Here is a 144,179-nt window from a genome sequence, read left to right on the forward strand (position 1 = left end):
TTCTGGCCACTGGAAATCGGGCTTGATCTCAAGCTCCCTGCGTTTTTCTTGGTAGAAGACCCAGGTAGCTAAGGTGAGTTCTCCGTGTCACCACCACGTGTGAGATTCAGAAGCCCATGCAGGTGAACAGTCGCTGGGGGTTGAGACTTTGAAGAGAGTGGGGAGGGAGGGAGGTTTTGTGTAGCTTCCTAAGGCTCTATCTTGATTTTTCTGAACGTTCCGATGTGCCAATAAATCACTACCAGATGTCTGCTCAAATATAGTTCAAGTGTGAGATTCCATGAGAAGATTCAATGCTATTAACTGCTTTGGGAAGATCGGGGAAAGGTGCTGGAGTGTGTTCCTGCCCACTAGCTAAGTTAGATGGAAGGGCAGAATTTCTTTCATCTTCTGTTCCCTACCTTCAATTAAGCATTACATCAGGAATCTTTTTGACTCATTATCCCCAAGATTCTCCAGCTGGCTACAGGTATCAAGCAACAAACCTCTGGCTAGATGATGCTTCCTGGTTCCTTTAGGAAAGAGCCAAGGCAGACTGGGATTCACAAGCTGAAGATTAAAAACTGTAGAGTCACGGGTGGCAGTGGGGTGCTTTCAAAACCCTCTCCAAACCACTCCTTTCCTCATCTGCCTAAACTTCCAACCCCCCCCCCCTCCAGTTGAAGTCAGCAGCTCAGTAGACAACCAACATTGGACTTGTGGTACTGAAGAGGGCCCTGGAAAAATATCCCCTGTATGGCAGGCTCGGCTGCAAAGTGACCAACCATTCTGGAAGACCTAACTCATGCTGATCAAAGCACCTGGGGTGTGTCCTTCCTTTCACAAGCAGCCTTGGCGCGCACCCATACTAGCTGTGCTTGAGAGCAACTGGCCCATCCAGAGTTGCAACTCCGGTCCCCAGGCACACAGAATGAGTTAGTTACCCATGGAAAGTCGGATACTCAGAAGTACAGAAAATGCCCTTTCCTCGTCTTCCTTCTGTGCAAAGCCTAGAGATGCGACTGTAACGTATGTCCTTCCTTCTGATGGGAAGATTCGGAGACAGAGTAAAATGTTTAGTGCAGCCAAGTCTGCCTGATTTCCAAGACCTCAGGTCGTCTTACATGCTGTGATGTTTGGTCTTTCAGTGATGTGTGATCCATCTGGGAGCATAGAGCAGGGTAGAGAAGGTCACACTGCACCACACACACACACACACACACACACACACACACACACCACACACCCCTAATGGTAAACTGCTATTGGTTCTATCATGACAGTTAGACATGCTTGGTGCCTATCTGCCACGCCCATAACAATTCTTTGTGTTCTTCACTGGGGATGGAATTAGCTCATAGATACCTGCAGAGCACAACAGAGAGGGAGAATGTGCTTGGATCAGAGTCTGTGCTCCTAGCCTCAGAATGAGTGAGATAGCAAGGGATATGGGAGAAGGGCCGGAGGCAGGATGAAGAGGCGCCATCATGACATGGTGTTTAAGACTGCTCTTGCTTTTAGGATTTCTTATGGAAGGTACACAGCAAACCTCAGGGATGCTGAGTTAGGTGCCCTGTGGATATGGTTTAGTTAGAATCATCTCCTGGATCCTGTGCCAGGTTTCAATAAGAAGCAAGTACAGATTTACACTCGAGGATATGCATCATTAAAATTAAGAGAGAAAATCTATCCTTCTGTTCACATGAAAGCGGCCTCCTGAAGCCCTGTTCTTGATACTGGGACCTTCATAGCACAGGCTGCAGGCAGTGTGGGGGAGAGAAACAGCGCACAGTTGTGCATGTGCTAGATGTTCACAATGTGGTCGGAAGAAACCAACTCACTCTATTGGTTACAGCCCACAAATGACTGAGAACAATGAGAAAGAACCTGTACTCGCTGACCAATTACACATATTAACTCTGTAAAAGATCATTTCTCTCAGGAGAAATGAAGCTGGTGGGTGCTTAAAAGTTGCTGTAGGTCTTTGAGACATCTGAGATATTACTTTATTGCTAGTTCATAAAATAATTCTTTGCGTCATCAGTGCAGCATCTGGGGTCCTATTTCTAGGAGCATGTGTTGACGTTGGAGTGTAAGCAGGGAGAAATGCACCCTCACTGTGTTTGGAGACCTGTCCTGTTGCCCTCAAAGCAACCTGGCTGTAGAAATCAGCAGAGCAGGCATTTCGAAAAGTGTGATTTCAACATAACAGCAGTATCTGCTCCACTAATTGTTCAAATTGTTATCTGGAGAGGGATAAGCAAATCTCTGTGAAAATAAACAAAGTATTTAAGATAATAATTTCTCAGAGATTCTTTCAGAGAAACCCACACTGGTGTTTTCTGAGAGTCATTCTGTATGTCTCTTCTTATGTTAAAAATCTACATCAAAACATGTTTATTAATCATATCTATATATAATATATATTAAAAATATTAACATTAGCTGCAGTGTTTGCCATTGGGGAAGGAAGATTTAATGCTGAGCTGAAGGGTTGGGAGAAGTGTTTCATTTTAATGTAAATACTTTTACATATTTTAAATCACTAAACAACATTTCTTGGGTCCATACCCAAGGGGAAAACTGATTCCTTACTCTTTAAGTCACCCTCTTCAGCACAGGCTGCCCTGCAACTTGTTATACAGTTGGTCTGGGTATGTTTCATATCTGGGAAGTAGGATCAGTTATGTAGGGTCTGTTGCTAAGCCTTAAAAGCTTTTTTTAAAAAAAATAAGTTAACCAAGCCCTGGTCCCCTTGAATGACTTACTTGTGGCAAGTAGCACATCGAAGCATCATATGGTATTTGTACTCTTGGCTTGGTACTTTAGTGAATGTGTCTTGGGATAAAGATTCACCCTTGACCTAAGTCTCATTATTAGCCATGAACCAAAATGTTCATCTAAAACATACTTGATATTTAAAGGTGAATTCAGAAATAATTCTTGGTAGGTATAACGTTTAAATGATAGTTTCTAAAGGGCTACTTAGTTTACTTAGGAGAGGTTCCTCTTTAAGAGAGAGAAGGAAAATTAAGTGTCACTTTTGAATTTCATGGTTGGAAACACAAGTTTATACCCTCCACCAATGACCTCATTCCCTCCTGTCAATTCTGGGGCAAAGTTCATACTGTGTTGTAAGGTTCAAATTGTTTTGTTTTAACCAGTGCCAGGGATCACTATATTAGTGACCTGCTAATCTTATTTCTCCCACTCTGCTGGAGTATACAAGGACAGTGTTCATGAGGTGAGGTCAAAATCTCCAGGCAAAGGCTAATTCTCCACCCTTTCTCAGACAAGTTAAAGCAGAACTTTCGGGTGTGGGATTCGGAATCCTATTTTAAGACAACACTCTCATGTACTTTTTATGCACCATGTGACGAAGTTTGCTAACCACGGTCAAAGAGGGAAGTTTGTTTGTTAAAACAAACAAAGACCTAGAGCCCCACCCCCACCCCACCCCCACCCGCAACACAGTGAGGTATGCTTGTAATCATAGCATGAAGGAGGCCAAAGCAAGGGAAGAAGATTGTTCATTTGAGGCCAATATGGAATTGAAAGCCAGCATGCTGCACAGAGAGATGCTGCCTTGAAAGGAAAACAACAAACTAAAGACCAATGACCTTGACGTAACTCTGTCAGTGATCATGACTCTGGTCTTCACAACTACCCACCAGTGACCAAAAATGCAGACTGATTTAGTGTGACCCACACAACACTGCAAGAGATAAATATCTAAGCAATAAAGGCTTTTAAATACAATGTTACCAATCTCTCCTCGGTGGCTCAAAGAGACCCAAGACATCATTACTGATTGGGACCACTGTGCTTCAGGTGACAACTATTGGATTCAGTTAGAAATTCTCTAAACTGTGACATATTTTTTGAGCACCCCGGCAGCATGGTCAGAAAGTTTCTGGTTCCAGGTTTTCATGTTAGAAGTTCCCCAGCAGGAAAGTCCAAGTCACATTCCCAAATTGGGAAGAATCCAAAATGCTTCTGGTCCCAAGCATTTCAGAACAGCAAACAAAGCAACGCATGGGAAACTTTCAAAGTAATTGGTTCTCCTTCACAATATAGAAAAGGGTGGCTTATTAAAATATGGATTGGTCATAGTTACCCATAACAGTGGGTTTTTGGCTACTCCACTTTAGGCCCCCAGTGAGTTGCATGCTTCCAGCTACCCGCCCAGCAGTTCTTTGGATCCGAGAATGAAACACACACACACACACACACACACACACACACATTAACTTATTTTTGAAATGCCTTGGCTAACTCAATGACTGAGCACTTCTAATCCTCTGCCTACTACCCTAGGCCCAATCGGGGAAGTGGCCAGTGGTCACTTACCCAAGATCTCACATGACTGGTTGGCTTTATCTCCTGCAGCTCCTGTGTCCATCCATCTGGCAATCCTTTCTCCTCCCCTCTTGCATCCTAGCCCGAGCAACTCTAAGGGGTCCACCCCATCTCCCTTTGCCCAGCCTTTGGACGCTGGCATCTTTATTGATCAATCAAAAACCAATTGGGGAAAAGGACCTTTAGTGTCTGGACTTGCAGATTCCCAATTGAATCGAAGCATTAGAACCAGTCTCCTACAGTGACCAATCAATATACAGTTACAAAGAGCAGTGATAGAATGTGAGATCAGAGTTCCTTTCTTCAGGACCCTGATAGTTGGACTCAATGAAAGCAATAAGACATAGTCGCAATATCATACCAGGGCACAGGCACATGGGACCCCTCTTAAACTTATTTGTTATTTAATTGGACAAGGTACTAAAAGGGGTCCATTTCTAGAGGGAGAATTCGAGCTGGCGTGGGGAGGTAGGTTAAGTGTTGCAATGCATAAGCCTACTGCAAGAAAATGAAATTCAATTAAAAAAAAAACTTGTAGGGGGTTAGGAATTGCCTAGGATCAGGAACACAAAGCTGTTATAATATTTTAATGAGGCAACCAATAGCCTTCTATCCTCCAATGAGCTGAAAAAAATGACATAATGACAAGCCTGAAGACAGATTTACTTTTAGCTCCTGGTTTCATGAGAGTTCAGTCTGTGGCTACTGGTCCCACATGTTCAAGCATCACGGTGATGGACTATGTGGTAGGGTGGGCTCTTGATTTCTAAACAGACAGGCACTAGACAGAAGAAAGGAAAAAGGACAGTGGCAGAGAATACAGGTCTGAAAGATGAGCCCCCAGGGCCTACTTTCTACAGCATCTAGCCCTCTGACACTTACTTTTGTTTTTTACTTACCAATAACACCATTGTGAGTTTATCAGGGTATTAGTCTTGTCACTCAGTCAGAGCCTTAAAATCTAATCTCTTCTGCAGAGATTGTTACAGAATGTATAGAGGTGTGATTTCCTGACATCCTGGATATTTCTTCATCTACCAAGTTGGCCAACAAGATTGGCTATCACAAACGCAGTTTACCCAACTGACTTAGTTGGCCTGAGGTGGCTTCCGAATTAGTGAGTCCTGGGTAAACTTGGATTGCTCAGTCACCCTACTATTGTACTAGCCAATAAGAAAGATCAGGCACATGGGATTATTTAAATAAAAATTAGTTTTACTTTAAGGTACTGGTCACATTTCAAGTGCCCCAGGACAACCTTGTAGCTAGTGGCAATGTTGATGATCAATGAAAAAATTAAAATCTTTACCATTACAGAAGATTCTGCAGGGTAGTGCTGAGCTTGGAGGCTATCTCTTGCAGTTTCCTTCAACTAGTATCCTTGAAAACAGCACACTGGTCAAGGGTTGAGCATGCTCATATGATGAGTATACTGCCCCCCGAGAGCACATGAAGCCTGCTGTATCAGGAAACCTGCAGAAAACTGTTTCTTAGAGTTTATATCAGTTTTTGTCTCTGTGCCCTCAATCTTCTTAGCTCCCAGGAATGTATGAATACCTACTGGTGCTTAGTGGAAATAGGGGCATGACATTACAAATATTTAATGTATAGGCAAAACAAAACCACTTGACCCTTTTTAAATTGTCCACTAAGCATGAGCGTCCCATTCATTTCCTTCCATTATAGTATCTCCCTTGATGTGCTGCACTGTGGGGCTAATGACTGACGTAGCTTGCAGCTGAGGGTGGCCATTCATGAGGGAAACTGCCCTTTGCAATGGGATGACTTGAAAGTCCATTGCAGTCGGATCCCAAACATCATTTGGATGATGGGGATGTAGTGGCGATAATCATAGATAATCATAGAGAGGATAGCCGTCTTTCCTAGAGCAGAGGCAAATTAGCATCCGAAACAGAGACAAACTGCCTGTCTGTTTGAAAATCCACTCCTGAAGGACCTGAAGTGTGAGCACAAGGATTTGTTCCTTTCAGAAAATTTTATTGACCACTGCTCCAGTTCTTGTTCTCGTGGCATTCAGACCAGGGAGAGAGAGAGAGAGAGACTAACACATTTACTGATTTTAAAGGTATAATGTAAATGAAGATTTGTGGAGGCTATGTGTGCAATGATAATGGTGGTTTTGATGATATCTATTGTTTGTTGGGAGCTTCCCATAAGGCAGGCTCTAATCTGCTTTACATGGGAAAGTATAGGGCAATTCTTTGGAAATCAAGTTGCTGAAAGGAGCCTTGGATGAAAATGTGACGTCTTATTTCTCAATATTTCTAATAAAACCATCATTTAAGCAAAGACAAACTCTTGTAAATTATTTGGAGAAAAAGAATATTAGACTAATAAAGATGATGGGTTTTATTTAACTTCTTAAAATGATCATTTCGGCTAGGCAGTGGCGGTACCTTTAGTCCCTCAGCACTCAGGAGACAGAAGCAGGGAGATCTCTTTGAGTTGAAGTCAGCCTGGTCTACAGAGCTAGTTCATTTTGGAAAAATCTACTTCAACAGTAGTATACAGAGTTCCAATGGGATAACAGGGTTCTGAGTTGAGATTTAAAAAATTATTTTTATAATAAATATAATAATTTTAAAAATTACAGCTGGCATTTCTGCCAATTGTTCACCCTGTGTGCTTTGATAACTTATTTAGCTCCAGTGTATAATCAGATGGGCTTCTTCAGTTGTCAAATGATCTAATAATGTGTACTTTAGTGTTGTAAAAAAGAAAGGCATGAGACACTTTTTTTAAGTGCTTAGCATGCTTGGGCCATTGGTATGCTTAATAAGCATTTCTCTTTATTTATACAAATGGCATATTTGCCTTAATAATTTTATAAAAATAATACATAATATTAAAAATTGTTTATTTAATATTATGTATTATGTCTACAAATGTTTACTATAACTCCCTTTCTTCAGTAGTTCATTTGTTTCTTAGTTAGAAATTCACATCAAGTCACATGGATCCACCATCTTTTTGTCTTGTATCATTAATGACCTTTTTCCTACTTAAAGAGACAAAAGGAAGCTAGACTTGGTAAACTCCCTGTCTTGTTCTTCCTGGTTGTTTTAACAAATATATTGTAGACCAAGTAGCTTAAACAACAAAAACTTATTTCATGGGTAGTCCAAGGTCATGGTGCCTGTCCACTCAGTAACTTGTGAGGGTGCCAATCCTGGCTACCTCCTCACATGAGGCAGAGAAGGACAAAGGTTCCTATGGTCTCTTCTGATAAGGGCATCAATCCGATGGTGAGAGCTTCCCAAAGACCCCCATCTCCAAGTACCATCTCACTGGTGAGTAGAGTTCCAACATAGGGATTTGGGAGCAAGGAGCACAGAGAGCCCTTAGCTCTCATGTCATGTTCTGTTCAGGGGCTCACAGGCAAGGGATGGGAATTGTGTAGCACTGTCTTAGGACTCTGAGCATGGGAACAGTGGCTTTCTTTTTTGTGGAGCTACTAAATGCCCACCATCCAGTTTCCTATTGTCTACTTCTGAGCTAGAGAAAGAAGTGGTGTGGAACTAGAGTACCAAGCAACCTCCACGGCACCTGTTTTTCTTATCATCATTAGTTTACTAAAGTCATTAGAACTAATTCCATCTATAAATGGGGAGAAAATAATCCCAAGCTTTCCAATCTTCCGTGGCGTCTATTTACTTAATGTGCATTTCCTTCATCGTTGATTTAACATCATGCCTACTACCCAGTTTCTTAAGAGGAACGGTTAAGAGCAAGAGGAGAATCTGGGAAGAAAGGAAAGCACACATGAGTACAAGTGTGGTCTCCTCAAAGAAGAGTCACTAAGAAGGAAAGACCTTCAACTGATCATATTTTGGGCTATATATTCCAAATTGGTTTATTGAGTTCTGAGAATATGATAGGTTGTTGAATAGATTTTAATTTCCCGTCTTTCTTTCTCTTCCACTGAAAATACTTCTGATAATAATTTGATCTCTGTTTTACCTAAAACAGACGACAAATCAACACTGTTTGCTGATTTTTGTACCCTACCCCTTATTTTTATAACCCTTGCTCACTAGCATGTTAGTTCCTTCTGTCTCTCAGACTTGATGATAATTCACCAACCTTAGACTTCAGGTCAATTTCAGATGCCCTTTCCAATTCCTGAGAAATGTAGTGGGGACTAGTGGGAAGTTCTGGGTCATGGAGGTCTTCATGGAAATCCCCAAATTAAGAATGAAGTTTTCCTTCAGTTTGAAAGTTAATGTTGGCCTTAAGACAACATTTACAATATTCTTGGAAATTGTTCCCCCTGAATATTTTCTGGAAAACAATCATAATGCTAATAGTGAGCAGCCTCATGGCAGAACTGTTACCTTCAGCAGAAAACACATCTCTAAGTTGTTCCCATAGATGCGCCTCCCAAAGCCAGGCACTTCTTGTAAATCACTAGAATGTTCTCCTCGGTTGATAGCCACAAGAGATAGCATTCTCGTTCTCAGCCTGTGGATCCCAGCTCCTCGGGGGAGGGGGGAGTCTAATGGCCCCTTTCACAGAGGTCACCTAAGACCATTGAAAAGCACAGATATTTACATTATATTTCATAACAATAGAAAATTACAGTTATGAAGTAACAACAAAAATAATTTTATGGCTGTTGGGGGGTCACCGCAACATGAGCAACTGTATTAAAGGGTCACAGCACTAGGAAGGTTGAGATCCACTGCTCTAGAAGCTGTTCTTATCATATTGGATATCTACAATATTATTATATTACCATGTTGAATATTTACAATCCTGTGGGTTGTGTACAACACCAGTATGGTCTATCTCATCTAATGAGCCCTGCAGAGCTGTGAAAGGGGAGTTATATTACTGCCTTCATTTCACAGTCAAGGAAACATGTGTAAAGTTTTTCTGCCTCACACATGACCACACAAGTGGCAAAAGCTGAACCCACGATTTGAAGTCAAGAACTTGACTTCGGAGCATACACTGTTGACTGCTTGTGAAAATGGTTTTTCTCTTTGGAGCCCACACACTTTCAGAAGCCAACACAAAACTGCAAGGCAGCAGTCTGGCCATGCTAACAGACTGCTGTGGTCCAGCTGGTGCAAGCATTCGCTTAGTCCTCGTCTCAGTCCTAGAATCTTAGCAGCACTCTCACTGGTTATAAACAGCTTTGACCAGCAGTAGGACAGTAGGCCGAGGGTTAGAGTTTCCTAATTGGTGCTTTGACTGCTTGGTCCAGTGTATTCTCCCTTAGCTTCTAGTAAATATCTACTTTGAAAAGATAGCCAGCCTGATAAAAACATGGATGTTCATGTGAATGCCACTAAAAACCCAAAAGACTATATAAAATCTACTTCCTGCTAACACAGTGTTGGCAAAAGTATCTTTGGCAAGAGCAGTAGGACATTGTCGCTGAACATAGTAGTTACATCTCAGAACAGAAAAGAAATGATCACGTCAGCTATTCAACTAAGTGTGCAAGAAAAGCCTCCTCTATGGAAGGCAACTTGGAAGAGCTTAATCTTTTCCCCATCTGCACCTTTTTCATATCCTTTTTTTTTTTTTTTTTTTTTAATATTTTTATTACATAATTTCCTCAATTACATTTCCAATACTATCCCAAAAGTCCCCCATAGCGCCCCCCACTTCCCTACCCACCCATTCCCATTCTTTTGGCCCTGGCATTCCCCTATATTGGGGCATATAAAGTTTGCAAGTCCAATGGGCCTCTCTTTCCATTGATGGCCGACTAGGCCATCTTTCGATACATATGCAGCTAGAGACAAGAGCTCCAGGGTTCCGGTTAGTACATCATGTTGTTCCAACAATAGGGTTGCAGATCCCTTTAGCTCCTTGGGTACTTTCTCTAGCTTCTCCATTGGGAGCCCTGTGATACATCCAATAGCTGACTGTGAACATCCACTCCTGTGTTTGCTAGGCCCCGGCATCGTCTCACAAGAGACAGCTATATTTGGGTCCTTTCAGCAAGATCTTGCTAGTGTATGCAATGGTGTCAGCGTTTAGAAGCTGATTATGGGACGGATCCCTGGATACAGCAGTCTCTAAATAGTCCATCCTTTCATCACAGCTACGAACTTTGTCTCTGTAGCTCCTTCCCTGGGTGTTTTGTTCCCAATTCTAAGAAGGTGCACAGTGTCCACACTTTGGTCTTCATTCTTCTTGAGTTTCATGCGTTTAGCAAATTGTATCTTATATCTTGGGTATCCTAAGTTTTGGGCTAATATCCACTTATCAATGAATACATATTGTGTGAGTTCTTTTGTGATTGTGTTACTTCACTCAGGATGATGCCCTCCAGGTCCATCCATTTGGCTAGGAATTTCATAAATTCATTCTTTTTAATAGCTGAGTAGTACTCCATTGTGTAAATGTACCATAATTTCTGTATCCATTCCTCTGTTGAGGGACATCTGGGTTCTTTCCAGCTTCTGGCTATTATAAATAGGGCTGCTATGAACATAGTGGAGCATGTGTCCTTTTTACCGGTTGGGACATCTTCTGGATATATGCCCAGGAGAGGTATTGCTGGATCCTCCGGTAGTACTATGTCCAATTTTCTGAGGAACCGCCAGACTGATTTCCAGAGTGGTTGTACAAGCTTGCAATCCCACCAACAATGGAGGAGTGTTCCTCTTTCTCCACATCCTCGCCAGCATCTGCTGTCACCTGAATTTTTGATCTTAGCCATTCTGACTGGTGTGAGGTGGAATCTCAGGGTTGTTTTGATTTGCATTTCCCTGATGATTAAGGATGTTGAACATTTTTTCAGGTGCTTCTCTGCCATTCGGTATTCCTCAGGTGAGAATTCTTTGTTCAGTTCTGAGCCCCATTTTTTAATGGGGTTATTTGACTTTCTGGAGTCCACCTTCTTGAGTTCTTTATATATATTGGATATTAGTCCCTTATCTGATTTAGGATAGGTGAAGATCCTTTCCCAATCTGTTGGTGGTTTTTTTGTCTTATTGATGGTGTCTTTAGCCTTGCAGAAGCTTTGTAGTTTCATGAGGTCCCACTTGTCAATTCTCGATCTTACAGCACAAGCCATTACTGTTCTATTCAGGAATTTTTCCCCTGTGCCCATATCTTCAAGGCTTTTCCCCACTTTCTCCTCTATAAGTTTCAGTGTCTCTGGTTTTATGTGAAGTTCCTTGATCCACTTAGACTTGACCTTAGTACAAGGAGATAGGAATGGATCTATTCGCATTCTTCTACATGTTAACAACCAGTTGTGCCAGCACCATTTGTTGAAAATGCTGTCTTTCTTCCACTGGATGTTTTTAGCTCCCTTGTCGAAGATCAAGTGACCATAGGTGTGTGGGTTCATTTCTGGGTCTTCAATTCTATTCCATTGGTCTATTTGTCTGTCACTATACCAGTACCATGCAGTTTTTATCACAATTGCTCTGTAGTAGAGCTTTAGGTCCGGCATGGTGATTCCACCAGAGGTTCTTTTATCCTTGAGAAGAGTTTTTGCTATCCTAGGTTTTTTGTTATTCCAGATGAATTTGCAGATTGCACTTTCTAATTCGTTGAAGAATTGATTTGGAATTTTGATGGGGATTGCATTGAATCTGTAGATTGCTTTTGGCAAGATAGCCATTTTTACAATGTTGATCCTGCCAATCCATGAGCATGGGAGATCTTTCCATCTTCTGAGATCTTCTATAATTTCTTTCTTCAGAGACTTGAAGTTTTTATTATACAGATCTTTCACTTCCTTAGTTAGAGTCACGCCAAGATATTTTATATTATTTGTGACTATTGAGAAGGGTGTTGTTTCCCTAATTTCTTTCTCAGCCTGTTTATTCTTTGTGTAGAGAAAGGCCATTGATTTGTTTGAGTTAATTTTATATCCAGCTACTTCACCGAAGCTGTTTATCAGGCTTAGGAGTTCTCTGGTGGAATTTTTAGGGTCACTTATATATACTATCATATCATCTGCAAAAAGTGATATTTTGACTTCCTCTTTTCCAATTTGTATCCCTTTGATCTCCTTTTGTTGTCGAATTGCTCTGGCTAGGACTTCAAGTACAATGTTGAATAGGTATGGAGAAAGTGGACAGCCTTGTCTAGTCCCTGATTTTAGAGGGATTGCTTCAAGCTTCTCACCATTTACTTTGATGTTGGCTACTGGTTTGCTGTAGATTGCTTTTATCATGTTTAGGTATGGGCCTTGAATTCCTGATCTTTCCAAGACTTTTATCATGAATGGGTGCTGGATCTTGTCAAATGCTTTTTCCGCATCTAAGGAGATGACCATGTGGTTTTTATCTTTGAGTTTGTTTATATACTGGATTACGTTGATGGATTTCCGTATATTGAACCATCCCTGCATCCCTGGGATGAAACCTACTTGGTCAGGATGGATGATTGTTTTGATGTGTTCTTGGATTCGGTTAGCAAGAACTTTATTGAGGATTTTTGCATCAATATTCATAAGGGATATTGGTCTGAAGTTTTCTATCTTTGTTGGGTCTTTTTGTGGTTTAGGTATCAGAGTAATTGTGGCTTCATAGAATGAGTTGGGTAGAGTACCTTCTGTTTCTATTTTGTGGAATAGTTTGTGAAGAACTGGGATTAGATCTTCTTTGAAGGTCTGATAGAACTCTGCACTAAACCCATCTGGTCCTGGGCTTTTTTTAGTTGGGAGACTATTAATGACTGCTTCTATTTCTTTGGGGGATATAGGGCTGTTTAGATCATTAACCTGATCTTGATTCAACTTTGGTACCTGGTATCTGTCTAGGAACTTGTCCATTTCATCCAGGTTCTCCAGTTTTGTTGAGTATAGCCTTTGGTAGAAGGATCTGATGGTGTTTTGGATGTCTTCAGGATCTGTTGTTATGTCTCCTTTTTCATTTCTGATTTTGTTAATTAGGATGCTTTCCCTGTGCCCTCTAGTGAGTCTGGCTAAGGGTTTATCTATCTTGTTGATTTTCTCAAAGAACCAGCTCCTTGATTGGTTGATTCTTTGAATAGTTTTTCTTGTTTCCACTTGGTTGATTTCACCCCTGAGTTTGATTATTTCCTGCCGTCTACTCCTCTTGGGTGAATTTGCTTCCTTTTGTTCTAGTGCTTTTAGGTGTGTTGTCAAGCTGCTAATGTGTGCTCTCTCTAGTTTCCTTTTGGAGGCACTCAGAGCTATGAGTTTTCCTCTTAAAAATGCTTTCATTGCGTCCCATAAGTTTGGGTATGTTGTGGCTTCATTTTCATTGAACTCTAAAAAGTCCTTAATTTCTTTCCTTATTCCTTCCTTGACCAAGGTATCATTGAGAAGAGTGTTGTTCAGTTTCCACGTGAAGGTGGGCTTTCTATTATTTATTTTGTTATTGAAGATCAGCCTTAGTCCATGGTGATCTGATAGGATGCATGGGACAATTTCAATATTTTTATATCTGTTGAGGCCTGTTTTGTGACCAATTATGTGGTCAATTTTGGAGAAGGTACCATGAGGTGCTGAGAAGAAGGTATATCCTTTTGTTTTAGGATAGAATGTTCTGTAGATATCTGCCAGATCCATTTGATTCATAATTTCTGTTAGTTTCACTGTGTCCCTGTTTAGTTTCTGTTTCCATGATCTGTCCATTGGTGAAAGTGGTGTGTTGAAGTCTCCCACTATTATTGTATGAGGTGCAATGTGTGCTTTGAGATTTACTAAAGTTTCTTTAATGAATGTGGCTGCCTTTGTATTTGGAGCATAGATATTCAGGATTGATAGTTCCTCTTGGAGGATTTTACCTTTGATGAGTATGAAGTGTCCCTCCCTGTCTTTTTTAATGACTTTGGGTTGGAAGTCAATCTTATCAGATATTAGAATGGCTACTCCAGCTTGTTTCTTCATGCCATTTGCTTGGAGAATTGTTTTCCAGCCTTTCATTCTGAGGTAGTGTCTATCCTTTTCTCTGAGATGAGTTTCCTGTAAGCAGCAAAATGTTGGGTCTTGTTTGTGTAGCCAGTTTGTTAGTCTATGTCTTTTTATCGGGGAGTTGAGTCCATTGATATTAAGAGATATTAAGGAAAAGAAATTGGTGTTTCCTGTTATTTTTGATGTTAAAGTTGGCATTTTGTTCTTGTGGCTGTCTTCTTTTAGGTTTGTTGAGGGATTACCTTCTTGTTGTTTCTAGGGCGTGGTTCCTGTCCTTGTATTGGTTTTTTTCTGTTATTATCCTTTGAAGGGCTGGATTCGTGGAGAGATAATGTGTGAATTTGGTTTTGTCGTGGAATACTTTGGTTTCTCCATCTATGTTAATTGAGAGTTTGGCTGGGTATAGTAGCCTGGGCTGGAATTTGTGTTCTTTTAGTGTCTGTATAACATCTGTCCAGGATCTTCTGGCTTTCATAGTCTCTGGTGAAAAATCTGGTGTAATTCTGATAGGCTTGCCTTTATATGTTACTTGGCCTTTTTCTCTTACTGCTTTTAGTATTCTATCTTTATTTAGAGCATTTGTTGCTCTGATTATTATGTGTCGGGAGGTATTTCTTTTCTGATCCAGTCTATTTGGAGTTCTGTAGGCTTCTTGTATGTTCATGGGCATCTCTTTCTTTAGATTTGGGAAGTTTTCTTCTATAATTTTGTTGAAGATGTTCGCTGGTCCTTTGAGTTGAAAATCTTCATTCTCATCCACTCCTATTATCCGTAGGTTTGGTCTTCTCATTGTGTCCTGGATTTCTTGGATGTTTTGAGTTAGGATCTTTTTGCATTTTACATTTTCCTTGATTGTTGTGCCGATGTTCTCTATGGAATCTTCTGCACCTGAGATTCTCTCTTCCATCTCTTGTATTCTGTTGCTGATGCTTGCATCTATGGTTCCAGATTTCTTTCCTAGGGTTTCTATCTCCAGTGTTGCCTCATTTTGAGTTTTCTTTATTGTGTCTACTTCCCTTTTTAGGTCTAGTATGGTTTTGTTCATTTCCATCATCTGTTTGGATGTGTTTTCCTGTTTTTCTGTAAGGACTTCTACCTGTTTGATTATGTTATCATGTTTTTCTTTAAGGATTTGTAACTCTTTAGCAGTGTTCTCCTGCAATTCTTTAAGGGATTTTTGTGCTTCCTCTTTATTGTCTTCTTCCTTTTTAGCAGTGTTCTCCTGCATTTCTTTAAGTGTGTTATTAACGTCCTTCTTGAAGTCCTCTATCATCATCAGGAGATATGCTTTTAAATCCGTGTCTAGCTTTTCCGGTGTGTTGGGGTGCCCTGGACTGGGTGAAGTGGGGGTGCTGGGTTCTGATGATGGTGAGTGGTCTTGGTTTCTGTTAGTAAGATTATTACGTTTACCTTTCGCCATCTGGTAATCTCTGGGGTTAGTTGTTATCGTTGTCACTATTTAAAGATTGGAGCAGAAGCTGTGTTCCACTCACCAGCAGTCCCAAAATCCTGCGGCGGGGGTCGTGGGTAGCTGGCGGGTGTCAGGCAACCCTGCGCTCCCGCTACCCTGGCGCTGATCCGGCCGGGTGAGGCCTGTGGCCCTACTCAGGCTGGTTTCTGCTTCCCTAACTAATGCAGTCTCAGGTCCCGCGCAATTGGATTGGAGCAGAAGCTGTGCTCCCCTCACCAGAAGTCTTAAGATCCTGTGGCGGGTGTTGTGGGCAGTTGGCGAGTGTCAGCAGACCCTGCGCCCCAGCTGCTCAGGTGCTTTTCTGACCGGAAGAGGCTTGTGGCCCTGTGTGGGCCGGATTTCTCTCTCCCCAACCAGAGCAGTCTCAGGTCCTGCGTGATTGGACTGGAGCAGAAGCTGTGTTCCACTCACCAGCAGTCCCAAAATCCTGCGGCGGGGGTCGTGGGTAGCTGGCGGGTGTCAGGCAACCCTGCGCTCCCGCTACCCTGGCGCTGATCCGGCCGGGTGAGGCCTGTGGCCCTACTCAGGCCGGTTTCTGCTTCCCTAACTAATGCAGTCTCAGGTCCCGCGCAATTGGATTGGAGCAGAAGCTGTGTTCCACTCACCAGCAGTCCCAAAATCCTGCGGCGGGGGTCGTGGGTAGCTGGCGGGTGTCAGGCAACCCTGCGCTCCCGCTACCCAGGCGCTGATCCAGCCGGATCTCATATCCTTTTTGACATGACTCCTTTTGCAACCTTAACAAATAGACAGAGAAGGAAAGGCAGAAAGAAGGTGACGGCAGGGATTTTGACGTCATTCAAGACAAGGAATGCAAGGGCTGTGTCAGAGTTATGGGACAAATGTTGCTCTGAACATCTAAGAACTCGCTAAAATTAAATTCTTCTGCTCAAGGAATCCACAGCTCATAAAACATCCCCATCCCCAGGAGGCCACGTTTTCAAAAAGCTTACTTTCGTTAGAAATAATAAAAGAGAGCTGGATTTGATTTAGACTAATTGGGGGGAGTACCTAGGAAACAAATTGGAATCACTCAGAGTGCCCTCAGATACCTTGAGCATTCTAGAGGACGTTGGTGGAACATGGTCAGTGACCATGGGTGCATCCAAGTCAATCAGAAAGCACCTCCATAGAAGTTGAGTGTGGCCTCCTATGTCCGTGACCCCAGCACTGGGGGACAGAGGCAGGCAGATTCTGGGAGGTTGCTGGTCAACCATTGGCATCAAAACAGCAAGCTTCGAGTTCAATGAAGATTCTGTCTTAAGGGAATAAGGCAGCAAATGATAGAAGAGAATACTCATTTTCCTTTTCTGGCCTCTGTGTGCATGCTCAATGGAATGCACAAGTGCACACACATGCACACATGCACATATAGTAGAGTCTTCTGATGCCCAAATTTTGCATAATATAAGTGCAGTGAAGCAGTCATGCCAAGAATCAGAAAAAAATTACATCTAGAATAAAAACAAACAACAGTTCAATCAGATATTACACTCATCTGACAATGACTTTAAGACAACTGCTATTAAAAAAAAAATCTTCCATGAGTAATTGAACACTCTCTTGAAACAAATGAAAATAGAAAATGTCATTGAAGAAGTACAAATTACAAAACAGAATCAGTTAGAAGCAGAGAACTGAGAAATATATTGACAGGAATAAATATAATGACAGCAATAAAATACTGCTCTCACCGCATGAGAGCAACCATGGAGACAAGAGAACCGGCTGCAGAACCAGAGAGGTGTGTGGCACAGCCAAAGAAGCCAGCCAGTCTGAAAAACAGAGAGACAAAGGAGACAGACAGAACAAATGGGAAATCAGCTGGACTGTCAGACAATGATAGAAGACTTTTAAAACATCTCATTGAAAAAAATAAAGGCTAAACATTTTCCAAATTAAATGAAAGATAGAAACCTACAGACTTAAAAAAATGAAAAATCCAACAGGATTAGACCAGACAAATTCATATCTCAGCACATCATCATTAAGTTTCAGAATGCTTTTGACATTGTCTCTAAAAGCAGCAAAAGAAAAGTGATATGCCAACCACACAGGAATGAAAATTAAGTAACTGCACATTTTTTTTTCCTGCAGCCACAGGGGGCGGAAAGAAAGGGCACACAGCCTTTACCATGTGTTGTAACAATGGCCAAGGATACCTTCAACCTCAGAAGTGAATTACTCAGACATGAAATACAGAGAACCCACTCCCATGAGCTGTCTTTTGGCCTCCAGATATGTACCATGGCACCAGAAAGACACACATGCACACACACACACATGTACACACGCACACACACACACACACACATAAATATAATAAAACCTGTACTAAAAATAAAGTAATGCAAACTGAAACACGATGATAAAAGAAGGAATTTAAAGCATCAGGAAAGACAACAAATGAGACGCATGAAAATCAGAGATAACTGAGAGGAGTTGGAGGGATACTGGATGCTGGGGTTCCCGCTCACTGCCCAGCTCCCTGAGTACCAGGAATGGCCTGCTTACAGCCATTAACTCAGCAGCATCCACAAGAAGATTGAAGTGGGGATGGGGACAGGGAGATAGGGGACAGCATGGGGGATGAGTAGGTTATCTAAAACTATGGGTAAATGAAGCCTTACAGAAATGACTAGTTTATAAGTTAGTTAAGCATTATAATATAAAGGATGTTGAACAGAAATGGACTCCAAGGGTAGACAGTGTTGCTCCCCAAGACTGAGTGAGCTACTGCATGGAAAAGCTCAGTGGCAGGCACAGGGTACCTCCCTATGAATTATTGGTCAGAGAGGCCCAGAGGAACCCAAAGCAACACAGGCTATGCCCTTGATCTTGGTTGCCCAAGTTAACCAGATCGTAAGACCCTATTGATGAAGATATCACTAACTTGGGATGCAGGATGTAGAGATTAACCTTAACTGACCAGGAAACTCTCCCTGGATGGCTAGCTTACGTGGTGCCAGAAAGTTGCTACGAAGGATTCTGGGTCAGAAAACATATAAATGACTTCACACAGCACTGGACCCTGCATGATACAATACCAACTTGCTTCACAAAGTATGTTCACTGTTGCAATAGTGGCATACAGGTTACAGAATTGACCAAGCATATCCTGATTGGATGTGAGGCCTGTTCACAAGATAGATTTCAGACCTAGTTAAAAGCTCATCACTGGAAGACTATAGATCTCAGAGGAGAATCTACTGTTCTCATGTTAAATGGGCTTACTGAATTCCAAATATTTAAGCTTATACTCATAGGTTTGTGCTGCTCTCAACTTTGGTTAGAGAAACTTCTTTTTGCATGCCAACATGGGGCCATGCATGACCCAGTGGTTTCTTAAGAAATTCAGGTTGCCTACAGCTTCAATACCAACCATTCCTCCACTGTTGGACTCAAAAGAGGGGGTTCATACAAAGACATCAGAGCCAGTGGTTGATGACAAGAGACAGTCTGTAGCCAACAGCTACTCCAGTTATGTATAGGATAAGAGTAATTCTTCTCTTGTCAGTCCTCTTTAGTAACTAGAGCATGTAGCACCAAGTGAACCAAGACTACTATATTTAAACATAGGAAAGATAAGGGGGTCAAAACAGGGATGGAAGGAGGCCATATTTGAATTGAGTAAAAACATATACATAAGTAGAATACAATGGTCTCTGTATATATTGTCATGTCCAGACATTCAAATGGATACAATCTAAACCCTATAAATAAATCAAGATGGAATCTTAAAATGTATTCAAGTCATGTAGAGATCAGTGGAAACATGATCAGAGGAATAAGACACAGCAGAAATGGATTGAAAACAAAGAATTAAATGGGAAATTTGAATCCTGACAGGTAGCAACTACCTTAAAACACAAATAGATAAACAAGCCAACTATAAGGCATATGTGTGCATGATGTTGAAAAAAAAAAATAAGCCAAGAGCCAGCCTTGGTAGCACACACTTGTAATTTTAGCATTTAAGAGGCTGAGTCAGGAGAATTGTGATTTGGGTTGGGAAATCCCCCTTTGGTTTTCGTGTACTTTGACTTCAACTGGACAATCCCACACCTGCAGTTGTTCTGGAACAGTCCTCCTTTTGGAGAGGTGCTATAAAAGAAGACAAGCTGATACAGGTTCAGGGGCACCAGGGTTTGGGAGAATATGTAAAACACCAGCAGCTAAGACCAATGCCGCCCTTAGTGATTATCAGTAACACATGATGTTTGAATGCACAGCAAATCCTTGTGGGCAACTAGAATTCGCCTGACACCTGCATAGGCTAGGTGCACAGAGATATATCAGACATCTGTAGAAGAGTTGGAAGTTTACTGGCTATCTCAGGATGTTCCATTTTCCTTGGGAAGGCTACTGTTACCCTGGGGAATGGGAGGCCAGAGTTAAACAGTTCTTGAGGCCCTGGGTCAACTTTCAAGGGAACGATGTATCTTAAAAGGGCTCTTCAAGCAGATCAGGTAGTAAGTTAACCTAGTAAGTATACAAGCTCCCATTCAAATCTGGATCCCCTTGCTCTTCGTTCTTCCTGCCTTTTCACAAGGCAACTGAAATATAGGTCATATATTTATCAGTGTGATGGCTATTCCTGGTTGTCAAGTTGAATATATCTGGAATGAACTACAATCCAGAATTGGACGGCTCACCTGTGATCCAGATCTTGAGGCTGGAAGACACAGATTTCTGACCTGGATCTTGGCATGGAGATCTTAAGGCATAGTGGCCATGAAAAGTTTAGGCCCAGGCAAGGTAGTCCATGCCTTTAATTCCAGGAGACTGAGGCAAGGAGATCTCTGAGTTCAAGGTCAGCCTGGGACAAAGCAAGTCCCTGACCCACACCTTTAATCTGGGCCACACCTTCTGCTGGAGGCCTCCTTAAGGACTTTGGTAGCAGGAAGATTCACTCTTCCTTGCCTGCTTGCACTTACTTGCCCGCACATCTGTCGCAACCTACTTCTTCTACAGAAGACCAGCTGAAACACCTAGCCTCATAGGACTGAGCAACTACTAGATCCTTAGACTTCCCATTCACAGCTGACCATTGTTGGGGTAGTTGGACTACAGACTGTAACACACACAACATCACAACAAATTCCCTTAATATAGAAAGACATTCCATACGTTCTATGACTATAGAGAACCCTGACTAATACAATCAGGAAGAACTGTTGGTCTTACTACTACTACGATCTGTAATTTCTCTGTTGCCATGAGTCGCTGAGAACACCATAAGGGTCAGGCCCCACGCTGGAGGCTCACCATCCCATTGGCTGTCTCTGTTGTGTTGCTGAGCAGCCCCCTCATGTGAAGGTTGAAAGATGAGGCTGAGGAAGCTGGGAGAGGACCTTCTTCGAGTGTGTGGCCCTGGGGTGACGTTCATCTTCTCCTGCATAGTGACTGAATTTCTGATGATTTCCTCAATGCATTCAACCCCAGTTCAATCTTCGGTGTATTTTAAATGACAGAATAATCTTCAGGATAATTTAAACTCCATTACTACTTTACGCACATCCCCATTATAGCACTTATCACATCTTGCTGTAATTGTTTGTTTACATATCTGTCTCCTCCACTTGACTTTGAGTTCTTCCAGGACTTCGGTTAGATTCTTCATCCTAAATCCTGCCTCCTCCTATGTACATAGCAGCTTAAGGCTCTGAACATAGTAGGTTTTTAATGAACAAGTTAGCTCTGAGAGGCTCAATAACCAAATGTAACTGCTATTCATATATACATTTATCCATAGATATTTCTACTGTAAGATTTGTTTTTGAGAAAAAACAAAAATATGTGTACACTTATTGTACACAGTATGAAGTTCCAAGTATGCATATGTATAGATGGTTAAGTCAAGCTAATTAATATATGTATTACTTTACGTACATTTTGTGGTGAGAATACTTCAGATCTTTTGGAAATTTTCTTTTTATTGATTATATTTGTTCTTTGACAATTCTGCACATATGTACATAATGCATCCTGTTTGCTCTTGACCCCCACCCTCTCCTACGTCTCTCTCACTGTTATCACATCCTTATCCCTTCCCTCTCCCCACTCCTGTCGGGTCCCTTTACCATATTTGTCTTGATTTCCAAATCTGGAGCTACTCATTAGCATATCATGTACCATGATCCATCGTGGTATATAACTGAAGATAATGACTGCCCCTCCCCCAGGTCCGTCAATAGCCAATAGTTCAGCAGGTAGGCGTGAGGTCATGTGAACTCCTCCTTGGTCCACAAATGGCTATTGACAGACCCTGTCTTGTGCAGGTAACTGCGGCTACTATGAGATCATGTTTGCAATAGCTGTCATTCTCTAGAGATAGCACTTTATATCTCTTCTCCCTCTCTTCGGCTCTTACAATCTTTCCAATCTCTCCTGCCACGTTCCCTCTTAGAACTTGTGCATACTACACTCTTGTTAACTGTAATCACCATGACATACAAGTGATTTCTTGAACCTATTTTCTTTGGAACTGTAATTTTGTCTATTAACAAACTCTAACTAGTTTCCACTCCTACCTTTGCTTTAATTCTCCACTAACCACCATTCCACACAATGCTCCTATAAACTTAGGTAGAGACTCTTCATATAAGTGAGACCTTGTAGTATTTGTCCTTATGGGCCTGTGCTACTTTGTTTAACATATTATGTTATGGTGAGCCATGTTGCTAATGGCAAGATTCTTCCCTATGGCAGGGCGTGGTGGCGCACACCTTTAATCCCAGTACTGGGGAGGCAGAGGCAAGCAGATTTCTGAGTTCGAGGCCAGCCTGGTCTACAAAGTGAGTTAGTTCCAGGACAGCCAGGGCTATACAGAGAAACCCTGTCTTGAAAAAAAAAAAATTCTTCCCTATGCAAGGGCTATGGCGCAAAGTGATTATTAAATGTAATGTGTCATGCATGCCTTTGTTTACTACTGGACATTTAGAATGACCTCATACCACAAGTACTGAGAATAGTTTTGCAATAACTCAGGAGGGCACATATATGTTTGACATTTGGACCTCATCTCCTGAGGAAGCATACCCAGTTTTGATGTTGTGGGATCATATGGTACATATGGTGGTGCCATTTTGATTTTTAATGGAATCTTCAAAGTCTATAGCAGTTGGATCAATTTGAATTTCCACTCAGGGTACACAAGGGTTCCCTTTTCTCCACAGTTTTATATATATATATATAATAACCATTGTGACAGAAGTAAATTACTATCTCAATTTTGCTTTTGAATTTGGATTTAATGATGATTAGTAATATTGCACATCTTGTTCATGTATTTGTTGGCCATGTGTATGCTTTTTTTTTGCAAAATATTTCTTTGAATCTTATTTTATATATTTTATCTTATTGAAATAAGTCATCCCTATGTAGTCTTGGCTGGCCTGGAAGTCACTATGTAGATCTAGCTGGCCTCAAACTCTCTAGGTTTCACCTGCCTCTATCCACCACACCCAGCTTTTTGAATTGTTCATTGTCTTATTTGACAGACATTTGTAAAGCCCTTACTATGTGCTCAGCACTCTCTAGTAAGCACTTACTATGTGCTCAGCCCTCTGATAAGCATTAAGAATTACAACGGCATATCTCTGAACCCCAAGAAACAACGGGGTGTTTAGCAAGTTTTGTTCTTGGTCATTATGTGATTTTCAGAGATGCTTGGGGTGTCAGAGAAGAAATAAATGTTAGGGAAGTGGTGAGGACCATTTTATGTGCCTAGTTCAGGCGGGCACAAACAAGCAAAGCTAAATGGGCCCAGTAAGTCTTGCTTGTAAGCGTGAAAAATTTTTAAAAGACGACAAACTTGGGAAGGGAGACACTGGAGGAACTGGTCTTAAGCTGAAGACTGGGAGAATTTTCTGATAAGAAGATGAAAATATAAAAGGCCCTTAGGGGAGAGGAAGTACTGAAAAGGGGGCCAGCGGTATGGAGAACAAGGGTTTCCCTGGGCCCTTGAGATCCACCTTGAGAGTGAGTACCTGTGTGGAACTCACTCTGCCTTCTCACAACTTGCAGAGCACATCCTTGTAGCCCTAACATCATTACGGTTTTTAGAATGTTCAGAGAACCAAACTGGTAAAGGGCTTGGAGCCATGCTTAACTAGAGGTACTAGAGAAGCAGGAGATGCTGTCGTTATTTGCAGTTTTAGCCTCAGCCATGGAATTCTGCAGAGCATTGCCCCCATGTCCTGGATTGCTCTCTCCATGGTGAATGATTTTCTGTTTTAAAAAATGTCCGTGCCTTTGCCAAATTCATAGGGTGAAATCCTAACTCTCCAAGTTGATGATGTTATTGGTCACAGGTGTGGTGATAGACAAGTCCTGAGGACATAAAGACAGAGCCTTCTCAGATAGGATTCTGGCCCCAAAGATAACCAAAGGATCTGTTGTGTCTCTTTGCCTTGAGAGGTCATGGTGAGAGGATTGTCTATGGTAAGCAGAAAATGAGCCCTTACCAAACACCGAACTTGCCAGCACCTTGTCCTTACTATGCTAGCCTAGAAATATAGGATAAATAAAATCTGTTTATAAGCCTACAACTTTGTAATATATTTTTATCGAGTTTCCAGCACACTAGGAAGCAGTTCCCCTGCAGAGCTGCTGGCTCAGGACCACTGACCTCCTCCTGTTTTTGAGTCTGAACGTTTGATCCCATTGGCTTTTCAGAGAGAGATAGACTTGTTCTGGATTTGTTTGGGTTCCCATAGCTCCTCATGGTTCTTTTTCTCAGTTCTTATAAGCCCTGGGGGAAGTCATGAATAACATCAACTGCAGACTTCCCTAATAGCTCCAGGGGTATTTTATTTTTCAAGGAATTTGCTCAGCCCTCCAAGAGAGTTGCCCAGGGAAACAAGCCTGTGATGTCACAAGGCAGCTCTCCTTAAGTCCCCTTCTGCATAGACGGAGGTAGGGACCTGTCCTTTTCTCTCCCAGTCCGATTAGTCTTGTTCTCCCCAGGGCAGTACAGATGCCCTGACATACACCCCCAACCAGCCTTGTCTACACTCTGACTGGCTTCCTGGCCATGACTCTCTCCCTGTGCTTATTCCCACAGCACACAAATGCTGTACAGATAGAATGTCTGCACATCTTTAGTTCTGTAGTGTAAGGGTGTGGGGGTGAGACTCCCTTGAGTTCCTAGAGGATCAAAGGCTTTTCTCAAGGTTGAAAATGCCTCAGATTTCAAAAGTGGAATGACTACACCCTATTTCCTTATCTTTCTTCAGGCTGTAAACACAACCAAGTCTGTACTTCCTGGTTTAAAAGGAACCTCCCCTTCTTTGCCGGGACACTGTTGATACTTCTGATCTTTCAGTCAAAGGAAAAGAGCAGAGGCGTGACCTTTTACCGAGATGGCATTTGTAACAGGTTATTTAGCAAGCTGTACCCTCTGTTCAAAGTGCAACTTCATGGCTTTCCTGGAGCCCTGTTTTGAAATGGGTGCAAACTGTCAGGTTACCTAAATACGTCTATCTCAGAGATTCCCTCCTACACTTATAAGGAAAGGTGCCTAAGAGAGAGATGCAAAGTCCAGCCTATGTTGAAATGCTCATGCCCAGAGGGCTTTGTTTCTACAGCTTTCCAGCCTGAACAGAGGGCAGCTGCGACACCCAGGACTCAGAGTGAACGCAGAGCAGGTGCCACTGTCGCTCCGATCCAGGGAAGCCATGACGAAAACAACCACTTGCGTGTACCACTTCCTTGTTCTGAACTGGTACATTTTCCTCAATTATCACATCCCACAGATTGGAAGGGATGAGGAGAAGCTAAAGGAATTCCATGACGGCGGGCGATCCAAGTACTTAACACTCCTTAATCTGGTAAGTCGGTTTATCCGTGTCTGGAACCAACTTCTTATCAGTAACGTGAGTGTTTTTCCACGAACCACTTTACGAAGCACAAGCCCCCTATAGGTCTTCCTTCTTCATGGTTGGTGAGTTTTGGGGCTTCCCCTGCTAATCAGTAGTTTGTTCTAAGGAACTAAGTTTGGAAAAGCTCTGTAGCTACTGGGGTGTCTAACTGTTAAATGCTCTTTTACAAAGACTTTCTGAGCCCAACTGGGGGACTACAGACTTGAGTACAAAACACAGGAGAGAATTTTTTTTTTGAACCTTGCTTGGGAAAGTCTGTGAAAAGAAGGCAGTGTCGCATGTTGAGTAGGAAGTGTGACTTCCAATGGAGGAGTAATGTCATTTGACAGCACGCACCAACTCACAGATTTAGCCAAGAAAAGCAAACACATTTTGCCACCTTCCTCTCCCACTACAATTTTTTTTAGGCTCAAGATCCATCTGAAAGGAGAGATCACCCGAGCCAACAGTCAATACACAGTTTCAACTATTATAGCCAAACCAAAGTTAAAACACGGTTCTGCTGGGTGGTGGCAGGGCAGGCCTTCAACTCCTGCAGAGGCAAGCAGGTCTTTTGAGTTTAAGGCCAGCCTGGTCTACAGAGTGAGTTCTAGGACAGTCAGAGGGATACATAGAAACCCTTTGTCAAAAAACCAAAATAAGCAAACACACAAATAAGCAAATAAATTATAAATATAAATAAATTAAAAACAAAACAAAATAAATACAGTTATAAAATTATCTGGTTTCAAGCTGCAAAAAAATTTTTTTTCTGTTTTCAAGATTTCATTTTAGTTTTACTTTAAGGGCATGAGAGTTTTTCTCGAATCACCTTTTGTGCATGCAATGTGTACTACATATCTATGACTGGCGCCTGTAGAGGCCAGAAGGGGGCATGAGATCTCCTGATACTAGAGTTATAGGTGAGCTGTCCTGTGGGTGCTGGGAACTGACCCTGAGTCCTACAAAGAAGAAGCAGCAGCAGCATCCTTTACTGCTGTAACTGCTGCGCTATGATCTCTCAGGCCCCGGGATCAGAATATGCGAATCCCTCAGAATCTTCAAAATAGAAATCCTCATCTTGCAACTGGAGCAGAAGCACGGTGGTGGGGTGATGCTACGTTGTCGGGGTAGGGGACGTTGAGTTCAGGTTGAAGAGCCCCTTGAGGCCCTGTCCCCTTCCCTCTGGCCTTGTGTTCCCCTCTGGATATTAGCCGGAATATCTTAAGCTCTGGACCCTGCTCCCTTGTACTAGAAAGTGTCAAAGTGGTTGGTTTCAGTCTTGAGATGTCGTGAAGGAAAAAGGTGAATCATTAGAAAAGAAAACAAAGACTGATTTTGTAGAATTCTAAGAGCACTATATGTATCTCCGTTGGGTAAACTGAAGGCAGCTTTTATGCACTAATCAAGGGCAGACTCCTGTATGGCGTTCTGTCACACATAACTATGGAGCAGGACAGACTTATCACACACACAGCTCTATAAGCCACCCCCCTGACCTCTTCTGGCTTCCAATGGCATTTTCTCTAATTTTTTGTCTGCTGGCATATTCTAGTTTGGTGTTTTCCAAAAAAAAAAAAAAAATTATAGCACCTTTATTTATTTTGTGTGCATGTATGTTTGTGTTTTGGGGCGTCACGTCCACCTCAATGCATGGGGTCGAGGTCAAGGGACAGCTCTCTGGAGTCAGCTCTCTCCTTCCACTATTGGGTCCTGAGGCTTGAAATCAGGAAGTCAGGCTGAGCAGTAATCTACCAACCTGAGCCTCTTACAGGGCTCAGATGGTATTCTAGTTTAATCCCATTTCCTGCCTTCCTGGTGCATTAGCCACCAAATCAAAAATCCCATTGGTTGTTCCTTCTGTTGGACCCACCTCTCCCTCACCAAACTTCCTGCAGGCTCCTTCCAAACTCTGATTACTTTGCACCCGAGGACTGCCACCTTAGCTCTGCCCTGTCCTTTCCTATAGGAAGTGTCCACCCCTCCAATACTCAGATTCCAGGTTAATTTTCCAGAGTCCTTTTTTTTTTCTTTTCTTGAATTCCTTTAAACATTGTGGCCTCTTCGGTGGGGGTATATATATGAAAAAAATACAACAAATCTGACCAACAAACAAAAAACAAAACAAAATACCCAAATTCACCCCTCAGGTCCCTTTTTCCCAGGAAAGCTACTACTGTCTCTGAGAAAGAAGTCTGTCTCTAGTTTTATCTGCAGTTTCCTTCCTCATTTCTCTGCCCATATCCCCTAAGGCCTATTTGCCTCTGTTCAACACTGCTTCCTCATTGCCTTCCATAGACCACCTGAAGTCCAGTGTATGGCGCAGTTTTCTGTCCTTTCCCTCCCCTTTCCGTAAATGTAAAAAGCACTTGAACTCTCACTAGCTCAAAACCAGTTCTGTCTCCTACGCTCTTATCAACGCAACCCACTTTAACAGTTCTACACTGTATTCACAGACTAGACTTCTGCTCTGTCTGCTGTGGGCGTGGCTAAGATGAATAACTCCTCCTCTGGCTGCTTCCGGCCCCAGCATGGCCCCAGCACGAGAGCAAAGGAGACCAACCCCGAGACCTTACCTGTAGTGATTTCCTTTCTATGCTCTTGAAAGTTTGACTTCATAGAATATCCCCCATCTGACAAAGATAGGTTTAGTATATTTTAGGGAACCCATCCAAGGATAGTTTTCAAATAGTTTGACTAATATAGTTGAGCCTCAAAATCTCTACCTCATGAGATCTTGCATGTTCACCTATAGCTATTCGTTCTTAACTGATTTATATTTTCATTAAAATTTAAAATTTCCATTAATAGAATGATCAGACTATAGATCTCCTAACTTTAACATTCATGTTTATTATTACTAGTGATGTCAGTATCCAACTCATGTTAGCAAGAATTGTAAAATTTTATTATATTGTATGTTATATGTAAGTTTTGGCCTAACTTTTACATTAGTTTTGCCTACATATTTGTCTGTGTGCCATGTGTGTGCAGGGCCTGTGGAGACTAGAAGAGGGTGTCAGATCTTTTAGTGCTGGAACTATAGGCAGTTTGATACCATCTTGCAGGTTCTGGGAACCAAACTGCAGTCCTCTGTAAGAGCAGAAAATTCTCTTTAAACACTGAACCATCTCCGGAATCCATCGACATAGCAGGGATTACATCTCTCCTCTTTTTATTTATATTTTCAATCAAACATATCAAACATAACTTTTAACGCTTTTGTAAAATGCCCTACTAGTCACATTAGCCTTCTATGCGTTCTTTCATGTTAGCATACAAACCAAACTGGACATCATGGAATTTTCTTACAGATTTTGATTTTCTTGATCCCCACCCACACATCCTTCCTCTGTCCCCAGTAATCCCCAACCTCCTTGCATGTCACATGCATCATTTGACTTTTTATTTCTTTCTTCCCATGACTTCTTTCCTCCCCTTTCTAGTTTCATGACCAGAGGCTGCAGCCCATGCATAGAAACAGTACCATCTAGAACCTACATAGGAAGGAAAATGTGTGGCTTTTATCTTTCTGAGTCTGATGTACCATTCCTCTCAGACATCCTTAATTTCTAATCGGCTGAGTGCACGTCTGTGTCCCGGTTGAATAGCAAAGCCTGTCTTATTACAAGTCAGCTTTCAGAGCTTCATGACTTTTTCCTCCTGACACCGCCCCCAGGAAGTCCCAAAAGAAGCCATGGAAGCTGCCAGAGGATTGATGGCTGATAGAGAGCTGCTAGCTAAGAAGAGTAAGGTGGGGCGGGGGGACAAGAAAGTCACTCCCGACAAGACAGAGAGGTGGCCCCAGGGAGAGGGAGTGTGCTCTGGTGGCTGTGTCTGCTATAAGGTTCCTCTGTCCTATTGGTTACACTGTGAGCCAGGGGTAAGGACTTTATGCTCTTCATTCTCACATTTGTTAAGTAGAAACACAAACAGAAGCTAACAGCATGGCCATAAGCTATCACAATGAATGGTGTAAGCAGAAAGGGAGAGAAGATGGAAGGAAGACAAGGAGCTTAGAGTCATCTTGTGTTTGACAGAGATGGATAGATAATAAGGGACATAGTGACTTAGTGGAACACAGGTCTCCTTGATACGTTCTTAGTGGGTGACCTGATGAGAATCAGCCACCTCATACTCGGTACACACATTCTACATACACAGCTCTGGTGTATGCCTCTCTGTCATTAGCTAGGACAGGATGTCTATTGAGACTCTCCTCTCTCTGCTGTAGCTGCTGGCATAGACATCCCTGACATTGGGCTTTTTGGAGAGGTAGAGCTTCAGGTGTAAGCTGAGAGCAATGAGTTCCACCAAGTGAGGAAACCCTAGCAGCCGAGTATGGCTTAGTCTGCTTGTGCTAGCTCAGTGCACATAGTACCCAGGTCCTCCACAGATGTGCTTCCTGGTTCCTTCACTCCCTTTCCATCTAAGAACTGGCCCTGGCCCTAAGGGACACACACTTACTAGTGAAGGTGGGGAGCCTTCGGCCACTTCTTGATGTGCAGGGTTGTTGGGTTTGCTCAGATGTCCCAATTTTAGGAGCCCCTAGATGAGATTCTTAGAGTTGATCCCTTTCTAGCCCGTATCTCTTTCTCTAGCAGACATGAACCTTTCCTTTGCTCTCCTCTTGTAATGCTCCCCAAACCTCCTGATCCTCAAGTTCTCGGGATGATAACAATGTGATGTCATTGCATATGTCCCCAGAGAGGATGATTCATGTCTAGAGAAAAAGAAGCCCCTCCTCCCCGTTGGCACAAACCCCAAGGCAGCCGACAAACAGTAGAAAGACAGGGTTCTATTTATATTACAGTGGCTGCTCTGGTACCTAGAGGGAAACCCTTGGTTCCCATCCCCGAGTTTAGATCTTAATCTGTGTAGCTCTTTAGTTTTACAGGGTCCAAAAGACACAAGGCTGATGATGTTCACAAAGATGCTTGCAACTTTGACTGACAGGTCTCAGGCAGTTTGAGGGATTACAGATGACAGCACAGAAGGAATGGCCATCAGCAGCATGCAAATAAAGCAACTAGGATGTATCAAGGAGGCAGAATGGGGTAGCATTTTGGTTCGTTCTTTAAACCCAGTGGAGAGATCTGTGCTGAGAAGCCAGGCTTCTGGAGCTAGAACACTGGCTCTCTACCTACTTCCTGTGTGGTTCTAAGAGAGTTACCTCACTTTTCCACCATCTCGGTTTGTTCCTGTGTGGCACTGAGGAAAACACATCCTCCCACCTCACAGAGCTGAGAGATTTCATTCCACAGCTCCCAGATGGTGTGTAGGCTTCCGGTGGGTGGGTCGCAGGTGGATCTCTCCTCTTGGAAGCACCCTCAGCAGGGAGGAAGCTGCCTCCACTAGGGTTAATCCCCTTTCCCTAGGGCTGAGAAAGGGCCACTTTGGGGGAATCTCTGCAAGGCAGCTCAGGGCTCCTCTAGGATCTGCTCTGTCCCCAATCCTTCTCCCTCCCTGCCACAGATACTTCAAGGGTATTATCCTCAATGAATCCCTCCTGGCATATCTCAGAACCACACAAGTTTTCACTCATCCTGGCTTTTATCCTACCAATAACAACTTACAGAAAGTGTTCCCACCTCCTCCTCCTCCTCCCTTCCTCCCCGCCTCCTCATTTTCCTTCTCCTCCTCTTCCTCTTTTTTCTTCCCCTTTTCCTCATTCCTGGTAAAGGCAAACTGACAAGAGCCACTCCCCTCCACCACCCCCCAAGCTCTCCCACCACACACTTCTCTACCCCAGGCCAGTGTTATCTCTAACACAATTCTGGGTTCCTCACTGGTACTCCAGGGATGTTGGCTGAATGAATTGGTAAGCAGTACATATTTCTAACTGGGGTGAGCCACTTGCCAGGAAACCCCATCCCCCTCTGTCCCAGGAAATCCTACCACTCACTGAAATCCTATCACTCACCTGAAAGCCACTGTTCATAGCTACACAGCCTTGGCCAAGGCTTCTTACACTTCTAACCAACACATCCCCACAACTCTTGCTTTCCCTGTTTCTCTCCTCATCATTCCAAATTGTGTTCTTTACATTATTTGTCCTCCTAGTTTTGTTTAACTTCCTTGTTCATCTCAAGGGAGTTGTATTGTTGTTGTTAAGTTGACCTTTTTAAATTTAACTTGTGAATGTCACATATGAGTCCGGTATTTACCAATTTGACCACTCCCCACTTTCCCTCCACATCCCCCACGTCCACCGCTTCTCCCACTCAAACTTAGGACTTCTTCAGTGATCACTGCTTTACACCCACATACTCTACTGATTCTAACTCAGGAGAGCATCTGTTTAGGGCTGACCGTCTAGATTGGATAACTAACTGATCAGGAAGCTCATCCCTAGAGAACGCTGATGCTCCCTCCCTCAGTAACCATGGATGAATTCCTTGTGGCCCCTCATTGAGGGGCATAACCTTGCGAAACATCCCACACCCACCTTGGTGCATCAACAAGTTGGTACCATTGTGCACATCTTATTCGGACAACCGTGTTGTTAAGATTACACGGATGAAACTTCAGCATCTTCTTGTTGTTGCTGTTGTTAACTTTTTATTAGTTCACTGTGAATTTCACATCATGTACTCCAATCCCACTCATCTCTCCCTCCCCTTCTACCCTTCCTCCATCCTTGCAACCTCCCCCCACCCCCCAACACACACACACACACACAAAACAGAGAAAAACAAATCTCCCTGTGGAAGCTATAGTGTGTCCCACTGTATACCCTTTTGTCCACGCATTTCAGCATCTTTCTTAAAGGCACATGAACGATGAGTGGGATTGTACACTTCACACAGGCCCAGATAGACTTGGATGAGAATCCTATCCACCTTCTCAGTCAACAGCACCCTCTCTGATACCACCAGATAAAACATTGGTCCCTGTTAGTCCTTGTGTTCTCTTTAATTTTAGAATGGTCTTTCACTGCAAGAGTTGCGTCAGGTTGACAGAGGGGTAAGGAAAGTCCCAGTATGACTGAGTCAGGCCCGGAGCCTTGAGCTTGGCACTGGCTTACTACACTCATCCACCAGGAGTCATAATGTCTTCTTCAGGGAACTTGCGGAATCTCCCTCTCTGGAATTATTATTATTTTTTTAATGGAAGAAATTTTCATTTCCTGGGGTTGTTTAAAAAGGTTTTGGCTTTAGGGCAAGGGAAATAAACTTGATGAGCTGGAGAGGATAAGTTTCCATGATTTTAAGATCCTAGTGGATTTGTGAAGACATGGAATATATAAACTAAATATCCTTCAGCTACAGTTTTAAAAATTACATTAGTTGTTTTGTTTTGGTTTTTTTTAATGTAAATTCAGCTCTGTCACTGGTCATAATTTTGTTAGCTAGCAACAGAAACAAAAAGACAGCTACCAAATTTAGAGCAGCGAGCCTTTCAGGAAAAGTCCCAGAACATTCCACTGGAGTAGAGTCAGGGAAGAGCCAGTAGAAAAGATGAATCGGAAACCATTAGCTGCAAATAGCCTGTGATCAACAGGACACTGTGAAGCCTACTTTCCTGGGAGCCAATGTCCTAGGATGACAGAAGAGCAGACCACTACCCATTTGGATGACCTGAGGTGATGACCCAAATGCACCCTCAATACCACCCAGGACTCCCTAGAATCTGTGTGTGTGTGTGATTCTAAACATTGTCTTATTTTTTCCTTGATGGATGAGCAGATCACTATCCATCTGGATAACCTGGTTGATTATCCTCTCGATACCCCTCTAGACTCCCTAGAAATCCAGCTTTTACTACTCCTTATTCTCCAACTCTGTTCTGTGGCCCCTTTAAACCCTAGCTCTAGCCTGTACCTTTACCTTGGCCTAACCCTCAACTTTTTCTCTCCTACACCCATGTGGGACCTGCCACTGCCCATGTATTCCTTTTTAGTACAGATGTAGCATATCAGTGCTCGGATCAGTGGCAGCGAGGCTGCCTCACCCTGAGTTGGCGTCTAGCATATGTCTGAGAGACGGTATGTGTGAACTGGGGGTGGAGGGGGGAGAGATGATTGGCACATTTACAGGGAAGCCAATTTGTATTGATGGGGAGAAACCTCGGAGGAGCTGAGTAATACGCTTTCTTCCCTAATCTGATTTCCATACTCTGTGGCTGACGGGCAAGGAAAGGGATGGGCTTGACTCCCTATAAGATGCTCCTTTGGCGAAAGGACATTGGGTAGTATAGACTTTACTCTCTAGGTGGTGGAGGCAGCCTTTCTCTCAGTCTCAAAGAGGGCAGGTCCAAAGGATGGTCAATGTGTATGCATGCAAGTGTGTGTGTGTATGTGTGTGTAGAATGGCTGTGTTGATCAACAAAGCCCAGGCCCCAGGGTTGCTTCTGCAAACTGAGGCAGCAAAGGGCTGCTACGGCCAAGAGTATCTGGAACTGAAACTAGGGCTGAGAGCTCTGTGGGAAGAGGAAGGAGCGAGAAGAGGCAACTTCTGACATCCGTGTACAAACGACTGCACCCTCAGAATTCTACAGCTCATGAGTTTTGTGGCAAAGGCACCAGCAGTAGGGCTAAACATTGTGGAGGGAACCTCTGCGTGACATTTAGAACTGTGGCTCTTTCCCTCCTTCCCACACCGACCCTCAGCCATTGGGAAGCCTCCTCTTCCTCCCCAGGAGCCCAGCCCGTGGTTCTGCCCTGGAATCTGCCTCTGTGGCCTTGGATAAGCCTTGCCTCATCCTGGGCCTCTCCTGAGGTAACTTCCTGGCATTTGTTCCCTGCTCATAGCTCCCTCAACAATTTCATTCCACCTGAAGACAGTTGACTATCTAGGTCTGCTCCTCCCAGCTGCTTCTCTCTAAGACCACTTGATAGTAGCTGTATTTCCAAGTGTAGGTTTTGCTGGAAAGGTGGCCGTCGGTCTCAGATACCTAGTGTCAGCATCCCCCAGGGATGTGGTTAGGGAGAAGGCTCGGCTGCTTCAATGCCTGAGCACAATCAGGACTGAACAAACTTCCATCCCCAGCATCTACACTTGAGGCTAGGCACAGTGGCAGGACCTTGAAATCCCAGCCCAGAGGACCTGAAGATAGGCAGGTTCCTGGGGATTGCCTGCTGACCAGCCTAGCTGAAGCAGAGAACCCCAGACCCCAGTGAAGGCCCTGCCTCAAAAACCAAGATAACTGTTGTCTCCTGGCCAAAGTTGATCCCTGGCTAACCCTACCACCACACATCCAAAAAAACCTACAACCTTGGGGAGATTCATAAACTGTAATATCTGAGCTGTTCCCTTAGGCCCATTAAAGGGGAGTCCCTGAGGTAGGAACAGGGCACTGGTAATTTTTTGTAATGTTGCATTTTATTCTCCTAGTCGTGTAAATTGTTTCTCCTCAATTCTGCTCAAGAAATCTGATGTTTCTTAAGGCTGGCTCAAGAACCAGACTCCAAAGCCTTGGGACTTAAAGCCAGTTTGTTAATCTCTCTTAGCCCATTTTCCTCATCTCTAAGATGGAGCTAATACTTACAGGACATTTGAGAATTAAACGAGTCTCCAGTCTGGCATGTTATAAGCCATGACTGAAAGTCAGCTGTTGGAGTTGTGAGTCCCTGGTAAAATCCATGAGCAATGGATGCCCAATCCAGAGGGTTCTGCCCTTAGACCTCCTTCCCAGGGACTGTGATCCCGAAGTCTGTGGGCAGAGAAGAGTCCTGGCTTTCTGAGAAGCTCAAGGTAGTGCACGCTCTGCTGATCTGAGGACTCGGTTTCCAATCTTGGATGAATCGTCTGTTTCTTCCCATCCCTCTTCCTGCTCAGTCCTCAACCTAGGGAGTGTCCTGAAGTCAACTTTAGATCCTTGCCCAAGTCTAAACTTCAGACACTGTTCCCCAACAGCCAGCTTGGATCACTTATTAACTCAGCTCCCCAACTCCATAAATTTCTTATCTCATACTCTAGGCTGGAATCCAACTGCCCCTCACATGCCAAGGCAGAGCCTCTAAGAACTGAGATGGCTTCTAAGGCAAACATACTTCAAATAAACCCAATCTCTGTACAGTCACCACCCACCAGTCCTTAACATTGTACAAAATATACAAGGCTTGATTTCCAGGCCACACTGCAGGCTTAGCATCCTGAATCCAAAGATCTGACAATTGACTCTAAAATCGAAGTGTCTCGGTCACAAGTATGATGTCACAAATAGAAAATTTCACACAGTCTAACTTGATTTTTCACGCACAAGATCATTATTACGAGTATGGTATAAGGTTACCTTCAAGTTATTTTTAAGAGGCGAACATAAAGTACAAATTGATTTTGTGTGCACACTTGAGTCTTCTCTCCATTATGAGTCAATATTCTAAAATCTGAACAAAGAAATCCACAATCCGAAATACTTCTAGTGCCAAGCCTTTAGGATAAAAAGGACTTCAGTCTTACTGAAGTGAAAGGGCTCTGCTTCGCTCTTGCCCTGCCTCAGGAACCTCACAGAACTCAGCAGCTGCCACAACTCCTGGCCTTGCTTTCTGGATCCCATGATTTAAATCCTTCCAATTATCAGATTGCTTCCCGGAGGCCTTCAGGCAGCCCCTTTAGGTAGTGGGGCTGCACTGGCCTCTCATCCTGAGAATGCTGTCCTGATCTGCACTTTCCTCAAACGGCACAGAGTTCCATCCTGGTGTTCATTATGGCTTTCTTAGTGAGGGTTCAGTGTGTGTGTGTGTGTCAGAGAGAGAGAGAGAGAGAGAGAGAGAGAGAGAGAGAGAGAGAGGAATATGTTCATGCATGTATGTGCACGGGTACCTGCCCGTTTCTATGTGTGGAGACCAGAAATTAACTTTATTTCATGAGTCAGCATTTTTTGGAGGGTCCACCTTTCTCTGCCTTCGCCCCACAGTGCTGAGGTTACAGACATCTGCTTCACCACACCCTGCTTTTGCATGAATGATTCGAATCTGGTCTTGAGGTTGTGAGGCAGCCATTCCACTGACTGTTGTATCTAGCGCTACCCAGTCTTTTACCTTAGCTATCTTTCCTAGGAAGGGACTTCTGACCATGCCCCGCTATGCCTGGCTGGCTCTTCACACTGAGCTGTATATTTGGTTCTTACCTCTATGCAGCTCATTACTTTCTCCCTTTAAAGTCTATTTTCTTTCCATTTTAGCCAAAGACCATTAGACTAAATACTGTACACACTATTATCTCCTAAATGAATTTCCTCAATCAATTTTAGTGTGCAAGGTCAAGGCCCAATGAGCTGGAATCCCAGCTCTTGAATTGGCTCTGCACCCAAACGACCCACCGCCCCTTCCTTCTCGAGCCAACATTGCTCCCAGAGGGCTGCAGCTTTACATCAGTCAAGGATGTATTAATTAAAGCCAATGAGAGTGCTCATTTATTGTAATGAATTTAGCTCTTGCAGGCCATTTTCTTTGGGGTCGCCTGCCTGGATGATGTGCTGAAAAGAGTCATCGGAAGGAAAGATATCAAGTTTGTCACATCCTTCAGAGATCTGCTCTTTACCACAATGGCTTTTCCTATATCTACAGTAAGTACCCAAATTGTATGTCCAGCATCATCATCCCGTACCATGGATGGATACTTCTCCTGGGAACAACAAGGTGGTCTGGAGACTAATTACTATAACCAGAGCATCTACATTTCCACAAATTTTCTGTCTGGGGACTGACTGCATTGTCTAGCATCATCCAGGAGTGGGGTACACCACATATGAGCTTATCATTAACTTTCTAATTTTTTTCAAAGATGTATCTATTTATTTTATGTATATGAGTACACTGTAGCCATCATGTGGTGGCTGGGAATTGAATTTAAGACCTCTGCTCCCTCTGGTCGGCTCTGCTCGATCCGGCCCAAAGATTTATTTATTATTATAAATAAGTACAGTATAGCTGTCTTCAGAGGCATCAGGAGAGGGTATCAGATCTCATTACGGTGGTTGTATGCCAGCTACCATGTGGTTGCTGGGATTTGAACTCAGGACCTTCGGAAGAGCAGTCAGTGCTCTTAACTGCTGAGCCATCTCTCCAGCCCAAAGTCCTATTTTTTTGTGTGTGAAAGTTTTGTGTGTGGTCCTTGTTGTTGCCTGGTGGGAAAGCATAATCAAAATAAAATCAGCTCTCCATGTTTGTGGATTTTTGCAACCACAAATTTAACTGAAGTAAGCTTGTTTTCCGGTGCCGCCACGTGGTTATTCCATTGTCCATGCGTTCATTATCTAGGACTGTAGCCGTCTGAGATCACACATGCTCACTGCATAGTAGAGCCTGGCATCAGAAACGATAACCTCAGCTGGGTGTGGTGGCGCACACCCTTAATTCCAGCACTCGGGAGGCAGAGGCAGGCGGATTTCTGAGTTCGAGGCCAGCCTGGTCTACAGAGTGAGTTCCAGGACAGCCAGGGCCACACAGAGAAACCCTGTCTTGAAAAACCAAAAAAAAAAAAAAAAAAAAAAAAAAGACAACCTCATTCCTCTGGCCAGTGCTTTCTATGGCTCCAAGACTTCAAAACTAAATGCAGCCTGAAACTCTCCACCTCTGGTGAGCTCAGATGCAGCAAGCACTTAGCACTCCCAGTTTCTTTGTGGAATGCTTCCTCCTCCACTCACAGGAAATCTTTTCAAGTTCAAGGTTTTAGAAAGAACAGCAGAGTCTGTTTATTTGTCTTGCAAATCGAGCCTATGCATGTTTAGAAGGTAATGTGATGGGAGAATCTGTAGCCTGCCCCATCATCTCGGCAGGCACAGAACCCAGAGGGCAGACACTGGGAAAGGACATACAAAGGATACAGCAAATGCAAGGAAACCCAAAGTTCTAAGCGACAGAGAGATAGATCCAATTCCCACATCAGTAGCTTATGCATGATCTCCAGAGGGCAGACACTGGGAAAGGACATACAAAGGATACAGCAAATGCAAGGAAACCCAAAGTTCTAAGCGACAGAGAGATAGATCCAATTCCCACATCAGTAGCTTATGCATGATCTCATGCTCAGCAGCACCCTAAACCTTCCTGTTGTTCTCTGCCGGGACTCCTTAAAGGGAGGAGAGCCCAAGTACATATATGCATATGCATAGACACATGTGCACATACATGTACACACACATACACACCCATGCAGAGATGACAAAGAGATCATTGATAACAATGTAGGGCTGGTGGTCCATGCATCTTTTATGTTAGGTCGTCTCTTCCTACTACGATGGTCATCATCGTTGCTTCCTAACACATTGTCCTCACTAAAGAATCCCCAGAAAGCCAGGATACAACTGTTCTATAGTAAGCATTTCCTCTTCCATTTTATGTTTATAAAATGTATGTACGCTATCCTTCAAACCGCCATCAATTTTGATATTGCTCTTTCTTTCATTGGTTGGCTTATAAACCTCTGCTGGAAAACCAAACCTAAGGCTGGTATTTTTGTGTTTCCTTTCCAGTTTGTGTTCTTGGCATTCTGGACTCTCTTTCACTACGACCGGAATCTCGTTTACCCCAAGGGCTTGGATGACTTCTTCCCAGCATGGGTTAACCACGCAATGGTGAGTGGGAGAAAATTAATGAACACCGAAGCCAGTGGCCTCTGTACTGAACGCTGAAGTATCTGGGTATGTTTCCAAACAGTTCTTCAGTGCTCTCCAGTTCACTCCTGCCTCTCCACCCTGTCACTATTTTAAAAAGCATCCTGAGAGGAGCTAGGAGATAGATGGCTCACTGGTTAAAAGCAACTGTTGATTTCCCAGAGGCCTGGGGTTCTATTCCTTTCCCAGAACCTACCTGGTGGCTCGAAACTGCCTGTTTCTGCAGTTCTAGGGGATCTGACCTCTGTGGGTGCCACGCACGCTTGTTTTGCACACACGTACATGCAGGCAAATACTCATATACATAAAATAAAAATAAATCTTTTTTTTTTTTTTTAAAAAGCATACTCAGGATGTAAATAAGTAAAATCTAGTACCGCAGCCCAGGGATCTACTGAAGCTGAGAGGAAGAGCTGAGCTGTTCTTATGTTGCTTAGGAAAGACATTAAAAAGTCATGCTACCAGGAAAAATGACCTTTGCCAGTTCTGAAAAAAAAAGTGACTTTTGCCCATGACTAATAATGAAGTTCATTTCCAGGAATGGAATAAAGGAAGGTTGAAACAAAATTCTATCCCCATGTCCAAATAACACACTAAAAAGGGCAACGGCGTGACCGCTCACCAAATTTTCCCAGACTAGTATTTAAATATTTCGATCGGTTTTATCCAGTCATGTATTTTTTTTTCCCGTTGACTCCAATGTTTTTGAAGAGTTAAGCAGAAGGCAGAACCTCTTCTGAGATGTTCAGGTCACCGGAGTCTGGAATCAGCTGTGACCCAGACAAGCAGGGCTAGCAAGGTGTCCAGGTCTCCACTGCAATGCTAAGCCTGAATCATTAGAGCTGTGTGTATAACGTCTCCCTGGGCAATCGTGGCTCAACTCTGCAACACTTATAGATGCGTTTCTGCATTACTGGGAAGTTTAAATAGGAAGACCTCAGATGCTAGGAAACAAGATAAGCAAAAATCGGGAGAACCCATCCAGAGACTCTCTTCCACCTTTCAAAGCTCCTGTTGTCTCCAAGTTCATGACAGTCAGTGTGGAAAAGCTTCCTGAACACACTACCTCATGCACCCCACACCCAGAAAAAAAACTCTTCAAATGTTTTTCTGAGAGAGATACCATTGGCTGAGTACTGTGCTCTTGATTCTGATCTAACTCAGTGCACAAGATCCAAATCTACTTGTTAAGGAATCCCCCTTTTTCCAGTGTCTTGTCTTTGCTAGGTTTTCGTTAGTATTCATCTGGGATGACTTCATAGCGAATATTCCCAATGTAAGTAGGAGGGTAGGGGTGTTTGTCTTTAATATATATGTAGCTGGGTATTCAGGAATGTGTGTGTGTGTATGTGTGTGTATCTGTGTGTCTGTGTGTATCTATGTGTGTGTGTCTGTGTATGTGTATATGTGTGTGTATGTGTATATGTGTCTGTGTGTATGTGTATATGGGTCTGTGTGTATGTGTTTGTGTGTCTGTGTATATCTCTGTGTGTATTTGTGTATGTGTGTCTGTGTGTATATGTCTGTGTTCCTCTCTGTATGTTGTTTGTGCATGTGTATGTGTATATGTATGTGTCTATGTGTGTGTCTATGTCTATGTGTCTATGTGTCTGTGTATGTCTGTATGTGTGTGTCTATGTACGTGTATGTATGTGTATTTCTGTGTGTGTATGTATTTCTGTGTGTGTATGTATTTCTGTGTATGTTTCTGTGTATGTGTGTATGTTTCTGTGTTCTGTGTATGTATGTCTGTGTATATGTGTCTGTGTGTGTCTATGTATGTATGTGTGTGTGTCTGTGTATATATGTATGTATGTATATATATGTATGTATGTGTGTATGTGTGTTTATGTGTGTGTATGTATGTGTATATGTATATCTGTATGTATATGTGTATGTGTGTATGTGTGTTTATGTGTGTGTATGTATGTGTATATGTATATCTGTATGTATATGTGTGTGTGTGTATGTGTGTTTATGTGTGTATATATGTATGTATGTGTATATGTGTATATCTGTGTGTATGTATGTGTGTATGTGTCTATGTGTGTGTGCCTGCCTGTGGTGGCAGAGATTGATATTGAATCTCTCTATCAGTCACCCTTCACCTTATTTTTGAGACAGGGTCTCTTACGGAACATGGAGTTCACTGATTTAATTGGGCTGACAGGCCAATGAGTTTCCAGGGATCCCCCTAGCCTCTCAGCCCCCAGCGCTGAGGTTACAGACTTGCCCAGCTGTGACATGGGTGCCTAGGAGCCAGGCTTAGATCCTCATGCTTGTAGAGCAAGCTCTCCACCATCTTGAGCCATCCCCACCCCACCTAACCCCCATTTTTAATGTCTACATTAAAATTTTTACATTATACTATGTAAATCATGTTTCTTGAATTTGATTTAATTCTCACACCCTTCTTTAGATAAGTACCACAACTTCGAGTTTTACAGACTGAAAGGCTATTACCTCATCTGCCCGGGAGTCAGGGAGCTTGCCCTCCACAGCCCCGCTCTGGAGGTAATCTCGTAAGGATACGAGACTAATTTGCTGATGCCTTTTATCAGTTAAATCTAGGGTTAAATCTAACCCTAACCCTAACCCTAACCCTAACCCTAACCCTAACCCTAACCCTAACCCTAACCCTAACCCTATTGGGCTTTGAGTCAGCCTTACATTTCACTGGAAAATCAAGGGGATTAATTAATATGACAAAGGGAGAGTTTTCACTTAGACTCCCCATCTGTATGCCAATAAGCCAAAACCTGGAGGAAATCGAGGGGTCAGAAAGCAATCACCCACTAGGGCTGGACATTACTCCCATAGTTTAAAGGACAGAATCTTGAAAGTTCGTTTCATCTGGAGCCAAGCATGCTTACCAAGCCCACTCCACAGGCTTCGTGAGCTCAGCCGGTTTTCCGACAATGACTACCAGCTCCCTCTTCCACTGAGCCCCACTGTCTGCGTAGATGCTTGGATTTCCTCCAGTTAGCTGTAATGGTGATGCCCAATCCTAGTGACCTTGATAAGTAAACAGCCATATGGATGGTTGATCATTTGGGAAGTGAAGATCTGGATAATACTGTACATCACATCCATGAGCCAATTATTAACAGCAAAACAAATACTGTACTGTGGAGATGCTGAAGTAGTTTGTTGCCTGCACCACCTGGGGGGGGGGGGATATTAGAAACTCTGCCTCCTTGCCCTCCATCCAGGTCACCTCATCCCTTGAGGAAACCAGGCCAGAGTCAAGGGAAATGGACTCCAGATTAGGGAAGAGGAGGAGGGGAAGGAAGCCTGCCATGGGTTAGACTCGGATGTTTCCATGTTTCTCTTTGCTTAATTGGAGAAAATTCCTGCATGTCATTTCTCAGGGGAAGAAAAACCAGCAAACCCACTTGGAGTTTCCTAATGGAACCATCTCCGAACACCCTGCTTCTCTTCAGTGTTGGCTCTAAATGGAGAGTGTCTTTGTGGCTACATCTCATCCCCATACTCCAGACTCTTGACTACTCTGGCTATTTTCCGTCATTACTATTAAAACCTTCTAGCCTGATGCTTCAAGGATGCTGTTCCTACAAGATAGTGGTTGCTTAAGGGCTAGAGAGATAGCTCAGTTGGTGATGTTCTTGCTGAACAAGAACAGAGATCTGAGTTCCATCCCTCGCTCCCACATAAAAGCCAGGCACAGTGGATGTTCCAGTAATGCTGGTGTTGAGGAGACAGAGACAGTGGGTTTCTTCCAGCTCATTGCTAACCAGCCTAGCTGAATAGATGACCTCCAGGTTCTGTGAGAGATTGTATCTTAAAAAATGAGGTGGTGCACTGGCTAGTTTTATGTCAACTTGATACATGCTGTAGACAGTGATATATGAGAGGAGGGAGCCTTGATTGGGAAAATGCCTCTATATGACTGGCCTGTGAATCCTTTTCTTGATCAGTGATTGATGCAGGAGAACCCAGACCATTATAGGTGGTGCCACCCTTGGGTTGGTGGTCTTAGGTTCTATAAGAAAATAAGCTGAGCAAGCCATGGAACAAGTCAGTACGCAGCACCCCTCCATGGCCTCAGCATCAACTTCTGCCGTTGGGTCCCTGCCTGCTTGAATCCCTGTCCTGACTTCCTCTGATGATAAACAATGACTTAGAAGTGTAAACCAAATAAGTTCTTTCCTTCTCAAGGTCCTTTTGGTCATGGTGTTTCATCATAACAATGATAACACAAAGACAATAAAATACAAATGAAAAAGATACCTACCATGGGCCTCAAGCTTCTACATGCATGTGCATACATGTGTATGCTCACATGTACATATATATGTGTGTATATATGTATGTATGTACATATGTATGTGTATATATTTACCTTCAAGATAAAAAAATTTTAAAATATTACATAAGGATGAAGAAATAGCTGAGCCAGTAAAGTGTTTGCCATGCAAGCATGAAGATCTAGTTGGTTCCCCAGACCTATATAGTAAAACCTGGGCACTGTAACACATGCCTGTAACCTTTACTTGGAGGGTTACAAAGATGGGAAGATTCCTGGGGCCCATCCAGCCAGTCAGTGAGCTCATCACAGAAGACTAAGGTAGAGAACAAGGGAAGAAGGCAATCTTATACTGACCTCTGCTTCTATACACATGCGCCAACAGGCGAACACACGCAACAGGAGGGTAGGGGAAGCTCGGTATTGGGTGCTATAGTTTGTATGTGGAATGGTTTCCAAGGCCCTGAGTGTTAAAGCCTGGGTCCCTAAGACCTTTCTGTTGGCAAAGTATGGAACAGTGAAGAGATGGATACTAGTGAGAGGCCTTGAGGTTACTTGTGACCGTGTTTTTAGAAAGGATTGTAGAATCCCAGCTTCTGTCCTCTTTCTTCTGTCCATGAGGTAAAGATATATATATATTTATTTATTTATTTAGTCTCTTCATGCTCCCTGGTTTGCTATGCCACTTTTCCATGGGTCTAGAAAGCAATGGAGCGAAATGACCATGGAAAGAAACCCGTGAAGCTGTGAACCCCAATAAACCTTTTTATCTTCCACAAGCTGCTGTCTTGGGGCATTTGTTATCGCAGTGGGAAGCTGAGTACCTTACAGGTCAATTTGTTAACACTTCCCATTTTGCCAGTGCCCATATAAGACAACCCAAAGAAAATGATTCAGAACCGGGAAATTGGGACCAGAAGGATGATGGGCAGTCTCCTGAACATCTGGCCTAAGTGCTTCTGTGTGAGGCAAACTATTCCCTGGAGTGAATCCTGCCCTGTACTGCCATGCTTTTCTCTCTGCCGTAGAATGACTGCAGCATCAGCAGCTCCTCATGGTCCTGGCAGGTCCTTTTTACTTTACAGTATCCCTCCTGCTGACCGGAGGCTAGCTTTCTTCTTGCAACTGTTTTCTTAGCATCGTTATCTGTGGTGTTGTTCCCAGGTTTATGGCACTCTATTCTGACGCTGTGTATTTCTAGATGCTTTGGAACTAATGGAGTATTTGGGATCTTCCTGCCCAGTGCTTCTGACTCCCTTGAGATGTGTGGTTCCCATAGGACCCTTCAGAGCTGACTGTCACTGAGTGTTCAACAGACATATTCCTGCCCCCCCCCCGCCCCCCATCAAATTTTTGGTCCAAATAGTCCTCTCCATCCACCACTGTGGACAGACTGCCTGAGCTGGTGAGAGCCTTGCTGCCTTGGGTGAAGTAGATCAACCCAACTGTGTTATTGCTGAGCAGCAGTTCTCTGGCCTTCGTAAAGGAAGCAACAGGACAGAGTATTCATACCTCAGGGTTTGCCAGGAAAGCATTAACTCCTCGGGTCCTATCTAAATGCTTACTAAAGATAGAACCAGAGCAGACAGATTTAAATAGCAGGAAGAGGATTCAGGAACGGAGAAATAATGACCCTCTCTTGCGTGAGTGTCAGAGGGAAGCAGGAGAAAGGATTTCTCTGGAAATCAACCTGAATTGTTCAAGTTGGAAAGAGGGCTGGAATAGATCAGAGTTCCTTCTAAGCTTTGCTGCGTTTGAAAAGCATGCATAATTATCGAGAATGGGCCCAAGTACTTTAAAAACAGCCAAAGGCAGCATAAATGGAAGTCATTATCATGTAAAATATACGAATCCCAGCCAGGACCCCCTCATGCTTCTCTGAATCCCACAACCACAGCCTGAGACCCATCAAACTCAGTAGGTATGAATGGGACCTTAGAAACAACCTCCAATTAAAAGACAAGAAAGCTGGCTCTTTGATTAGAGGAAAGACCCAATACAGCATCTCGGTTACTGGCCCCACTGTCCTTTGTTCACTGGAAAATAATTATTAAGCCCTGGGATGTGTGTGGTGCCTGAAACTATCCAGTCCCTCTCGAGGGCATATGTGTTGATGGATGGATGGACTGGCCCTCACCGCTGCTGAGGGGTGGCTGGATCAAGAGATCCATAAAGTCATGGCTGTTAGGAGCTGGGCTGACTTAGAGGAAGTGGGCCAGGGGGGCGTGTGCCTTTGAAGAGTGTCTCTTGTCACTGGATACAGCTTTTGGTTCTCATGCTTCCTGGCTGCCGAAGGAAAGCGGCCTTGTTCTGCCCCCTCCCCAGCAACTTTCTACCATGATGCTTTGCTTCATCATCAAGGACTAAAAACACAAGCCCAAGTCAACCCTTCATCTTCCAAATTGTGTCTCTCCTATAGTTTGTTATAGTGAAGGAAATAGTTAGGTAACACAGATGGTGTGGGTAACATTTGACAAGAGTTTTCGCACCCAGTGATTTTGAATCCTGATTGAGCCTGTACAGAGAGAGAAAGAGAGAGAGAGAGAGAGAGAGAGAGAGAGAGAGAGAGAGAGAGAGAGAGAGAGAGAGAGAGGAGCAACAAATATTAACACATAGCACTGGCTTACATGGTAACATGCTCTGGTATTAGCATATGATTCTTACCTGACAAATATGTCCTGGGAACTGGAAGTACAGCTGGATAACCTACAGGCATTGTCTCAGATTTCTCTCTCCCACCCATTAGCTCAGTCCGAGATGTTTGGGCTGAGTGTCAGTGTGTGAATCCTAAGGAATAAAGTAGATCCATCCTGGACATGTCAGCCACTGATGGCTGACCTTGGTTTCCAGGCCTTGTAACCCCTGTGTCTCCCTCCTGATTCCTCATCCTCCACCCGCACTCTTCTGACACAGTAACTCACAGCCTAGACATTTCTCCATGTCTCTGTGTTTTCAAACTTTTAGGGACATCTCCTATGAATATGAGTGAGTCTTCAAGCCATTTCTCAGGGCTAACACAAATATCCATTAAATTAATGCACTATTTAAGAAGGCCTCAGACCTTTCACATTCCAGTGAATGTTGGTCTCAGGATAAGAATAGCCAATATAACTATACATAGGTTCCTCGTGTCATAGGCAATATGTTGTAGCTCAAAACAAAAGACAAAAATCAATAGCTATGCTATTCATTTTTTTTAAATCAAATTTGTGTGCTTAGCACTTTTTTTGTCTTCATGGGATAGCATGAGAAACATGAAGTAAAGCTGATGAATATCTATTTATGTATTTATTTATTTATTTATTTTGGTTTTTTGAGACAGGGTTTCTCTGTATATTCCTGCTTGTCCTGGAACTCACTTTGGAGACCAGGCTGGCCTCCAACTCAGAAATCCGCCTGCCTCTGCCTCTCGAGTGCTGGGATACAGACTTTGTAGCCAGGCATGGTGGCACACGTCTTTAATCCCAGCACTTGGGAAGCAGAGGCAGGTGGATTTTTGAGTTCGAGGCCAGCCTGGTCTACAGAGTGAGTTCCAGGACAGCCAGGGATACATAGAGAAACCCTGTCTTGAAAAACCAAAAAAAAAAAAAAAAAAAAAAAAGAAAAGAAAAAAAAGAAAGGAAGGAAGGAAGGAAGAAAGAAAGAAAGAAAGAAAGAAAGAAAGAAAGAAAGAAAGAAAGAAAGAAAGAAAGAAAAAATACAGACATCGCGCTTAGCAACTCCATACCTTTTAGATCATAAATGAAATGATGAACAAGACATTTGATTTTTTAATGTAAGGAGGGACTGAAGAAATCCTGAGGTGAGCTGCTTTTTTAAGAAGAGGTTTGTTTAACACAGTTTGGGAGACTGAACATCCAAACAGCATCGCAGAGACTCTGGGTGAAGCTTCATGGAACATGATGAATGTGTGTGCAGAAAGCGATGACATCATCCACCGGAAGCTACAGAGAGAGTCAGCAGTCAGCCCAGGCTTTTATAGCCACTTGCTCTGGAGAGATCTACCTTAATTCTCCCAAGGGCAGAACTGCCAATAACACAGGAACCTCTGCCTTCTAGGCCCCACCTCTTAAAAGTCCCTCCACTTCCCACCCCTACATCCATGGGACCAAACGTCCACCATACGAAACCTTGAGGGGCACATTCAAGTAATAAATATCCAAACTTAACAATCACCAAAGCCCTTTGACCATGTGAAGTACTCCTCCCAAGGAAGGCTTCCAGGAAGTGTGGGGTATAGACATCTTGTGTGGGGGGCATCATTCTGTTGCTATGGTTTATGATGGCAACACTCTTACTGTATATACTTTCTCCCGTTTGCAGAGCTCCTAAACCCCAAGACAATAAGGGATTCTGTCCATTCAGCTAAACAAAGGTATTAATGTTATTGAAGCTTGCGGTTAGTGAACTGTGGTCCAGTACTGTCTTTTTAAACCCTCATGGACCACCCATGTAAAAAAGATAAGGTCCTATGTAATTTGGCAATGATGCCATGACACAGGTGAAGACAGTGGTGACAGAGAAAAGGAACCTGGCCTGGGAAGGAGAAAATTGGATCTTGATAACCACAATCTCACATGTTGATAAGGTCACTTCCTAATTTTTCTTTTTGCTTTTTCCAGAAGCTTCTACTTGCCTTCTTTCCTTCTCCCCCGCCCCACCAGCCCCTGCTCACTAGAGGGAACTGTGGTTTGTTAACAACAGAAACCTTTCATAGCATCCCACTAAGTGAAGAGGTGGCCTCATCCATCCTACTCTACCTCCCCTGTGCGCAGGTGCCTCTGAAACTTCTCTTCTAAAAGGGCACTGATCAGATTGATTTAACAGCGTCCTGAGACCCCAAGAAAAACACCAACGAAGGGGATACTATTTGAGCTGGCAGGAACAGGAGGATCAAATAAAGGAGTGGGAGGCTGGCATAGCTCAGTGGATCTCTATTCTAGAACGTGGAATGCTTGAAGTTGGAGTTGGGGCTGAGAGACATAGGTAGTAAGTGCTGAACAGCTTTAATGCTAAGAACTCGTATTCTTGGTGTTGGTCATTGGTTGGCTATCTTGTAGTCAAAGGAGATGGATAACCGGTTTTGAGCTTAGAGTTTTTTGTGTCCATGAGTATTAGTAATTAGATTTTTAAAAAATTAAATGGGGTTACTTAGGAGCTCTTGTTAGCATAGGCAGTAAACTGCAATAGGGAAATCTCACCAGACCAGGTAGACAGCTCAGAAACCCACAATCGCTTTCCTAGTGGGAATTCCGGGAAGAGGCACTACATTATTTTTATCTCATGTTAAATCCAGAGAAAAGAACAAGAGATTAAAAATCTATTTGTATGACATTCTTAAAATAGCAGTCTTGACTCTATTCTTACACAAACATGACGCCTGTGACCATTTGCTTATATTCAGCTGGTGACCTCATAGCTGCTTGCCACTACGAAGTAGTAATGATTCATCATGCCTCGCCCTGCTGCTCCCCAGAGACACAAATGTGGGCGTAGAATCAGAACTAAAATGCTTCCAACTCTCCATGCTGAACACCTTGCAGGGGAACAGAAGAGGAAGCCGAAGCTGAACTGTGACAAGCTAGCCAGCTCGTGACCCTGAAACTGTAAACATACGTTTGCTGGGACCTCTTTATCCTTAATACAGCTTTTCCTCCAGGCACATCAATCACTAGACAGAAGGGCTTGTTTCCCTGCCCTGCACAATCTTTATGTGCAAACATGTAACACCTACTGTGTGCATGGTTTTCCTTTATTCCTTCACTGGCTCTCAGTTAAGCTATTTTCAGATACTTACAGATTTGCATACAAGTGCAAGAAATAAATCCTCAGTGTGCTTTGACCAGTTCCATCAGGGGTATTGTTCTTTCTCTCTCTCTCTCCCTCTCTCTCTGTGTGTGTGTGTGTGTGTTCTCTCTCTCTCTCTCTCTCTCTGTTCTCTCTCTCTCTCTGTGTTCTCTCTCTCTCTCTCTCTCTCCCTCTCTCTCTCTCTCTCTCTCTCTCTCTTTCTCTCTCTGTGTGTGTGCGCACGTCTCTTTTCTCCCTGTCTCTCTCTGTTTCTCTGTGTGTGTGTTGCTGTGAGTTCCGTGGATACGTGTGCTGTGATCTGCCTGCAAAGCTCAGAGATCCTCGGTATCAGTTCTCAGCGTCTGTAGGCTCCTATTCAGCTCATTGGTGCTGAAGATAGGGTTCTCCTCCCTCTGCCTCCCATCTTCTCCTGAAAAATGCTAGGATCACAGATGTGCTCTACCCCTGCCAAGCTTGTACATGTGTTCTGGAGACTCAAGCATGGGTCCTCACTCTCGAGCAGTAGTAACTTCTCCACAAAGTCATCTCTCCAGTCACCCCTCTGCCGCTATGCATTTTTAATGTGTCACCTATTGAAGGATATGAAGTATCTTTGAGTCATAAGCTCAGGGACAACCATTTCACATCACCTCTGATTCCAGTCTGTTGTATCATGAAATTCTAAAAATGTTTTCTGGCCATTTTCTACTCTCGATTAGCATCCTACTCCATTTGCCCATGTTATGACCGAATACTGGAGATGAAACAATTTATAAAGATAAGGGATTTATTCAGCTCAACAGTCTTAGCGAAGCTCAAGATGAAGTGGCTGTACCTGCTGAAGGCTTCATACTGTAGTATGCGGGTGGCATCAGATGCTAGATCTGCATGAGAACTTGTCAACCCAGCATATGGAAGTGGGCAGGGAAGGGGACCCCTTTGTATAAATATGTGATGATTCCATTGTTACAAAAAGCAGACTAATGTCCTCTTGAAAGATCCAGTCCAGTTCCTTCAGAAAGGCTCAAGTCCTTCTCAAAGGCCCCAACACTGCAACAAAGTTTCAGCAGGAATTTTGGCAAGAGGGGGCCATATTGAAAGCACAGCCACCATGTTTACATTGTGAGCAGAAAAACAGTGCTGGAGATACAATTTCTCCTGTGATTGGGGGAGGAGGGGAGGGCGTTGGTAAAGGATGGACACTCCTGTGGACACACGGTGGGGAAGAGCTCCAAGCTGCTGCAAATGTTTAGGAAGCCCCAGCACAGAGAAGCACAGCTATTAACCCTGCCCCTAATTTGGGCAGGATGGCGGGCCTAATTACAGGGGTGTGGTTGAGCGGGTGGAGCAAGGGTTGCTTAGGAACACCATCACAGTTCTTGCTTTCTTCTGGACTTCCTAACCTAAGGTGGGTCCCTCTGTCCTCCCAACATTCACCAGAGTGACCCCGAGAAGGCAGATGAACACTTAAAAGCGCAGCAGGGCAACCAGAAACAAATCTTGGCTTTGGCAACAGTTACTTGCTGGACAAGAACTTCGCCATACTTGCAAACAGAAGGGCATCTAACAATGACTACCGCAGGATTGCTATCCACTGCAGGCTTTTTGTAACTAGAATCAACCAGGCTCTCACTAGGCCTGCTTTCTTCATTTCTCGAGAACCTGGATGAGCTCAGCTTGCCTGGTTTTGTTGGATTTTTTTTTTTTTGGGGGGGGGGTTGTTTGTTTTTTCTTCTTTCTTTTAATTCCAATTCAGAGACATTCCAATTTGTGCTGGACTGGCCTGCTTTCAAAGTTCCGTTTATTCTTGGTGCTTTATCAATAGACTGCTTTCATGCAGGTCACAGATTTTTAAAAATGCATCTTGATTTCTAAATCAAAGTCAAAGGTATTCATATGTCATAAAAAACCATGTAGATGTCTTCTGAGAAGCTGCAGGGATTTAGGTAATTGAAGTCATCCAGTGTGCTTGAGGGCTTGCTAGTGGGCCCCACCCCCCTCCTGTGTGAATCAGCCAGCCCTCACTTCCATGGCAACAGACAACCGAGTATAATACCCCAAAAGGAAGCATGACTTCGCTGAGGCAGACACTTGAAACAGCAGATCCTGGACCTCTCTGAAATACCAAAAGACAAAAATAAAAACCTAAGTAGGTAGGAGAGACCAAAAGTCCCTGGAATCTGGAACTGAATGAAAGTATGCTTGATCGATTGGTCGCCTGGTGTGTGGCCTGGGTAGACTCCCCAGGCAGATTTGAATGGACGCCCAACCCCCTTCCTGATAGGCAGCCAGATTACTCTCAGTGCCCAATAACCCCACAGGCAGCCACTGGGGGTGGGGATAGGGTGGGGGGTGACTAATGCAGAGACCCAGCCTTCAATGCTGCTGCCAGCCAGCCCTTTCCCCATTCCCCATAGCGCTCATCCCTTGCCTCTTTGCCCATCACACACCACTTTTGTACTACTTCCTACCCCCCCCCCGCCGACCCCCCCCCCTGGGGGGTGGATTACCAGCCAGTAGAATAATCCTTCTGAGCATTACCCAGTAGCCTCCTGGATGGTCTAGTAAAAATGCCAGAGGCTTCCCACGCCTGCATGGATTCTCAGTTCTTCATGTTTTGTGACCTGGCTTTTGCAACTTCCAACTCTTCCTTTCCATCAGGTCTCCCAACCCATGACTTAAAGATCACACATGTGTACAAAGGGCCTTGTTTTGACATCCCTGCCTGAATCTCACCAACTCTGTTGAAATCACTGTTCCACTGGTGCTGTGGTTTGAATGTTCCCCCACTAAGTCCAGTGTTGGAAACAGTCTCCAGTGCTGCAGAATTGAGAGGCAGAACCTTAAGTGGTGATTATTAGGTCATGATGGTGCCCCTTTTTATGAAAACATCAATTGGACTTAATAAGAGCCCAATTAAGTGAGCTGTGAAGAGGGTCCCTAATAAAAAGATGAGTCTGACTCTCCTTTCTCTGCCTTCACCATATTCCTTCACCACGAGAGCATCTACTTTTCAAAGCATGATATAGCAAGATGACCCTCACCAGATGCTGAGCCTTCAATGCTGGACTCCCCAGACTCTTGCACTGTAAGAAATATGCTTCTTTATAAATTACACAGACTCTGGTATTCTGTTACAGTGATGCTAAGCAGGCTAAGACATCTGTCTGGTTTCTTTCCCCTCCTACCATCTTCACCTATTTGCTGGATTCACCCACTTCTAAAATAGTTGGTTCAAACAAAGCTGAAGACAGAGGAGAGGGGCATAGGCAGGGACTTTATCCAGGAAGTGTTGTGCCAGGGAACATTCGTGGACCCCCAAAAGACCACCAAGGAGCTGATTCTGATACAATTATATTAGGGTCTCTTTACTCAAGCTCAAGCTTGGGCCACACCACTGTCTCTGTTGCAGGAGGACGGGAGCTGGCCCTGGGCCCAGTTTCAGGCAAGCATTTATAGAGGCAAGAACGGGGTGTCTAGCCTAGTACACATCTGATTGGGGGCGCCATTATGGCCTTTAACATAATTGGCTGGTACTGGGAGCCAAATCATAAACTTAACTTCTGCTTTCCTCCTGATTAGTGACTGTTAGGAAGTGAAGTGTCAGGGGTGGGATTGTAACCTGGAGGTGTAGATTTATTGGGGGGAATAACCTGAAAACTGGTGCTAGACACGGGTTTTGTTAGGGGGTAGCCTAAAAACTGGTGCTAAGCACTGGCCTTTTAATGAACTTGAGTTCAATCTTAGGTCAGGTTTTCTAAGATGAATGGAGTCTGAACCCAGGATCTGGTCTTTCCGAAGCTTAAGCATGCTAAACCACGGGAAAGACAGGTGTGTACATCACAGTCTATAGTGTGGGCGAGATCTGCTCCAGTTAGGTTTTTTTTTTCTTACCTCAGAAATTCTTTGGATTACCAAGTGTACACCTGCAACCTTTTAACAGCCTCGGGCAGCTAAAAAAAAAAAAAAAAAAAACACGACTCTAGACATCAATATTGAGTGACTCCATTAATGCAAAACCTGAAAGTAAGTGGTAAACTCGCCAGTCAAGGAATCCGTCATCAAATCAAAACAACCCTGAGATTCCACCTCACACCAGTCAGAATGGCCAGGATCAAAAATTCAGGTGGCAGCAGATGCTGGCGAGGATGTGGAGAAAGAGGAACACTCCTCCATTGCTGGTGGGATTTCAAGCTTGTACAACCACTCTGGCGATTCATCAGAAAATTAGACATAGTACTACCGGTAGATCCAGCAATACCTCTCCTGGACATATACCCAGAAGATGTTCCAACTGGTAATAAGGACACATGCTCCACTATGTTCATAGCAGCCTTGTTTATAATAGCCAGAAGCTGGAAAGAACCCAGATGTCCCTCAACAGAGGAATAGATACAGAAAATGTGGTACATTTACACAATGGAGTACTAGTCAGCTATTAAAAACAATGAATTTATGAAATCCTTGGGCAAATAGATGTATCTGGAGGGTATCATCCTGAGTGAGGTAACCCAATCACAAAAGAAGTCTCTTGATATGCACTCTCTGATAAGTGGATATTAGCCCAGAAACCTAGAATACCCAAGATACAACTTCCAAAACACAAGAAAATCAAGAAGGAAGACCAACTTGTGGATATTTCATTCCTCCCTAGAGTCGGAAATAAAATACCCATGGAAGGAGTTGTAGAGACAAAGTTTGGAGCTGAGAAGAAAGGATGGACCATCCAGAGACTACCCCACCCAGGGGTTCATCCCATAATCAGCCACCAAATGCAGACACCATTGCATACGCCAGCAAGATTTTGCTGAAAGGACCCTGATGTAGCTGTCTCCTGTGAGGCTTTGCCAGTGCCTGGCAAATACAGAAGAGGATGCTCACAGTCATCCATAGGATGGAACACAGGGCCCCCAATGTAGGAGCTAGAGAAAGTACCCAAGAGCTGAAGAGGTTCGCAACCCTACAGGTGGAACAACAATATGAACTAGCCGGGCGTGGTGGCGCACGCCTTTAATCCCAGCACTCGGGAGGCAGAGGCAGGCGGATTTCTGAGTTCGAGGCCAGCCTGGTCTACAAAGTGAGTTCCAGGACAGCCAGGGCTATACAGAGAAACCCTGTCTCGAAAAACCAAAAAAAAAAAAAAAAACCAAAAAAAAAACAAAAAAAACAATATGAACTAATCAGTACCCCCAGAACTCATGTCTCTAGCTGCATATGTAGCAGAAGATGGCCTAGTTGGCCATCATTGGGAAGAGAGGCCCCTTGGTCTAGCAAACTTTATATGCCCCAGTACAGGGGAAAGCCAGGGCCAAGAAGTGGGAGTGAGTGGGTAGGGGAGCAGGGCAGAGAAGAGAGTATAGGAGACTTTTGGGATAGCATTTGAAATGTAAATGAAGAAAATATCTAATAAAAAATTAAAATAATAATTTAAAAAAAAAGGAATCCTTCATCAAACTGTGATCATCTTAACCCAAAGGAAGCAGTAATGCCAGCTGCCCCACTAGGGAAAGTAGCCAGACAGGGACTTCTGCTAGCATTATTGCTTGTCTTATATCCTCAGGTCACGTGACGCTAGCAGATACTCATACCTTGAGATTTTCTTTCTTATCTATTTCACACTCAACAATGAGTATTCTTCCGTAGGAATGATTGGCAGAGATATTAAAACACTTAGCCTGTCAAATAGCATTTAATAAAGGCCTTTTGTCTCCAATCAGCACAGGGAGTCGAGTTCAAGGCTGGTATGTGGGAACATTTTAATTAATATGCAGAGTTATAGTGACATATTTTAAAATAATACTTCATAATCCAGTGTCAGAGTTGGTAGCATTAAATTGTCACTGTGAGCACAGAAGGTGTAAGCCTAGCACGAAAAACTGCTCAAGAAATGTTGGTTAGAGGATATTTGACGACGGTAATATGGGGTTATCTGTTCAAGTGAAAGTGGACGTTGATGTTAGTAGCTTTTTTTCCCCATTTGTATTGAGGTTCTAGAACATGAGGTAAATGTGGGGGCACTGTTACATACAAGCCATTAGGAAATGGCCATGTGGTAAATGTATTTACATCTTTACAAACGCCCCTCCCCCTGTGTTAAAGGTATATTTGGGCTAAGTGGTTGAAAAGGATACTAGAAATGAAACCCCTGTATCTGCGTCATTCTTTAAACCTTACATCAAGGTCAATGAAAGCAATCCCTCTATGTCTAAGTCTCTATATCGAGAGCATGTACAAGTTTATTTTTTATATCACGGGGGTGGGGGGGAAGAGACCAGTACTAGGAAACCTTGATTTTTATCTGTTTTTTTTTTTTTTTTCTCATTGCTGTAACCAAATACCCAACCATTTTAAGGGAAGTAAGGTGTATTAGGGCTTCCAGTTTGAGGAAACATATAACGTCATTGTGGTGAAGGCATGATGGCAGGGACAGGAGGACAGATGGTCACCTTCATTGGCAGTCAGGAAGCAAAGAATGAACAGGAAGTGGCATGTGGGTATAAAACCCCAAGGTTTGTCTTCTGTGTCTTCTTCTCCAGCAAGACTCCACCTTCTAAAAGTTCCATAACCTTCCCAAATAATGTTACCAGCTAAGGACTATGTGTTCACAAGAGCCTATGGAAGAAGATTTTTGTTGTTGTTGTTTTGTTCTGTTTTTTCGAGACAGGGTTTCTCTGTGTAGTCCTGGCTGTCCTAGAACTCACTCTGTAGACCAGGCTGGCCTCAAACTCAGAAATCTGCCTGCCTCTTCCTCTCAAGTGCTGGAATTAAAGGCGTGTGCCACCCTGCCCGGCTGGAGGAAGATTTTTACAAACCACAACAGGATGGTATTTCTGCCAGTGTCTTGTCTGGTTTCAAGAATGTTAAAATTTTGTCTGAGTGTTGTGTTCTTTAGAACAAGGAAAGTATGTTAGCCCTCTTTAAGTCTCAGAAATGTTATTGAGAGCAAATGAAATGTTATATATGGGACTGGGGAAATGGCTCTGTAGGTGAGGTATTGTGCAAGTATGAGGACCTAAGTTCCAATCCCATAGCACCCCTGTAAAAATCTAAGTGGTGTGGCTGCAAATTCTATAACCCCAGTTGTTAGGAAAGGGAAGGAGACAGAGGCAGGCAGGTCCCTCTGCCAGCCACTATAGCTGCAATGAGAAACTTTGTCTTCATAAGTAAGTAAATAGATGATAGACAGACAGACCAAGAAGTAGAGTAAAAGAACAAGGTGGCTGTTGTTGAGCCCTAACTGCATAAGTGCAGACGTGGACAAACATACCCATACATATATATGCATACACCCTCTAGCACACATAACACGTCATATGTGTAGCACTTGAATTATAGTTGTGTAATGAATGAAGTCAAACTGAGGCCAACTTGGAACTACCCAGCTTCTTCCCTGTTCTATTCATTGCTCAGAGAGCCCCACATCACACAGTTCCAAGATGCAGAGCTCACAGTTATCTGGCAGAAGTATGCAACAGCTGTGCGGGGAGACTGTAGACCTGGGGCTAGACACGGCTCCTGGATGAATATGTAGGGGTCATACACACTCCACACAGTGAGCAATGAAGGCCATGGTGGCTCGTTTACAGCATCTGAGAGAGAGCTCCTTGTTCCTTAGGAGTTTCTCCGATTCCCCGATGTCACCATCCCATATTTTATGGTAGTCACCTAAACTGCCAGTCCTTGTAGTGTTGGACTCCTTGAATGCACCACTTTGATTTTGCTTCAATGAATCCTGATGCCACATAATCATAAAATTCATACTTCCTTCTGAATCATGTTCATAATGTTTAAAAATTTTTCATGCTTTTCAAAACCTTGTGTGTGTGTGTGTGTGTGTGTGTGTGTGTGATTGTGAGACATGTATGCAAGTATGGCTACACATATACAATGGTGTGTGTATAGAGATGACAGCTCTAAGTTTAGACCTCCCCTCCTACCTTGCTTGAGGCAGGGCCATTTGTTCATTGTGCTAGGTGAGCTGGGTCGAAAGCCCCCAAACCTCCTGTCTCCTTCCCATTTCATTGACGCAGTGCAGGAATTGCAGGCACCTGCTTGCCAGGTCTAACTTTGTAAGGGGTTCAGGGGATCCAAACTCAGCTCCTCAGATTATAGAGCCAGGCACTGTCCCACAGAACCACCCCTCCCCACTGTTCATCTACATGTTTAAAGTTAACCTACAGAAGAAGGGTGGCTTTTATTACCGCATGGAGAAGGTACCCACAGTCAAAGAAGTCAGAACACAAAGTGACTTTCATCCCTGCCGTGTGGTAGAAAAGTGGTCCCCGAAAGGAAGAACTCTCATTAAGAAAAAGACGCCTCAAATATTGAATAAAACATTTTTTAAAAAAATCTTTTAAAATGCTTGGCTTACATACAAGAAAGGAATGGAAATTTCCCAAAGTTAAAATAAAATAGAGGGATAACAAAAACGTGAGATAAAGGCAATGTTTGAAGCGATAATTACTGTTTTTTTTTTTTAAAGTTTAAGAACAATGAAGCATCAGATTCAAGAAGTAGGAAAGTTCCACGTGGGGCGAAGAAGTAGAAGAAAAGAAAAAAAAAAAAAAAAACCAAAACACTGTCTCTTGGCCACTTGTGTGACACTAGAGACAGACACCTCAGATGAAAGAATCCTGGGAAATTGTTAGTAGGGCACATTTTCGAATGTATTCCAGTTTTGGAATCCGCAGACTCATTTAATGATAACAAGAAATAATTGGGGCAAACGCTTATGTACCAAACACATTCAGACTTTCTTCTTGTTGTTATCCTGTAAGTAATCAGGGTAGCAATTATTTACATAGAATTTACATTGTGTTAGCCATTGTAAGTACTGTCAGGGTGACCTAAAGTGTGGAGGATGGTTACACAGGTTCTAAGTAAATGCCATGGCTTTTGAGCCAGCCAGATGGCTCTGAATGAAAGTGATTGCCACCAAACTTTATAACCTGAGCTTAGCTCAGGTCCCAGCCGGTAGAGAACTGGCTCCAACAAGTTGTTCTCTGACCCCCACATGTACACCACTGCACATGTGAACATGCATACACAGAGAGAAACAGACAGACAGACAGACAGACTAAATAAGTAGACTGTAAAAGCAAAAGAAAATTTTACCATGTTTTAGACTAGTGGTTCTCAATTTTGGGGGCTGCCAATCAGATATCCTGCATATGAAATATTTATATCACGATTCATAACAGTAGCAAACTTATAGTTAGGAAGTAGGAATGAAATAATTTTATGGTTGGGGTCACTACAATATGAGGAGCCGCGTTTTAGCATGAGGACTGTGGAGAACCACTGTTTTAGACAAAGGACTTGAATATCCAAATATTTTGGTATTCAAAAGGATCCTGTAGTCAGGCTTTTGTGGATACTGAGGAATCACCATACTGTCAGACTTGGGGATGGGTTTCAGCAGCAAAGATAATAGCTTCATGGGTCTGAGAAAGAAAAGAAAAAAGAAAATTTGATTTAAGATAATACTAGGATGTTTGAGTCTCCCATCTTGGGGTCTTGATCTGGCCTCCATCTAACAATGTACTGGGCAGGCAAAAGAGAGGACTTCTGAGATGCTCAGCTGCAGGAGGATACAACCAAGAGAGCCTGTGGGTATCATAGCCTGTGCTGTCAGCAGGCTTTGGGTGCCAGTCAAGAGACGTGGTAGATATAACAGTTTTCTGCTCTCAGTGAGCCTCATGGTACCAATGGAGAGACTCTTGGCAGGAGTCTATTCTGGAGTGATCTCAGAGGGCTTTGGGATGCCAACGGCGAGCAGGCCTACAGAAAACAGGTTAGCCATAGCTGTAACAGGCATGGCAAGCTTACATCCAAGGTGGGTTTCAAGGCTGGAGACAGCTGCAGGAACAAATTCTCTTCTGCAGTCAAAGCTCGGAGTCTGGAAGGCTCCCCCTACCTGGGTGGCTGCAGGCTAAGTCCTAGAGCCTGGGCTAGTGGGAGCCTGGGCAAGTTCCTGGCTTGGAGCAGAAGCCTCTGGTGCAGCAAGCCTCTAATCTGCTTGTTGTAGAGGGTCTTGAAATCAGCATTCCTTCCCTAGAGAGCCTCTAGAAGTCAAACTCTAGGACCCTGGCCTCCAGCAAAATCCAGGATTTAAGACTGGATTCTACCAGGAAGTGGGGGTCTAAACTCTTCCACCTCTGTTGTGTATGTAAATGAGATCGCCTCTCTAAGACTTCTGGGTTGCGCTTTACAGAGCCAAAAGGATTTTGATTAGATGAATGAGATTGCATGCAAATAAGGTGAAAACCAGGAACAATCAAGGAAGAGATGTCAAACCAGAAGACCAGTAGAGGAAAAGAGCAGTTTCCAGACAGATCTTGGGGGTTGGGGGGGCAGCCTTCTGCCGCTGCTGTGGTGGGGTGGTAGGTACTCAAGGTGTGCAAAACAGTATTTCTTTTCTAGTTTTTGCGACTCCAAAAGAGTTCTCCTTGTTTCTATAACTCTCTGATCACCTTTGTACCTAGAGCCCCTGCCATTTTCCCTCCCAGGAGCCGAGGCACTGCTGTTAGGGAAGCAGTCTGACCTCAGCCCTTGTAGGCTGCTTCCTATTTCCTGCCCCCATCATCCTGTCTGGGTTATTTCTTCACTCCTGGCTTCTGTTTCTCTGACAACTTGGATCACAGCTGTCTTCTCATCTGCGGGGCTTAAGCCTGTTCTTCCATTTTGTTATCATTGACACGTGATGAACTTGGGAGGCTGAGGCAGGAGGGTTGTTAAGTTTGAGACCAGCCACATAGTGAATCCTTGTCTCAAAACCCAAACAACACAAAGCCAACAAGAACCCCTGCAAGGTGTCAAATCACCGAGAGCCTCTGCTAGGAAAAGGAGCACAATAAAGATAGCCCATGGGCACTGACATAGACCTTAGTACTCACACACACCCACCAAAGGGTGTGCTTATGGAAAGGAATGAGATATCAGAAGGGAAATTTGGGAAAGCTCCGCAGGCTTCTGAGAAGAATGTGCATTCGTGTTTAGATGGAATATTCTGTAGATGTCTGTTAAATCCGTTTGATCTGCCAGTTTGAACCCTGATGGTCCTTTCTTGATGTTTTGGCTGGATGCTTGTAGTATGGGTGAGGGAGGTCTTGGTGTGACCCACTGTTCTTGGATGATGCCAATCTGTGCTTTTACATCAAGGACAGGTGAAATTTGTCACATAGTTGTTCCATATATCCATGTTTTGGATAAAAGGCCTCTTGATGGGTTGTTCCAGTCATCAATATGAAGTGACTTTTTTTTTTCATCTCTTCTCATTTTGGTTTGAAATCTGTTTTGTCCGATGACACCACTGTGGCATCTGCTTGTTTTCTAGTGTTGCATTTTCTTGAAGCTCACACCTTTCCACCCTCTTAACTCTTGGGTTGGGTTCATCTTTAAAATGGAGGATGTTTCTTGTAGGCAACAAATAGAGATGCCTATTTTAAAAGCCAGTCTGCTTGTCTGTGGCTTCTGTTGGGAGAATTGAAATCATGAGATGTGGAGTTATTATCGGAAGGCATGCATTCATTCCTCTCATTTTTCTTTTTGTAAGATCTGGGGCTTTCCTGTGTTTACTGTTCTGGGATAGGGTCGGCTTTCCTGTGACCTTTTGGATGGTCCCACTTTCCTCTCTTTCTTTATTGTGTAGCATTCCTTCAAGTGTCCTCTTCGATGCTGCCTTAATGGTTGTGAGTCCCCCTTCCTTCTTTGAGTTGATGTGTCCAGAACTGAGCATTTTATTTTCATAGCCAAGCCTATCGGGGCTTTCCAACTTGGGAATTGGAGCCATGTTCTAATTGCATAGGACAGAAGCCACAACTGGAACTGTGGTTTTAAGGCTATCTGGAACTATATTGTGAGACTTTCACACTATAAAATCCAAAATAAGCTGAGTGAAGAGGCTCCCACCTGCAACCCCAACACTACAGAGGCTGAAGCAGGAAGGTTTCTGTGGACTTAAGACTAGTCCTGGCTGCAGAGTGAATTCCAGACAAACCTGGGCTGTAATATGTCATTCTATCTGGAAAATGAATGCTGTTTGATGCCATCATATTTTGTAAAATGAGACAGACTTGGAAAGACAGGCATAGCATATATTCCTTAATTGGTGGGCCCTAAATTTTATATAAATAAAAGTTATATACATATAGGACATGAAAGCAGAAGGGGAGACAGGAAGGAATAAGAGACATTGTGAGGCAGGAAGGAAGCACAGGGGTGGTGGGAATGAATATGGTCAAATCATGTGACATGTTTGAAAGAAATTCTCTTTATGAAACCCAGAACTACGCTCAATGACTATATAAACCAAAAAAATTATTTAACAGACAAAAACGGCCAGTATTGACCTTGCCGATTTCTTTGATATCTTATCCATTCTACCCAAGGAAGTAGGTAGCATTCCTGGGCACCTTCTAGAGCCACTGCTGATGTGTTGGGGCTACAACCACTTCCTAGGACCCATTGCAGAGCCCTAAACTGGTCATAACGGTTGCCATTCTCGACTTTCTCCTCATGAGAGTAAAACAGATGAGTAAAACAGATGAACCATCTCGCTTGGTTCTCCTCCATGGCTTCCTAGTTCATTTCAACTATGTTTATCAGGCTGACTACTGACAGCTCAGATGGGTCCCCCTCTCTTCTTGGTGAGCTGAGATGAATTTATCTGCCTGCCTGTCTGTCTGTATTGAGGCAAGGTTTTAATATATAGCCCTGGCTGGCCTCAAACTCACAAAGATCTGCCTGCTTCTGCCTCCAAGTGCTGGTATTAAAGGTATATGTCACCAATGTCTGGTGAGTTTTAGGTGTTCTTGCCATTTCTCTTTCCCAATGAACCTTGAAGTCTTTCCTATACTAGGACTTGCTTATACTGTCCTTCTTACCTGGAAACCTCCTCACCTGCTCTTATATGGCTCTCTTTATTGTTGCAAAACAGTATTAATCCTGACCTCTGAATGGCCATCCCTAATCTGTCCATACTGTGCATTTCTGTGTGTGTTTCCAGGCATAGTTTCTCAGTCTCCCTTCACAGTGCATACAACACATCATGTTAGTATTTGTGTTTTCTTTTCTTTTTTAAAATATTATTTATTATTATTTATACGAGTATACCATTGCTCTCTTCAAACACACCAGAAGAGTGTGAGTGCATCAGATTCCATTACAGATGGTTGTGAGCCACCATGTGGTTGTTGGGAATTGAAGTCAGGACCTCTGGAAGAGCAGTCAGTGTGCTTAACCTCTGAGCCATCTCTCCAGCCTGTGTTTTCTTGATTATAGAAAATTTTCCCCTTCGGCAAAGTCTTCAAGAGTAGTTTGCCTTTGGATCATAAATGCCTTACAGATCTCATTGTATCTAAGAAACAATGAAGATTACATGAAAGGACCAACATGTCACTGCTTCATTTCATTGCTTCTTTGGAATCTTGACTGACCCCAAGATTTTTTCTCTTTAGGGACACAGTAGTATATGATGAAGTCAGGTGGCACTGGAGGCAGAAGGGAAGTTTACTGTGGAAGCAATTGATACAGAAAATTGTAATGAAATTCCACTGAATTCCCTAGTGCCTTGAAATAGCTGTGCAAACTCTGTTTCTACTTGAGTGAGGCATGGTATACTTGAGGATGGTTTAAGACAAGCACAACGCCATGGTTAGAGCATCTGTTTTATTGAAGGACGCATAGCATCCATCATGGCTTCCATTGTGGCTCAAAGGTAGACCTTTCAGTGGAGACTTTCACTGATCTCCGATTTCCTTGGTTATTTCCATTGCTGGGTTGTGCATTAGGCAGCAACATTCCTGTAGCCAAGGAGAGTTCAAAAGGCCATTGAAACTGGGAAGAAGTGTGGCTGAAGATGAAAGGCAGAAGAGAAACAGACACACAATCATGGAAGCCACCAGATTAATGAGATGTGTTCAAAAGAAAGGAAAGAGACATGGTTGAAAATAGAAGCATCCTTTCTCAGTGAATGAACATGAGTGAAAGGCCCCTTGGGCAATGGCTAGTCAGAACTTGACACTGAGAAGTGGACTCCATATATAAGCAAAGGTTCCTACAGATGGGTGATGTGTGAGGTTATCTTGTATGGAAGAAGTGGACCCTTGTTCAAAGCTTCACCAGGAAGAACCAGTTCTGTTCTTTAATGGTCTTCACCAAACCCAGCATTTCTTCTGCTGACTGGTAATCATGGCCATCTTATTTTAAGAACAGAATTTTAAGAAAAACCTCAAAGGAGTTCAGCCTTTCACTTCCCTTCCAAAGAACAGATGTTGCCAGCAAGAACTCAGACCTGAAAGCTAAAACGCATCAACATGCAGAGGACTGCAGGGGAGTTTTTGTTGTATTGTGCTTCCTGCATTGGGAAACTGAAAGGTGCTGAATCATTCCAGAGGGGTATTCCAGACACCTCACCAATCATGTTTTGGGCATATTATCTCCAGGCACATATTCAGACTCCCAAAAGCCACATTTTACTGTTCTTTGTTGAGAAGATTTCTCATAACCTTTAGAGCCCTTTTGATTTTCTTTTCTCTAAGAAAACCAAAGAAGGAAGTAGATCTACTTTCTGGGTAATGGGAAGTTGGTATGGGTGTCCCAGGCATGCTTTCTCAGGAGTGTGGAGGGTCCTGAGAGTGACCTTGCTATCGATTTAACCTGCACATAGGTCGCCAGATTTTATACTCACAAGTGAGATTTTAAGTCAATTTCAGGGTCTGAGGAACAGCTGGAAATGACAATACGGCAGTGGGCCATGTCTAAGAATACCATCAACAGGAGGTTGACACTAGTGGTCCTCTGGGTGAGGAATACAGGGCTCACTGTGGAAGAATGATCAGCATGGGAATGCAGGGAGGAACTGAATCTTCTTGCCTCTGTATCCAGTCAGTTTGGTGCTGTGTGTTTGTGGTGTGTGCATTTGAGTGTACATGTGCATCTGTATACATGTGTGTGGTTCTTCAAGTGTAGATTCAAAACTGTGTCTTTTGAGATATTAGATGGATAGTGAGTGAGGACATTTCTCAGCCCAAATTCTTATCCATCTTCTCCACTGAGACCTCAACAGAAGGTGCATAGAGAGACACTAATCCTAAATTGTGTGTACTTAGGGAAATCACCAATGATCAACAGCCATCCACACAGAGCAGCTGGTGAACTCTCTCAGACTAGGATGATGGGTGTGCACGAGGAAGAAAAGAGAAAGCAGGGGAAATGGTCCCTTACAGGATCTGCCTTGAGGAGGGCCCAGAACTGTGCCCCCAAACTTGTGCTTGAGGGGTGCTTCTTGCATCACCATTATCTTCCAAGGAAACCAGTTGTCTCCACATCCTGAGTTCCTTGCTGATGTGGTAATGGGATACTGGAGAGGAAACGATGTTGCGTGGGGGTACATAGTGCCTATGAAGCAAGTCAAACCCAATGCTTCACTAAACCTCCTCTGTGTTGAGAACAACCTCTCGTGGAGTTACAGTCTAGAGAATGTCCTGTCTGTCTCTTTATGTGTCCGTGTGACCAGTGGAGCCTAGTAGAGCCAGACAAGGGGTCATGGAGGAAGTATAGGAGAAGACAGATAAAGAGTTGTGGGAGGGTGGGGGGTAGAAAAACTATTCAATGAAGCTGTAGGAGAGAGGGTTCAACCTGGCCCAGCCTTGGGATGGAGGTAAGCCAGGACAGACCAAGGGCTGGCTGCAAGGATGTTGGTTCTAAATGTCATTCTATTGGTTGAGCCTGCAGTATACTCGATCATGGTGTGAGCCCCTGTTGGTCGTTCCCAGGAGCCTCACTTGCTCATGGGCTTTCTTGCAGTGCCCGAGACATAATTTTAAGACCTAGCATGCCATCTCGGGCCATGATGAAGTTGTCACTATCTAGTTGTGAGGTTGACGGTACCACTCTTCCCACAGGCACACTTCCTGATACATAGACACTCATGTCTATGAATGCCACTCTGGGTTCCTTTCCAGGCTCTGCAGAAGGACTCTCCACCTGCCCCTTGACTATTTCCTTGGCCTCACTCTTTAATGCCATGGATATTAAGTGACCTAGGAGGCCTGAGTTGCTTCAGTCTCAGGAAGATCTCAGCTTGTTGTATACTGTGGTGGAAATGAGCACAGAGGCCTCCAGGCAGGCCATGAAGAATGTTAACTGGAATGCTGGGACTCACCTAGGAGTCACTGGACCCCCGTCTAATGGGAAAGAGGTGACAAGGATGAGAAAGTGGAGGGTCAAATAGGTGATATATCAGTGCTAGAAGAGGACAAAGGGGTCTTTGAGGGGAGTGCAGAGTGACCAGGAGAAGGAGGTGGGGATCTTGGGCATAGAGCTTAAGAGAAGATGGGTGACTGTGTTAGTTAAGGTTTTACAGCTGTGAACAGACACCATGACCAAGGCAACTCTTATAAAGGACAACATTTAATTGGGACTGGCTTACAGGTTCAGAGGTTCAGTCCATTATCATCAAGGTGGGAACATGGCAGCATCCAGACAGGCATGGTGCAGGAGGAGCTGAGGGGTCTACATCTTCATCTGAAGGCTGCTAGAAGAATAATCACTTCCAGGCAGCTAGGATGAGGGCCTTAAAACCCACACCCACGGTGACACACCTACTCCAACAGGGCCACACCTTCTAATAGTGCCACTCCTGGGGCCCAGCATATACAAACCATTACAGTGACCAAACCACACTTAGGACTCTACCTTCCTCTGAAACAAGAAGGTCAGTCAAATATTTACTTATGCAGAAAATAGTAAATTAGATCTTTGCCCTCAAAGCATGTGTAGTCTCATTGAAGATAAGAGTGGGTAGTGCAGCAGAACCAACACCTGACCCGGTGTTGAGGGAGGCAGGGAAGAGGAGGGGAGAGGCTCTCTGGACATACTGTAGAGGAGAAAGAGGGGGCTTTATTTGCTTGGGCGGACTTACTACAATGCAAAGATATCAATATTATTATAGCCTTTAAAACAATCCCTCCATGTTTTTATATCTGAATCACCAACAGCAGATCATTCTTGCGGTCTGGCTTTATATAACGAGGCTGGCTGGCATCCAATGCAAAGTTGAAATGAGAACACCCATGAGGAAAGGGATACCTGTGGTCTGCTGCTCAGACCACAAAGTGCTACTCGGTGGTGTGTGTGGCAGAGGCTCTCCACCAGAGTCTTGTTATACTGTCTTCCAGTGATGTTGGCTCACAGATTCAGGAACCCTGAACTATTTGCTAGAGGGAATACAGTTAAAATCTCTAAGTCCCACATGGCCCCTAAACAAAATACAAAGATAAAAATTTCTCTTCGTTTTCTCACAAGAGGAAACCCTTCATTTTCTCCCAAAGAAACCCCAAATTGAGCCTCATCAGTCCCTTCTCCTTCATATCAGCTGTCTGGAAACAGGGTGCTCAGGGACTCGAGCCTTGGCCTTCTCCACAGTAAGCTTTCTGGCTGGTTTATTGTGTCTGTTCTCTTGAGTCCTATTTTTCCTTATGTCTTCCAATGCTAATTAATGGACTTGAGATGAAAGGTATCTCAGAGGTACATAGGGCTAGTTAAGGGGTGGGGGGGGGAGACTTACTTAAAACAAAGGAAAGTGAAGAGTTGCAGGAAGAGAGACAGGCAGAAGCAAACCGACAGCAAGAAGCTGATTTGAATGTGCAGACAGCCTGCAGACATACCTTGGAGAATAAGGGTTGGGATTTGAGAAGGACATAGATGGGAGAATCACAGAGTGGTTTTGAGTAAGGGGTAGTCATAGGAGACTTAATTTAGAAGATCAGTGCCAATACAAAGTAGCAAAATATGCTCCCAACAGGAGCACTCCTTACTTTCTTGTTACTATGACAAAATGTTGTGACCAGAAGCAAGTTAGATGAGAAAAAGGGTTGGTTTAGTTTGGCTTACAGTTCCACATGGGTTACAGTCCATCATGACAGGGAGGCAGGAAGCACTCAGGTACCATGTACATGCTGGAGAGAGAGAGAGAGAGAGAGAGAGAGAGAGAGAGAGAGAGAGAGAGAAGAGAGAGAAGAGAGAGGAGAGAGAGGAGAGAGAGGAGAGAGAGGAGAGAAGAGAGAGAGAGAGAGAGAGAGAGAGAGAGCACCAAAGAGCAAGAAGGTGTGGGGAAGAAGGAAGTGAGGGCAGGAGGTAAAACCTCAAAGCCTACCCCCACTAATATTCTTCCTCCAGCAAGGCTCTAACTCCCAAATGTCCCACAATCTCCCTACACAGCACCACCCACTGGGGACCAAGTATCCTGATACATGAGTCTATAGGGAGCCTTTCTTATTCAGACCAACACAATAGGGAAAAGCCAGCAAGCTAAAGCTTGCAATTAAAAAGCTAAGCATCTACAGGAAATAAAAAGTTTAGATGTAAGGTCTAAAAGAACGAGTCATTGGTTATAAGACAGGGTATAGGAAAATACAGCAAGAGGCAGAATACACTGATAATATCGTCCTAGGATCTCGGATGTGTCTGTTTTTTCTGACCCTAACTAGACAGACTCCAAATCATCACCACTTCACCAGGGCAGACTCTTCTAAAACCAACTAGCTTCCAGGTAGGAGATTGATGCTTGGGTTAACTACAGGTTAACCTAGAGGAGAACAGTCTGTGCGTGGAAGAGGGTTTACAAAGCTTTCCAGAAGTTGTCACTCAGTTACCTATTCAGTTAATGTAGGAACACATTGTTTACAAATAACCAGCACACTTCCTTCCTTGCTTTACAGGAACACCAGTGAAGGCTACTCAACCCTTTTAGTGGCTTATTAACAAAAATTTTCAGCATGACAATGAAAAAATCTCAGGGTGAATTGATGGTTCCGTACTTGCTGGTTGGCTGGTTTGGTTTTAGCATCAATCTGTCCGTCTCTCATACATGGGTTCAGGTGCATTTCAGAGTAAACTGGGCTAACCACGATGGCCCTTTCCCAGAAATGAGACAGATTTTAACTTATCTTTGTAGGTGGCCAACCTGTGTCAGCCTACCTAGCCGGATAGTGGAGCTAAAACCAAAGCTTGGAGCTCTGTCTGTGGGTGGCTTATGTGCCTCCCTCCATCCTTCACCCCTTGCCCAAGGCGATTTCACAGTGACTTTGTAATTACAGTGAGTCTTGCCAGTGAGTTCCTAGAAAGTAAGAGAAGTTTATTTGACAAATGCAGTCTTCTTTTAAAACTAAGATTGAGACAGGAGAAGCTTGCAGATTGCAGAAACACAAGAGTTAAAACCAAAAATCTCCTAGAGGTAAAAACTGACTGACCTGTGTGTGGACTTCTGAATTACCCTATTATTAGATTTACTTCAAGCAAAACTGCACCTTAAAAAAAAAAAAAAAAACACCAGAACTATAGCATTTTTATTGTTACTTATTTAGAGTATGAGTACACTGTCGCTGTCTTCAGACACACCAGAGGAGGGCGTCAGATCCCATTGCAGATGGTTGCGAACCACCATGTGGTTGCTGGGAATTGAACTCAGGACCTCTGGAAGAGCAGTCAGTGCTCTTAACCACCAGAGTCTGCAATGCAGATGGCTTCAGTTTGGGAATAGAAAATACTCACAGCTGCATGCCTAAGACCGCCACCGTTTTGTTTTTTGTTTGTTTGTTTGTTTGCTTGTTTGTTTGTTTTGGTGGAGATTTGAGGCAGAAAGTCAGCGAGGGCCACTAGTTGAGGAAGCAGGTCAAAGCTATTAGCTGGGGAATGTATGATGTTGACAAAACTGACCTAACAGGATTAACCAACCAGCTCTCACCAGTGCTGTAATGACGAGCCATGTGACAAGCTTGGGAGTAACAATTCTTCAATAACGCTTGCTTGGTCTTCATTTTTCCATCTTTTGCATTTATATTTAAAATTGTGACTTGATGTTTTGGTCACGTTTCTCCCCAAGGAATTTTTGTGCTGATTCCTTTTATTCATTATGGTGAGTCTGGTTTATCATAAGAGTCATCTTTATGTATCCAGAAATGAGATCTTATGAACACACTAAAGTTCGTTTAAAAATATCCACCTTTTAGCACCATAACTATTGCCCGCGCTTTTGTGTCCCCCTGGTAAGAACACGCTCAGGGCAACCGGAATCTTCTGCAGCACAAACTTTATTGCTTACCCCATCAGGAGCCAGTGGAGAAGGGAGCCAGAGAGAGAGCCAGAGAGAGAGAGAGAGAGAGAGTATGGCGGAAACCGTCCCTTTTATGGAGGACTGTCCTCCGCCTCGGACGTGTCGTTCCCTGATTGGCTGCAGCCCATTGGCCAGAGTTGTCGTCACGGGAAAGGCAGAGCACATGGCGTGGAAAGCTACCCCGGCATATGCGCAGCTTGCTTGTTTACTACTTAGAACACGGGTGTCAGTGCTATCAGCGCCATCTTGTATTGGCGAATGTGAAGGCAGCTCCTTACACATAACAAAAATTAGTCACTGTTCCTGTCGTTACAACCAAATGCCTGACAGAAGGAGTTCAGGAAGGAAGGGTTTCTGTTGGCTCACAGTTGAGGGAGACACCAAGCCTGATAAACCATGGTGGCAAGACCTTAAGTCACATTGTGTTCACAGTCAGGAAGCAGACAGGAAGAATGAGAGGGCTCCGACTCCATTTTCTTTTCTATTTAATGTGAGACTCATGGAACGGTGCCACTCACATTTAGAGTGGGTCATCCATCCCCAGTTAACCTAATTTGGACATGCTTTAATGTTAGGGGAAAAATTAGCACTGGTACTTGACTCTTAATAAGCATTGTTTTAACAGAGGAAATGTCGAGAGCTCAGAAGCCCGTGTGAGATAGCAGTCTGTCATCCTGGGTGGGAAAGGGCATCTAAGGGAGAAACTGCAGGAGAGCTGCCCAGAGAGGAAGACGTTGGCTCATTAATCTTAGTCGAGTCAACTCAATCAAGGTAAGATTCTGGCAAGGAAATGAAATAGAGCAAGAAGCAAAGATAAAACACTTTTAAAGTCATCATCTGATTTTTAAAATATGTAGTCTCCCTAGTATTTTCCCTCCAGGGAAGAAAATTAAATGTTCTACTCAACGCCATCCCATCCCCCAGAGTCATAAGTGATCAGTTGGCCTGTAGATATAGTCTTTGGGACCTCAATGACATGAGCAGGCTAGAATTCCTGAATTGATGAGTAAGACCAAAAACAAAAACAAAACAGAAACCAAGAAGCTTGTATATAAAAAAAGATTATTAATATTCTGTATATATTTATTAATGCTAGAAATTAATATGGCAGCAGTTATTCCTTAACCAGCTAGTTCCCCCAAATAATCACATAGAGACTTTTTAATTTTTCAAAGCTTAGGCCTTAGCTGGGCGTGACTCTCTACTAGGTCATCTAAGTTAACCCAACCACCTAATCTTATTCAGCTGTATGGCTAGCTATACCTTCCAGGTCTGAAGTCACAACAGTCTCCTAACATCTCTTGGCAAAAGGAACTACCTACTTCTTGTTCCTTTCTCCCTCCCAGGAAGTCCTGCCTTAATCTCTTCACTGCCCAATAGCAGGCTTATACTTAGCCTTATGTTGACCAATTAACTTGGGGAGCAAAGTTTGCACAACAAAAGCTGGTGAGTGTGAGAATTCGTTCTTCTTGGGGGCAACCAGATCTTGGCATTACAGAAGTTAACCTCTGAATACATCGCAGCACCAGAGCAACCCCAAGCCCTGTGGGCTCCGCTGCTTACTTCATTGGCTGAGGATGGCTTGAGAGTGAAGCAGAGTAGGCGTCCATTGTAGGTAAAGTTCCTAGTCAGGGCCATGGCAACCGCTGCTTTTCTGCAAGGAGCAACCAGGAGGGAATAATAGGAAAATAGCGTTCTCCTCAGTTTTGGAAAGCCGCCTTGGAAGAAGGAATCCACCCAAGGACAACTTCATTGACTAGGAGAGATAGCTTGGCTCCGCCCACTGTGTTTACATAATGTCTATTGTTTCAGCCGGTGATGTTTTGTTTACTTCCGAATGAAATATTTTACCCCCTGTGAGATAATTAATTTTTGTCAGCTTCCCTGTTTATAAGGGAAACTGAGAAACTGTTAATTGAAATACAGAATGAGTCACTGTTTTCTGTAATTTTTGGCAACGTTCTAATTTGTGTCAATCCCAGCCTAATTATTAGATTTTGTTGGAAGCAGAAAGCATATTTGATTTTTTTTTCTCTTGCTGAATTCCTTTTCTTCCCCATTTAAAAAAAAATATGTGCTCTCTGGCAAAGGTTATGTAATTTATTTCAGTATGAGGTGAAACACGGGTATATCTGAAATACCGAGAGGTTTACTGTGTCATGCTTGGCTCTCGTCAGTAGCTCGATATTTACAAAGCCTGTAGATTGGAGTCTCCCTGCCTTGCTCCTGCCTATCTCAAGCCCCATTGAGAAAGTGTGATTCTTTTAAAGACCTTTCTCACTGGGATGGAGCCACACTCTATGGACCATCGCTAATGGTATCACGGAAGTGAATTTTCCGAGAAGCCATCAGGGGAGAGTTCATTTGGAAATCCAATTGAATGTCACTTGCAAAGGGGCAGGCACCTCCATAGAGGTGACCAGCCATGCATTCCTGAGTTGTTGGTTGTAAAAGCATTAATCACCATGAACTCATTTACTCCTAATGCAAACATACTGCATTATTCCACAGGAATTCTGTTCCCAATGATCATTAGTGCGGACAACAGGGAGCTTCTGGTTGTGGGCGAGGTTAATAAAATCTGTCAGCTCAATGGCCAGCATAATGAACCTGTTAATGACTCTTAATAGAAGCTGGATCCCTCCAACTACTGCAGAGGAAAGGCGGGAAGAGAGGCAGGTATCTGTGCAGAGCAGACAGACACCTTAGTTCCTTCTAGATATAGACGATATTTAGATCAGTCACTGAGTTTGATCAGGAATCAGACTCTGCTGTGTCTGGGGGCTTTGGTGCCTGGGGGCCTGGGGAGGAAGGGTAGGGAGTCCCCAGAATAACCCACAATGGTTCTGCCCCCATCCTCAAAAATGAATGCTATAGCTGCTCACAAAGCACAGGCTAGGAACATCCATAGACTAGGGGCTATGGATATCCTAAACATCTTCTCCACCCTGAGTTTCCATAGAAGAAAGATAGAATTCACAATAATAATAGCGACAGGCATGGTAGGTGGTCACCAGATGCTGTCAAGGACTCATGTATTGTGCCCATTTGACAACAAGAAAGCCCAAGTGGAGAGGGCTTCAGCTACTTTGGCAAGGTGGTATTTAGAAGCCTATGCCCAGAAAATCAGGCTTCTTCACTGGAAAAACACACAAAAGCAGCAAACTATAATCAGACCCATCTATCTTGCCAGTCAGTACATTCAGGTCCAGGTTCAGGAAAAGTACATAAAAGCTATGTTACCTGCCATGCCTTGTTACTACAACGGAGGATCCCAGGCCTTTAGGATGCTTGGCTGTTCAGTGTTATCCACGTGTGACCCTGGCTGTGACATTCCAGCCAATGATGCTCCTACCCCATCCTTGTCATTTGCTCCATATTGACCTAGGCCCACTTGTCACAATTTGTGTCCCCTGAAGCTCATCTTGATCTCCCAATGGGGCCATAGGTACAAGGGACAAAAGAAGCTGCCAACTCTTAGTGACTCCTCTTGAGCCCCAGCCTTTTGGGACTGACAACAAGGAGTGCCTGGAGCCAGAGACCTAAGGGCCAGCCACACAAGCTGGGCCAGAGCACACAGACGCTCTCAAACCCTAAGTTCTCCGTGATTCAGGTGGTGACGGTCATTGGGGCTCAGAATCAGGAGGATCTTGAAGCAAAGGGGCTGCAAAGAACTGTGTAAACCGGGGTGCAGAGTGACTGAAGGGCTTTGTAATGTCTTCAGCAAACCAAGGGAACATTGTCCAGGGCCAATCCTAGAGTAGCTTCCAAAACCCAGGAGGGAGCAGCCCCAGTAGTTTTTGCCACCAACCATCTCTAAAGGTGCATTTACTTGACTGTGTTTTTGTCCTGTTTTGTTTTTGATGGAATTGTTTTAAGTATTTGAAAGATATGACAAAGCAGATGGTTATAAAAAGGGAAGACTCAGGAAAGATCTGGTGGACTTTAGGAGTTTCAGATGGAGCCGTATGGATGCTCCATATGCATAATTCACAGTACCATCCCTGGCAGGACTGAACTCAGTGCTGGCGGCAGTAGGGAACGCAGAGAATGTGGAGTGTTGTCTGCTCCATACCCCCCTCCCCTCGGCTTATGGATGCACAATATAAGTGTGAGACTACACGGCTCCAGACAGAATGGCAGCAGACTAAGGGAAGTTAGCATCGGGGAATTCACAGATAGCACTATAAAGGATTGCATTAGTTTTAAAGAGCATAGAGGATCCATCCACATACACAGAAAAGACCCAGCCCACTTATGGAGACGAGTACAGTCTGATGAGGTGTCTGGATTGAGAACAGCATGCAGAATACAAAGGAGAATGAGGGACACTGCCCTGTCCAAGTGGGAAAGGAAGGTGGTTAGGTGTAGGTATACACATAAGAGAAAGCAAGTGTGTGTAGATGAGAGGGTATGTCAGTGTATGTGCTTGGCATGTGCACATGTGCATGCGTGCATGCGTGTGTGTGTGTGTGTGTGTGTGTGTATGCATGTGTGTGTTAGGAAGGCACAGCAGGCAGCATGTAAGGTCAGAGATGGTAGTACATTTCCAAAGGCCCTAGAACCCAAACAGAGGAGTCTAGACCAACATACAGGTAACAGGAAGTCACAGGAGGGCCTCGGGCATCCAAGAAGAATGATCTGACTCAGGTTTTGGAAAGGTCAACCTGGCAATGCCTAAATGGGTTGCCTGGAATGGGGCAAGGGAATTGTGGGTACTATGAGCATCTGGGGAGTTCTGCCTTACAGATTGTCATATTTCCTTCTACAGCATACCTCCATATTTCCCTTTTCACTGTTTGAAACCATCCTCAGACCACACCACTATCCATCGAAGAAGCTAGGACTCACCTTGCTGGGTGCTTTTAATTTTGCCTACATCATCAGGTAAGAACGGCATAGAATGGGTTAAATGACACTTGTCATTTGTGACCCAAATCAACATTACATAATGGATACCATTAAATCAGTCCTTTTGTTGGTTTAGTTGGTGATCTAACCCTTTAAATTTCCAGAAGAGCCGGGTTCTTATTGTTTGATTTTAATACTCATTTTATAAAAATATCATATTCAGAGGACACATGGGCATGCCTGAACACATACACACACACACACACACACACACATGCACACACATACACACAAGCATTTGAGCATACATACACACACACATACACAAGCATGCATGTGCACAGGCACACATGCACACACATACGCACAAGCATTTGAGCACACACACACACAGGGCAAGCCATAACTTCCCTGTCCCCCCCCACCATGAAAAGTAATTATTGTTCAGCAGTATATAGGCATACATATAGGAAAATGTTGATTTCAGTTTCATTTGCAATTAGAGTTTGAATGAATGAATGAATGAACGAATGATCCAAGGCAACCATACACACTCCATCTAAAAAGGCATTTGGTGGGAGGAGCCAGGTGCTACTCTCCTGTCACATCTTAGGCCTCAGATGTAAGCGCCCAGAGGGCAGTTACCAGAGACCTGCAGAACACGGAAAATGAATCCAGTAACTGGCCTTGACATCATCTTCCAGTCAGCTGGTGCCAGTCACTCTTTGTAATGCTGCACTGTGGTCTGCAGTCAAGGGCACGGGCATGGCTTTGTGTCTGGGGCTTGAGGATGATCTGGTTCCCTTCCTTTCGTAGCTTGCTTTCTTCTTGACTTTTGTTGCTTGTCTATTTTTTTTAAGACTAGATCTTATGTAGCTCGTTCTGGCCTCAAACTATCTATATGACCAAGAATAACCCAGTGATCTTCATTTTTCTTGATCTTCCGTCTCTACTTCCCAGTTGACGGAATTGTGGAAGTGGATCATTATCTGCTGCTGTGAGGGGACACAATGACCATGGCAACTCTTATAAAGGAAAACATTTCATTGAGGCTGGCTTACAGGTTTGGGAGTTTAGTCCATTATCATCATAGCCAGAAGTATGGGGGCATGAAGGCAGACATGGTGCTGGAGGAGCCTAAAGTTCCACACCTGGATTGGCAGGCAGCAGAAAGAAAATGACACTGGGCCTAGCTCAAGCATCTGAAACCTTAAAGCCTACCCTCAGTGACACATGTTCTCCAACAAGGCCACGCCCACTCCAACAAGACTACACCTCTCAATAATGCCACTCCCTACGTGGTGGTCATTTTCATTGACACCACCATAGTCACCTTGCTCAGTTTTATGATGCTGTGGTTGAACTGCGGACCTCATGTATGGTAGGCTAGCACTCTACCAGTGCACTATATCTCCAGCCCTACCTTCCACAGCCTTTGCATATGGCACCATTTCAAGCCTGAAAGGGCCATACCATCCATGTAGAGGACCTGAATACCAAGGCCATAGGACACTCTGGATCATTGCCACAGTCTCTCTATGGGAAGCCATTTAGGGCAGTGCTCTGTTAACAATGAGAGCAAAGCACAAGGTGACATTTCAAAGGACATGGGAAATTTCATAGAAGTCACCAGCTTGGTACCCAGAACTTCATGGCCTCACTTTCCCTCCCATAATCTTTCTATCTTCCTCCTACCCTTCCTCAATTTCCCCTGAGTGCTAAAGTCTTTCTTCCTTTTCTCTCAAAGAAAGTTCTTGCATAATATAATTTCCACACTGTTCTCCACTACTTGGGTGGGGGGGTCTTTGAATTTTAACAAAGGAACACATTAAGAGGTTGAAACCTTAGCTGAGGACCATTAGTAGTGGACACCATTAAGAGGGATCCTGAAGCCATATTGTGTGACTTAGATACTGGGGACACAGGATGGTACAAGAAGCCTGTGGTTCTTAGGGACTGTCTGGGAATGAGAAGGGACAAAGGACGAAGAAGACACAGAATAGAAATTGGTGGTAGGGAGATCAGGGTCCTCTATCTAGGCTGATGGTCAGGGCTGGCTTTCTAAAGGGAAGAGTCATTTAAGCTGAGATCCAGAGAAAAAGTAAGATGATCTTGGAAGAAATGCGAGAAAAGATGAGGTAGAAGTAATAAGAGCTCTGAAGGGGGCTGGTGAGATGGCTCAGCGGTTAAGAGCACTGACTGCTCTTCCAAAGGTCCTGAATTCAAATCCCATCAACCACATGGTGGCTCACAACCATCCGTAACAAAATCTGATGCTCTCTTCTGTAGTGTCTGAAGACAGCTATAGTGTACTTACATATAATAAATAAATAAATAAATAAATATTTTAAAAATTAAAAAAAAATTGCTCTGAAGGGCTAAGGAGGCAGGGGCATAGCAGAATCGGAGGACAGGGAAAGCTAGGTCATGAATACATGTCAGTGAACTTGCATTTGCAGAGTGCTTTTCTACTGGGAAAAAGTTTTAAGCAGGGCTGGAGAGATGGCTCAGCAGTTAAGAGCACTGACTGCTCTTCCAGAGGTCCTGAGTTCTAGTCCCAGCAACCACATGGTGGCTCACAACCATCTATAATGGGATCCAATGCCATCTTCTGGTGTGTCTGAAGACATCAACAGTGTAATCACATACATGAAATAGACAAATCTTAAGAAGAAAAGAAAAGAAAAAGTCTTAAGCAGAGTCACAAAGTCAATAAGTACCTTGAGTTAAGTAGGAAGGAAAGTCAGGTGACCACGGCGGAAGTGTGGAGATGGGGCTGAGGAAATGGAGAGGTAGAAACTCAGGAGTGTCCTGTCATCCGGATGCTCAGAAACTACGCTAGATCTGGGAGCACGAATGGAGGAAGGTGGCTTAGATTGGGTTGAATGCCTTCCTCAAGGTCCTGAGGTCATAAGGCAGAAGCTCCTGGTGGGAGAAGGAATGAGGCTCAAGTAGAAATCTTGGAAGAAACCCTTAAGAAAGATTTTAAAGTGCTGAGATTAGGACAAGCTTTATGGCCACCCATTTACCTCCAGCATGGTGGGTTTTACACACTCTGGGAACAGAGCAGACGCTTGGCCAGTGTGCACACTGTGGAGAAAGAGCTAGGTTTGGATACAAGAGACCCTAGGTACAAGTAGCTTTAGACCGATCTTTGTACTAGAATAAATGGAATACAGTATAGCTGAGGGCATTTTGTCATTGTCTCAGGGTAGATACTTCCACAGTTTAGTTCAGTCCCCAGTAAGAAGGCATGTGACTCTGTTGCCTGCCATCCCTGCCCCGTTAAACACAATGCATCTTCAGAGAACCTCATGAGCACACGGGGCCATAGTAAGTTCCACAGCGGTAGACACCCATGGAGAAGTGCTATAGGTCAGCTCCAGTGGAGGGGGTTGGTTATCAACTGAGATGGTCAGATGGAGAGGTTGCATAGTAAGAATGAGATTCTGAACATGGACTGGGTCATAGGGGGCATGAGAAACAAACTTGAGTCTGTAAGGAGGTGCTAACTCTGCACCAGAGAGACACCATTCCAATAAAACCACAGTTTAGTAACCTAAATATATCCACATAGACACCTGGGGATTGCCCCCTTACCCTCCTCCCCAGGGTGTTGTTCACTTTCTGCTACTACTTTTCAGGTTGCAACATTGGCAGTCTGGCCCTGCAGAGGAGTGAGGCTAGAAAAATTTTTCATTTCCGTTGGAAAGCTTTAGTCACCTATAAATCTGGTTGCTTGCTCATTCCTTCCCGCCCCCTAGCCCCGAAACTCCTCACCCTACTCTGTCTGAAGCAATGGTGAGGGGTAGGGAAAGGAATGTCCTTGTCTCGCTGGCCTTATTCCTCTTTAAAAAGGGGATTTGAACACATATTTACCCTGGTACAGAACTGGTCCTTAAAAGCGAACTCATATAAGGTCAGGCTCCAGCCTGCAGAGTATTGGTACTTAAGGGAAACGAGCTATGCAGACAGACTACAGGAGGTCGGGCTAGAAAGTGCTAAGATGAAATGAAAACACAGAGCTGTAAGAACATAGAGAAGGAGGGAGTGGTGTGGGAAGGCATTGTGGAAGGCATATATAGGGTCTGAGAGCCCAAAGACCAAGCAGGTTTAGAAGGGCAACAAGCTGTCCACGCTGCACCCTATAACCAGCAAGAGGGGGATAATAAATACTTGTGAGCCAGCTAAACCTCTGTTTTGTACAGTGTAGTATCCCAGACTAGTGGATGGTACCATTCACTTTTAGGGTGGCTGTTCCCACCTTATTTAACCTAATCAAGATAATCTTTCCTAGTCATGCCCAACTCTGGTGATTTAGGAAAAAAGCAAAACAAAACAATTAGCCCCATATGCTCACAGAAAGCGACACTATTAGGAGGCGTGGCCTTGTTGGGAGAAATGTGTCACTGGGGGTGGGCTCTGAGGTCTCAGATGCTCCAGCCAGGCCCAATGTGGCAGTCTGCTGCTGTGCATCTGGAGGGAGAACTCTCAGCTACCTCTCCTGCACCATGTCTGCCTGCCTGCTGCCATGCTTCCTACCATGATGACAATGGACTGAACCTCTGAACTGTAAGCCAGCCCCAATGAAACGTTTTCCTTTTATAAGAGTTTCCGTCATTGTGGCGTTGATTCACTGCAATAAAACCATAACTAGGCCATAACCAAGTCCGAGTGATCCATCACAGGTGTTGATCAGAGGCTAGATCCTACGAGACTAACAGTCAATGCGAACCCTCCTGTTCCTCAAGAATAATAGTATTTAAATCCCTTCTTCGTTTATAGATCATATCCCAAGAAAACGGTACATGTTGTGAATGCTGAAGCTGGAGAGATGGCTCAGTGGTTATAAGGACCTGGGTTCAATCCCCAGCACCCACATGGCAGCTCACAATTGTCTTTAACTCTAGTTCCAGAGGACCTGGCACCCTCCCAGAGACATGCAGGCAAGGCACAAAGAACATCAATGCACATAAAAATAAATAAATCTTTAGGATACATCCTCCTCTAGAAAAGCAGTTCCTCTCTACTGGAAAGATTGAGACCCACCCACCAAGAAGAAAATCACTGCCTACATTCTGAAGGGATGCGAGCGAGGGGATGCAGGTAGTTGACCCCTCAGGATGCCTTTTCTGGAGTCAAAGGAGAAAGTAGGGGAAGGATCAGGAAGCCCATGCTGGAGAAATTCTCTTGTCTTTGTGATTAGATGAGGTAGGAAGGTGGCGGATGTAGCAGACAGCTGAGGCCAGGCAGGCAAGAATCCCCATGGTCTTTAACCCGGAGGAAGCCTCACACCCAAAGGAGGTATATCAGGATGGCCTGGGTGAGGTTCCAAATTCAGCCCATGCAGGAGATAAGAGGTGAGATGCAAGCAAGGTGTACTATTCTCTCTCTCTCTCTCTCTCTCTCTCTCTCTCTCTCTCTCTCTCTCTCTCTCTCTCTCTCTCTCTCTCTCTCTCTCTCTCTCTCTCTTCTTTCTCTCCCCCTCCCTACTTCCTTCCTTCTTTTCTCCCTGTATTTAAGCAATCCACAGAGAAATGGTTCCAGCTGCCCCGGTGACTCTTCTTAACTCACTCGATGTTGAATGGCCTTCAACAACCACTACATTCTTGTCCCTGACACCACTTGGCTTTCTTCTGCTTTTCCTACTGTCATCTAACAGCTCTCCCTTCTTGGGCATGTTCTCTGTGGAAACACACAGTTGATTTACTAACCCTGGGATCAGAAGCTTCATGTTGAAAGGAAACAAAAGTGAAACAAAAACAAAACTTCTCAGGTCCTTCAGGGAATGCCCTTGTGTGCAGACTGCCTCACATAAAAGGACATGGGAATTCAGAAGCCTTGATTTCATGAATTTAAAGTAAACACTGTGAACTAATTAATACAATCTGTTCCTCTGCTCGGAGATGCATTCCTGCTTTGGGGATATTTGTTTTCTGCCCTGTGTTTCCATTCTGATCTGTACCACAAGATAGCCATGCAGGCAAGAGGCACTGTGAAAAGCCCACAATGCATCTCCGCCTTGCACATCTTTATTCTAGTGTCAATGATGATGATGATATTATTTTGTTACAGTCATCACAGCATCCACATGGCAGGGAACAGCTGGGTGGTTTGGTAGATGAATGATCACAGCAGGGCAAGACTAGGGGCCAAACACCAAAGCTACACTTGCTTGACCCTAAGACTGATGCTGTCCATCTTAGGTAGGATTTATGTTGCTTTGATAAAACACCATTGTTGGGGGTTGCCCTGTCGTTGCTATGTATTCTAATGCTAAATACTGAAACCCCCCAAGATCTGGTTGTCCACCGACTAGAAGATACTCATGTACACCAAGTGATGTTAAGTAAACTTTGCACCCCAATTTAAAACTATTGGTTAAATAAAGGTGGCTACAGCCAATTACTGGGGAGAATAGAAGAAGCAGAAGTTTCAGTTACCGGGCTGGAGGTCGCAGGTAGGAACCAGGAAAAGAAAGGAGAGAAAGTGAAGGAGAAAGGAGGGTGAAGGAGGAGGAAGATGGAGAGAACAGGAGATCTCCACAAGATGTGATGGGCCAGGAACATGCGCCCAACTGAAATCACCACCACCCCTCACCTTCTACTCTGCTCCCATCCCTAACGACAGATTGCTGGAGCTGACACAACCCGAGCAAGATTCAAACAGCAAGTACTTGGGAAGTAGACAGTCCAGTGATTAGAAAAATAGATTTAGGGGTAATCCCCCAGTCACTGTGCAAGAGCTGATTAAATCATCCGTAGGGCTCTGCCTCGGTTATTGTAGTCTGGCTGGGTCATTTTAATAATTAATAAAGTTTACTAAAACCAAAGCTAGGGTAAGAAAAGGGTGCATTTCACTGTACAGCTCCCAGGTCACCGTCTCACGGAAGAAAGTCGAGGTAGGAACCTGAAGGTGGGAAGTAACACGGGATGCTACTTACTGAATTGCTCGCCCATGGTTTTCTCAACACCTGCTTCTTACAGAACCAGGACCACCTGCCTAGGGGTGGCACCACCCACCGGGAGCTGAACTTGACCACATCAACCATTCATCAAGAAAATGCATCACAGGCTTGCCCACAGACCAGTTTAGTGGGGGCATTTTCTCTATTGAGGTTCCCTCTTCAAAAGTGACTCAAAAGGGGAAAAAAATGACTCTAGCTTGTGTCAAGTTGACATAAAAGTAGCTATCACAGTGGCCCTAAAAAGACTTTTTAAATGTGACAAAATAAACATGGGATAAAATTGACCATTTTCCTTGTTTAAAGTGTGTACTTTGGTGGCATTAGGTATGTTCATATACAGCCACCAGCACCATTCCCCACCACAACTGAGTCCACTCAACATCTCTCCTTTCTCTTTTCTGCCGCCTCCTCACCATCGACCCTTCTGGCACTATGACTCTGACACCACGGCTTCCTCTTATAAATGGAGTTATATGAGTCCTTTTCTTACCATAGCACCTTCACAGTTTACACCCATGTTGTAACCTAGGTTCAAATTTTTCTTTTTTAAGTTACGTTTTGTTCCTCCATTCATCCATCAGTGGACTCTCTCCACCTTTGGACTATAAACCCTACTGTACAGATATCGTTGGGTCCCTGATTTCAAGTCTTTGAGTATATAACCCAACAGTAGAATTTCTGGGGCAGGTGATAACCTTTCTTAACTCGCCGAAAAACTTCCATAGTTTTCCTAGCTGATGGTAGAGAAAGGCCCCAACTTTTCTATATCCTCAAAACAGGTAGCCTCTGTGGTTTGATTTGTTTGAGTTTTTATTTTAATAGTAGACAATCTGTGTAATGATGTGGTAGCTCATGATTTTGATCTGCATTCTCCAGATATTAGGGACACCTGATATCTTTTGATTTGGTCCTATTCCTTGCGTATGTTCTTTGTGGAATGTCTATCCAAGACAATCATCTATTTCTAATTAGGTTTTTTTGTGAGTATTTTTGAATTAGGCAAAGTATTTATATCTTCTAAATGTTAACCATTTAATATACATATGATTTGCACACATTTTTCCGGCATCCTATTGACAGCACCTCTACACTGATGACAGTGTCTTTTGATGCATAGAGATGAGCTTATGAATTCCAGACTCCAGATCCCCCTTTGCCTCACCCTAGTCCTAGTCCCAACTATTAGCTCTGGTCCACAAAACACTTACCAAACTGAATGTATTTGAAACGTCAAGAGATTGCATTCAGGTTTCTGATGGCTTACATAAGCACAAAGCTTCATGTTTCTGTCTGAACTCCAATAGCCACACTGGAGTTCCATTTCTCAGGTCCGGCCTATTTTCCCTCTTACAAGAGAACTCTGCTGACCTGTCACTCTGTGAACGTGGCCTCTTAGGAACGCGTGTTAAACTCCCTCATGCCAGGCACTACACACTACCTTATGTATCTTACACAAGACATACACGGTACCGAACACGTGTTTCACTCCGGTAATTCTTGCAGCCGTCTGATGAGGTTTGTATATTTGGAGCCCCCCCTTCCTGGGCTCCTGAGTCTACACCGGCAGAATTAATAAACCACTGGAGGTAATTCAGCTAATAGGTGGCAGACTGAACATTTAAGTCACAGGATCCTCTTCCAGATTGAATTCACTTAACAGCTGTAAGCTGCAGCCGAGGTGGCATCGTCCCTTAACACATATTCTGGGTTTTAAGTTATCCCAGACTTTGGCATCTTCAAAGCTGTTGGCTTCCAGCAGAGTGCAGTTTTTAGGCTTCCCTTAGACATCATGGCTTCTCTCCCAGCATTTCCTCTCATTCCTTTGGCTCATAGAAACAACTTACATCCTATCCTCATGTGAGTGAGGTGTGAGCCTCCCCACCCATTCATCCATTCCTACCTAGTGCTCGGTCCCTAAGAACTCCCGAGCTAAAGTCAGAGATAACACATAACCTCCAAGCATCCTGTCTGAGGGCAACAATGCACTACCTCTTCCCCTCCTGTGCCAACAAGATGTGGAGAGCTGAGAGCCACGCTGCCCTCTTAGGTACCAAAACCAACAACAACACACACCATTGCTTTAGCTTACAGATCCAGTGTCTCAGCCAGCTGTCCATCTTAAAGAAAGCAACAGTTCAGTCATGGACTCACATACCCTCCTTCACTGATGATATGTTGGGGGCATCTCTTATCCATTCACCAAAATTGGTTAAGGAGTATTAAATAGGGAGAAGCCCCCCCTCATTCCATGAAACGAGATGACTTATTAAAACAACATATGATGCTGGGAGATGATTGATTGACTCCCAGATCTGTGGGGACACTTCACATGATGGATGTTCCCCATGTCTGCTTTTCACCTGCTGTCTTCCAGTGTTCCGCTGAACCTGAGGTGAAAGTACCTTGCTGGCTTCCGTGATGCTAACAGTCATCTTGACTTCTTGTTCACGCAGGATCCTGTGGCGCTACGTTCAGACTGGAAACTGGGTGTACCCTGTGTTTGCCTCCCTCAGCCCGCTGGGTATTATCCTCTTCTTCTCAGCCGCTTACATCCTAGTCGCCGGCATCTACCTGTTTGGCGAGAAGATCAATCACTGGAAATGGGGTCAGTGCTTCTTTCTCATCCGCAGTCCACAGAGACACTTCTTACCTGTTCTCTGATCTTCCCCTAAACCAAAGGAAAACTGAGTCCAAACCAGAAGGCCACACTACTAGGTACCTTTGTACGTAGGGCTCAGGTGGGTCCTATGAACACTGGCAGAACAAAAGCCTGGTGCAAATTGGCATTCCCTCAGAGGACTCCAAGTGTTTCCTCTCTTCCTTCAAATACCATCTCATTTAATTCAAATACCAAATCTTCTTTACAACTTTAGGGCCCAAAGAACAAAGTGATATCCCTCCCAGCATGAGGGGTGACATGCTATAAGGGTCTTTGCTCACCCCAATGGGGGCTTTGAGGGACATAAACTGTGAAAATGTGAATTCCTTCTGTCCATAAAAAGTGAGATTCTCCTTCTAAAGTATAAGACATAGTTTATTCTGTACCAAATATGAATGAGCATGGCCCCAGAACCATGGATTCAGGTTGCCCCGAGTGATATATATTCCTCTTCTATTGAAGAAATTACATGAAGTTACATAGTCACAGAACAAAGGACAATGACAGATCATTGCATCTAACCAAATACTGATGCTTTGGTAGGGACCACAGATAGGCAGGCCCATGGGCTACAGCAAAACAGGGGAAACTCGGCTGTAGGATTCAGATATTATCTGATGACTCTTAGCTTTGGGAAGAGTGGAAGCCAGTAGTTTGCCAAGTTCATCCATTCCAAAGGCCTTGTGTGACAGGCAAAGGAAATGATGACAGGCCAGACACATAGGTAGGCAACAGATGGTTATATTCTCAGCTATAATGTATATTTGTTGAAAATATGCGTTCAGGAGGTGGCCATCTGAAGGATGAATTCAGTCTGTGACCTTCTTTGTATCTGTTTGCTTTTGAAATAACATACAGCACACTGTGCTTCATTGTAACATTTTTATACATTCTTCATTCCTACCCTTCTGCCATCCCTGGCTGGAGCCTTCTGTCATCCCCATTCCACTTCCACGTCACATGTGTCCTATTGCCCTCCTCCATCTCCCCTCTCCTGATCACCTTTCTGATTTCAAATCCTATATCCACCATCAAACAACCCACTATTAGACACACATGTATAAAAATTAGAAACTAGGATCTACACATGAAAACTTGTGTCTGTCTTTCCAAGTGTGGGCCGCTCACTAGAATTTACAATCCATGTATTTTTTGGCAATTTTACAGCTGAGTAGCTTCCCACTGGGTATGTGTGCCTCGTTTTCACTATCCATTCATCTGTTGATGGACATCTAAATGCAACCATCTTCTAATTTGTGATTAGAACACCAGTCAGCATGGATGGATGCCCAAATATTTCCATGATAGAATATGGTCTTTTTTGTATATACCAAGAAGTGGTACAGGGAGGTTGTTTGGTAGTTATAGTTTTAGAATTGTTTTGTTGTTATTAAGAAACCTTCATATAGATGTTCACAGGGGCGATCCCAGTTCACATTCCCATTAGAAGTGAGCAAGGGTTCCTCCCCAACACTCTAACCGAATTTGTTGTTGCTTGTTTCGTTGGTTATAGCCATGAATGGAATTTTATTTTGCCTTTCCTTGATGGCTAAGAGAGTTGAGCAATTTTAAAAATATTTATTGAATATGTTTCCTTATTTGAGGACTATTTAGTTCATTAGCCTACTTTCGAATTGATAACTTTGTTTAGGGGGTGTTTAATTTTCTGAGTTCTTTATATATGCGAGATATTAACCCCCTGACTGAAGCAGGGCTGGCCATGCTGGTCTCCCATTCCGTAGGCTGTCTGCTCACTCTCCTGTTGTCTGCTGCTGTGCTGGAATCTGGAGCATGAGACACTGCAGACCACAGCCGCCATGGCTCTGATTCCCACAAGGAGGAAGAGTCTGAGCTGAGAAAAAGAAATTCAAAGTAGAAGTGATAGCATTTGGCAACAGGCACAATGGCTAACGAGCCACAGAAAGGTTATCAACTTCAAAGCTTGTGCCAACATTGGTGACCATGAAATATGGAGCTGCCAACTTGTTGGCTAAGTGGAACCCGTTCTAGATATGTCATACTATAGTTTCAACAGAAGAATGATCCTATAATGTGCTTACCTGAAACCAATCCTGATATAAACTAATTTGGGAGAAGTCATGGAAGACCCCATTTAGGTAGACTGCCATTTTCCTAGTTCCTCTCTAACTTGATGCTGTCTCTTTATCTCCATCTGTAAAGTCTCTGCATTTTCCCATGGATGCATACAGCACACTGCACTCTTACAAAGCAGCAGCACAGGGGAGCTGATTTGAGAGTACCATGCAGACCAGTAGCATTACTGAGTATCTGGCTAACCACACACTGACCCACAAGGCAGGGGACTAGCTTGCTTCTTGTCTCTGAAGCAGTAATGGGGGTTTATCAGAGTTTTTCTCCCCGTGTGAAAAGGCATTTTTGATTTCCCACTGCCCCATCAGTGTGAATCGCTACCCACTCAAGAATACTCCTTAGGGAAACTTATCTGAGGTGTCTCTGTGTCTGTCTGTACAGGTGCCATAGCGAAGCCACAGATGAAGAAGAATTGATGACATACTGTTTTCCAAGAGCCATGGAAGAAGAAACTTAAGAACTGGTCATCTTTCTATTATCCTCATTATTATTATTATTATTTCTGTTTGCATCAGGGGTGGACTTGCTTGTGGAGATAGAAAGGACAGAGAATGTTGCACAGTTTTAATAAAGAATATAAAGGGATCTTCTCTTGGGATCTCCTGGTTTTCTAAAAGGCTGACAGATAACTCCTGACATCTCAGAATCTGTTACTTTTGATTGACCTCCACATTTTGTTTCTGACCAAAAAGGCTAAACAAGCTTGTCTAAACTTGTTGCTGGACCATTTAGAGAATGGGTGTGGGGACAGGAACATGGAGGCATGAACTCTCTTTACCTTCTAGGGGTGTGGGGAAGACCCAGATGACATGCTCCATACGTCAAAATCATGACCAAGCTGGAATAGTGATGCACACAGGGCATTCCCTGCATTCTGGAGGCTAAATCAGGAAGATCGTGAATTCAGGGTTGCCCTGGACTGCAGAGTAAGACCCTGTCATTAGAAGACCAAAAATAGTAATTTAAAAAGTAGTTGTTAGCCAGGCGTGGTGGCGCATGCCTTTAATCCCAGCACGCGGGAGGCAGAGGCAGGCAGATTTCTGAGTTCGAGGCCAGCCTGGTCTACAAAGTGAGTGCCAGGACAGCCAGGGCTACACAGAGAAACCCTGTCTCGAAAAAACCAAAAATAATAAATAAATAAATAAATAAATAAATAAATAAATAAAAAGTAGTTGTTGCTGGGTGGGTAGGGGAGTGGGGAGGGGAGGGTATGGGGGACTTTTGGGATAGCACTTGAAATGTAAATAAAGAAAATACCTAATTTTTAAAAAAAGAAAAAGTAGTTGTCGCAATGAAGACAATGCCGGCTTCTTCTAGATCTCCCAATACCAAATACTGGGCCATTTTTCAATAATCCCCACTTCTCTTTTAAAAAAAAAAAAGTACGTATTTTTAATAAGCTAATTGTTTTCAGTGATTTCTGACCTATTTTCCCTTGATTTAGAAGTGTACAGAAATATAACCTAGCGGCAGCTAACTTTATAATAACAACTAATAAAAAAAATGGTAGCAAACTTGCTGGGGCAGTGAGAATAATTTATAACAAGTGCTGGGAAGTCTACTCCTCTTCAGAGCAAACATTTGGGGTGGGAGTTACCAATTAATGTGGAACGTAATGGGCTGTCAAATGGCTCTTCCATTTGGATACTGGTTTGAAGGGAGGCACAGATGAGTTATTGGGAAGTCAGTGTATTCCATATGCAAGGAGGACTTTAGCTGGGACAAAGGCTAACTGAAGGAGCCAAGGTTGCTTCTATACAAGCTCCTTAACTGATCAGGTGACTCACAAGAGCTCGTGAGCCCTTTCATTTCCCTGGGGGTTTTTAAGTCCAGCTTTGTCACTGCTGTATACCTGTTTTACACAGAACAGGGTCTTGTAAAAGTAATTCATGTGTTTTAACTGTATTTGCCTCCCAAGACCATCACCTCCCCCCCCCCTGCCCAACTCCTGCTCCTCCCACCAGCTTCCCTTCTGATTTCATCTTCCCACACCTCTCAGACACAGACACACAGACAGACACGCACACACACACACACACACACACACACACACATGGACCATGTATATGCATGGGTCCATGTATCTATAATATAATCTAAGATCCACATATGAGAAAAAAAATAAACATTTGTCTTTCTAAGTTTGGCTTATTTCCCTTAATTTGATGGTCTCTGCATACCTCCATTGTCCAGCAAAGGATATAATTTCATTTTTTATGAGTAAATAAAACCGCATTTCTATAAAGATTTTTTTCATGTTTCTTGTATTCCTGGGTTAGGGTTTGCACATGTGGGACTAAAGCGCTTGCTTAGATTTGGTTTTAATCACCCATATTCTTTTTTTTTTTTTTTTTTTTTTTTTTTTTTGGTTTTTCGAGACAGGGTTTCTCTGTATAGCCCTGGCTATCCTGGAATTCACTCTGTAGATCAGGCGGCTGGCCTCGAACTCAGAAATCCGCCTGCCTTTCCCTCCCGAGTGCTGGGATTAAAGGCGTGCTCCACCACGGCCCGGCTCTCACCCGTATTCTTTAGGGGGAAATGGCTATTATGCTTAAGTGGGAGTGGGATCTGCTTGCACCACAGTGCAGTTCTACCTCAAGATGCTTAGTAATTAGACCATCAGCCCCGAGCTTAGGGCACCGGACTTCATTCTCTGCCGTGTTAGTTGGGTTTTGTCAATTTTTATTTGATACACACCTATCCATATCTAACAAGAAGGAATCTTAACTGGGAAAACACTTCCATGAGATTAACCTGTAGGCTAGTCTACAGAGCATTGCCTTAATTAGGGACTCGTGGAAGGACACAATCATTGTGAGTGGTGCCACCTCAGATGGGTAATCTTGGGCTGTACAGGAAAGGCTGAGCAAGCCATGGAGAGCAAGAGTTGTATCCCAACTGCCCTCAGTAATGGATTATCACCTGAAATATATGGAAAACAAGCCCTTTCCTCCCCGAGCTGCCCTTTGTCATGGTGTTTTATCACCGCAATAGAAGCCCTAAGACACGGGTAGATGGCTATCAGATTCAGAAGTAGCCATGACTGATAGACAGGCTCATATGAAATCACAGCAATAACCAATCAAAAAGCCTACTTCTGTGAAATCCCTCAGGAGGGCAGGCAGCAAGTGCTAGGCCTCCATCTGTATTGTCTCTTGTGGGTTTGTGGCTGCTGGGGCCACCTCTGTACTGGCCCATATATGAGTGGACTGCAGTTTGTCTCTATATAGACCACGGCTAAGATAAGGTTTCTGCCTCCTGCAAGTCTTCTGTATAGATGCCCTGAAGGTCATCAGATCTACTGATGACCTTCTGTGACATTTCCCAGTTGAGTCATGTAGGGAGGGACCTTTGCCTCTAAAGCCGGCTAGTAGTTTTTTAAAATGGCCTATTCGCTTCATTATGGCTGGTACCAAAAACAGAGGGCGTTGTCTGTAACATCCCTGCACCCCCACTCCCCCCGGGGTTATCAGAGCTTCTGTATGCCCCTCCCCTTCTGGTCTTTAAATTATCTGTTGTGGATAGTAAGATGTAAATTTTCTGAGGCTCTCTGTTTTTGGTTTTTAGAAGTATGTGTAAGGAATTATGTACACACACACACACACACACACACACACACACACACACACACGGAATGACACAGCATGGCCGTGGGTGAGCATGAGCACAAAGGCACATATGTGATGTGTCCCCAATGGGACGCCTGAAGAGGACCTGAACTCCTCTGGCGTTGGGGTTACAGGTGGTCCTGAGCCACCTGACTTAGGTACTGCAAACTGAACTCCAGTCCTCTGCAAGAGAAGTGTATGGCTCTTAACCAACCCCTGAGGCATCTCCCTGATGATCTCTTCATCTTAAGCCATGGTTACCGGCCTGTGTGTAACCTCACATGGGGAGGAGAGAGCCCTCCTGAACAGATGCTGGCTTCTCCCTTCCCATTCTGTTCCCCAGAGTTTTTCCTTCTTTCATGGTTACTGAAATTTGTGAGAGTTTTTTCCTGCCCACACTCATCTCATACCAGGATTGCTCTCACCACTCTGCCCAGGTTAACTGCTGATGTTTCTAGTCAGGGGTATTATCTGCCACAGTCCTCTTAGGGTCACTTTCTGAAAATACAATGACCAGTGTCTGGGGGTGGGAAAACATGATTGAGTCTTCTAAGCTCACATGGGTTGGGAGTGGATGCCACCGTGGAGTGTACCTTGACTTCCTGGCCTAACACTACATAGTAGAGGCTGGGTAAAAGTGGACACCAAAAAATTCCTTAAAAGCTTATAAAAGTATAGAAGAGCACAATAGTCTGATATTTTCAGGGCACATCCCGAGGGAAGACTACCAGGCAAGTACCAAGAATCCTGTTTTGTTTTTTCTTTCTTCTCACTAAGGTGGGAATATGAGCCTCCAAGGTTTTTTTGTTTTTTTGTTTTTGTTTTTCCTTGAAATGAGAGCTCTGCCTCCTGCTCACACCTGCTGCTGCTCCTAACTGCCCAGGGCGCCTGGTCCCAGAAGAGGCCTAGGAGCTTTGCCAGGGTGGAAACTCCCTAACGAGGCAGCTCGCAGGGGATCGCCCAAATTTTCCACGCCCTGAAGATGACCTGCACTGCTGCCTTCTCACAGACATAGTGCACTCCGGTGTCTGTTGAGCCCATTTCTATTTGTGGCTTGACTGTTCTGGCACCAAATTAAACCTTGATGGCAGCGTGGCTGGCCGCTGTGTAATTCTGTTCTGACACCAGAAATACCTCAGCTGAGTGTCCCACTGGGCACATGCATAATGAGCAGACAGGTGCTTCCCGGAGCTGGTGTCGTTAAATTACCAGCAACAAGACACTTATAATGAACGCTGATTAAACATTCATGAAAAAGACATATAGCACTCGCTACCTGCAAAGTTATGTTAGGGGGCCTTGGTGTAATAACAGGAGCCAAATGATGCCCCCAATAATGTTTGAATAGTGAAAATTCCTAATCATACCCACTTTAGCCTTCGTATGTGGAAAATGTATTGGGTCCCATCTTTCAATGAGACAAACTGACCTCCTGTTAGTGAGTGGCGTGCTGGCAAATGTTAACGACCAACAACAAATTAAATTCCTGATTCATGATGTTGGCTCCTTTCCATAGTGTAAACACTCCCCTACACACACACACACACACACACACACACCACCCCACCTGGCAATCTCTTTTTAAGCTTACCATGGTGCAACCTGAGTTGGCTAGAGATGTTCTCAACCCTTTGGTTCCAGAGAGCCTGTTTCCAGTAGACTTCTGGATCCAGAGGGGGTTGGGTGGGGCAGGATAGGGTAAATGGCAGGTCCAAGTTCACACAGGCAGCTCATTCCCCAGTCCACTTTCTTCCCTCTTTGTTGTAGAGTAAAATGGTAACACTGCTAAAACAACTGATCCCTTCTTGCAATGCTAGACATGACAAAGTGACCAAGTGTCTCCAGAGTAGTTGGAGACCCTTATCCAGGCTGGGGGTGGGGAGCAGGGAACAATGGCTCCTCATCGCTAACCTCACACCTGATTGGCTCATACACAAGCTAACATCCCTTGCTAGCTCTCACAAAATGAAACCGGTTCCCCACTCTCCCTTCCAAAGGCTCATACGTTCCACAATCTGTATTCAGCAACCCTGTGTCTGCTTCCCTGAATTATTTGTCATAACAGGAAGCCAGTTTCATAGACAGTGATCCTCAAACATGCTGAGGTACATGTGGGAAACATGAGGGGAAAACTGGGGATGTCAGGGCACCTCCAAATCCCTGAGCCCTGAGCCATGGCCCCATCCCAGGAGATATCAGCTTCCTTCCCAGGCCCAGAGACTGGGAAACCCAATTTATTCCATAGTCAGGCAGCCTGGTTTTCCTTCCACATCAAGTTGGTGGTGGTTTTTTTTTTTTTTTTAATAAAGGATTTTGAGTAGGCAGCTAAGCCAGTCAGCTGTTTATTTATAGCTGCAAATTTTCAATGCTGTATAAATTAGAAATCACTGCTGAATGAGGCCTGCGCCCACTCACACACGCAGGGCCCCTATCTGTGAGGCCTTTCACACAGTTTGACTGTACACAGTCTAAAAACGGGAGAAAATGACACGCTCCGAGTCAAATGACGGAGTCACAGCTAAACGGCAAAGCAGAAAACCAGCAATTATTTTTCCTCGGCACAATATGGGAGGTACGACAGGTGCAATTATCCAATATTATTTAACAGCACCGGTTTGTGGTGTACAGAGAAAATAAAGGTTTCCGTGTCTTGGAGAGGAAAAAGAGAGAGAGAAAGAACCTGCCTTGCAGCTCCTGTTACTGCGGATTAAGCTGTGTTATGTAAATTGAAGCTGGCCAGGATTCTAAATCTGAAGAGGGAAAGCCACCTGGCTCCAGGTCCTCCCTCAGGCCCTAGAGACCGGCAAGCAGCTGGTTTAGTTGGAAATTCTGAGGAAAGACCCCAGACCAAGGAGCAAGAGATGAAGACCCATCCCCCTGAAGACTGCAAGGGGCAGGGCAGGGCAAGGCTGATTTACTTCTGTTCCTTTAAGGAGACTTGCCCTGCATCTGACTCCCTCTGACAGTGAAACTGTGATAAAATCCAAGGGAGCCCACAGGGACCACTTTTGTTTGGTTTGCATTGTGCAATACCCCCATAAACTCATGGGTTTGAACACTTGGTGTTACGATCTTGAACGTTGCGCACCTTCAGAAGGACCAGACCAAGCCAAACAGTTCTAAATGAGGTTTATTGGGAGAGAGAGGGGCAAGGTGGCAGCAGAAAGAGAAGGGGGGAAGAGAGAGAGAGAGATCAGGGGGGCCTTTCTTTATATATGGGTGATGATGTAACACAGGTAAAGGTGGGAGGTGAGCCAAGTGGATTCTGGGAATAAGGTGGCTGTTGCCTTGGCAACAGGTCTGCGGGTCCACCTATGTGATGTCAGGGGTTTCAGCGGTCCTGATACCAACACTTGGTCCCCAGCTACCTTGTTCTGTTTTGAATGGCTATGAAACCTGTACTTGGGGGGCTTCCTGGAGGAAGTGAGACACGGGGGACCTTGGGCTTTGATGGTCTGTTCCCACTTCCTGTTGGAAATCAGTTTCCTGATTGCAGATGCAATGCACCACGCTCTGCTCATGGTCACTTCTCTGCACTGATGACCAGTGTACCTTTTTAGACTGTAAGACAAAATAAAACCTTCCTCCCTAAAGGTGATTTTTGTTTGCTGTTTGGTCATAGCCACTGCTTTCGCTCTAGTCTCCAGCCTCCAGTTGTCTCTTCCTAGGCCTCACTTGAGATCATCTATCTGGTGCCACCGTTGATCTCTCAGAGGGCCATCCCCCAAGCTCTCCAAAAAAGTCTTTTCGGATCAACCCTCTCTAGGGCTTCTGATCCTCTGAACACCCATAGTCTCTGTTTCTCTCTCTGTCTCTCTGTCTCTGTCTCTGTCTCTCTGTCTGTCTGTCTGTCTGTCTCTCTCTCTCTCTCTCTCTCACACACACACACACACACACACACACACACACACAGTCTTTTCTGTCTCTCTGCACGTGTCTACTTGGTGTTTGTTTCCACACTAGTGTAGGGTACTGAAAACAGTAACACTCAGACCCTGACAAGAACTGACCTTAAATTCTGACTCCATGATCACAGTCTGCATTAAAGCTAAAGAAAAAAAAGAGGTTTGCTTTTCTGAACCTTTATTCCTGGTCTGTGCAGATAAGATTGTAATACCTTCCAAGATTAGATAAAATAAGATTATGCACTCCTTTAATCCCCAAACTAGAGGTATAATAGGCAGATCTCTGTGAGTTCAAGGTCACCATAGAGAGTTCAGGCCAGTCATGGCTATATAGTAAGACCCTCTCTCAAATATTATACACACACACACACACATGCGCGAACACACATCATGATTAATAAACATTAAATGGTGAGTCCAAGTACCTGGGCTCTAAGAACCCATCTTGTCCTGCTGATTGCAAATGCCTGAGGTAAAGAGTCATGTCTACCTTTGTCCTCACCAAAGCCTAGTAAGCATAGCAGTATAAAACAACAGACATATAAACAGATTTAGAGTGACACAGAGTTTCTTCATCTCTTTGTCTTCTTTATCCAACTCTTCCTCAAAAGCCGAGACCACTCCCTGACATTACAGACAATTATCTCATGTAAGATATCTGTCACTAGTGACATCCAGAAAGAATTCCTTTCAAATCAATGGTCAAATGACAATTTCCACCTAAGTCTAGCTTGGTGAACTAATGAGTTTATTGAAGTTACTTATAGGAACATGGGTGAAGGAGAGCCTACAGCAACATAGGTAACTCAAAGGCAGCTTTGTCACAGAAAAACCTATCCCCAGCAGGGACAACAACTCATGAAAGCTGCAACTCTGGAGCTCCCTGAATGACATGCAGACAGTGTAATAAGGTTGTCAAGTCTCTGTCCCCATCAGTCCTTACTACTTATGTAACGTTGAGGAAAGACCTCATGGATCTTGTAAATTTCAGGGACTCCTTAGCCTTTTGAGTTTTCTTTACCTCCTCAGTCTTTTTTTTTTTTAATTAATTTATTTTTATTTATATAAGTATACTGTAGTTGTCTTCAGACACACACCAGAAGAGTGCATCGGATTCCATTACAGTTGGTTGTGAGACACCATGTCATTGTTGGGAATTGAACTCAGGACCTTTGGAAGAGCTGTCAGTGCTCTTTACCTCTGAGCCATCTCTCCAGGCCACCTCCTCAGTCTTAATGAACCTTCCTAAATTCAGAACTTACTAGTGTTTAAATTCAGAGGAAATTTCTACACAACAGAATTGTCTGTAGAACAACTGGATAGCCTTGGTTACCCAGAGGATCCTGTAGAGTGCAGGATTCCTTAAAAGAGACGGAAAAGGAACATTAAAGACAAACTCTTTTTACATAAGGATTGGGCTGGAGGGACTAGAGAGATGTCTCAGTGGTTAAGAGCACTGACTGCTCTTCTAGAGGTCCTAAATTCAATTTCCAGCAACTACATGGTGACTTACAACCATCTGTAATGAGATCTGATGCCCTCTTCTGGTGTGTCTGAAGACAGCTACACTGTTGTACTCATATACATAAAACAAATTAATCGAAGAAGAAGAAGAAGAAGAAGAAGAAGAAGAAGAAGAAGAGGAGGAGGAGGAGGAGGAGGAGGAGGAGAAGGAGAAGAAGAAGAAGAAGAAGAAGAAGAAGAAGAAGAAGAAGAAGAAGAAGAAGAAGAAGAAGAAGAAAGAAAGAAAGAAAGAAAGAAGAAAGAAAGAAAGAAGAAAGAGAAGAAGAAAGAAGAAAGAGAAGAAGAAGAAGAAGAAGAAGAAGAAGAAGAAGAAGAAGAAGAAGAAGAAGAAGAAGAAGAAGAAGAAGAAGAAGAAGAAGAAGAAGAAGAAGAAGAAAGAAGAGAAAGATTTGGGCTGGCGAAATGCCCCAGTCAGCTATATGCTTGCCATGCAGGCACTAGGACCTGAATTTGGATCCCTAGAACCCACATAGAAAGCTGGTGTGGGGCAGCCCAATTGTGGCTAGACTCACAGCCCAGTAGGGCGCAGAGGACAAGAAAACAGAAGGATCCAGTAGCATGCTGGCCAGCCCAGCTAGCCAAATCCACAAGATTCCGGTTCAGTGAAAAAGACCTGTCTTGAAGGAAGAAGAGTGGCCAAATACCCTTCATGCTAACCTCTGGCTTCCACTCACATTCATGCAGACAGACAGACACACACACACGCGCGCGCGCGCGCGCGCGCGCACACACACAAACATAACAAAGCTCATCTTACTATAGGTGGCGGTTTGCTTCTTCCTAAAGGTTGTGCTGCTGTTAAGGCTTTATCTAGTGAGATTCAATTACATCATTTCCATCCTGATCTCAAGAGGTCAAATCTCTTAAGTCCAGATTCCATTTGAGAGAACCTGACTATAAGGAACACAAGGCCCCAGAAGGCACTTTTCCTGGTGCTACAAACCAAGCCATAGTGTGAGCATGAATGTGATAAAGTTGGAGTAAGGGGGATAATGTGTAAACGCCTTAGTTATGACTGACTGAAATTAGTTTAAAAAACTCCTGTCTGGCCATGGCAACTTGCTCAATCCTGGAGTCTGACCGAGATGCATAGCACTGAGAAAAAAATCCACGAGGATGCCTGGCACCAAATGAAAACATGCCCACAAGTGCGGGTCCAGCTTCAGTGGAATCCAAAAAGCAGCAAGAGATGCCGCGGGCTTACCTGATGTACCTGACACAACGGCACAAACATCAGCCAGATCAGAGGTTAGTGAAGCGTGTGTGTGTGTGTGTGTGTGTGTGTGTGTGTGTGTGTTGGGGGGGAGGGAAGGGACAAACTAGCTCGAATAGAATAAAGACTCTGCTGTGAATTGCATCAGATTGGCTCCTGTCTGTTTTGTTTGTTTGTTTGTTTGTTTGTTTTTTGTTTTGTTTTGTTTTTAGGGTTGGGGGCAGATCAAACACTTCCTTAGCACTACAATCTCATCAACCTGCCCCATGGTCTGATTCTAGAAGAGTTGAGGATAAAAGGCCTCTGTTCTTACTGCCAGACGGTATATCTTGCTAATGTTGAGGGAAGAAAACAAAAATCGTTACCGAGAATAAAGCCTTCCATGATCTCTGGAGAAACAATTTGAGTTTGTAGCTACATCCTATGTTCACCTTCCTCTTCCAAAGATTGCTGGATGATATTTACGGTACCTAAAACTGAGCTGTGGCTGGGAATCTCAGCAGCTAATGGGTCAACAGAACAGTGTACTCCCTTGGAAGTACAGATGGAAAAGACAAAGCTGTCTTAGGCTGTTGGAGTCCCCAGTTTTGAAGGTTTGGCTTAGATTGCAGGAATTTAAACTTACATCATACCTGGAGAGAGAACTGGTGTTGGGTTATCAGCATCATAGGAAGAGGAGTGACAGGCAGAAGAAACCTGGATCCCATTGGCTCCTTTGGATCCTGAGGCAGCACTGAATTTTGCCATAGTCCTCCCTCCCAAGTATCCGTGATATTGATTAATCAGAGAACCTCACATGCTTGTGAGAGAACAGATCTTGGGTTCAGACTCCATCTTAGAGAACCTGACCTCAGGGTGAACTTGAGTTAACCAACAAGCAGGGCTCCTAGCACCAGTTTCCAAGTTACTCCTCAACAAGCCAGTGTCTAGCACCAGTTTCCAGGTTACAAGCCTGACCCCCCTGGTACTTCACTTCTTAACAACCACCAATCAGAAGGAAAGCAGAAGTTAAATTTATGGTTTGGCTCCCAGCCCCAGCCAATTATGTTAAAGGGCAACAAAATTCTGTAATACCACACACACACACACACAATGAGATGTGTGCCAGGCTAGAGACCTTCCTCCCTTGCTTGCCATTTGTTATAAAGCTTTGTCCAGCTGAGAGCTCAGGGCTGCACCCTCCAGTTCTGCTGCATCAGAGACAGTGGCATGTGGCCAAAGCTCTAGCTTATAATAAAGACCCTAGTGTGACTGCATCGGAGTCAGCTTCTTGGTGGTCTTTTGCGGTTCATGAAACGGGCACAACACTTGAAATAATGGACACTGTGCTTATGGGGAAGGGTAGATGTCTTCTTTATCCTCCCCCAACCCCCCTCCTCAAAGCATAGAGCCTCGTGCATGGCACACGTGAAATACATGTTTGGTACCTAGTCAGATGTAAGTAGCACGCTCAATGATTCATAAGGCACCAACATTGAGCTCCTGGTCCATCTGCAGAGCCCACACGCTCCAGTAGTTTCCTTTCCATCAACATCATTCAACCTTACTGAAAATACACTCTCAGAAATGAATTTTTTGGTCAGGTTCTCAGGAGAAATACACATACAACCAAATTATATATGCCCGTGCATAACTGAAATAAAACTTTTATAAAACCATATTCATTTTAAAATATATGTGAAACCCTATATTTCCCACAAATCTTTTATTTCATTATTTAAACTCTGCAACTATTGCTGATTTTTCTAACCCAATCAGTGTTCTAGATATTATGTATTTTGTAATCTAATAATAATAGTAATAATAGGGTTCAACTTAGTGTTGAGCCACTTGACACTCTCTTGCTCTCTCATTCACTCTTTTAACAAATAATAATGAAATGCCTGTTCTATATATGGCCCTGGCTGTCTGCAGCTCATGGTTGTTTAGAGACTTGGGGTCCTCTCCATGGAACATTTGCACTAGGGTTGAATGTTCACATCATTTCCTCCAGTGGCCCCGTAGGAGAGGCAGAACACAGCCCGTGGTCCCCACCTCACACCTGCAGCTGCTCTACTGCTCCAGCAGCACCTCTGAGATGTTGACAGTCTCTCCATGACAGCTTCCACACAAGAGCTTCCGGACTGTCCTCTGAGGCCTCAGCCCGGCTCAGCTGACTGATTTCATTTCACTTTAGGGGGTTGCTCCCACTCAGCACATTTTTTTTTTTTTTGTTAAGTATCAAATGATGGAATTAGTTGACACTGGGTTAGTTTTACCTGACTGGGAATCTGCTATGTGATCCCAAGGGTGTGGGAGGGAATCATCGAGACATGCTTTTGCGTGTGAAATTTCTATGTACACCTAAAAGTTATTCATGCTGTCATTTTATGTACAGCACTAACTTAACCTGTCCGAATTACAAAATCAAATTCTCTTCATTTTGTACAATAGATTATTCTGGTGTTTGCCTCTGCCAGATGCTTTCTGCCACTGTGACCTTTGACTGTCTCCATACGTCACCAAACTAAAAGAGAAGAGGCCAAAGCAAGCCATGGGCCACCAAGACTGTCATGTTTTCCCCCATACTCTATGTAAAGGCTATCAGATTCAGAAGTAGCCACAGCTGATAGAGAGGCTCATATGAAATCACAACAATAGCCAATCAAAACCATGAACCAAGCCTGCCTCTGTGAAATCCCTCAGGATGGCAGGCAGCAAGTGCTAGGCCTCCATCTGTATTGTCTCTTGTGGGTTTGTGGCTGCTGGGGCCACCTCTGTACTGGCCCATATAGGAGTATGTGTTTCTGAGTAATAATCAAATCAAAAGAAAGGAAAGAACTGTCACAAAATGGCTTTGGACCATACAGAGAACTCTCAGTCTACCAGGGAGCCACCCAGGACCTGGGCATATAAGACCAAAAATTATTCATCCAATGGCATAGTACTTCTCCCTTGGAAAAGACATCCCAAGACCTGCATCGAGTATCTGAAACATCTGAGGGTAATAAAAACCAATATATACACTATGTTTTCTCCTGTGGTAAAGTTCAGTAAGTTGGACACAGCAAGAGATCAACCATCATAAATAATAATAACAGGATGATTGTAGAAATGGACTGTAATAAAAGTCATTAAAAACTTACCAGCTAGGTTGTTTATTTCTGGAATGTTCTATTTCGTGGATTTGGGATGGCAGTTAGAGCTAAGTAAATGAAACTTTAGAATTGAGACAGTAGCTAGGAGAAGACCAATGTACTTTAATGAAAGGAACGTACACGCTCCTTAAGCTGAGCTTAATGGAAATTTCTTATGAACACAAACCTAGGTGCTGTGGGTGTTTACTGAGGAAGACATGGACCGCGTAACTCCAGGGAGGGGCCCATTACAGGTAACTCTGAATGATTCGTGGTCTATTGTGCTGCATGCAGTCAAAGAACAGCTCCTCCCCCTCCATGGTGGATGGGTGGACACATGGAGATGCACCTCTTGGATGTTGACTGACCACCCTGCTGTAAATCACTTCGCCTTCACTCAGCACCTGTCATTTCCCGGAGTCACAGAGACAGTCACAGAAGACCCATAAGCACCAGCAGCCTTGATGGCTGTCATTACCTTAGTATCAAATAGTCCCGATGTATATTTAGTTAAAATGTTATCATTACTAAATCTAATCACGTTTACCATATGAATTCATTACAGTCTCAATACCTTAGAAGAGCGTGGCTGTTAATTGTTTTAGAGCTTTATAGTTACTGTAACAAAATGCCACAAGCTGGGCACCTTAAACACTATGAAAGTGTATTTCCCCACAGATGAAGAAGCTAATCATCTTACGGATCAAGCATAGTAGCTGTATGTCCCCTTAGAAGGTGGAGAGGAAGACCCTTCCTTCTGCTGGCTCCTGGTGGCACTTGTTTAATCACAGAAATGCTATCATCTCTGCTTCCATTTTTCTTCCTATTTGTGACTCCCCCCCGCCCCCCACACCCTGCACCTTACGAGAATCAGGACTCCAGATCCAAATGTCCCTCTCTTTTCTCATATAAACCCCAGTTGTGAGAGGGATGTAGTGACTCCTCCAAGTCCAACATAATTCACTTCAGGCTCCTTAGCACTTCACAGATTGGAAGGTCTTAGGACAAACTTAGTTCCCTTTCTGATGGTCTGGGAGTTGGTGAATCCTGGAGGCTGCTCTTCAGCTCAATGTGACTATCTCAGCTAGAGAGGACAGGCAGGTACGCGTCTCCCTTCAGATACAGAGACCATTGAGTCATGGACCCATGGAGCTGGAATTTCCCCAGGAGGAGGACAGGGGGAAAGGAAAGGCTGGGGCTCTTGTCTTCCCTGAAGAGGTTTTTGTCACCATGTCAACAATTTTCCAGATAGCAAGAACCAGTAGCCATGCTCCATCTCTTCCCTTCTCTGCTCTTGACTATTAGGGCTATCGCATCGGCTTATTGAGGGTGAGCGGAGACAGTTTTCCTGTTAGAGCTGCAAGGTTTCAGGCTTGTACTGTAAAAGCTCTGGTGTTACCAACTGATAACTCTGGTTCATTAACTGAGAGACTGGAGATTCAGAAGTCATAGATACCGAATGCTAGCTCTTAACTCTTTTCATCGGTCTGTCCCAGTGATGACTCAGACCCTGTACTGTCTGCTCCCCTTCAAATGGACATTTGTTAGTCATTATCCCAGAACCTTCATTCACCACTGCACAGAGAGACTGACATCATCATTCTGGTAGCAAAACCCCCCTGAGGGTCAGTAACATTGATGGGTTTTTCTCAATGAAGAATTACCCAAGAGAAAAAAAAGTCAGACAAAGCTGTTTCCGGCATGCCATATGATTTTCTTAACAAATCCAGTTTCTGTCTCCTTTGTGACGACTGGAAAAATTTAATTCTTCCTCTGTGTCTTCAACACATTAGACATTTTTCTTTCAAATCTTTTAAACCAACATGTGATGAATGCCAGTGTAGAGAACACAGCATCGTTGTGGAAACACCTGCTTCTCTGAGCCGAAGCGACTTTAACAAGTGAGTTAGGGCCATCGATACAGTTCAGTAAGGCACTTTTTTTTTTTTAAAGATTTATTGTTTTTATTTTATGTATGTGAGTACACTGTATCTGTACAGATGGTTGTGAGCCTTCATGTGGTTGTTGGGAATTGAAGTTTTTAGGACCTCTGCTCACTCTGGTCCCTGCTTGTTCTGGCCCAAAGATTTATTTATCATTATACATAAGTACACTATAACTGTCTTCAGACGTGCCAGAAGAGGGCGTCAGATCTCATTACGGGTGGTTTTGAGTCACCATGTGGTTGCTGAGATTTGAACTCAGGACCTTTGGAGGAGCAGTCAGTGTTCATACCCACTAAGCCATCTCACCAGCCCTCAGCCAGGCACTCTTTGTGTGGGTACATGTATCAGACCTCAGCACCATCAGAGAGAAAAAAAATGTGTTAATCAGACATTGAGGACAGCACAGAAAAGGAAACACTGAGAGCCACTAAGGGTGGCTACGGTTTGAATGTGTCACCCAAGAACCCATGTGTTAAAATGAACGTCCCAATTTACATGTTAGTGGTAACCTCACCTTTGTGAGGTAATTAGGCTAGATGACACGAGAGGAAGACCTTCATGGTAACTTTATAGAATGATGAAAACTGAACTTTCCATGCCCAAGAACTCACTGTCTGATATTCTCTGCAGCATTAAGACACAGCACAGGGCCCTCCCCAGAGGCTGAGCAGATACCAATGCCACATTTCTAGACTCCCTAGGCTCCAGAACCTTGAGCCAAATAAGGTATTTTCCTTTATAACTGACCCAGCCATGTTGCACAGATTTCTACCCAAACTTCCTTGCATCTGAGCAGCCAGGCGCTTACAGGAATACAATTTCCTGGATGCTCTCTTCACCCCAGCTCAGAGATTCTGAATTTGTCTGCACTATGAACCCCGTGCTAGGTGTTTAAACCCCCTTCTAGATAGTTCTAATATGCAGCCAAAGCTGGAATTCCCCTCCGGGTAGAAGAATCCTACTTAAACTGTCTTCGAACCACTGGCTGCTTTCCTAGCTGCCTTGAACAGCCAGAGCCAAACCAGATAAGCAGAACTGGCGACTTGGCCTCTCTGCAGCAGAGGTGAGCTTGAGGCACAGCCTGGAGCCAAGCTCTGCTAGAGGTATGGAAGCATCTATAGAGACTCTTGGTCGAGACTTCTCACAGCTCCCTATAGACGTGAACGGATGTGTTTTCCGGGCATTGAACACCAGGCTGTGAGCACCTCGGGGGTGGCACCTGTGGGGATACTTTTGACATTCCACATCAGCACTTTCCCTGGGCCTCCAGCCTGCACATTTGAGATTTGCCAGACCCTGTCATCCCTGGAGCCTATTCCTTGAATGAAATTGCCTTCGACATGCACACGAATCCAATTGGTGCTGTTTCTCTGCAGAGCCTGACTAACATACTCCCGAAGCGTTGCTCCTTGCATTAGTTCCTTCCTCTCAGTCTACCTCAAGCCTGCTCGCTGCCCACACTCCCTCCATCAGCCCACTCGGTATCATTCGCCTGCAGTCCCTGTGACTCATAGGCCTATAATAATCCTTCGGCTTCTGCTTGCCAAGTTCCCACTCCCTCCTCTCTTCATTCAAGAGTCTCCCCAGATGCCACACCAGTCATCCAATCAAGGGAAAAACAGCCCGCGCTTCCTAGAATGAACCCAACCAGTGGAACAGAGTTAACGAAGATCAAATAAATGGATGAGTGCCGTTTGAAAATTAATTTCTGAGACTGTTCCACATACCACCCTCATAGAACATTGAGTTCCAAGAAGGGATAGGGGCTGCTTGCTTCACAAGACACTTTGTCCCTGCCCTCAGCCTGTGTCAATCTGTCAGTCTGTGGCGAATGGAGCTCATAGCCTCTGGTCCTGGGGCAGGACTTCCTGAATGGGTGCTAAAAGCCATTGTTCTGTATGATGACAGGCTGAAAAGATAGCTTCCGCTACCTCGTAGGATGGCTTCCTATGAGAAGGTCTGGAAGAGTCAGGGAAAATTCCTAAGAAAGGCACAATCCCTTGATGCTGGCTCATCATAATGGTGGCTTCTAGATAGGCTCCAGGGCGTGTGATAAACTCCGTTCAAGTGCTTCATAAGATCCTCAGCAAGGAGTGCAATCATGTCTTGGGGGGGGTGGGCCAAGAAGCCCACCTGTGTTTAGAGTCAGGAAGCTCAGCTCAGAGGTCATTACTAGCTGGAGTAGAAGGGCAGCTATGGCCAGAGTGCAGCAGTTACTATAAAAGATCTCCGAATGTTCTCATTGCCGCCCACACGCTGCACATGACAAGGGATCCAGATACCTCTCCTCCCTCTCAAATACCAGGAGGAGCCCTTGGAGTGAAGCAACCACCAAAGAGACACACTCCTTTTTTTTTTTTTTGGTTTTTCGAGACAGGGTTTCTCTGTGTAGCCCTGGCTGTCCTGGCACTCACTTTGTAGACCAGGCTGGCCTCGAACTCAGAAATCCGCCTGCCTCTGCCTCCCGAGTGCTGGGATTAAAGGCGTGCGCCACCGCGCCCGGCGAGACACACTCCTAATAGTTATTACCACGCTGTGGCCTTGAGGCTCCTCCAAGAAGCTAACTGTCCCAAACACCCTGAATGGTTTGAGGGAAAAGTGATGTCCAAAAAGACCGAAAGCCGGAATGGTTAATTCACATTCTGTGAGCTCCTAAAATGTCAAGGTGGAAAAAAAAATGTAGACTCTCTAGGCACTCTAAATCCAATTAGTTCCAATTCTACAGCACTTACAGCCATAGGTGACTCAGCCCTGCAGAGTTTGGTCTCTTCTTATGCAAATTGGAAGCATGAGGCCAGCTTTCTGCTGGCTACCAGGAGAATAGTTAATAGTAATAAGGACTCACTCTCGGGACTTACTCAATAGCATTTTTTTTTCCTTCTCCGTTCTCCTGATCCAAGGGCTCCCTCAATGCCATGAGGGATTTTATTGGTCATCACTTGCAAGCCCTGGTCAGATTTGGTGCTAAATCCTTGGCACACAAAGGAGCAATGCTGACCCCAGGAATAAGATGTGGGTGGGAGGAAAGAAAACTCACTTAGTATCAGCACACATTCACCAAGAAAGCAAGAGGGCCCCAGATCACACCACATCGTATATTAAAAAGAATACAAAGGAGGACAATGAAGACAACACATATCATGAATGCCACGGACACCAGCAACCTTTTCCCCAGCACGGCATCTTCAGTAATTAACACAGCTTCAATAGAGTCACCTAAAGGGAAGAAAGAGGCTCGTTGCCACATCCTCCCTCTTCCCACCCAGCATATGGATGGACAACGCTTTCAGGCAGCTCCTGCATCACAGTGCACCAGAAATAAATTCAAACAGCAATTAGGAAAAGATAAGGAGGAGGGCCCGCTCAACATTTGAAGATGGGAGTATTCAGAGCACATTTGTTTACCTTCAATCTCCCGTCTTATATTAAGATGGCTTGGCAGGATGTCTTGACAATGGTTGCATAAATTTAACAGGGAGGAGAGACGTCGCCTCCTACACTCGTGTGTGTGTGTGTGTGTGTGTGTGTGTGTGTGTGTGTGTGTGTGTGTGTCCTTCTGGGCTCCAATTGTATTTTTCTCTTCATTTAGTTCTAAGCCTTCCATTAAATGAGAAGATGAGAGCCCCCTGGTGGCTGAATTAATTCTTCCTTTCTTAGAGGTGTTGAAACACAGTTATCTTGGGTTGTGAAATTCCTATGCTTTGTTTTGATTAGCGAATCTCCTTTGTTAAACAGGCTGTGTCCCATGGTGGTATCACACCTTGAACTTCTTTGATGTCCATCCTCTGCACTTAGGCAAATAATCAAGGTAACCTTCGGAAAAGTAAAAAATAAAAATACCGCTTCAGTAATTACATCCAAGATGTTTATCTAACACAATTTATTAGGTATCTCTATACAGTCTGACACCCTACTGGGTATAAGAAAACAACAACAACAACAACAAAAACCAAGGAAATTTAAGTCACCTTTGACCTTGACAAGCTTACATCAGAGAAAAGATGGCCTTGAGGCTTTTAAAGATGTGGTTTCCCTATAAAACTGACCTAGTTCGTCAAGTGACTTAGTGTTCTTATCTGCTCCCTGCCTTCCTTCATTCTCCTACACTCCAATCCAATTACCAACAATTTACAACCAATTCTACTCCTGGCATTCCTGTTGACATGAGCCTCATTAACGCAGGGCACCATCCTTTCAGATCCTTCTCTAAGCTTTCAGGTTTTTGACAATGATTTTGAGTACATGCAATGGACCATTTCCCAGAGGTTCATGTGTCCTTTGTCTAATGGTACTGAGAAGTAAGGGGACCGTAAAAATGTGGGGCTTGATGGGAAATAAAGCAATGGGATAAAATGGTCAAAGGTGGGTGGGTGTCTTTCTATAGAGACTGGGCTAGTTCCCTCAGGAGCTAGACTAGCTCTGTGTGGAGATGCTCAGCCTCCCTCTGCTCTCTCTCACAAACATGCCTCTCTTGCTTGCTCGTCCACTCTTCTTCCACATTGTAATCAAGCAAATAGCCCGGCCAGAAGCTGAGCAGACCCTGACCCCATGCTCAGCACAGGTACATAGTGTAGAACTCAGAGTATATAATAGTGACTACATTAGAAAAGGCTTTAAAAAAAAAACTAAACCCTAGTCCACCTAGTTTCCTTCTTCCAAGCAAATATAAGTCCACATGAGTTAATTGTACTTAAAAGATATATAAGTAGGCTCTTTAAAAATGATACCCTGCTGTCTGGTTGCTCTTATTTTTAACTTTCAATGAACATTGCTGACAATTCTGACTCAGTGTAACGCAGGCTACTTTGTCCTCTCTAAAGAACTACATAGAAGTCTGTTATGTGCATCATAGTTTATTTAATCAGTTCCCTGTTGGTGTAAATTCAGACCTTCTTCAATAGTTTACTATTACAAGTTGGCACTGTGGTGAATATCTTCATACAGACATCATTTGTACACATGCCAGAATATACTTAGACTAATTCCTAGAAGTGGAATTACTGGATCAGAGGGATACATATATTTTTACTTTTGACAGTTACTGCCAAATTATCCTTTATCAGAGTCTATCCGCCCTGACAGAGAATGGGGTTCTGTTTTCCAAAATCTTCAGTAATATATTGAATTATAACTTTGAGTTTTCTCTGTACCAATCCTATGGGAGGAAATGGAATCTCAGTAGAGTTTTAGCTTAAATTATTCTTATTTTGAGTGAGGTTAAATATCACATAAGAACATTTTTAAAGTGTTAAACTATATCTTCATGTTTATTTATAATCATTTTTGGCAGTACCAGAAAAGTCATCCAGGGATTTACATATAGATATACAAGGCAAGTGTTCTGCCATCAAGTTACATACCCCACCAGAATATGACATGTATGACATATATGAATTTTCCATAAACATGCTTTCTATATATGTTATCCTCTCTCCCTTCCTTTCTTCCTTCTTCCCTTTGTCTCCCTCCCTCTTTCTCCCCTACCTCGCTGGTCTCAACGGTCAACTTAACCGGGCCTAGACTCACCTAGGAAGAGGCTTAGTAGGAAATTATCTGGGTCAGGTTGGTCTGTGTGCGTGTCTGTGGATGATTGTCTTGATTCCCACTAATGTGGGGAGATCCACACTGAATTGTACAGCATCATCTCATAGGAGGGGCTTGGGACTGTAGGGGAGGAGACAGAACTAGCTGAGAACTAGGCAGGAAAAAAAATATTCACGTAATTATTTTCTGCTGTTGACTGAGAACATTGCTACTTTAGATTCCTACCTGGACTTCAGCACAGTAGTGGGCAATGGCCTGGAACCATAAGTTGAATAAACCCTAAGTTACTTTCGACAACATCGATGTTTTATTGCAGCAACAGAAATGAGTCTCCCTCACCCCCTCTTTCTGCTCCCCAGAAGTATTTATCAGGTAGCCTCCAAAATGGGCCCAGATGACCCCCAAAATGCCAGCACTGACACACATATGTGGACCTTCCCACACTGTACCATGATGCATGACCTATAAAACATACCAAGAATGATGGTAATGATGGCCTATAATCTTCCAGATTAGCTTATAAAATGTGTTCAGCTCATATCTTGGGGGCTGTCTTGAGCCACTGCTATGGGTACTTAGTGAGCATGACATGAACATACAGATGATGGAGTCATGTGAGGGGTAACGGAAGTCTCCAGTGATGGGCACAGGCCTCCAGCACATCTCTCACGGACTGCTGCAGAAATGGCTCAGAGACCTAGTACCATCTCTCCATCCTACATCCAGGTTCTGCCCTCAATCCTGTGAGATTTAAAAAAATACCTGCTGGTTTCGCTTAGTTTTTCATATATCAACTAATGTCAGTAAAGATTTCTCAATATATTAAGAAAGATGGTCCTTTCTCTTATGTTTCAGCTTACTGATGAAACTGTAAAAGACCTTTTTCTGTTAAACAGCTATTCTACTGTTTTCCTTCTTCCTTCCTTGCCTGCGCTGAAGATGTTTATTTACTTTTTACATTATAAAACAACAATTTGGGATTACTTCTCTCTTTGGGAATGACAAAAAAAGAAAGAAAGAAAGAAAGAAAGAAAGAAAGAAAGAAAGAAAGAGAGAGAGAGAAAAGAAAAGAAAAGAAAAGAAAAGAAAAGAAAAGAAAAGGAAAGGAAAGGAAAGGAAAGAAAAGAAAAGAAAAGAAAAGAAAAGAAAGGAAAAGAAAAGAAAAAAGAAAAGAGAAAAGAAAAGATATTTAGGGAAAAAAATCCAAAATTTCCCCTCTTCCAAGAATAAAGGCCCAGGCCAATTGAGACAAACTTCCTACTCAAATCAATTAAAAATAATAGGAAAAAAAAATCACGTTCTAAAATAAGACAAAGTGGCATGTAGTCTAATTTGACTTTTGTTACTGTGACAAAACACTAGGCAACACTAAGTTGGAGGAGAAAAGGACTTATTCATCTTACAAGTTATGTAGTCCATCTTTGAAGGAAGCCAAGGCAGGAGCTTGAAACTGAAACCACAGAGAACCACTACTTACTGGCTTAGTCCCTCTGGCTAGCTCAAGTATCTTACACAGCACAGAGCCATGCATGTAGGGATTGAACCACCCGCAGTAGACTGTACCTTCATACTTCAATTAGTCATCAAGAAAACGCCTCACAGACGATCGATCTGATCTAGACACTTCTTCAGCTGACATTCCCTTTACAAGGTGACTCTAGGTTTGTGTTGAGTTTATATCTGAAGCTAACGACCACAGCAAGAAATTACTAAAGCAAGTTTTGAGAGACCCCAGGGCCTCAGAAAGGGAAGCAAAACAACAGGAGCCTTTGCTATGAGGATTCATGAAGGGGACAATGAATGGTGTTAACCGTTTTGAAGGCCCTACAAGTAAGAGGAACAGAAGTCAAGTTCAGAGTCCATGTAGGTTGGAAGGCCAATGTTAGATTTGCCTCTGCTGTAACATAGAATCTCAAAGGGAAAACTACCAATGCCCTGAATACTTTTACCCAGAGATCAGCCTTTCTGTAGAATTAGTCTGAATTGAAAAATCCAGGGGAGGTTCCGAAAACTCTAAGCTAGGAGTTAAATTTAAATTGATTACAGGTAACGCTCTACACTACCTGGCAAGGACAGCTATCTAGAGAGGGACACCTTCCCATAAGGCACTCCCCGAATGCTTGCTTCTCAGAGAGTGGTCAGTACATGGTTAGCACACAAACAGGCTGCTGAAGGAGGTGAGTGGTTAGACGGAGAAACAGAAGTAATAACAGACACTATAAACAGACCCTGAAGATGTCAGTATGGAGGTAAGCTGATGAGATCTAGAAGACTGTATTTGAAGGAAGAAAGACTGAAGACTGTTTGAAATGAACAGGGAATGATAAAAAGACCTCACTGATATAAAAAAAAAAAAAAAAGAACAGAGTGGGACTTCTAGACTCAAAGGAAAAGAAGCAACAGTTGAAAGCCCTGTACATCTTTGTGAGGAGAGAATGGATACAGTCATGGAGGACTGAAAGACTGACCCAAGGAAGTGACTCCAACTGCAGGATGGAGAGAGATCAAGGAAGTGAAATGAAGTTAAAATAAATAGAAGACTACGGGAGTACATATAGTTAGAACTGCGCATGTGCGTGCCTGCATGCATGTGCGCAAGTGTGTGTGTGTGTGTGTGTGTGTGTGTGTGTGTGTGTGTATGTGTGTGTGTATGTTAACTACTAGAAGTGATTAGTGAATTTATCAGTGTTAGAAAATACTTGGTAAATATCAAAAATTAAATGTACAGATACATGTTGATATAAGCATCTGAAAGATAGGGTTATTAAAAACAATGTATAATGGTACAAATACACAACATACCCAGAAAACATTTGTTGTGGTATATTGCAGTAAATCTCCAACCCAAATATGCCCCGCCAATAAAACATGACTCAATTAATAAGAATACATGCTGTGCTCCTAGATTGGGCAGATCTACCACTACACTACCATCTTCCACTCTATAAGACCCCTTAGAACTTGCGGTTTCTCCAGGCCATGTGCTTCTGCTCTGACTTTCTTCTTCCTCCTCCTCCTTCTCTGTGTCCTCTCCATCTTCCATTTTCTCAATCTTCTCTCTCTCCACCTTCCCTTTTATCTGCCCAATCATCAGCTCTCCTTTATTTTACAAATTAAGATGGGAATCAGGTTTACAGGAAATCACCTGAGTGCTGACTCATGCCTTATTCACAACCCCTCACAGGAGAATGGAATTAGCATCATATATAATTAGCCCCAGGGCTATCCACAACAGTGGTACAGTTTCTATGCAATATAAATTGTGTTAGTTCCCTATTCCTAGTGAAGAGGTAAAACCTTTAATCATCTGTGTTTTTCCAGGAGCCTCCTCAGGTTCACCTCTAGCCCCAGCAGCCTGAGTTCTGATTTCCTTCACTGCAGCTGAGGACAGTTATGAGTTACATCACTGTAGATGTACATGGATGACCTAGTGTCTTTGACTTGGCACAGGCCTGATGTTCTCAAGGCTCACCCATCCACATTTCATCATTTTTATTACTTTTCATATGTACGAGGACATCCCACACTGATTATGTTCTTGCTAGACATTCAGGTCAACTTCAGTTCAAGCTATCATAAATAATGTTGCTGTGAACTTTTCTGTACATGTCCGTTGGCAGATGGATGTTTTCATGTGTCTAGAAGTACCTAGAGGTGAAACAGCAGGTCACACTGTACTCACCACACTCTTGAATCATCCACACAAGTGGTAACCCCTTGGACTGTCAGCCTCTGAAAATAGGGAGTAGGTGTGGGTCGTCAGGCTATGCCGATGTCTTGCACAGTAAAGCACACACAGAAAGCAATAGTACTTATGAATTAAGTCAATGTAGTTAGGAAATGTTTTTTAAAGACAAAAGCAAACAATATATATTTAACTCAGTGTGTCCTTGGTTATATAGGGTTGTACTTTAAAGAGACATGCTAGCTTTAAAAAAGTATGTAGAATAAAGACTCATGAAAGGCCAGGTGTTGTATAGTACACACTATTATAAGTGTGAGGTCAGCCTGGGGTGCATAATAAGAAGTTGTCTCAAAATAATATAAAAACAGAGAAAATGCTCGAGAAAATGTGAACTCTTAAAATAATACTAGAGTAGGCTGGTGTTTGCAGGACCCTGATGCTATGGAACTAATTCAATGATCACTGCATTCATGCAATGTAGCCTGTTAAAAGTTTTACTGTTTGCCCGAAAGACAGCTCCATGGCTCACACTGCTTACTGCTCTTGTAGAGAACCAATGTTTGATTTCCCTCACCCACACAGATCTCATAACTGCCTTTAACTGCAGTTCCGGGTGAGCCAATGCCCTCCACCGACCTCCCTGGGCTCCTGAGCAGACATGGTTCGAATAAATGGATGCATATAAATAAAAATAACCAAGAAACAAATGTTGATGTATCTATAGTGAATATGAAGAAGGACTTTTGACTTTCTATTTTACTATTACTTTTGAAAGAAATTATCAATCTGTTTGCCCACACCAAGGATGAAAACATTAATACCGGTAGCCATACAGTAACATATGATGCAATGTAATATCTCATGAACATCACCATTTGGCCACTTACTGCCTAGCTTTGAGTAGGATAGTGTAGACTCTGGAAATGGCAGTGCTGTTCTAGCATATTCTTAAGATTCAAAGCTACTATGTGTCCAACGTTCCCCCAATGTGTTAGCAGTAAATCAAAGCTCAATGCAGAGCCACTGCTCCGCCCTTGACTGTCGAAGTCATGGTTCTTGTTTGTATTTTCATTCCTGGCTGTCTGAGTCTCTTTTCCCATTGCTGTGATAAACTACTGTGGCACAAGCAACTTATAGGAGTTTGTTCTGGCTGGTAGTTCAAGAGTACAGTTTCCCAGGGTGAGGAGGTGAAAAGCCTGAAACAGTTGGTCACATTGTATCCACAATCAGGAAGCAGAGAGCAATGCTTGCTGGTCCTCAGCTCTTTCCCTGCTTATGTGGTCCAGGATCTAAATTAGATGGGAAGATGAGATGGGAGGATGGTATGGGTGAGGCTTCCCACTTCACTTCCTGAAATCATGGTGATCTCCCACAGGCATGCCCAGAGGTCCATATCCTTGGTGTTTTAAGATGCCTTCAAGTTGACAATTATCGGTATGCATCATACTGCTTGACTGGTCACTCCTGGGTAGGTGAGTGATTCTCTTTAATCGGACTTCATGAGTCTCTTCACAACCATACATGATTAAGCCACTGGAATGTCCATCAGAGAACCCCCTGGCAGCAATCATTGGTTGTAGCAATAGGTCAAACACCAGTATCTTTTTCTCCTCTTGGAACCTTAAGATTCCAGTTTAGAAGTTATAGCCTCGACTTTCCAGTACCATGAATCAATAAACCATATGTACAAACTGATCAATTTCTCTAAACACAAAGCACCTTATGTATAGTCTTATAATTTTCAAGTTAATCAGGGGGTAGAATTCAAACTCTGCTTACCTACTTTTCATTATCATCTGTGCCCCTAAACACTGAAATTACGTAACCCTTCACCGGAACCATCATCTTAATGGGAAATTAACAGAAGTTATAAGGTCTCATTAATTCGAATCAAAGCTAATAGATCTGCTGCCAAACTTTTATGTCCACAAAACCTTGGCATACAAATCTAGGAGCTTAACAGAGAAGATTGGGCATGGTCACTTGCCTAAAGCTCTGTGCCCCTTTCTCCACTTATCCCTGAAGCCAGATTTGATGGCTCTGACAAACACAGTGGGGTTCTTAAAAGGCAGTGCTCAGCAATTTGTGAACAAGAAAAAAATTAAATTATGGAAAAAAAAAAAGCTGTCTCGGTGGTTGTCTTCCACTGAACATTGGGCCCTCTTGTCAACTGTGCTTAGATCTCTAAAATTTCTGAAGACTCTCATCCATCCTCTCAGATTGTGGAGTCAGTAAAATGTTTGCTGAGAGAACAAGAGGAGCTGAATTCCATCCTCAGAGCAATCGAGACTTGGAGCACATGCATGCACCAGAGAGGCAGAGAGAAGTGGATCTCCGAGATGATGGAGCAGGCTATTGTTTCTCCCATTACACTATCTACTGAACTTGCACAGGCTCGATTTGCAAGAGAAATGAACAGACTCCATTGTTCCTTTTAAAACCTTGAACTTGAAGAGATTTAATGCGAGGACAAAGCATTCCACAAAGAAACCTGGAGTGCTAAGTGCTTGCTGCATCTGAGCTCACCAGAGGTGGAGAGTTCCAGGCTGCATTTAGTTTTGAAGTCTTGGAGCCACCGAAAGCACTGGCCACAGGAATGAGGTAATCATTTCTAATGCCAGGCCCTGCTGTGCAGTGCGCATGTGTGATCTCAGTCTGCTTCTGCCCTAGCTAATGAAGGCATGGACAATGGAATAGCCACGTGGCAGCACCGGAAAACAAGCTTACTTCTGCAGTACACAGCCTGCTTTGCCTGATTTCTGTCCACTGGACACAGCAAATGAAGCAGCTTCCCTGTTCTCTGCACTGGGCTGTCATTCGCTCCTAATGCATCTTTTCCATGAGCCAACTTTGAAGGTCGTATGTCTTTAATTTTTACAAATTGTATATTTGATAGCTGTCCAGATGTATAGGAAGGGAGTAGATCATTTTCCCACCTAGGGACTCCCTTCCTGTCATCACGATGGAAGCAAAGCTGTCCTACTAATATGGCCATCCCTTAGTATTCACACGGATACTACAGCACACAGATGCTCGAGTACTCTATATGTAATGGGATCACATTTGCATAGAACCCACATATATCCCCTTATGTGTGTTAAATCACCTAGGGACTGCTTATGATATCCATGATGTAATAGCTATTTTTTGTTTGACTATATCTGATGCTGAAACTTGTCCTCTAACCTTTATACATGCACACACACACACACACACACACACACACACACACACGGGGTAGGGGGAGCATAATGACAATAGCCAAAGTAACAAAGGGAAACACTACAGAGGATGGAGGGAGGGAAAAGACACCATTCCTACCCAGCACTCGCAGCTGGCTGTAGCCACAGCTCTCAACACTGGATCCAACTCCTTCTGACCAGATGGAATCCGTCATTTTCTTTCTTTATTTTGTTATAGCACCTCAATTCTGCAATATTTTTCTCCCCCAGGGAATTAATTACCTATGCTTAAAGCTAGGCAAGACCCAAGTCATGGGCTCCATTTGGACCATTTTTGCTCTCTGCTTCTTAAAACATGTTGAGAGCAACAGTTCATCTCCGTATGACTAGTGTAACCAGCTCCCTTTTCCTTCTCAACTCCCCTTTCTGTTTATGTGAGAGAAGAATCAGAAGTTAACCATATTATTTCCTTGATCACCATCCCATGAAGTAACCAAGGTTTGAAGTCTCTGCTACCCCGGGCTCCTTCCTCTGTGCACTCAGCAAGAAGCAAATGCACCAAGTGGGGCAGAAAGAGGGAGGCAGCAAAGCAGGAGATGGAGCCCACTCATCACATAACAAATTAACCTCCCTATAAAAGCAATGCCCAGGAAGAAGGGATTCTAGTTCTTCCCTCTCCCCTGGAATATTGAGAAGATGCATTAAATAGCAGGAAGGAGATGTTTTGATACTTTCATGTCTGCATCTGTCCCCACTCCCCCGTCTCTGTACCAAGTCCTCCAATAATAAATATGGGCTGTAGTAACATAAAATTGCCTAGGACCCTGGCTGGCTTCAGAGAAATTTGCTTCTGGCGTGGTGGGAAAACTCAACTTTTCTTTAAATGAGCTCTCTCTTCCGTCTAGAGAATCCCAGGCAGCAATGTCACGAGCCTGGAAGGTACATCCTGACATATGTTAAATAAATGAGGTTCATGGTATAAATGACTGCCACCCCCCCCCCAGGGAGGGGGAGCTTTAAAATGAAACCAATAATGTATCCTTCACTAGGGAAGACTACATGCTCTTGCCCCTATCCATAATGAATGTCCTGACTCTGATCATAGCTTAGGAACTCACTAAGTGAGGATGTGGCAAAGACAAGATCCTCGTGCGCTTTGTAAGAGGGGCTGAAGTTAAGCTGTGTTCTTATGCTTCTAAATTGCCTTTGTGAGTAGGGATGGGATGGCAGTGGGATGGTGGGGGAGTGGCAGAGGGAGGGGTGGGGGAAGGGACAGGGGAAGAGGCTGACAGTGCAAACCCCTTCAAGGCTCAGCCAGCTCCTTCAAGCCTGCCCTTGCCAATAGGCAACGATGAGGATGATGGGAGAGAGGCTCTAAGGAGAGAACTCTGCCTTGTCCTTGCTTGTCAATGCTGCCTGTGATGCGTGGTACACTCTCCACTTTGGCAGGGACAGTGAGTAAAGTAACAGAAGTGACTCCAGTTTGTAATTTGACACTAATACTCCTCAGAGGTACCAGTTAGTTGATGTTCCTCCCTTGGGCTGGGCATGCAGGACCCAGATCTGTGGGACCCTATGGGCAAGTTCAAAGGTAACAGTGTTAAATAAATAAAGTTCCTTTTATGAGGTTTGATTATTAGCTAGCCAGGGAATTTTCTCCAATCTTAAAAACTTTAAAAATTCCAACCTTATCCCTTGTTCCCAAATGTTAGGAGACATAGCTGCTTCCTGCAGGTGCCACTTCTGAAACTTCATATTTTTAATTTAATAATTACTTATCCTGATGGCATGTATTAAAAGAATCTTACCTCTCTCCATGTGTGTATTTGTATATTCTCTCTGTTTCTCCCACCACCTTTGTGTGTGTGTGTGTGTGTGTATGTGTTTGTGTGTATGTATGTGTCTCTGTGTGTGTGTCTATGTGTGTGTGTATGTGTGTGTGTGTGTATGTGTGTATTTGTGTGTGTATGTGTGTATTTGTGTGTGTATGTGTGTGTATGAGTGTGTGTGTGTAGGTGTGTGTGTAGATGTGTGTGTAGGTGTGTGTCTATGTGTGTGTATGTGTGTGTGCGTGTGTGTGTGTATGTATGTGTCTGTGTGTGTATGTGTGTGTCTATGTGTGTGTATGTGTGTGTATGTGTGTGTCTGTGTATGAGTGTGTCTGTGTATAGGTGTGTGTGTGTATGTGTGTGTGTACGTGTGTGTAGGTGTGTGTGTGTAGGTGTGTGTCTATGTGTGTGTGTGTGTGTGTGTTTGTGTGTGTAGGTGTGTGTAGGTGTGTGTAGGTGTGTGTGTGTGTAGGTGTGTGTCTGTGTGTGTGTGTACGTGTGTGTGTGTGTAGGTGTGTGTGTAGGTGTGTGTAGGTGTGTGTGTGTAGGTGTGTGTAGGTGTGTGTGTGTGTAGGTGTGTGTCTATGTGTGTGTGTAGGTGTGTGTGTACGTGTGTGTAGGTGTGTGTGTGTAGGTGTGTGTCTATGTGTGTGTGTGTGTGTGTGTATACGTGTGTGTGTGTAAGCATGTGGAAGCCAGAGGTTAACCTCAGCTCTTTTTCCTCCGGATACATCCACCTCGTCTATTGCGGCAGAATCTTTTACTGATGCCTGCGCCTCACTGATGAGGGGAGGCTCACCAGCCATCAATACCCAGGAATCTGCCTTTCTCAACCTTCCAAGGACTGTGATCACCACTGTGTGTTCCCTGCCTGCCTTTTTAAGGGGTGGTTGGGCTCAAAGCAGGTCTTCATGCTTGCACAGAAACCATTTTACTGCTTGAGCTATGGTCAGAGACCCTAGCTTACATAGACATTTATTCCAGAATGGATCCAAGGAAGCATGCCCTTCAGTTCCTTTAACAGTGGAACCTGGGATTGTTTGCTAACTCTGCAGAACAGGGCTGAGGTCCCTATCACTGGGCACTAGAGTTCTAGCAACTGCGGCATAGAGCATCACACAGCAAATTCCGTTAGTTAGCATAATCAGTTGACTGTAACACTTCCTAAAACAAGAGCCTTGGGAGGAACACGGGCCTGCTTCCCTTGCCAACAACATCAGAAAAGATGACTGCATTGACTACAGCACAGACTGGCTTCTCCTGAATGCTGAGACCCCATACCAAAGACAAGTTCATATCTAAATTCTCAGCTCAAATCAGGGATTGACAGTCGAAAAGCTTCCAAGTGTGTCCTAAGAGCTGCTCCTCTTTTCTGGATGATAATAAGCCACCAAAGTTAAGTGTGCAGATTGCACAATGCGAACTGAGGTCAGATTCACAAATGCTCAGCTTTTACAAGTGATGCTTCCCAGTGTTGACTGGAAAAGAGAACGTACCTTAGGATTGTGATGAAGACACATGGATAGGTTTATGGGGTCCAGTATCCTCCCTTGCCAGCATTTCTAGAGATCCTGGCCTCTCTAAACTTCAGTGGCTGGACAGAAGCTTTGCTGTGAAATATCTCTTCCCCTTTAGGCCTTTCCCATTGGCTCCTTTTGCTATAACATCCATAGTTAGGACCACATCTGTATTATTTTATGTTGTGGCTATAAGACATCATGACCAAAGTAACTTATAGAAACAAGAATTTATTTGGGCTTTTGGTTCAAGAGGATTAAAGTCTATGATGGCCTAGGGGAGGCAGCAGGCAGTAGGCGTAGTGGCTGGATCAGGAAGGTTAAAGATGACATTTTGAACCACAGCACAGAGCAGAGAGAGCAAACTTCAAATGGCGCAAGGCTTTAAAATCTCGGAGTCTACCTGCAATGCTTCCTCCAACAGGCTGAACTTCCCAAAGCTTCCAAATAGCATCAGTTTGGGACCAAATGTTCAAATCCCAGAGACTATGGGGGAACATCACTTTCAAATCAAACTACCTCAAGATTTGATACTTTATTATAGGCAAGTACTAAGCTAACCAAGAAGTCAGTTGAGTACATACTACGATAATTATAAAATAGTATAAATTGAATGTATAGTGTGCGAATCTGAAAAATAAATGTGTCTCTTCTAGAGATATAAGATCAAGGACAAAATGAACAGAATATAGATGAGATCAGATTTTTATTAAACATGATGCTATGGAAGAAATTAACAAAGTCTGCGTTTGAAACTATTACTTCCTGTTATTTTGTCTTTTTTTTTTTTCCCCAGAGCTGAGGACCAAACCCAGGGCCTTGCGCTTGCTAGGCAAGCGCTCTACCACTGAGCTAAATCCCTATTACTTCCTACAACTAGATTTGGCTTTAGTGGTTTGCTGGCAGCTTTAAAACCATGGTTCATTGTTTTCTGAAATGGAGATGCTTCCTTTCATGAAAAAGCACAAAGGACCTGCCTAATTCTTCTTAGGAGTGCAAGGCCATCAGAGCATGTTCACCAAGTGCTACCTATATTTACTGCCCTACAGTCCACATCTCAAGGTAGCTGGGAGACACTTGTCCTACAAAAGCATAGAGACATCCAATTGGTGATGGAGGTATCCACTGATGAGCAGTTCTATGAACGGTGTCCTCTGTAGATTAGGGCTGCCATGGAGAATTTACTGAGACTATGAGGATGGAGCAAACCCCAGGCAGTTCGGGGTGTTGATTACGAACAAGATGAATTGCATTCATAGACAAGCACACCAAAGGTGAGGCAGTCATTAGATCCTTTCTAATTTACAGTCAGAATGTCTCTGTCCATGTACTAAGTGGGCTACCCATAAATGTGCTGTTGGACCTCTGCTGGGGTTTGCCAAAGGTTTTCTATAAAGCTAGGTATAGGAATATCAAGTTGCCCTTTGCAGACCAAGAGGCAAAAGAAAAAAAAATTCCCAGAGGTACTTACATAGAAGTGATAACAAAACCTCAATAAGTGTTCACTGATGAAATTAAAAAGTATAGCAGTATGAACTTGTGATTTTCTTGTAATAATTATAATCTGGTGAGGAGAGAAGAGAAGAGAGAGTATACTATTTCACTGAATTCAGGCTCTGAGTTAATGCTTTCTATCGCCAGAACTAATTGTGAACGTCATCTGTTAAAGCTGACTTTTAATAAACTTTGTGGATGTAACCTAATCTGTGAAACTCTTTTTACATGGATAAGTATTGCCAAATATTAGCATTGAGGCCAGGAGTATACCATTTTAAGGATGCTCATTACTTAGAAGTTATTTATATAACTCAAGTGCTTCTCTTATATAGTCAGCCATTCATCGTGTAAAGCAAGGACATGTTGTAGTTGTAGAAATACAGAATGCAACGTACAAACTGATGCAGCCTATTTGGTGTAATCAAAAGGCATAGGAAACAGGAGATGATGAGGCTGCCCCAAGCACGACACACTGGGTTATTTTATAGTAAATGGTTTATTTTAATACCCATGAAAAGGACATTTCATGCTGTCTCTTGCTACAACCATTAGATAGGCGCTGTGTGTGCTCTGCTTTAATACAGCAGGTTTAGCCACAGCAGCATCACCACAGAAATGTCAGGAACGCACTGTGTTATGATTTCCCCATGGCTACATGGCACCGCTAGCTTTTGCAGCTTCAACATAATCCTATGAGATGCTTTAGCCATCTCCAGGAGTCGGACCATGCTTGCTTGCCAGCAATTAACACATCACTGGATTTATTGGCTGTTGACTTGGAAAGAGAAAGCAGAGAGGAACTTTCACCTGAGTTTCCAGCCTCTCCTCCCAACCAGTTGTCTATAATTCTGCTCTAATTTCACATGGTGTCAGGGGCTTAGGAAAGGCTAGACTGAGAGGATATAAGTGGAGAAGGATTATTAGGGAAAATGGACACCATCTACATAGCCATGGGGGAACCATTTACCATGTTGGGTCTAGACTTTCCAGTATGGCTGCTTTGTGTCACCCATGCTTCTGACCTTAACTCTCACACTTAACTCTTTATAAGTAAGCCTAACAGATTCACGGGTTCCTCAGAATGAATTTTGGTGCAATTGTATCTTGGTTTGCTGCGGGGATCAAGAGAGGACAGGTTTAGATGGTTCACATTTCCCCAAGGGAACGATAATATTATAGATGTCAATATTTTTTGACAGGAAAACTCATTAAACTCCCCAGTAGATGAGTCTACAATATGGAGTTTGGTGCCTTTCCAGGTTTGATAGCAGATAATAAACTCAAATTTTCTGCAGGGTACCTACTGAAGGATAATGCAATAAACAAACTGTAAAAGTTCTATGTTTTTACATGTGTTGTAGATTTGTCTGAGGCTTTTTCCCTCCATGTAGATTTTACCTATGCTCAGCTGCAACACACCATAGCAGATTCTACTTCAAATGATATTGAATTCGTGGTTCTTTCCCTTCTTTGAACATAGACTGACCTGCAATGGTTCCATACGGAACCACACTGATCAGAGACTGTGTCTTTAGTCATTTCAGACTAGTCTAAAGTTGACTCCCTGAATAAACAATTGAACAGTATCATAAACATTTTTCAACTCATCCAGAGCCAAAAGGTAAACAAACAAACCAAAAAACAAACAAAAAAAAAAACCCACTCAAAATCACCTGCCTTGTTTTGAAATTGATTATTGATTTTTGCTATATTCTAAATTCTTAAAAACAACTGTTCCTGCTAAAATGCTAACAATCTTCCAGTTATTTATCAGGACACATTTCCTTAGCTGCTAAGATCGAGCATGACTTAATTAATCCACCATTCTTGCTTGTTTGCTTGCTTGCTTGGAAGCTACAGTGTCCTTTCATTTGATAAGAACATATATATATATATATATATATATATATATATATAATGTAATAAATAAAATGCAGTGGTTAATTTCCAGAATAAAAGTCCCCTGAGTCTTCTTAGGTTCAGCTACAGATGAGTAGAACACACTGAAGCCTGCTGATCTACCACCCCACCCCACCCCAAACTAGAAGTTTAGAATAGAAAATTGCTAAGAACCAAATTGGTCTAATGACCTTGAAGATGTGACCAGGTCATACACCTGGAGTTCCAAGTTTCTCACACATCCTTTGTCATGCCTTAAAGGCATACACACAAATTTCATTTTTCTCATGTTTCTGATCATGACCTGACTGTGTTATCAATAAAAAAAATACTTTATAGTGTAGTAATAGGTATGACACTCAAAACACTGTTGCACTGTTGAGAGATCACAGATGTATCCCGATATCTGCAGCATGTTTAGCAATACCATATGAGCATAAGGCGCAGTGTCCCATCTCTTCATCTGTTCAGTCAACCTTTATGGTGTCATGAAATCACATAGACCAAACATACCAACTGAGTATGAAGTTATCCAATAAAATTTTATAGATATTGTAGTAGTTTGAATGAAAATGACCCCCCGTAGGCTCATAGGGAGTCGCAATGTTAACTGGCCTTGTCGGAGCGGGTGTTGCCTTCTTGGAGTGGGTGTTGCCTTGTTGGAGTGTGTGTGTCCTTGTTGGAGTAGGCATGGCCTTGTTGGGGTAGGTGATCTTTCAGAAATTACCTAAAAGCAACATGCAGAAAAATAAGCTAGTTTGTGAGAATGCTGTGGAGTTCTGCGTTTTCACAGCCAGTTGTTCAAAAACCCAGCACAGGGCAATGTTTTCACTGAGTTTGCTTCTGTCCCTTTCTGCAGGTACCTTGCTGGTAGGCTCTGTCCCCATCCCATGTCATCAGGCAGGCAGGCCTCTGGCCTCTCTTCTCTTCCCTTCCAGCACCCATGAGATCACAGCACTGTCCATATATAGGACAATTGCTAAAATAGCAACTGAGGTGAGACAGAACACCAGCAGCCAAGAAGTAAATGCTTTCGTCCATGTGCTTAAAAATAACCAACACGGGATGACATCATGGGAAAAATCCAGATAAGACTGCGCTTGCCCAGTATGAGATCACCCAGCTTTTCTCTTGGATGTGCCTCTTTGTACCACAACCATTGAAAGCAAGACCTGCACTCCTAGTCTAATCTCTCTGAAGCATATGAGAATTTTCATTTAGCGACCAGCATTACCTACTCTAGGCCCATGATAGCTTTGAACTTTTAAGAGAAAAACACTAAGGTGACAGCAGTTTATGCAACAACTTGGCATTTTTGACACAAACAAAAATCTTAAGGCTTTGTTTCTTGAAGAAAGTTATGCACGCTTTTACTGGGGAAGAAATTAACAAAGACAGAAAAGAACCAACAGTTACCCCATCTCCACCCTACCCCATTTAATAATGAACATCGAGAACTGTGAGGTTAGAATGCAAACTAAAAGTATTCCAAGGGTAAACCAGGGTCCCATATTCTCAGCAGGAAGACGAAAGATCCACATAATATGTAGGAGGAGCATGGTTGACACAGGATGAGAATGGGCCATTTTTGCTGACTCAAGGTTCAAGTATTCCAAGGTTCCTGTGCTTGCTTTGAAATAGCTGGCTGTATCTTCCTGTGTTGCCTGTCAGGGAGCCATCCTGTGGACTTTGCCAGAATCCTTGATTGGATCCTATTATGCCGGTCATCACAGTATCATATAGAAGTGTGAGTCTTAATTCCTTCATTGTAAGCTTCTTGAGAGCAGAGACTGTTGGTTTTCTGTTTGTTTGGGGATTATTTTATTTATTTTTATTTTTAATAAACGAGTCTTACAGAATCTACCATTGGAACATAATATCAATGAACAAAGTGGCATGTACCATAGCTTTTAGGTATAAAACTCAATACTGTGTACTTTTGTGTAAGCCCTAATGAAGTTTTTAAAAATTGAACTTTGATTTATATAATACTAAAATGAAGTTGTGTGAGACTATGTAGTCATAAGCTTGAGTCTTCTGGAATGAGATTAGGCTGAGAACTTGCTCTTACTCTCCACTGAATAATCTTGACCCATTTCTTTAAGTGTTGTACACCTCTGCTTTCTCATCTACAAAATGGGGATTTGATGAACACTGGACTAGTAGAGAAATATTATGAGAAATAAAGGAATTAGAATATATAAAACCCCCAAAGTCTGCACAGTGTTACTATCTTAATTATGCTACCGTTGGTAGTATAAAATAACGCCATATTAGGTAATGATGACAGATCTGTACCTGGACTCATAAAGCAGTGATAGACTAGTAGACATCCCCCCAGCAGTGAAAAGATTATTAACACAGGATGCGTCAATAACTTCACGTCTCAGTTTTACAAACACCAGAACTGGGAGAAAGATGCAAAGGGCAGTTCACACCAGCAGAAACTCAGACAGTGTATACAAACTCACATTCACAATTCATTAATCAATTAATTCATTCATTTTACTTTATGTTTGCTGTTTCTTTGTGCAGGGCTGGAGCATGTTGTTTAATTAATTAACAATATTAAACAATTCTAAATAATATATTAGTCAGTATTAGCAATCACAATGTATTAATGATATGTTAATAATTGATATAATTAACATTAAACAATATTAAATAATGTATTAATTAATTAAATGGTATACTCCAGCCCTGCAAAAAGAAACAGAAAACAGAAAGTCAATTTTAGGTAGTAAATTTTTTGGACAATGCCAAATTGGCACACATTTCAGGATGTGTTGTGTCAAGTATCTGCATGGATCGGGTGATGGGAACTTTCTACAGATGGTGGGGTGTGAGGTGGGGGTGTAGGCTGAGATCAGTGACTGTCTGGCACAACTGGGCATGCGCACATTTGAGCACGAGGCAGCTTCCGCAGCAGCTGTGGCTTTGTGCAACAGGCTTATGAACAAGGAACATTTTTTCAGATGGGTTTGAATAGAGTCTTCCGAGCTCACAGGATCCCTTTTCTAGGCAGATTTTCAAACTGTTTCTGGGTTTGAACAACCTTCAGCCAATGAAACAAGAAGCACCTGCTCCTTCTGGGTGGGATGCAGGAAGCCTTTGGACAGCTAGCTCTGCCCAAGCTGCACAGCGGGTTTGAGCTGCATTGCAAAGATGGGCTGAGGGGAAGACACACTATTAGTCAGGTGACCGGTGGAAAGTGGGGTTCATAAGACTGAGTCATGGGTGAGACATGTTGAATGTGCTATGGATTTTGAAGGTACCTGTAGGTCACCTTCTATGGGTCCCCTCTAGGGTCCCTTTGTGATATGTCTGGAAGATACCAGTGGCTTGAAACAGGTAGGACTCTGAAAAACTGGCAGTCCTTCTATGCATCGTTGGAAATGTAGCCAGAATTATCCAGTTTCCTGAAGTGTGACAAAATCTGCAGGAGAGACTCTTTCATAATTTCTCTCTAACTTGTGTGACCTTCAATAAAACACTGAATATGCTCAATATAAAAGTATGTCCATCCGGCCTACAGGATGTTCAGGGATAAAGGTAGAACAGAGATTGAGAGAATGGCCAACCAATCAATGACTGGTCCAACTTGAGACCCATCCCATGAGAGAGAGCCAACCCCTGACACCACTCCGGATACTCTGCTATGTTGCAGATAGGAGTCTAACATAACCGTCTTCTGAGAGGCTTCGTGGAGCAGCTGATGGAAACAGATGCAGAGACCCACAATCAAACATTAGGTGGAGCTTGGGGAGTCTTGTGGAAGAGTGGAAGGATGGACTTGGGGAGCCACAGGGGTCGAGGACACCACAAAAAGATCTATGGAGTCAACTAAACTGGGCCCATGGGGGGTCACAGACACTGAGCCACCAACCAAAGAGTATGCATGGGCTGGACCCAGGGCCCCTACATATATGTAGCAGATATGCAGCACGGTCTCCAAGTGGGTTCCCTAACAAGTGGAGCAGGGGCTGTCTCTGACTCTGATGCTTCCCTTTGGGTCCCTAGCTGGGCTGCCTTGTCTGGCCTCAGTGGAAAAGGATATGCCTAGTCCTTCTGGCACTTGATGTGCCAGTGTGGGCTGGTATCCAGGAGGGCCTCCCCTTCTCAGAGGAGAAGGAAGACAGGGGGAAGGGAGGATGTGAGGGGATGACTTGGAGGAGGAGGACTATGATTGAGATGTAACGTAAATAAGTAAGTAAATTAAGAAAAAAAAATGAAAGTGTGTCATGAATAATCTAATCAAAATTAGCCTCTATCTGATATTCAATGATTTCTATTCCTAGGAACAACAACAGCAACAACCAAAGTAGGCACTTGCCAGGTAGTGGTGACACACGCCTTTAATCCCAGCTCTCGGGAGGCAGAGGCAGATGGATTTCTGAGTTTGAGGCCAGCCTAGTCTACAAAGTGAGTTCCAGGACAGCCAAGGCTATACAGAGAAACCCTGTCTCAAAAAAAAAAAAAAAAAAAAAAAGCCACCCCCCACCCTGCAAAAAAAAGGAGGCACGCACTCCTTTAGAGTTTATTTTAGAGTTCTGTGGCTTTCTCTCTCTTTAAACACCAGGGGACGTTTTTTTGCTGAGGCTGAGAAATTAGGATATAATTGATGATATTTACACTTTGTTCTAACTCATTTTCCACCCAAGGTAGAACATAAAACACACACACACACTCACACACACACATACACACACACACACACTCACATACACACACACACTCACACTCACATACACACACTCACATACACACATACACACACATACACACATACACACAAACACACACACACACTCACATACACACACTCACATACACACACACTCACACACATACACACTCACATACACACACTCACATACACACATACACACACATACACACATACACACACACTCACATACACACACTCACATACACACACACACTCACATACACTCACTCACATACACACACACACTCACATACACACACACTCACATACACACATACACACACACACTCACATACACACACACACTCACATACACACACTCACATACACACACACACTCACATACACACACTCACATACACACACTCACATACACACACACACTCACATACACACACACTCACATACACACATACACACACACACTCACATACACACACATACACACACACACTCACATACACACACTCACATACACACACACTCACATACACTCACTCACATACACACACACACTCACATACACACACACTCACATACACACATACACACACATACACACATACACACACACTCACATACACACATACACACACATACACACATACACACATACACACACACACTCACATACACACACTCACATACACACACACACTCACATACACTCACTCACATACACACACACACTCACATACACACACACTCACATACACACACACTCACATACACACACACACTCATATACACACATACACACACACTCACATACACACACTCACATACACACATACACACACACTCACATACACACATACACACACTCACATACACACATACACACACACACTCACATACACACACTCACACACACATACACACATTTAGATACACACATACCCACACATATACATACTCATACACATACATTCACACACAAATACAGACACACACTCACATACACACACTCACAAATACACTCACACACACCAAAGAAAGACCATGGTTTCCAACACACAGATCCCTTCAGATAAAGCATACAATTTCAGCTAAACAGTCCTTCTATTTTATAAATGAGGTAATACAAATAGTCACATGATCCTCTTTCTTCTTTTTAGAACTATAAAACAGTGAATACATTAATTCTATTGGATATACATCCTTTAAATCTCGTTGTAATACATAGTCTGACATGTATTTCTCAGTGGTTTTAGTAATGTTAGATATTTATTCAGTATTAAATGCAAATTAAATTCAAGAGATTCTTGATGACATTTCTTAATCTTGTATTAACATATTTATTTGAATTAAAAATGAAGTTGGGTTATTTTTGTCCAAAAAAAAAAGGTTTTATCATTGATATATTTGACAAAGGCATGGGATTTCTCCATATAGGAAGGGTAGTTTTACAAATACGTGTAGAAAATCTGGAGCTCTGAATTTTTAATGAAAAAACTGTATGTCATAGCATGCGATGAGATTAAAAATTATCAATAATAAAGTTGACAATCTGATTGTTTTCACATCAGTGACAGATGCTGCTGCCTGCCAGGTTCCTGCTCCGTGAGTACCGTCTCACCTAAGGGCTCACTTTGGTGCCAGATTTGGTACACAATCCCAGATTTGATGATGATGGTGATAGTAGTGTGTGAGGATGTGTGTGTGATGTGTGTGTCCATATGATGTATGCATGGGTATTGAGGTCGAGACCAGAGAATAACCTCAGATATTAGTCCTCACTTTCCACCCCATTCGAGACAGAGTCTCTTTGTTCACAGTTGTTGGGCTAGTTGGTCTGCAAGCATCCTTCAGTCTCTGCCTCCCATCTCTCTAGAGTAGTGCAGGGATGTGGCTGCCACACCAGACTTTATGTGAATTTGGGGGATTCGAATCAGGTCTCCATGCTCACACTGTAAGTGCTTTATACAATGAGCCATTTCTCCAGCTCTGTACCTTCTAATCTTAAAAGAAAGAAGGACTCCCAGGGTCTCTGACCTTCGTCCCTGTTCAGAGGAGCCTGGGTGATGAGATGTGAGTGGAGGGATAGTCTCCATTGCCTTGTCTTCTCTGGGACAGTTTTCTGTTGTTGTTGTTATTCCAGAACACCTTACTGTGGGGATGACAGGCACAATACGTCACACTCAGTTTGTAACACAGTTCCCAGGTGTGTGTATTCCACAGGACACCGTGGAGGCAGAATCTCGCTGGAGAACCCATTTTGGCTTGAATCTGCATATTTTTCAGCTTTTCTTCCCACAGATCCCAATTTCTCTCAGCGGCAATTCGCTAACAGAAGCACTGGCACTGACATTTTTATCATTTCTGTTTAATAAGCTACAAACAGTTATTGTTTGAAAATAGACCATTGTTTTCCTGGACAATCATACAACAACAACGGCAATAACAATAACTCAGCCCAGAGAACACTTGTCACGGTCACAGGAAATAAACTGTCAGATAAATGTACTGAACTCAACCCTGGATCTTGGCATCTGTTTGAAGGGGAGCCAAAGCTAAGACACTGGCTCACTCTACAAGAGTCACCTTTATGTGAAAGACAACCAGGCATCAATCATCAAGAGGTATTTGGGACATGTTGGAAAATCCTGGGGAGAAAGGCTCAGACTTGAACCTGTTAACTTGAACCTGTTCAGATAGGGGGTAGAATTTCTTACTGTCCAGTGGGGCTCAACACTCACTGATCCGAAGAAAGTAAGAAAGGATTTGTATCAGACATGGTGATTGAAATATTTTTGTTGGGACTGAGTTGGCTCAGAGACTAAGGGCACTGTCTGTTCCTCTAGAGGACCCAGGTTCAATTCCCAGGATCCGCATGACAACTCACAACCACCTGTAACCAGTTCTAGGGCTCAGACTCCATCTCCTCGATGGGCACCAGTCATGCCAGTAACACAAGCTTATATTCAAAAACTTCTTAAATTAAGATTAAAATGTCTTCTTGATGATTCTTTCAGCACTTATTTCTGTTAAAATGGCAGGGAAGGAATACATACATATCAGTCTGTGAGGCCCTGTGGGCAAACAAGGGAGAGACCTTGGTTCTTCTCCTTAACAGAAACACTGACAGTAAAATTTTACTCTTTATTACTGTTGTTGTTTAGTAAAATGCAAAGTAATTTGTTTTATAGAATAGTTTGTTTATCGTGATCAATTGTCCAATAATCATTACAATACTTCTATCCAGGAAGAAAGCTTTCAGCATGGTGTTACGGTACTGGAAAACCAAACAAATTTAGCAAGAGGAGATCAGCCATCGTGTTCCTTACTTCTTGGTGTGGCTCAAGATTTTCTGAGCCTATTTGAAATGCAGGCTGTATCAGGGGACACCCTCAGCCTTATTTTTAAAAATGTTTTCCTTTCTTCTTCCTTTGTCTGCTCTTCAAGGGTACCATGTCAGAGCACAGCCTGGAATTATCCCACAGAAAGCACATTTCTCCTCATTCTCCCTGGAGTATTTTGTTATCATTGAGTTACATTTAAATATTTTGTCTTGATTCATCTTCAGAATCTTATTTTTTTTTCCTCCGAGTTGTCTAATCTGCTGTTAATCCCACATAATGTAGTATCATCCGAAACACTTCCGTTTTTAAGCGCTACCATTTCAGTGTAGGTTACTTTAACACACTGAGTCTTTCCTCAAGCTTTTCAACAAATCCGATGCAGCACTCTCTATTTTAACGTCCTTGAATTGCAATTCTGACTTCTTGTTATCTCTGATTTGATTATCAATTTTTTTCTTCACTGATTTTTGTCTTCAGTTTTGTTCAGTATTATTCATGTTTTCCTGAGCCTCCTCATGCCCCATAATTTCTGATTAGATTTAATTTTACTTCTTTGGACACCAGATAGCTTATTTATATGTAAATGAATAAATACAGAAATAAATTAAATGTACATACAAAAGACTGTTGTGCTGATATGCAGTAAATCATTTGAAGCTGCTGGATTATTTGGAAGCTTGGTTTAAAAATTTGCTAGGCGGTGCAGAATGCCATTTAGTCGAAGGCTAACCCCCACCCCAAGACTACTTTACTTGACAACCCATTTTCTGATCTGCCTGGCCATGAGCACTATTCCTAGCCTTGTTTATGTGTTAAGAGATGGCTCCCTCTGGTACCTCTCTAACCCTTTCTAATACTCCCTGCCTGCACTCGGGTCCCTCTGTTTCCTTGGTTGATGCTTATCCTCAGTTGACTTTTCAAGAGTGACCCCAGGTGTGTCTGGAAAAATCACTCGGAAGCTCTCTCTCTCTCTCTCTCTCTCTCTCTCTCTCTCTCTCTCTCTCTCTCTCTCTCTCTCTCTCTCTCTCTCTCTCTCTCTCTCTCTCTCTCTCTCTCTCTCTCTCTCTCTGCCACTGAGCTCTAAAAACCCCAACCCTCTTGAACTCCCTGGAGTTTCTATCTCCCCACATCAAGGCCTCCAACAGACTCCCTTTGGCTTCACTTAACCTGTTGCTTCAGCCTGGAAATAATTCCAAGCAGCCAGGTGGAGATAATTGCAAGGCTCGCCTCATTTTGCGTCCACCTATTAGAGACAGCTGAACTTCACCGACTACTGTCCATCGTCTTCAAAAACAAAAACAAAAACAAAACAAAACAAAAAAAAATCTATGGCTTTGCATATTTTGTTTACTTTGGGGCACACAGGAAAATCTGATTCTTATTATCCTATTTTGGCAGAAAGTGAAAATTTTGCCTGCCGAAACCTTCCTTATCAATTCCTTTCAATTTAAGACAGTTTGGTATCTGCTATTTGCACATGAGTATCTGGCTGATATACATCTATTTCTTCTGCCCCTCACTCAGTTGACCATCATGCTTGGCTCTTAAGGATCTCCTGAGCTACACTCATGTTCCCCTTGGCTTACAAGCCATATGCGTAGGAGTACAGGACATGGGTATGTGCATAGCATGTATGATTATTGTCTCCATTTTATGGATAAAGAAACTGCAGCACATGGAGTTAAAGGAACTTTCTAAGGTTAGGGATAAGAGGGTGAAAACTGGCAGTCTGAACCAGCTCCCATGGATGCCCTGCCACTTCCTCTAAAACATCTTCCTTCTTCCAGTGTCTCTGCACCTCCACGCTGGTTCTGCCCACTATCATTCCTGGCCAGAGCCACCATGAGAATGGTGTGTCTACCTGTAACCTGTCTCTTTCTTGCATTAAAGAGAACTTTAAGATCCAAATCTGATTTTTCTCTCTGTTGTGCTTAAAAGTCATCAGCGGCACTCCCTGGAGCACCAAACGGGGTCTCCCTGGCCACTTCCCCACTTGGCTTCTATTCTACTTGTCCTCTTCCATGAAGCTATGATGGTTTTCTCAGTTTTTACTTTTTGCTTTGTCTTGTTTTATATTGTGTTCCTGCTCCTCTGTCTGATGATGGCTGGTCATGCTGTTCTTATGACCAACATCCACCATCACATTTCTCTACAAACAAACTCCATGTCTGCTTTGCCTCCCTATAGAATAGCCCGTGTGTGACATCCCCTTGAGCCCTTAGAACACATCCCATACATGGATAAATAAGCAAACGTGCAGGCAAGTTCTCAGGTGAAGGCTATCTTGTAATACATTGGCAGACTGAAGTCAAGCTTCCAATCCCAGGTAAACATTTCCATGTGTCCTATGAACTAAAGTTAGAATAGTCTGTGCTATCTGTTGTGGGTGTTTGTGATGATTCTGAGTCTGCTGTCTTCTGAGGAGTAAGCCGCTCCTGTAGTCCCTACCTGACTGCTCATTCCTTTGGTACGGGGAGTCATTACATGGTGACATTATTTATTGATGACTCTAGAAGAATTTTGGTTGATTGGGTACTTAAGTCTAAGAATGAACTCTTGATGATTTAGGTCTGTTCCTAGTTAATGAACAATGACAAATGAGAAGAACATAGACCTGACATTTCTAGGTATCCAGCTGCATGGCGTTGTATCTTAGATAATAAAATACTCAAAGTCCATCATGCTATAAACCATTTCATGAGAACCATGCAAGTAGAACCATAAGCATTGTGTCAACTTTTTGAAGGCCATATTATCATTCTAGGCATAGGGCAAGAAGCAGGTTTCCTTCTGTACAGATGTGTGCTTTGCAAAAAGAATACAGGCTGGTGGTGAATGCAGCTCCCAAATTCCCAAGATGCAATTCTTACGAGAGAGGATGGATGTAAGAACAGGAGAATTCAGCCATAAAGAAACACAGACAATGCAAACTAAGAGGAAGGTCTCAAAAGTGTCAACATTGAGGAAAAGAAAGAGTGATTCCTGGGCTGGAGGCCCAGCTAACTGTGAGCCTCAGCACTGGTTCGGATGCTAAACCACAGGATGAGCATCAGTGTCCCGCCTGGCCACACTTGGAAAACAGGCTATTGGTCATAAGGTAGTTCCTTTGTGGAAGCTGGGATGAGGAAGTGTGCTTTGTTATACTGAAGAAGGTCTCCAAACCACTTTTACAGCTCAGTGATGAATCTGAAATTATAAAAACGTTCAAAACATCTGTACTATACAATAAGCAGTAAACAGATAAGTCAATTAAAAGAGATGGTTTATATTCCAAGAAGAAAAGTTTCTCCTTTATATAATGAGCTAGAAACTGTCACCAAGTAGTGGTTAATCCAGCAGCAAGCACATACACACACATGGCCTGCAGAAGGGCTCACAGGCACTGGGCTCATAGAGCCAGTAAGGGGAAGATCTACATCTGGATATCAATGCTGTGGTCTGCAGTGTCTGTTTGTCTGTCTGCCTGTGCCTGTGTGTCTGTATGTATGGTGTGTGTACACATGAGTGTACAGATGTGCGTGCCATGCAGATGCTAGAGGAAGACCTCAGACATTTTATTTCTAGCCCTCTCCACTTTATTCTCTTGAGTTTCTCATTGAACCTGGAACTCTATTCGTTTGGGCTAGGCTAGTAAGTCTTAGCTATCTTCCTGTCTGCCTTGCCTTCAAGAGCTGAAGTTATAGGTGCATGCAACCACATCCAACACTTTCCAGGGGGTCTTGAGACCTGAACTCAGGTCCTCATAATCGTACTGCAAGCACTCCCCTACTGAGCCATCTCCCCAGTCCCTGGTGTGCATCTAAAAGGCCTTTATATGCTATTTTATTTTGGGGACACAGCATTGATCAACTGCAACAGAACCAAGTTGTTTGCCTTTTTGTAACTCTAAGGCCTATAAGCTGTAGGCATAAAGATGGGTGGTCAGAGAGATACAGTCTTTTCAAAGCAGTAGCACCACCAACAAAAGCAGATGACTCCTTTCCATGATAATTATGGCCCACATTTTACATGAAGAAAGCTAGGCTCAAGGATGCTCAGTGATCCACCCACGATGCGCCAAGATGAAAGCGGTCCCAGATGCAGCCAATGCAGCCGCATCCTCTCCGGCCCCTGCTTTTATCATTTGCGGTAGACAGACGAAATCAGAACTTCTAACATCTCCTATAGCTCTAACGAGCTGTAATTCGGCTACAGAAGCTATTCTCATGGAGAATACAGACTAAAAGCAATTGCTGCAAATTACCACCTTGACAAAAATATCATCGTTGCCGGAGGAGGAGAGGCGCTTCTCTCTCTAGCTGGAGAGTCACCTGCGGTGTCTCAGTGTGCTCTGAACCCTGTGGCCTCTCTGCTGCTCAGTTACCTCCTCGCAGCCTTTCCTGTAGTGGGTTTTTTTTTTTTTCTTTTTCTTTTTGATGTCTTTTTTAGTTAAGGACAACAAACAAGAAAAATGTCTTCCTGGCTTTCTCTATCCCTTCATATCTAAATGGCAGTAGAAATCCGATATATTCGTTTTCTCAATGGTCTCCTCTGCCAGAGTCCCTTTAATCCCCTGAGCCATGGCATAGGAGTATCAAGAGACACACAAGAACACCCATAACTTTAGAGTGCTAAGCCCGTCATTTTCAGCTGTCATTGGCCTTAGACCACTGAGTCCCAAGTCACAATCCACTTCCTTCCCACCCCCAATGCTTCTTTTCTCAGCCTTTCAATGTTACATAACCAGCTGTCTGTTTTGGCTTGTTTTCCAGACAATAAGTGTCGGAATTGGTTCAGACTAGATTCTGGGGCCTCAGCTTGTCTCCTCACTCTTCCCCGGCCACCACACTGTCTCTTCCGATGGCTTTAAATGTGTGTGTTTTCTGTACCTTTAATGCTGACAGAAGTCTGAGCCCTGGACTGTCAGCTCACCAGCTCTATTTAGCCATCCCTAAAGCACCCGTCTTGGCTACTTTTGAACCTCTCTGATGTAAACATGCAATAGAAAAAGCTTAAGGGCGGAAGGGTTTCTTTTTTTCCATTGTTTGGCTCCGTGACAGAGAAGGCTTGGGGGGTGGGAGGGCCCTGCTCCTGATGGTAAGTGGTGTCTGTTCACAGGGTGGCAGACAGGAAGCAGAGTGAGCGAGACAGGAACCAAAAGCAGGTGTGAACATCAAAGGCCCATCACAGTGTCATACTTCTGACAGAACGACTCTACCTCAGCCTTCAAAATGGCACCACAAACCAGGGACCAAATATTCAAAGCATGCACCTGTGGGGATTATTGCAGATTCAAACTAAAGCAGTACCCAAAACTTAGTGTGTCGTAAGGGAGTCCACCACCCACAGCCTTCCTGTCTTGTTACCTGGTTTCCCAGCATGCTCAGCGGCACCACCAGGCTTCTTTGCGACATCCCCCTCAAAGCCTAGTTACCGCTGGCAACTTGCCTTCATCCCACATCCAACTGTGAGGATAATTTTAAGATAGTGTGTAATTTATTCTTTGAGAACGTTACATGCTTACAGAATATGTTAGGCTTCTATCTATCCTCTCTTCCTCCTCCAGCTCCCTCCCTCAAGACTTGATCGTCAACTTGGTTAGATCTGGACTCGACTACCAGACACATCTTTAGGCAGGTGTGTGAGGGTATTTGAAGGAACAATTAGTTGAGGTGGGAAAACCCTCCATAAATACAGGCTCCACTCCATGGGTTGTGATCTTGGACTGAAAATTAAAAAGGAAACAAACAAACAAATAACAACAAAAACAAAAAACAAACAAACAACCCAGGTTGAGCACTACCCCTCTCTGCTGACTGACCGTGGTAGAAACAGTGGTAGCTGCTTGCACTCCTGCCCCTGGGAATCTTCCACTCATGGACATCAGCTGAAATACAACCCTCTTCTCTAAACTGCTTCTTACCAGGTCCTGATTTCAGCAAAAGAAAGCTGTAGCTGACATATCCACCACTATCCAAGAAAGGCTGGGGCTAGAGAAATGGCTCAGTGGTTAAGAGTTGTGACTGCTCTTCCAGAGGGCCTGGGTTTGATTCCCAGCACCCGTGTGACAGCTCACAACTGTCTGTAACTCAGTTCCAGGGGACTTGTCACCCTCATACAGACATACACGCAGGCAAACCACCAATGTACATGAAATAAAAATAAATAAACACCTCTTATCTCACTTTCCAAGGTGTCTCGTACCCTCTCAGCTTTCTGTGTCTCTACCTGTTACCCTGCTCATAGTGAGAGATGCAAAGCCTGAGGATGAAGGAGTCCCTCCAGTGATTCCCATCACCGCCACCCTCTGTGCCATCCACTACTGCCTCCCTCCAGCTTCTCTTTTCTAAGTCCAGAGTGGCCATTCTAAAACACTCTCTGTCTGGAAGTAATTACAGATCACGTACTTTCAACATACAGTGGCACAGCATATACATGACCGTTTCCAAGGAGAGGAAAGAGAGAGCATCATGAGGACAGACTGGACCAAAGCAAGGCCATAAACCTGCAGGACAAACTCCAGACTCTGCATCTCCATGGCTGACGTCAAATTGCTCTTCAGATCTCTAACTCCTCCTTTCAGCTTTATTGACTGCAACTCTCTCTCTCTCTCTCTCTCTCTCTCTCTCTCTCTCTCTCTCTCTCTCTCCCCTCCTCTTCCCTCCCCCCTCCCCCCTTCTCCCTCCCCTCTGCCCCACTCTCCTCCCCTTCCCCTCTCCCCATAGTTCCATTTTCTGTTAGCAGCTCCCTCCCCCCTCCCCAGCCCAGGCAACACCTCTGGCATCCTAACATCATTTTGACGTCTCTAAAGCAATCCAGGTTTCCCCTTCATGACTTCACATAAAGACCTTTCTGAGCCTCTGTGCAGGGACAGCCTGACCTCAGCAGTTTTCCTTAATCATAGAGAGTGATTCTACAACCCCTTTCTGGTATCCTTGGCTTTAAAGCCAGAGTCGCATGGCCAAAGCCACCATGTTCTTCTGATCTCTGGAGCTGGAACATGCCCCCCTCATTTTCCCAGCTTTCTGTTTTTCAGTGTTTCCTTTACTCTCTAAACTTGACTGTCCTGGAGCTTGCTCTGTAGACCAGGTTGCCCTTGACCTCAAAGACCTGCCTGCCTCTGCCTCCCCAGTGCTGGGATTAAAAGTGTGTGTCACCACACCAGGCCCTAACTTTTTAAATTTTTTCTGAAGTTGTTAAGCTTTGCTGGGTGGAGTCTTGCCCTGGGGTCACCACTCCCTTTATTATTTATTCTTTACACTTTTATGTCCTTGAGCACTGGACTTAGCTCCCTTATGCTTCCCAGTGCCCCCTTTCTCCTCAAACTGTACATTTTGTAATTTTTCTTTTTCAGCTTGTTCCTTTTCATTATAGATCTGCATAAGAATGGCCAGTAATAGCCCCATGGCACAGTCAATCCTAGGCGGCTCTGAAATCTGTGCTGGCAACACCATTAATCCAAAAATTCTCCAATTTAGCCTCAGGCAAAAGTTTCAGACAAGGGCAAAAAGCAATCACATTCTTTGCCAAAATATCACAAGCATCAGAATGGTCTCTGGGTCACTACTAATATTCTTCCCATCTGAAACCTCTTGAGCTAGGCCCCCACAGTTCAAATTTACCTTAGCACCATTTTCTCTCATGTTTCTACCAGGAATGGCCCATTAAGCCCTGCTTAAAGTTTCCTATCATTTTTCTTGTCCAAAGTCCCAAAGTGTTCCATATTCTTCTAAACAAAATCATGTTTAGGCATATAACAGCAATACCCTAAGTCTCTGGTACCAACTTCCGTCTTTAGTCATTGTTCTATTGCAGTGAAGAGTCACCATGACCATGAAAAAATCTTATAAAGGAAAGCATTTAATTGGGGCTGGATTACACGTTCAGAGATTTAGACGACTGTCATTATGATGGGAAGTATAGCGGTAGGGGCTGAAGAGGAGCTGAGAGTTCTACATATGGATCTGCAGGCAGAAGAAACCAAGCCAACTCAGTCAGTCAACCAGGTCTCAAGGGAGGGAGCGAGGGTTGAAAAGAAAAGGACAATTGGACAGCATTGTAGCAGGACTCCAGCCACTGCTGAGGCTGAAGCGGGTTTATCTTCCTCCAGCCTGCTTTTATGACTTTCTAAGCACATGCAAAGAATAAGGTCAGTTCTAGGTCAGGGAACAATCAAGGCAATAAAATCCCATGATCACTGTTTCTAAGGGCTTTTCAGGGTGACCAAGATAAAAGGAACAACACACATCCCTTCAGCCAAGTTTATCTTGAGCTTTGTATTAGCTCAAATGTAAATATTCTTGCCTGAGCCTACTTCCACGTCCCAGTCCAGCATCAAATTCTTGCCAAGTTTCTAGAAGTGGCCCCAAAAGCTCCCCACAAAGAAGAGAGAGAGAGAGAGAGAGAGAGAGAGAGAGAGAGAGAGAGAGAGAGAGAGAGAGAGAGAGAGAGAGAGACTAGGCCTAACTTGGGCCCTTGAAACCTCCAATCCAATGACACACTTCCTCTAACAAAAAACATACAAGGACACACCTCCTAATCCCTGTCAAGTATACCACTCCCTAATGACCAAGCATTGAAGTATATGTGTATTGGGGCCATTCTTACTCAAGGCACCATAGATATCAAAGCCAGGTATTCAATGGTGGTGTGGATGTATGGAGTCCCATATCATTACATCTGTATATTCGCTTTACCAACATGGTCATGACTCAGAGGTTCTACTGCTCCTCCCATCTTCTGGAACCACTGTTTTGCCTTCATATCCTACCCTTCCTGCAGACCTTGTCACCATCCCTGCAGACCCCACCATCCCTCCAGATGCCACCATCCCTGCAGTTTCTTCTTCCTACAGCTCATAATGACATGGTTATGTGTTTGTATTTTGTTTAGTGCATCCATACAGGATGTCAAACTTTAAGGGGACAAAGGCCATGAACATCTCAGTTTCCATAGTAACCCCATACGAGGTAAAGGAAGACATTTAAGTATGTATTCAACGAGTGCGTCAGAGATGCTATTAGCAGAAATGTAAGCCAATGTTGCCTAGCATGGGAGTATGTGCCTATCTGTTTCAGAAGGTCAAGGTGCAGATTTTGATTCCCAGACTGAAGGAGTGGTTCACTTTGTAGACAAGGGCAGCCAAGGGATTGGCTCTGGATTTTTGTTATCAGTTATTAAAATGTATTTTTCGACATTTAGACCATCATCCCTTCTCATTTGTGTCCATGAGACGATGCTTGGTATCTGAATAAACTGATTTGAACTTTGGAGTCAGTTTCTAGAAAGAAGGGGTTAACTATGCAAAAATCACACTGCTCACAGAGAGTTGGCAAAGGGAATTCTAAATTTAACTAGTGACTTTTAAAAGCCAAATATGACTTTTCCAAGCCCATTTTATCCACCAACTGAGCTGTGTTTGATTCTAGTGAAATCTCCTTCCTAGTGTTTTGTGACGCCATGGTGAACATTCATAGGCACCCTTTCTGGAAAGCAAAGTTTGGTTAAAAACTCGAATGATCCTCAGCAATCGAGTCTTTGTTTCATTTCCTTTTGTGTTGGGTTGTGTTGTGTTTTCTCTTGAGACAGGGTTTCTCTGTGTGTCCCTGGCTGTCCTGGAACTCACTCAGAATTCCAGGCTGTCCTGAACTCAGTCATCTTCCTGCCTCTGCCTCCTGAGTGCTGGGATTAAGGCCACCACCACCCAGCCTCAGCAACAGAGACTTTCTGTCAAGTTCTAGGGTAAGAGCAATCATAGTAGCCTGTTATATTTGGGCATCTATGGGACCTCGCTGATCAACAACTCAAACAGAGATGACCCGCTCCTGTTACTGAGGTTTTTATTTGCTCTCACGTGGTGTCTAGTTGGAGCATTGTCCCCGGTATAGGGTAATTCCATTGAAATGTTTTAAAATATATGTAATTATTTTATGAAGCTTCTACAGTATTGGTTTCCTTATGGCTTTTAGGGCTGGTTATCCCTCTTTATAGTCCCATTTAGCCCTTCCCACTCCATTGCTCTATTACACTATGTTCCTCTCCTCTCCTCCCCTATGACTCCTTTCTGGTTTCTTGATGTCTACAGATATTCTTAATGAAGGCTACGCATCTAAAGATCCAGAGCTAACATCTACATATGAGAGAGAACATGCTGCATTTGTCTTTATGATCGGCACATAAGAGGTATGTAAACCTCACAGACAAATCGTTAAATGGGCAACGCCACACGGATGGATGCCAGAGAAACCAGGATGGTTGGGATCACAGAGACTCCCAGAAACAGATCCCTGGGCAGCCCTCGTCCCCAGGGGTTGACTCTGTGGTTCGCAAGATGAGGCACAGGCCTCTCAACAACATGCATGTGATTTTGATGGTGTCAGTTATTGCAAACATACATCTCAGGATTAAGTCTATATTCTACACATTAAATCTATATTCTACACATGTTTACCTCCACAAGCAGACGCTTAAGAATAAATAACTCACATCGCCATGCCTATTAGGAAAATTGAATGTGTGTGTGTGTGTATGCATATGTTTGTGTTTTATCATCCCCACCCCAAAAGAACAATAAAGTTGCATGAATATTCACAGTGCCTAAGGGAGCAGCACCAACAATGGCCCTTCAAGGGGTGAATGAATAAACAGTGGCCTCACCATATAATGCAACTCTACATGGTAATAAAAATGAAGTATGGAGCATGCAAGAGTGTGGATAAATCTCAAAGGTGTGCTAAATAAAACAAATCAGACCCAAGGGAACTCGTACTGAACAACTCTGCTTACATGAATTTACAGACTAGGCTAATGTGATCTGGGGTGACAGGAAGCAGGCCGGTTTACCTAGAGTTCAGGGAATACAGGAAGACTGCCAGGGCAAGGGGTAAGAGTGGAATGTGGAGGTCGACGGAAAGGTTCCGCATCTTGATGTAGGTACTCAGGAAAATTTACTAGCTGGACCTTAAAAGTGGGTGCATTCTATACAGTGTAAATTACAACTCAATCAAGTTGGTCCAAAACGGAAAGAAGGTTAGGATGATGGAGACAGAAACTTTAAGTCTTAATTTGCTGAAAACTCAGGTCATGTCTCACCTGATCTCCCTCACCAAACCACATTACTTCCCAATTAAAAAAAAAAAAACATTATTTACGTGATAAGAAGGAATAATAGCGTGCTTTCAGAAATTGACATTGATCACCTATTTCTTACTAAAATTCTGAGTAATAATTTTTTAAAAACCATGTTTTTAGACACAGTTTCTCACTAAACAGACCAGATCTCAAACTCTTGATCCCCCTGCCTCACTCAGCCTCTCAAGAATAGGGATTCCAAGCCTGTGTCACACTATGCCTGCCCCAAAATTGTATTCAGATGCCATTCGGATCATAACTTGGGTTATGGCCCTAGCTAAGTAAACCCAGTTGGCCACTGATCAGGAAGCTGTGTGAAGGGACCCCCTCCTCTCATCTCTGATTCTTTCCTCCTTGTCATAGATAAGGGTGGGAATCTGCTCTCCTCAGCCACATCGTGTTCAACATCTGCTGTGAACAGATAATGGGCAAACCTGAGCTCACCATTTCTGTGGATGTGTGCTTGAGGGGTCATCCGGCATCTATTTCATTTCATAATTTTCAGACTAACAAGCTATCAGGACTCAGTGTTGGGAGCTTGCTGTACATTAACGGCATTTCCTAGTCTCTTGACTAGGTGTATGCAAACAAACTGCAACTATGGGAGGGAAGAGGGATAATGTAAACCCTTGGGCTGAGATGAGAAAGCCAAGGGCCAGGGGAACACAGGATACACTGAGACCCTCAAGGGAGATGCTCAAAGCTGAAGGAACCTCTCCTAAGCATCTTGCTGTAAGTCCAGCACCAGCTGGGGACCAAGCACTTACCACTTGTCCTAGATTCCTTCCTGTTGCTCTGATGAACACCCAACAAAAGCAACTTGAGGGGAGAAAGGTTTTATTTGTTTCTTTAGTTACAGGTTAGAGGCCACTGCTGAGGGGAAGTCACGGCAGGAACTTGAAGTAGTTTGTCACGTCCACAGTCAAAACCAGAGAGAATGAATTCCTGCATGTCTACTCACAGCTAGTACTCCTGACACTTGGGCAGTTTAGGGTGCCCTGCCTAGGAATGGTGTCGCTCACAGTGGGCTGTGCCTTCCCACATTCACTGACATAATCAAGACCAGCCCTTACAGACAAACCCACAGGCTAACTTAGTAGAAACAATCCTTTCTTGAGACCCTTCTCCCTGGTGATACTATATTGTGTCAAGTTGATAATTAAACTGATTAAGATAAATCATCACACCAACTGTACTCATGGGATATGTTTCATTTCAAAGTTAACAGTATTCGTTATACAGCATGCTTAGGACAAAAGAAGTCTTAGATTCTAGATACTTTAAGGATTATAAAATATTTGCAGGTATTTAGCTACTGTATTGAACGACTAGGGTCCAAGTCTAAGTGTATAATCCATTGTCTTGGATGTACCCCCTGCACAATACACTGAGAATACAATGCCTTAAATAATTTTATGCAAAAAACAACGTGGAACCCTATACATGTGGTGTTGTATTGGTGATGGGGAAGTGTTTTGATTTCCTCTCTCTGCTTCTCAGATGCAGGATGCACAATTTACAGTGGCCAGAAGGGATTATTTCTAAATGTTGGTCAATTCACAGGTACGCATCTCCTTAATGAAGGAGAAAAGAAAGGGCGAAAGGCTTTATATTTTTTTAAAGATATGTGTTATGATCTTTCACAGTGGCTGTCCCTAAAGGTACTTGTGTCCACTTATGTAAGTCAATGCCTTGGGGACAGTAAAATGCTCAAACTTTTTTTTTGGAAATATTTTTGCACTAGCTCCAAACTAACAGTATCCAAACTACACGAAAGCAGCCAGCAGAGGTCAATTGTGTGTGTGTGTGTAGTGTGTGTGTGTGTGTGTACATTTGCCTTATAAATGCAAGAATCATGATTTTCCACTTACATAACAGAGTCCATTCTCTCCCCTAATATTCTATCCCTCCCAGTGTATGTTACCTCCTATCCTTCCTTCCATCTTCAGGTCTTAGAACTTTTTAGTCTCTGGTCTGAGTATTCTCCTTATTCCTTTACCCTACTCATTCCTTCTCAGCCTTCAAATTCAGCTTAAGGGTCCCTGACTCAGGATCACTGGCCACTCCTATCAGTCTGTAAACCTAGGCTAGGTTCAACAACATCCCAGGACTGTGTTCCTTCCTACCCGGGCTTGTTTCTGTAGGTTTCTGTGGGGACTTGATGAGAAAGGAGTTGATTCTTTTCCTAGACTTGAGACTTCTGTAAGCACAGCACTGGGCATAGTGGACACAAAGCAAGCAGTCATTGAAAGAACGAATGAACCTTTTTACTATATTTTAAAAGTCTTATAAGGATCAGAACTTGATGTAAATCAGCCAGGATATGTCAGGATAGTTGGCATCCCAGCATTCTCTTCTGGTGGCCCTGAACAGCGGCAATGAAAAGGAATAGCGGTCACCTCGGGCATCTCAAAGCAAGAGTGTGCTACTCCAGAAAAGTGCTCCATCAGTTAGGTAGCCCAGAGTACGCTGTTTTCCAAACAGCAAAACCTTAGCCACATGGTAAAAGCTGGGTCCAGCCCCTCAGCACCAGGATGCAGGCCGAGAAAGGCTGATAGAAGTTTGTGGGCCGAGAAATTGGATTGTCATTAGGATGCGAAACTCAATAGAGTTTTCTTTCCAGTCCTTAATCTCATCTGGACTTTCCTTTTAACAAACTTGGTGGAAATAATTCACCCCGCGCTTCCACCAACTACTGCCAAGAGCCCCCTCTTAAGAAAGGCTCCTGCGTGAATTGTGGTGAATGCTCTGTGCTGTGCACACTTAATAGGCTTCTTTTGCTAGAGGAGACTGCTGATTAGGCATTCCTTTCAAGCGCACGGTTTTCCTAATAAAAACGTTTGCTGCCACCTGCTGGCCGAACGTATACCAACGTGTTAGCGTCGTCCCATAAAACCCCAATACAGGTCGCTTGCCAAAATAGGCATCATCTAGAGGATTTACATTATTGAAAAAAATGAAAAAACTATTAATGAAAAAACTATTGAAAAAGTTGTCACCTCTGCTCTTGCAATTTGGAGAGCATTTATTTTCCTAAACAGACAGCTTCCTTTAATTGCCTTCAAGGGGAATACAAGGTTCAGGTATTTTGAGCTAAAAGAAAGACAGGGGTTGTAAAGAATTGATTTCACAAAATAGAAGCGGAGAGAGTTGTCCAGTCATGTTCTAGGTCCTTCCATCTCTTACGTAAGATTCCGAGAAAGTCTGCGGCCATTCCTCATGCGTCTGGCCCGCAGTGAGTGCACACTAATGTAAGTCAGGTTTGACTTCCAGAACAGCCATGCATTCCTCGTCCTTGACTAAAACCCAAATAGACCCAGGTTGGTCTGTCTGAAGATTCCACCAGCCAACTGAATTGTACTTCTTTTTTTTCTTTTCCCCCTTATGTATTTATTTATTTTCTCCTGGATTTTTTTTTTTCATTGTTAGCCTTTTTCTATTCATAAGCCGAAGGTATTTTATTTTTATTTTTTTCTTGGCTATTTTTCTTTATTTACATTTCAAATGTTTTCCCCTTTCCAGGTGTCCCCTTTGGAAACCTCCTAATCCATCTCCCCCTCCCCGCCTCTATGAGGGTGCTTCCCCCCCCTCCCATCCTCCTGCCCTGGCATTCCCCTACACAGGGATATCGAACACCCTCAGGCCCGAGGGCCTTTCCTCCCACTGATGTCCAATAAGGCCATCCTCTGCCACATATGTGGCCAGCGCCATGGGTTGCTTCATGTGTGTTCTTTGGTTGGTGGTCCATTCCCCGGGAGCTCCGGGGGGGGGGTGGGGGGTGGTGCATCTAGCCTGTTGACACTGTTGCTCCCTCCATGAGGCTGCAAAGCCCCTCAGCTCCTTCAGTCCCTTCTCCAACTCCTCCATAGGAGACCACCGAGCTCAGTCCAATGGTTGGCTGCAGGCATCCACCTCTGAATTTGTTCAGACTCTGGCATAGCCTCTCAGGAGACAGCCATATCAGGCTTCCATTAGCAAGCACTTCCCGGCATCCACAATAGCATCCAGGTTTGATGACTGTATATGGGATGGATCCCTAGGTGGGGCAGTCTCTGGATGGCCTTTCCTTCAGTCTCTGCTCCACACTTTGTCTTCATATTTCCTCCTGTATTTTGTTCACCAAAATACCAAAAAGCACTGAAGCCTCCACATTTTGGTCTTCCTTCTTCTTAGGCTTCATATGGCCTGTGAATTGAATCTTGGGTATTCTGAACTTTTGGGTTAATATCCACTTATCAGTGAGTACATACCATGTTTGTTCCTTTGTGACCGAGTCACCTCTTCTTAACCTCCCACTCCCGAGTGTGAGGAAAGCAGGAGGGATGAGGCCTGACATCCTCACAGGCCATGCATGCTAGGGCTCAGGTTCCCACTGACTGCTTGAACCAGTACAAATTCCTTGTCAGAGACATCCATGCCCTTATCTATGATATCTCTAAGGTCAGCACTGTGCACGATAATCTCCACATAAGTAGGCCTGTACAGAGCAGAGGGCAAAGCCAGTGTTCATGGAATGTGTCAGTCTGTGCAAAGGCAAGGTCTGTCTGCCTCACACTCTAGAGAGGAACTGATAGTATAGGCATAGTTGAGGGCACCGGCACCCTTTAGTGCCCACAGGAAACATGGCTCTATCTATCAGCCAGTACAGAAAAACACCCAGGAGGTACCATGATATGCCTTACTCTGCTGGGTTCATTGCCAGAATTCGG

The 144,179-nt window shown here is 43.6% G+C and overlaps 1 protein-coding gene across 2 annotated transcripts; it reads left to right on the forward strand.

Annotated features, from left to right (window-relative positions):
• The first annotated feature begins 25,122 nt into the window (after positions 1–25,122).
• Positions 25,123–86,450, forward strand: Adtrp (androgen dependent TFPI regulating protein). 2 transcript variants are annotated; one of them, XM_021180250.3, is made up of 6 exons: positions 25,129–25,516; positions 36,923–37,057; positions 38,966–39,067; positions 74,048–74,163; positions 83,548–83,699; positions 86,247–86,450. In XM_021180250.3, exons 1-6 carry the CDS (start codon positions 25,364–25,366, stop codon positions 86,279–86,281), a joined length of 693 nt encoding a protein of 230 aa, XP_021035909.1. In that variant the 5' UTR covers positions 25,129–25,363; the 3' UTR covers positions 86,282–86,450. The 2 variants fall into 2 exon arrangements, with proteins under 2 accessions (XP_085687277.1, XP_021035909.1); XM_085831151.1 differs by lacking the exon at positions 74,048–74,163 and having other exon boundaries at positions 25,123–25,516.
• The last annotated feature ends 57,729 nt before the right edge of the window (positions 86,451–144,179 follow it).

The sequence above is a fragment of the Mus caroli genome, unplaced genomic scaffold, assembly GCF_978045245.1.
Source record: "Mus caroli unplaced genomic scaffold, Mus_caroli_1 scaffold_15, whole genome shotgun sequence".
In the NCBI taxonomy this organism is placed as follows: domain Eukaryota; kingdom Metazoa; phylum Chordata; class Mammalia; order Rodentia; family Muridae; genus Mus; species Mus caroli.

Coding starts and splice junctions, on each gene's coding strand:
- Adtrp (XM_021180250.3), top strand. CDS start 25,364: ATGACGAAAACAACCACTTGCGTGTACCACTTCCTTGTTCTGAACTGG. Junction 37,058..38,965: donor TGGCTTTTCCTATATCTACA/GTAAGTACCCAA, acceptor TTTCCTTTCCAG/TTTGTGTTCTTGGCATTCTG. Junction 83,700..86,246: donor GATCAATCACTGGAAATGGG/GTCAGTGCTTCT, acceptor CTGTCTGTACAG/GTGCCATAGCGAAGCCACAG.